Source organism: Leptodactylus fuscus, chromosome 3 (genome assembly GCF_031893055.1).
Source record: "Leptodactylus fuscus isolate aLepFus1 chromosome 3, aLepFus1.hap2, whole genome shotgun sequence".
NCBI lineage: Eukaryota > Metazoa > Chordata > Amphibia > Anura > Leptodactylidae > Leptodactylus > Leptodactylus fuscus.
The window spans coordinates 52,567,443-52,711,621 of NC_134267.1; positions in this window are offsets into that span (position 1 = coordinate 52,567,443).

A 144,179-nucleotide genomic window follows, 5' to 3' on the forward strand; every position below is an offset into this window, starting at 1 on the left:
AATGGGATGATTTTTAACCCACTGATTTCAATGTGTTACGCACGTTAAACGAAACTCATTGAAGTCAATGGGATTCTGTTTTGCAGCGCTGATTCTTACACAAGTTATTGTGGCAGAATCAACGCCGCATTACTACATGTGAATGTTACCTCAGGCTTCCTGCACACGAATGTGCTAACTATATTTGTGATGCCTGTATTTTACGTGCCTGTATATTATTATGAGTTTGTGTAAGAGGCCGTGAGACTGTCTGTTTTGTGGCTGGAAATGAATGGGTCAATGGAGGGCATGGAAGCAATGGTGAACCTACCTTTGTCGCCGCCCGAGGAGGGAGGAGGGGGCGGAGGGGAAGGAGCGGAGGGGGCGGAGTGAAGGGGGTGTGGTGGAGCGAAGGGGGCGTGGTGGAGCGTTAGCAGGCAGAGAGCAGGACCTGGACTGGCTTAGGTAAGCAAAAATGCCGCCCTCCCTGGGGCCCTGGCATAGCGCCACCTGAAACGGTCGCTTCAGGTCGCCTCATGGGAGGTGCAGCGCTGCATGGAAGGCATGCGTATTTCCCACGGTCCCTACGATATACAGAATGCCTTTTTCCCAGGAAGTTCTGTCTGCCATACCACACACCTTCTCACAATGTTATACTGGCTTGTTTTAGGACCTTTACATCCAGACAGTAGGAACCAAGAGAAAATTGTACATGAGAAAAGTCCTGCATGCACGACTTTATCTTCCGTTACAAAAGTAAACAAATATGACAGAAGATAGCTTCCATCATGCTGCTTACATTAGTGTCAATAGGAATGGACACAGAATCAGTCTGTGTCCATTCTTTGCAACAGTTTAATGTCTGTTGCTGTCATACTGTGACGGAAGACAGCAACGGACATTAACAATGGTAGCGTGAACCCAGTCTAACAATGCTGTACAATCCTCTATGATATATTGCATGACTATGAATAATAGAAGAGTGCCTGGTCACCCACATTCTATTCTGCCATATTTTTCATACCCAATCCTGAGCCATTTTCCTAGCACGTTCCCTTACTTCAATCAGAACATGTTTAGGACATGGGATGTGTGGACAGAGTGCAGGTCTTAATGAGAAGAGATGCAAATGATAAGGAAATATACTCGGTCTCAGCAAGTAAGAGTTTCCCCTTTATTCTTGGCACATCCTATGTATATACAATAAAAGGGTATTATAGCAGATTAGAAAGACCCCCATAAGAATCCTTCTTGAAAAGTATTGTTGCTGACAGCCGTGACCTCTGTGAGTCTGCATGTTTACCCATAATTCATAATTAACAAAGACATTAGAACAGGCACTGGGGGTTTGTGTGCTTTATTTCTTTCTAACTGGGCAGCACTAATGCTGAAAGTGCTCCCTGTTCAGTGATTTAACATTTCAGGAAATCTTGGAGAGGCAGCAGAAGCCTCCTTATATAGTTCATACTCAGGGACTTTGGTTATACAGATATGGCTGTGATAATTATTCAGCTCTTGTTATTGCTGTACTTCTGCACCTGATCCCTGAGCCATTAGAGCACTCTGCAGGTTATTACAACTGTCAAACATCAAGGTCTCTTTTATAGTCTCTCCACTATGTGGTTATCACTTACTTCCTTTAAATTCTCCATCTGCATACAAGTCTCCAATGTTCTAAAGTAACAAATATCTGGGAACATTTTTTTAATTACTCCCTCAAATGAGTTGTCTGTGTTATCAGCACATTAAATTTAAATAGCAATATATTCACTTAGTTTAGTCTTTCAATGCCCCCTTTTGGTTGATTTGCTTTTGTATTAGGCTGTAAGATTTATTGATACAATGTAAAACAAAACATTTTAACTCGCGATGCATTATTATTGCTGTATAAATTATTATTATTATTATTTATTATTATCTTAGTTGCATTCCTCTGCAAGCTATGTATAGTGATAGCAGTCTACGAGCTTCCTTTATTCCTTACAAAGATGTTTAAAGAGGACCTTTCACCACCTCTAACAACTCCAGTTCTTTGCATCTGGCCGCTCTAATGATTCCAGCCCAGTTGGAATTTTATCTCTAGATCAGGTAGCAAGCAGCCATTGTCAGAGCTCAGAATCACAGACCTTGCCTGCTCCTGCCTGACACCGCCTAACCTAGATAGTATATATACACCAGAATTAACAGCATTTATTGCTTAGGAATGGCAGGGGCTAGAGAAAAAATTTCAACTGTGCTGAAATCAGTGGAGCAGCCAGCGCCGCACCTCCCATGAGGCTACCTGAAGCGACCGCTTCAGGCGGAGCTATGCCAGTGCCCTGGGGAGGGCGGCATTTTTGCTTACCTAAGCCAGTTCAGGACAAGCTGTCCTGGACTGGCTTAGCGTCACCGTCACCGAGCGGTGGATTGGGGAGGCCGCTGGAACAGCGCTGCTCCAGTGGCCTCCCCTCACGCTCAGGCAGAGAGCAGGTCCTCTCCCTGCCTGCTCTCTGCCTGCTAACGCCGCTCCACCACGCCCCCTTCACTATTGTATATGTTATAGAACAGGAGGAGGTGAGTAGATTGATACAGTTTTGTGGGAAATTATATGTAACATGTCATTTTTTTTCTTTACATCCATATACTTTCTGTTTTAAAAAACAATAATTTAGTTATAGGGAATTTTCATAGTGACAGGTTCCCTCTAACTGAGTTTTAAAGGGGTTCTATATGATTTGAAAACATGGCAGTATGATATCTGTCCATGGGTTGTGTGTAGTATTGCAGTTTAGCTCCATCATTGTGAATACTGCACAGCTGCAGTATTGCAAACAACCTGTAAATAGGTGTGGTAATTAGAGATGAGCGAGCACTATTCGATACTCTAGTTTCACCCATAGGAATGAATGGACGCAGTCGGGGTTAAAGTCTGCGTGTCGGCCGCTTCCATTCATTCCTATGGTTGTGTGCTATTCGAAACGGGAGTTTCGAATAGTACTCGCTCATCTCTAGTGGTGATGTTTTTGGAAACAAACAGCCATGTTTTTCTAATTCCTTGAAGCTACAGTTAGTTAATACAATTTTATACAAAATGTGGAGGGGTAAATACAGATATTTAGCTTTACCCCATTGAAAGAATTCACAAGATGCTACTCTAGTACTAAGGCCTCGTTCACATCTGCTTCTGGATTCCGTCCGGGGGAGTCCGCATGAGGACCCCCCCAGAACGGAATACCGAACGCAACTGCAAGCAGTGAGCCAGTGAAAGCACATGGACCACATAGACTATAATGGGGTCTGTGTGCTTGCCGCAGATCTCCACAGGGATCATGTGGACAGGAAAGTAGTTCACAATCTACTTTCCTGTACGCATGATTCATGCGGAGATCTTGCGGCCATTACACAGACGCCATTATAGTCTATGGGCTCCGTGTGCTTTTACTGCACACTGCTTCCAGTTGCGTTCAGTATTCCATTCAGGGGGTCCCCATGTGGACTCCCCGAACGGAATACCAAACACAGATGTGAACGAGGGATAAGGATAGCAATTGCTTGCTAATCACCCACTTCATTGAACCTGATCCTCACATGTCTTGAAATCTACTATAAGACTAGCCCATCCATCATATTTTTTATCCACTGTTTGGGAGTTGGTGATAAAAGTGGTTACCTAAGGAAACCTGTGGATCCCACAGACTATAATGGGGTCCGTGTTGTTTCCACTAGGTTTCTGCATGAAACCGAACAGAAAACACACAGACCCAATTAAGTCTATGGGGTCCGTAGGTTTCTTTAGGTAACCACTTTTTTTTTATCCATATAGGTTTCTGTTCGGGGGTCCCCAAACGGACTCCCTGAACGGAAACCCGAACGCAGATGTGAACTGGGCCTAAGAGAAATTCAATGCATATGTATTTATACAAAAAAAACAAAAAACTTGATAGTCTTCAATGTTGTGTTGTGAAACCCTGCTAAAACATTAAAGGGGTTATACACCTTTAAAAAAAAAATATGGGTCTAAATAACAGGATGCATCAATACAAAACATTTCCTAATAGGTACCCTGTTAAAATTCTGCACTGTTTATCTGATTTATTTTCAGGTCATGCTGTGTTCTTTCATTTGCAAGCTCACTACCCCTCCCTGTGAGTCGTTCAGCCAGCAAACAAAACTTCACAGCAGCATGTGATCTCCTTGTCCTTTGAAGCCACTTGTTGGATTGATTAATTGCCTGCTCAAATATGTGGAGGAGAGCGATGCTGCATGGACTGAAGAAGTGAGACACAAAACAGATACTACGACACAACACAGACCTTGTAGCAGGGAAGGAATTTGCACACAAGGTAGAGTGGAGAAGAAAGGGGTACAAATAGTGAGTGAAGCCAGTTGAATCATGGGAGATGTAGTTTGTCTACAGATTCACTGCATGTAAATACCTGTGATACAAGGATCAGCAAGTAAAATAAAGCCAAGCAAAGAGTGTACAAGGGAACAGAGAGTATTTAGCACTGCTGAGGATGTATTTGCAGTTAATTTTTGGAAGCTGGATAACCCCTTTAAACCAGTGGTGAGGAACCCATGGTTCCCCAGTGGTTGCAGAACTACAACTCCCATCAGGTCCTGACAGCTTCACTTAGTTCTGATCTGTTCCTAAAGCTTCAGTCACCAATATGTACATTAATGGATATCTGAACCTTACTCTGCTAAGTGCTATGATAACTAAAAAGAAGTCATCTATAATGCATAATTCTGATGTTAATTTATTAAGTTAATGAGTTATTCCCTTCGCACTAAGTGATGGCATATCACTAGGATATGCTATTATTTTTTCTGAATGATCGGAGTCTGTGTGCTGGGACCCCCTCAGTACTGAAAGCTGTGGCCACGTCATTCTCAGAAATACAGCAATCCCTGACCAATCAGAACGAGCAAATCCTACAAATATGCCATAACTTTGTATAGTGTGAATAACTTTTTAAAGGCATAATCTAACATCTCTTGGTTATAGCAGGTCCTATAGGGACTTTCCATGGTAATGTAGCTAAAAACATACAGCTCAAGTCTAACCTTTCTTAGATAGACATTATTATTTATTTAGGGCCATCATATTTTCTAACACTTTATAAACATTTTCAGTACTGCCCCAAGTAGGGCTCACAATCTAAGTTCCCTATCAGTATGTCTGAGGAAACCCAAGTACACTGTTATGACCCGGTCTCTGCGGTCTCAGCCTGTTAGGTTCAGGCGTAGAGTGTCTGAACGGCATTTGGAGCATGAATCATCTGATGCACTGCAGGGGAATGTTCACACTAGGCATGCTGTTTCTGCGGTAGCACTCAAGCATGGATCACGTGATGAGTCGCCTTCTGGATCAGTGCTTGGTGTGTCTCGGCCTCAGAAGGGGTTAAGTCTTTTGCAGTGCTGAGGAATTACAGGCTGTGGGCGGTTCTAATCCTGCTCCTTCCTTTTTAAATCCACTGTGCATGCTGTCTGATGCCGGTTTTAATCTTCAGTTCCTGTGTCCCAGACATGGTCTCTTTGTCTGAAGCCTGCTATCTCATCTGCATCTCAGTCCTGGCCCATTCAGCTTCCTTGCTGCCTGTTCACACCATCCTGAATGCCAAGTATTGAGCTTCCTTATCCAAGCATAGTTGTTGCGGGTGCAGCGAACCCTAGTCTATTTTCTGCTTGTAGGTTTGGTCTTTTTGTATGTTTTTGTGTGTGATACTAAGTTCTGTTTATCCTTTCCCTTTGCATAGTGTCAGTAATTCTGTGTTTCACATTTTCTGTTCTATACTTTGATTTCCTTACATTCACCGTTATGCTGAGTTCACACCAGCGTTCGGTCTTCGTTCTGTGGTTTCCGTCTTCTGCATGCAGAAGACGGAAACCTGTCAGAGCGGGTCCGGCCGTGAGCGGTGGTGAAACCGTTTTTTTTTTAAATCGGACACAGCGTATTGCATGTCCGACTCTGTGTCCGGTTTAAAAAAACGGTTTTGCGGCGGAGCACATAAAACGCTCACCGCCGCTCACGGCCGGACAGCTTTCAAACCCATTCAAATGAATGGGTATGAAAGAGTCCTGCAGGTTTCCATCTCCTGCCTCTGTTTTGTGCAGGGAACGGAAACCTGCAGAACAGAGACCGGGCGCAAATGTGAACAAGCCCTTAGCCCAGTCGGAAAACATGTGGGGGGCTTATTCTGTATCTGCCTCTCCTTCATAAATGTGAAACTAGTCAGGTTTCTGTTTCACTTATAGGTGAGTTATTTCTCCGGCTGTGTCTGCGCCCACTCAGGTAAGTTAGTCGGGCCCACGGCTACTTTTAGTGTCCGAGGCAGGATATAGGAGTATCACACACTAGTTATTCCAAACTGCTCATACTTCTGATTTTTGTATATTTTCTTGAACTTGACTGAGAAGTTATCAGTCAGGGGCCAGTCCATGGTCAGAGATCCCCAGACCATAACACACACAAGAAGACATACCAAATCCTAGCATGTATTTTCCTTGGTTGGAGTTGAACCTAGGACTTCAACATTGCAGGGCAAAAAATAGGACCTGTCCTTTTTTCCCCAGATCCCTCAATAGATTCAAGTCCATGGGAGACCTGTGAAAGCAGCTACCCCACAGCCGTGAAATAAATAGAACCATCCATTTTTCATGGCCGCTTTTTTTCACTGTTTGTGTTAATGCTGCCTAACTCTGCTTTAGGCTGAGACCCCATGTTGCAGAGACACAGCTATTTATGTTTCAGACTTTGGTGCAGTTTTTTGAGCCAAAGCCATGGAAAATGTATAGTAAGCTCTTATACTTCTGCCTTCTGCTAAATACACTTCTGCCTTTGGCTCAAAAAACCACAGTAAAAACTGCAAAAAAAAAAAAAAAAAAGGCAGCGTTTCTGCAACGTGTGGCCTCAGCCTTAGCTTGGTTTTGGTTAAGGATTACAATTTCTCATTGAACAAATTCAAAACCCAGTATAACAACCATGGACAGGCTGCAGCTTCCAACACAACTACTGGATGTCCATCTATATATGGATAGGCACCTGGTGACAGTATATTGCAAAATCAAATAGTGTTGCTGTTTTATTTTATTTTTTTAGAAAAAAAAAGCAGATTATCCTAAAATATATTGGATCAGGAGAAAAAGTAAAAAAAAAATGAGACATTTGTACCTGTGAAAGACCATTGGAGTCCTGAAGAATGACAAAGGAGAAACAGTTAACATGGTGGAACAGCAGGTGGAGCTACTAAATTCATATTTTGTATCCGTCTTCTCCCAAGAAACTAATGGAAATATCGACATTAATAGTGATGGAGATGAGGGGAAGGAGGACTCCAAGCTGACTATAAGCGAAGGTCTGGTAAGAGAGCACTTAGCCAAGTTACAGGAAACCAAGTCCCCAGGACCAGATGATTTACACCCTAGAGTCCTGAAAGAGATAGCAGAGGAAATAACAGAACCCCTTGCTATAATCTTCGGTAAGTCATGGGAAACAGGAGTGGTCCCTTTAGATTGGAAAAGGGCAAATGTTGTCCCCATCTACAAAAAGGGGAAAAGGGACGATCCAGGAAATTACAGGCCGGTAAGTCTGACCTCGATAGCAGGAAAAATCTTTGAGCAAATTGTCAAGGAACATTTACTTCGGTACCTGGATGGGAAGGCATTAATTAACCAGAGCCAGCACGGCTTTATGACCAATAAATCTTGTCAGACTAACCTGATTTCCTTCTACAACAAAATCACTGAATGGTTGGACCAAGGGAATGCCGTGGACATAGTATATCTTGACTTCAGTAAGGCATTTGATAAAGTATCACATAACCTTCTTATTGAAAAAATGAAAAAAGTATGGCTTTGACAAAAAATCAGTTAGGTGGATTCACAACTGGCTTAATGATTGGGCACAACGAGTAATACTAAATGGCTACACATCGAACTGGAAGAAAGTCAAAAGCGGGGTGCCGCAGGGCTCTGTTCTGGGCCCAGTACTTTTTAATATCTTTATAAATGATCTGGATGATGGAATTATTGGGGAACTCATAAAATTTGCAGATGATACGAAGATAGGAGGAATAGCCAACACTAGAGAGGAGAGAGAGTGTATTCAAAAGGACTTAGACACACTGGAACAATGGGCTAAGGCGAACAAAATGGTATTTAACAGGGACAAATGCAAAGTTCTACATCTGGGTAACAGAAATGTAAAAAACATATATAGTATGGGAGGAATAGAACTAAGTGATAGCATAGGGGAAAAGGACTTGGGCATAATAGTAGATCACAAATTCAACATGAGCCAAAAGTGCGGTGCTGCTGCAAAAAAGGCTAATAAAATTCTGGGATGTATTAAGACAAGCATTGAATCTAGATCAAGAGAGGTCATTATTCCGCTGTACTCTTCCCTGGTCCGACCACACCTGGAATACTGTGTACAGTTCTGGGCGCCTCAATTCAAGAAAGACATCGATATATTGGAGCAAGTCCAGAGAAGAGCAACCAAAATGGTGGAAGGTCTGCAAACCATGTCCTATGAGGAGCGGCTAAAAGAACTGGGATTGTTTAGTTTGCAGAAGAGAAGGCTGAGGGGAGATTTAATAGCAGTATACAAATATCTGAAAGGTAGTCACAGTGCAGAGGGATCTACCCTATTCTCATTAGCACAAGGAAGTACAAGAAGCAATGGGATGAAACTAAAGGGAAAGAGATACAGATTAGACATTAGGAAAAACTTTCTGACAGTGAGAGTAGTGAGAGAGTGGAATAGGCTGCCACGGGAGGTGGTGGGCGCTCCATCAATGGAAATCTTCAAGCGGAATCTGGATAAACATATAGCTGGGATGATTTAGGAAAACCTGCACTCGCTGGGGGTTGGACCCGATGGCCCTTGAGGTCCCTTCCAACTCTACCATAAAAATAAAATAAAAATAAATAAAAGAAAGAATGGGGAGAGTTATCATAACACAAGGTTGCCTATTCTAAGGGTATTTTCACATGGCAGGATTTGCATTCTGCGTGTGAACATTCCGTGTGGCTAGCTGCACCGGAATGCTAATTCAGTGCACCATCATCCCATTGCGACATTTCGCTCCGGATTAGGCCTGAATGAATGGGAGAGAGTCTCGCGCTCCGTACACCATGGCTGAGTCAGCCGTGGAATCCGTGGGAAGAAGGATCATGTCGCTTCATTTTTCCGCTAATAGCTAGGTTAAAAAAGAAGCGATCAGCTCCCATTGAAGTCAATGGGAGCCCTCTTTGGCAGCAGATTTTGAGATGGATTCCGCATCAAAATCCACTGACAAAAAACTGTGTGAACGAGCCCTTAGTAGCCCTGCTATAAACCCAGTAATTTTATGCCCATGTTTTTGTGTAAGGTAGATAAAACTACAATGATAATCTGGTTTGGATGTTTTACTAGATTTTCTGCTGTTTTTGCATTTCTTGAGTAATTTTCACCTTGCATGGTACGATCGCTATGTTACTAATACTGATAGACTAGAGCTACTAGAATGATTTCACTGTAATCCTATACAGACTTTACCCGTAATAATTTCCTTTCAGTGCCGCATTCAGTGAACAAAGGATTCCAATAAGTGATCATAGATTATAAATACTTGTTAAACCATTGTGCACTCTCGCTGATAGTCCTCTCCCATTCACATTAAGCCTATCAATTTATCTTGTAAAGTGGTAAAATGGCAATGTGTTAATTTCGTTTTAGAATGTGCTTAATAAATGATTGCCCTACTTTTATGTGATCTCCGAGAACAGTGTTGGTTTTATAGAAAGACGAGTCTGCCGGTGAAAGGCACTTTGAGTTTTGTTTGCGTTCCGCTTCATTTCATTATAAAGTTAATCAAATTTTCATGGAATTGTTACTTTTGATTTTAAAAAAATTAAAATTTAAATATCATATATTTTAGGGCGATATATTAATAAATTTTTCTACTATTAAAAGGATAATTTGGAATCCCCCAGAGAGAATTTTACAAATATCTAAAATGAACTAGAATTGTCAGATTCCCCAGATTGTTTTTTAAAAAAAGACTCCTCAGGAATTATGAATAACATTATTTTGGATAATAAAGTGAAAAGATTTATATCTAGAATTTGTGGAGGAGAATTATATAATCTAATCTTAAAATAGAAGTATACATGGCGAATCCATTCACTTCAATGGCTACCCAGGATATAGCTGAGTGCTATACTTTAACTATATTCATGGCTCCTGTTGAACGGAGTGTAGCGGGGGTCGATCTGTGTCCTCCACAGCTACATTCATAACTGGGTTAAAACACCCCGGTTCACAGGATCTGTGGGGGTCTTCAGCAGTCTGATGCTCACTAGTCAGCAATGTATCCTCTAATCCCTTTATGCCGGACACTAGCCCAGGTCAGATTAATGAAAGTTAGAAAAATGGATAACAGACTTGGAATCCCTGGGTAAATTTGAAACACATAATTTTAGAAATAATATCATAACTTTACCTATTGCATGTGTTATTTATTTTTACACACTGTGACAGGCAGAGTGCTGGAGTCCAGATATATCAGCCCCAGGTTTCTGTCAGATATGGGTGGATCCAGGGTGGATCTGAGTAGTTCTCAGCCCAGGTGTGAGTTCTTGGCTCATTAATGGGCCAGAAAACTGCAGTGCAGTTCCATGAGGTGAAAGGAGGTGTATGGTTCTGTCCTGTAACCCTGAGTTTGGTGAGACTATATTGTGCCTGTTTTGTTCATGTAGCTGGAAGTAAGCCACATATATAGTTAGGTTATCCATTCTGTTTAGTTAGTTGCTCAGACGAGCAGGTTTTTATTTTGTTTTTGCCTGAAGTTAAGGCTGCATTTTGTTTTAAGCAAATAAAGAAAAAAGTTTTTGGAGCTCACCATGTGTATAATGAAACTCTTCAGGGTGCACGAGACTTCTCCCTCGGACTCTGAGGGCTTTAACATGAGCAGGAAAAAGTAGAAAAAAGCAGAGCTTTTTTCTACTTTTTCCTGCTCCTGTATTTTGTTTTGTTCATTTTGTGCCTGAAGTCAAGGTTTACTTATTGTCCTGTTTTTTTTTTTTCTAAGTAAACCGGTTTGCTGCATATTTTGTCTCCCTGTCTTGACTGTTTGGATCCACGCCACTACTTCTAGCAAACTAATTTCCCCACAACACCTTCTAATGGAATAAGATCTGAGGTCTTGTTTGTACTGCGAAAATATGAAACAAAGAAATGTTTTCAAATACAAATATAATGCATTGTAGAATCTAATAATGGAATCTTAGAAATTGCATAATAATAATAAATTGTATTGAATAACATTAGGCATTAAAAGGTATGACTTAAATTTGTTAATGTTTTCTACAGGTGTCTTCACCTTTTTTTCTTGTCTATTATTCAGGACTGTTATCAAGTGTATGTGAAATTATAAGATACTTCTTTGATAACACTGTTCTCTTTGTAATGGCTGAACTGAGTCTATTGAAATGAATGGGAGCTGATCTGTAGTATCTGGTTTGGCCACTCCACAGATAGGTCTTAGTTAGAGATGAGCGAACAGTAAAATGTCCGAGGTTCGATATTCGTTTCGAGTAGCCCCTCGATATTCCACTACTCGAATCGAATATTGAACCCTATTATAGTCTATGGGGGGAAAATGCTCGTTTCAGGGGTAGGCAACGTTCGATCAAATTATACTTACCAAGTCCACGAGTGAGGGTCGGGCTGGATCCTCCATGCAGTCTTTTCCATGCAGTGTCCCCGTGGCATCTTCAAGTGGACATGCGCAGTCGACTCTGCCCAGGCCCGATGCCTGGCAGAGTGAATGATGAGCCAGAAGACGGCGTGGGGAAGCTGCATGGAGAAGACTTCTAAAGGTAGGAGAAGAACCAGCATTGATTGGCCGACTGTATAGCATTCGGCCAATCAATGCTGGTTCTGCATCGAACTTTTACATTCGAACAGCGAGTGGTACTCGATTGAGTACGAGTATTTCGAATACCATAGTATTCAATCGAATACCTACTTGATCGAGGACTACTCGCTCATCTCTAGTCTTAGTCATGATAGGTCTTTAATATTCTTAGTCTTTAATATAGGCATCACATATTCTAACTTAAAGTTTCCTAGTTCTAAATACTGGTTTTTAATCTACCTGAGACCAAAACCTGAGTTTTAGGTTCTTTCCTCTGCACTTAAAGGTTTGGCCATAGTGTTTGGTTTAAGGTATACGACTGGGGACAGAGCCAGATGTGAAAGAGGATGAACTCTATAAAACAATGTGAAAGGCAATTCTATTATTCAATGGAAATTTCTTGAAAAAGCTGTTGAATAGTCTGGAACAAAGAATATGTCTAGGACTGACTATAGATATGAGATTTCCATATAGGTGACAGTATTTTGACCATTACGGTTTATTTATTTTGCTTACTGATATAGCACCAACACATTCCGTAGCACTTCACAAAGGGCTCACAATCTAAATTTGCTACCAGTATGTCTTTGGCGTGTAGGAGGATTCTGGAATACCCAAAGGAAACCCACACAAACACAGACAATATACAAACTCCATACAGATGTTGTCCTTGTAGTCAGAAGCAGCGTGGGGCAAGGAAAAATAAATCTCAACAAGGTGGAAATAAATTAATGCTTTTGCTGAAGCCACTGCAGGTAAAGGTAACATTGTGAATTTTATAAATCATTATTACAGAGTTCATTAAAAATCTTACAAACTTTTGCAGATTTGCTACTCAGCATGGCAATAGGCAACATGTAATGAGGTTTTCTTTCACATAATCCTTATCAATTCATTTTTGCATGTGAAAATCACACCTCAGATTCTAAAAGCTTCTTAGGATCAACAGATAGATGGACAGGTTCATCTGATATTGTATGTTACATATTAATATGGTATATGCAAGCAGCTAAAACATTCCACTGGGTCACAAAAAATACAATTCTCATATAATAGTATATTTTAGAATATATTGTATGATAAGAGAGAGAGGCATTGGAAATTTAGTGTATCCTATTGTAACATCTCTGCCTGTTTGGGTCTCTGCACCACCCTCTGCTCGCATGCTGCGGCGCAGGAGGCGTGTTCAGTTTGATAACTTGCTAGAGTTTTTGGTTGCATTGTCTGAACACTGTCCTATTCCTTCACCTTGTTAATTGATTTTCCACCACACCCGTCGCCTTCACCTTCATTTCCCTCTGCTCCTCTAAGAGTTAAGTTTTGTTTTGCCCTGTGATAGACAGCCTGCCTTCCTATCAGGTTCAGGCTGGCTTCTTCCTCCCTATTTATTCTTGGCTCACATTCACATTAATGCTTGCTATTGCCTTGTGCGTGCTGGCTTTTCTCTTGCTGTATATTCTTGTATTCTGATTCTTGACCTCTGGCTTTCCCTATTGACTACTCTTTTGGATATCGATTTTGACACTGCATTGCTCGACTATTACTGGACCCTTGGCTAGCTGACCTCGCTTTGTTGTTTGTCTTGTCTGCGTTTTGTGTTTCACGTATATAGGAAGGGATCGTCTCCAAGTTGCCGCCTATTACATAGGATAGGACTAGGCAAGCAGGAAGGGACAGTGGGGGGTGCTTCATCTTGGGGCTCACTGTCTCTTGTACCCCCTTCCTCCAGGGTTCATCTACCGCACTGGGGAACTGCTGCCTGCACTTCCCTAACACCTAAGTTAAGGATTAACATGTACTATATATATTATGTTAAGGGGTGAGATAGAAGATCTGCTATAACCTGGATGGAATTGGCTCCTGCTAAACCAGGGTGCAAGGTCTAAAGGGCACTTCTCTTTACTCTTAATTCACTCATGAAAGTATGGTCTTTGCTGCTGGGTGTTTCTCATTCCACAGTCCCAGGATAGTATACAATTTGTGGTAACTGTATACCAGCATCAGTGCGTGAAGACATGGCCATGGAAAAGAGTTCAGATTCGATAGCCCAAATGGTGGTGGGCTAGGAACAAACAAAAGATGGAGCCACAAAGTAGCCAAGAGATAGGATCAAAAGTTAACACTTAAAATATGAAGAAACAGGAATGTTAGGAAACAAGTCTAGAAAAAAAAAAGGACACAAGCACACAAAATGTTCAGCCAAAATACAGAGAGAGCACTCCATAGGTCTCATGTAATACTGTTCCGCTTTACTTAAGGAGCAGTAGACCACTACAAAGTTAAACGAATGAATGAATAATGGTAGTTAAAGCCATACATGTCAGTAACCTGGCCAAACTCTTGAGATGGGGGCCATACGGTGGCTCAGTGGTTAGCACTGCAGCCTTGCAGCGCTGGAGTCCTGGTGTTCAAATCCCGCCAAGGGCATAAAACCATCTGCAAGGAGTTTGTATGTTCTCCCCGTGTTTGCATGGATTTCCATCCCATATTCCAAAGATATACTGATAGCGAAAAAAATGTGCATTGTGAGCTCTATGTGGGGCTCACAATCTACATTTAAAAAAACCCAAAAAAACTCTTGAGATGAAAGTCATCCAAAAGCCCAATTTCACGTAAATCAATTGAAAGTCCCATTCATACAAGGCATCCTCAAAGTAAGAAGGACAAGGTATATTGAGTTCTATGCAAAATATAAAATATGCCGCTACAATGTCTGACAACAGAGCATTATCCAGCCCCACTGAACAAACATTGGCTTATATGATTTACCCTTGAAAGTCCTAACCATTCCTATAGCTGTAACTGGACATACATGCCACTTTGAAAGAAAATGTAATATTATCCCGCTCTTATTGAGCTTCTAGTCTTGTTGTGCAGACCACTATGACAAGTCACCAGGGACTTTGTTACTATTGATTGCTTCTACTTTACAAGGTAGTCTTCATCTTCCATTATAACAGGTATTGTAACAATTGTTATATTATATCTTTATCGTTAAAATTTTCTCTTCATGTAAACTTTTTTTTTTTTTTTTGACATTTCATTCAATTGTATCTTTGCTCTTACTAGGCTTTAAACCAGTCAGCTGCTCATGAAGGACATCCTATCCCCCTATGTATTATATTAACATCTGTCCATGTATGGCTGTGCATACCGAGATTATTTTAGAAACGGCATCATATCATGTGAGGTAATGTGGGAGCGGGAACAGAAGAGCGTTTGTTTTAGGGATTCTAATTACAGTACAGAAGGGTTTACATTAGGAATTGTGATAGGCCTGTCTGAAAAGATGTGTCTTTAGTATGCGCTTGAAGCTGTAGAATTTGGGAGTTCATATGATTGTCCAGGATAGAGCATTCCAGAGAAGTGGTACAACTCGGGAGAAGTCTTGTATACGAACGTGGGAAGTTCTGATAATAGAGGATCTTAGTCTTAGTTATTGAGTGAACAGAGATCACGGGTTGGGCGATAGACAGAGATGAGGGAGGAAATGTAGGGAGGTGCAGTATTATGGAGAGCCTTGTGGATGAGGGGGATAAGTTTAGTGCTGACACAGACTGGAGGCATCACTGTAGTGCCTAGATTAATAGGTGAGCCTGGCTGCTGCATTCAGACTAGGTTGTATTTTTTTAAGGGTTTCATTATAGTGACTGGTGTCCAGATTGGGACAGGAGATTGAGGAAATGGGAGACAAAGAGGACTGTAGAGTATCTGACAGGTGCTGGGTGTTAATAGCATGTAAATTCCTAGATGTATGATGGGTAGGTGTATCCTGTGAGGGAAGAGAGCACTGATGATGAGAGAAAGAAGGTTGTGATCAGAGAGCGGCAGAGAAGAGTTAGTACATTTAGAAACTATGAGGAGTCAATGGAAGACTGCAACACAATTGATCTAATCTAAATGTGTGGCTGAAGAGGAACATTGTGAAAGACCAAAAAAAGTGGTTTTTGAGAGAAACTGAGGCAGCTGGGTAGACAGGGGTGTCAATAGGGATGTCTCCCATGATGGGGGCAGGAATTTCACTGGATAAAAAGAGGGTACGCCAAGAAGCGAAGTGATCCAGAAATTGGTAGTGAGCCAGGTGTATGGTAGATCATGGCTACACATAAGGAAAGTGGGTGTAAAAGCCTCATAGAATGTACTTCAAATGAGGGGAATGTGAATGAGGGTACCGGTGGAATGACGTGAAACATGCACTGTGGTGACAGAAGTAAGCCTACCCCACCACCCTGCCTGTTGTCCGGCCTAGAAGTGTGTGATAATCATACGGCACTATGAAACAGGGAACACAGGAGAACAGAGAGGAGGCTGAGCAAGATGTGGCCAGATGTTGATTCAGATCATGTGACTCAGGGTTGGAACCAACCTGGAACCCTGAGTCACAGTAAGTAAGTATACACGGACTTGTGTGGGTGCCTCCACAGTTTTACTTTATGTTCACGTCTAGCTACAGTTGTAGGCAGGCTGGTAGGGGGCCAGTAGTAACATCATGGTGGTTACATGGTCCTGTTGATGTAAACATTTAACATAATTAAACTTAATGATAAAATAAAACAATATTAAGATTAAATTAACTTTTCTGAGTTACAAACTTTTCAGAAGAAAACTTACATTATTTATATACTGATTTTACATTTGGCCCATTACCAGTTCATTACCATTTTAGGACCGCGACACCGCTGCTTCTATTTTAAAAGAGAGAACAAAGATATACAATATCACATAGGATAAAACATTAAAAAAACAACCATATTTATAAAAGTAAATGTAGAAAATTACAAAATTACGTCTTGGGAGGTAATGACCATAATATAAAAGTTTTTCTAATTTTATTAAATTGTTTGAATTTAATCTATACAATATTTCCAAAAAGATATTGTCACAGTTTTTTTTAATCAAAAATGTTCTGTCCGAAAAGACTGTTGTGGCCGATTGTAGGAAGGATAAAGGTTATCGAACGCCTTTAAATTGGTTCTCTAAGAACTGGATAATATGCAAAAGCCGAACATTGCATTGGGAACCAGTCTACTGCTAAGGGTTCGTTCATACTTGCGCTCAGTGTCTAACTAAAAATAAAAATGGACAGGACGCAGGCAGACACCGGCGGTCACCTTTACAAAGCTGACCGTATGGTTTACGTCCACTGTCCAGTTTCGCCGGGGCTGAGGACGGAAACTCAGCGGAATGCACACACCGGACATCGAGTGAACGAACCCTAACTCAGAGCTGAAATATGGCTGATGTTTAGCTGGGCTTTTTTTATTTTTTTTATTTAGAGGATCATATAAAGAAAAACCACCACTTCCCTCCCTCCCAGCAGGAGAACAATACAAGTAAGATTTGTGCATGTGTATAATATGACCGAACAGTAATTTTATTTGTCTCATCAAGTCTCGAACCCCAACTATGTAACCTTTATGTCCCCATACACTATAATGCCCTCTTTGCGCCTGTCACACAGTATAATGCTCCCACAGTAGCCCCCATACCTTCTGACAGTATAATACCCCCACATTCTGTCAATCTTTTCTGTTGTCTGTATTGTGGCAAAAATCTCACTTGTCTTCCAACTTTGTAACCTATCTGACCGCATCAGGCAAAGTCATTGCATCACTTATGCCAATGATCTGCTACATCATAGGCCTAGAGTGAATGAGGGAGACAAGGATGCTGATACAATTGAATATGAGGACGAGGGACATTCAAGCCACTAGACAAAAAAATTCCATCGCTTATGCCTCAGATCTTTGCCCTAAAGACTCTCCCGGGCTTGTACTGTCACACACACTAATCAATAACATTCATCCAGTGATGGGCCCCTTTTTTGAATATATCTATAGATAGATAGATTGATCTATGTATCTATCTATATATGTGTGTGTGTGTATACAGTGACTATATGCACACACACTTTTATACATCTATGTGTTTATAACATATTCTTTATAACATACAGTATATGGTCCTTTGAGCACTGTACAGTATATAACACTGACGTTACACATGATTGTGTAACAAAAACATTTGCACTTTTAGCACACTCAGGCACTAAGATGTAAGCATGGCTGCTCTGGGGAGGGAATAACCTCGAGGGTACTATACAGCAGATGTTGTGTTGTAAATAGCTCATACAATGAATATAATTCATGGAAATTTTTCCAGTTTTCTTAATGGTCCTTAGTGATTTGATTACATTATCTGCCCCACTGCCCACTATGCTTTCCATTCCCATTCCTGCCTGAGGGATAGACTAGATCTAAAACAAGTATTTGGCCATTGAAGTTATATGCAGTTGTCTGCAATTATTCATAAACTCTACCTAAACTCAAGGGTTGCGTTTGCTTTTATTTGATTTTTAGTACCTCGGTGCCTTGTGTCTTGGTTGAGCATATGGCATAAGTTTTATGAGATTGCTAGAAGTACCTCCTTACACTTTTATGATTATAATCAGGGCAGTATTTTCAATTAGTCACATAGAACACTTGCCTGGAGTACCTACACGGTAGGCCATTTGGAATCTAGCCATATAGAAAAGTTTTTTCTCTATATTGTCAGTCTCTTCTGATCTCATTATAAAGCACAATGCTCAGGATGAAAATGTTCTAGAACCAATTGCCTAAGTGTAACATGTATACCATCACTCATACACTGAAATAATATTTACATTCAAGTACGGTATACACTAGCCATAGGATGGGATCACTATTGGTTCATGGGATTATATTCACGTCATGTTGACACCAAAGACGTAAAGTAGTGTCAAAGTGTTTTTTGTGCTCTACATAGGACTGAGACCACCTATATTAGAGGGTGTCTCACAAAATTCATATTCCTGTTTGAATCATTTTGCAAAAAATGTATCTACACTACCCAGTAGATATAAATGATAAATACTGTCACTGTTATGGCGCCCCCTGTTGTTTTTAATGTCCACCTAATATTCCAGTGCTGGTAAAAATAGTTGGCTTCTAGTACACTGATTCCAATGTTTGGCCTGTACAATAACGGCAATTTCGTAACGTCTTGTGTTCAGGAGGATCCATGTGGAGGGGCTGAGCTACTGAGCATATGTGACCACTGGCACTAAACACATTAGGTGGATTTTCTGAGGGAGAAACAAGCAGGTACCCATACCTACAAACACAGTCCATGAAGAATAGTTTTGTAGAAATCGGGAAGGGGATAACGGTGTATTCAAACAACACATTTCTATTATTAGTATTGAATTTTTCTGTGGCTCATAATAAGCTGACAATTCCTGTTCTATTGAGATCACTTTTCAGCAGTCATGCCACTGGTGGTAGTACAATGAAAGGTGTCACCTATAAATACATAACAGAGGGTCTACTACTCGCAACAGGTTATGGTCACATCTTATGACCTGCACATGTTAAAGGGGTTTTCCCATCTCAGTCTTTCAGCAATCTGCCTGCAGCGTCTTCTGCCCACTTTGTGTATTTCTCTCCCCATCCTCCCTCTGGCTGAATGGGACACACAACACTTATGCAGATCAAATAATATGCAGATGCTTGTACAGAAGGGACTCAGTGTTATCTGTGTGTTTACATAGATAGATAAAAGACCAGGCTTTATCAGCAAACTACAATTAGATGAACGAGCAGTGCGTGAGTGACTTCACTTGTCCTATAGGTCTGTGGTTATAGCAAAGCTGTGTAAACAATGGGAGGAAAAAGTTCACATAGCAGGCAAACAAAGCAGAATTTCTAAAGCAATATATTTAAGAATAGGCTTCAATTGACATAAGCTACTAGTATAGATAAGATCCTTGAGATGAGACAACCCCTTTAATGGAGCATTAAACATTCTCCAATAGAAGGTAATGAATTTGTGTCCAGTCTACATGGTTCATGTGTCTGATGTATAGCATATCTCTAACTTTTGTTAATAGCAGTTCAAATAAGATACATAGTTGTCACAATTGCATTTAGAAATTAGAATTAAAAAATCTACAATGAAAAATTCTGGTTTTAATTAGTTAAACAAAATATAGTTCATTTCCTTTAAAGGACAACTTTGGACCTAATAAATTCCTTGAGTGTGTTCTGAGTTGCAAAGTTGCAACATCCTACAGAATTTCTATCTTAGCACATGTGGATGATATTTAGTTAATCTTGTTCACAAGGCTGTTTTTGTACATTATACATTTTCTATGCATAGGTGATAATATATTGAAGTATGAAGTATTCCAGTGCATTATAAAAAAAAATAACATTTCCTTAGTGCTGTAAACAAATTGAATAATTAGTTAAAAAGCAAGTTGTAAAAATATGTTAAAAACATCATTTTGCGAGAACAACGAAAAAAAAGCAATGGCATTCCACTCAAAAGAAAATTAATATAAATGGAATGCTAATCTTTAAGTGCTTAAAACAATAAAAGCCTGAAATGTAAAAGTAAAACTTCAAAGAGCAACATCTGCAAAAAAAAGAAAAAGTTACAATACAGATAGAAAATCAGAAAGACATAGGATGTGTTCTGCCAAAATGTGTTGCTTCAGTAAGGGGTTAAGAGCATGGTACCTCTAAGCAGAAGGTAACACTTGTGGATGCAAGGCTCAGCATTTCACTCTGTATCAATGATTAAATTTGCTCATTAATTTCATTCTAAATGAAGTCATTATGTTCTTTAATTAAAAAAGTTAAAACCCTTGTTATTGTTTCATTGCTTTTAAATCAGGAAAAAAATCTATAGTTCTAAAGTTATGTTTTGTTGTAAAATGCATTAAAGTGAAGTATTAAACCATAACTTGGAAAATCACCAACTTCACTGCGGTTTTCTAGAATGTATCTGGTGTCCAATACACTTATTTTATTAGTGGGAGGGAGTGACAAAATTGAAGAGGTCACTTGGAGAGATGAGCGATCAGGGTTTTGGTTTTTTTTTTTACAAATTTTCTGAAAATTTTGGGTTCAACTTTTTGGGGATCTCCTCTTTAGACAGCAAAGTATAAAAAGCAGAGGCCTAGGCCCAGAGGAAATGCAGTAAAATAGAAAATGCTAATACTTATCTTCACATCATCCAGTGCATGTTTCCCTGCCGCCATGGTCCCCTTTATGCTTTTTTGGGCTCTTAAAGGGGCTCTATCAGCAAAATCATGCTGCTAGAGCCCCACATATGCGTGCATAGCCTTTAAAAAGGCTATTCAGGCATCGGTAATGTTATATTAAACTACCCCCCCGTTTTAAAATAATAACCTAAAAAAGAATGTGCTTTACTTACCGAACGTGCACGCTGGGCGGGCATTCAGGGTGTGTCTTCATCTTCATCCCCGCCTCTTCTTCCTCCGATGTCCTCCGGTCCTGTCTTCCTCCAGCGCTCGCGAACGGACAGTGATAGCCGGGGCGCATGCACAGTAGCCGTAGTAGAAGCCGCATGCTACTGCGCATGCGCCCAGGCCGTTTTTTTCATCTCAGTGTCCGCGAGCGAGCGCCGGAGGAAGACAGGACCGGAGGACGTCGGAGGAAGAAGAGGCGGGGAAGAAGATGAAGACACACCCTGAATGCCCGCCCAGCGTGCACAATCCGTAAGTAGAGCACATTCTTTTTCAGGTTATTATTTTAAAACGGGGGGGGGGGGGGTAGTTTAATATAACATTACCGATGCCTGAATAGCCTTTTTAAAGGCTATGCACGCATATGTGGGGCTCTAGCACAACACAAGAACAATCCACTCCTTATGGGATTCTTCTTTAGGGAGGCAGATGTTACACTTCAGTGGAGAATAGTTGACAGTTATAAAGCAACAGTAGAACATAAAGCCTAGCTGTTAGGTTACAGGCCATGGTGACATGCAGCGCACTTATGCTGTTGCAGGTGATGTGTCGCCCATCACTGGAGAAGCCATCCTTTTAATCACAAGTGTCTTTAGTAGAACTGAAAGACATTTTGTTGGCTGAGACTGCTTTGCTCCTCAATCTATTCAAAATGCTTCCAAGCTTGCCACATCCCACACTGCCCTCCACTCCTACAAGCAATCCTGCTCTCAAGCTGTCCTTCAAGCCAGCCCACTCTGCTCTGAGCTTGGGAAATGACCCTTGAATAGGGAGGCATTTTTTCCTTGGGTAACCTGGGATATGTCTGATGTTATAGGGGTGCAAGAAACAACTTCTGTATCAACTTCTGCAAGAAACAAAGTTGTATCTACGCTGCAACTCGTAGATACAACTTTGTTTAACCTCTGAGACAGCATGCAATACAGCTTCCAGCAAAAACTTATAGCCTGCACCAATAAAAGTGATACCATTATATAACATTGTATACAATTGAATGCAAATAAAACCCATGATACAACAATGTAACAATAAACCTCTCATGAGTGGTATGGGATGCACTGGAGAAGGTCCCACAGCACACTGATAGCGATCAGGGAAAGCCCGATGGAAAAGAGCCTGGCATTATGTGATCTATGTACATGCCACTTCCCAATTGTAACATGCCAAGGGGAGGTGATTAAATATAACAAATACTTATACTCACTTCTCATAGTACTCCAACAGCTCTCAGCATCTTCTCCAAGGCTCTTCCAGTTTGTCACTGAGGTCATGCGCCCCAGACATCACTGCTCATAGGTCCCATCTCTAAAGCAGAAGAGGACCGAAAAGAATGCCGAGGACCACTGGAGGGAGCGAGTATGCCCAGGAGAAGTATGGTGAGTATAAGTGTTTGTTACTTTCCACCTCCCCTTGGCCTCCAATTATTATACTCTAGAGTCTGACGCGACCTCAGTGTATAATAATAGCACTAAAACTAATTGGAGTGCTGAACTTCACGAATATTCGTTGAATTTTTTTTTTTGGGGGGGGGGTTCACCTGAATCAGTTTAAGGGAAACTTTTGGGAGCATTTATACTGTTTGGGACCACTGTGGAGCATATTGTACTATGTGGGGTCACTGTGGAGCATATTATATTGTGCAAGGGCCACTTTGGAGAATATTATACTGTGTGGGGTCACTGTGGAGCATATTATACTGTGTGGGGGGCCATTGTGGAGCATATTGTACTGTATACTAATATTACTTTGTAATATATATTATTAAATAAAATTGTCTGTTCTTCACTAATTTACCTCCTTCTGTGCAGTGTCAGACTAGGGTGTCTATGGCCCACTGTTAAATTTAATTTTGGGAGCCCACTATACAGCTACATGCAGATATTACCTGACACTTGCTCTTGAAATGTAGATATATGTTCTCACAGAGCAAGACTCTGCAAGATGATTGGTAATCGGGGCCCAAGCAGTGCCATTGAGAAGTTGGGGACTGAGGGAAGGGATACTGGTTGGCCTAATTGGTCAATCACCAAATGTGTCTACAGTATCTAAGAATAAATTAATTTCTTAAATAATCTGACCTGTATCTTATATTGACACATAACCTGGTTGAGGTTGCTGTACAATGATTAACTGTATGAAGTACAATGAGTGTACTGTTCAATTCCCGCGTGAGCTGGGGGCCCATCTGGCTCAGGGGCCCTCCAAGGGATTCACCTGTGGGCCTGTCGAGCCTGCTTCTGTGTATGGATTTGATCTGGGGCAGAAGTCTGTTTAGTTTTAAGCATCAGGCAATAAAAGTCTATGGAGAGAGGAGGGATGAAGAAGAGAACATCTCCTGAAAGCAGAGGTGTAGCTGAAGGAAACAAAGACCCCTGTGCACTATACTATGACAGAATTGCATTATTCAAGTGAATTATTATCCACTCATTATATGCTGCAGACGATCCCATGTCTCTCTCTGCTTTTGTCTACCCTTCCTGTCCCCATACTCATTATTATAAACTGATCTATCTGTGTATGGACTCTTTGTGGCAGGATCACTGAATATAACAAAGAGAAGAGGAAGAAATAATTAATGAAACAGGAATTTTTCTGTAATAAAATATATTACTAAGCTGGTTACCTTCACCTTCACCTTCACCTTCACTATTGATTTACAAAATGAAAGTTTTGTAAAGGTTTAGTACATTATAGGTCAGTAATTGCAAACCTGTTTGAGTCTGAGTGCCCAAACTGCAACCCAAAACCCAATAAATTATCGTGGAGTGCCAACACAGCAATTTAACCTTACAACTCTGCGCATCCACAGTTGCCGACCCACAAATTACAGTCCTGTGAATGGGGTTTTGCAGACTTATACTGAAAGGTAAAGGTCTCTGCATTTGGTACATTTGAACAATTAATGTTCACTACTTACATCGCCCAGGATCCGTTTTATAGTCACCGTGCAATGTGATTACAGCCTGTACTAATATCACGTCTGCTATAAAACAGATACTGTGTGATATAAATAGTGAAGGGATCCCACACAATACAATCTGCCCCACAGTGGCCCACACACACAGTACAATCTACCCTGCAGTGACCCCCACACACAGTACAATATGCCCCACAGTGGCCCCCACACACAGTACAATCTACCCTGCAGTGAACCCACACACAGTACAATCTGCCCCACAGTGGCCCCCACACAGTACAATCTGCCCCAGAGTGGACCCCACACAGTGTAATCTGCGCCGCAGTGGCCCCCACACACAGCACCATCTGCCCCGCAGTGGCCCCCACACAGTACAATCTGCCCTGCGGTGGCCACCACACACAGTACAATCTGTCCCGTAGTTCCCCCCACACAGGATTATACCAGTATACTCCACAGTAGTCCCCCTCTTTACACAGCATGAAATCGTCCACAGTAGCCCCTCCCCAGACAGTACACACACATACACAATATACTTACCTGAAAAGCTGCCGGGCGTCCTCTCTTCTATTCACTGTGCGTGCTAATAACTTACGTCATCATGCCCGTGCCAGTGCAAAGGTCATACTCTGTCGTCAGTGTAGGCCGCACGTAACGTGTGGCCTACACTGACAGTTTTCGGCTGGATGTGCATTTGCACAACCAGCTGAGGCAGCGATCGCTCACTAATGGGGAATCCTGTACTGGATTCCCTGTTAGTGAGCGATCAGGGCGACCGTACACATGCTGGCAGAGGGGGCTCTGCGTGCCCTCTCTGGCACGCATGCCATAGGTTCGCCATCACTGCTATAGGTTGTCTGGATTCAGCAAATAAGTGTTATTGATTGTGTAATGAAAAGTTAAACAATATTCCAATATACTTTGTTTATCAATTTCTTATGATATTAGATCTCTGCTTGTGGTCATTCTTTGTTTACTTCCATTGGATACAACTCAGTCCATGGTCATGTGATATATAGTCTATGGTCATGTGATGTACAGTGCATGGTCATGTGATGGATACACAGGTGCACAGCTCGTTACAGACACAACACAGTAATCAGAGTGCTGTCTTGTAGCTTACACCCGTGTGCCCATCACATGAACATGAACCGATTTTTAACCACTGCAAATAAACAATGAATGGCAGCAAGCAGATATCTATAAGACTATGAGGAATTGATACAGAAAGTATATTGCAAAATTGTATAATGCTTGAGTATATATTTATTTGCTGAAACTGGACAACTCAGGCACTGGTATTGTTTCTATTTAGGTATGAGGCATAAGATAAGCTCCATTTAATTATTTAGAAATATTTGTCCTATGTCTGTCTATCTGTTTTTCTATCTAAGACAAGGAAAAGGCAGCAGTCCCAAATACGTCCCAAAACAGCAGTTTATTCCATGTTGCAACGTTTTGGCTCTATCTATCTATCTATCTATCTATCTATCTATCTATCTATCTATCTATCTATCTATCTATCCATCCATCCATCCATCCATCCATCTCTATATCTATTTGTCTATCTATCTATCTATCTATCTATCTATCTATCTATCTATCTATTTATTTAATCTATCTATCTATCTATCTATCTATCTATCTATCTATCTATCTATTTGTCTAGCTATCTAATCTGAGTCTATCTATCTAGCTATCTAGCTATCATCCATCCATCCATCCATCATTTGTCTATCTATCTATCTATCTATCTATCTATCTATCTATCTATCTATCTATCTATCTATCTAGCCATCCATTCATCTATCTATCTATCTATCTATCTATCTATCTATCTATCTATCTATCTATCTATCTATCTATCTATCTATCTATCCATCCATCCATCCATCTCTATATCTATTTGTCTATCTATCTATCTATCTATCTATCTATCTATCTATCTATCTATCTATCTATCTATCTATCTATCTATTTAATCTATCTATCTATCTATCTATCTATCTATCTATCTATCTATCTATCTATTTGTCTAGCTATCTAATCTGAGTCTATCTATCTAGCTATCTAGCTATCATCCATCCATCCATCCATCATTTATCTATCTATCTATCTATCTATCTATCTATCTATCTATCTATCTATCTATCTATCTATCTATCTATCTATCTAGCCATCCATTCATCTATCTATCTATCTATCTATCTATCTATCTATCTATCTATCTATCTATCTATCTATCTATCTATCTATCTATCCATCCATCCATCCATCTCTATATCTATTTGTCTATCTATCTATCTATCTATCTATCTATCTATCTATCTATCTATCTATCTATCTATCTATCTATCTATCTATTTATTTAATCTATCTATCTATCTATCTATCTATCTATCTATCTATCTATTTGTCTAGCTATCTAATCTGAGTCTATCTATCTAGCTATCTAGCTATCATCCATCCATCCATCCATCCATCATTTGTCTATCTATCTATCTATCTATCTATCTATCTATCTATCTATCTATCTATCTATCTATCTATCTAGCCATCCATTCATCTATCTATCTATCTATCTATCTATCTATCTATCTATCTATCTATCTATTTGTCCATCCTTATCTATCTATCTATCTATCTATCTGTCTGTCTGTCTGTCTGTCTGTCTGTCTGTCTGTCTGTCTATCTATCTATTTGTCCATCCTTATCTATCTATCTATCTATCTATCTATCTATCTATCTATCTATCTATCTGTCTGTCTGTCTGTCTGTCTGTCTGTCTGTCTGTCTGTCTGTCTATCTATCTATCTATCTATCTATCTATCTATCTATCATCAATCTATCTATTTGTCCATCCTTATCTATCTATCTATCTGTCCATCCGTATCTATCTATCTATCCATCCATCCATCCATCCATCCATCCATCCATCCATCCATCTATCTATCTATCTATCTATCTATCTATCTATCTATCCATCTATCCATCTCTATATCTATCTATCTATCTATCTATCTATCTATCTATCTATCTATCTATCTATCTATCTGTCTGTCTGTCTGTCTGTCTGTCTGTCTGTCTGTCTGTCTGTCTGTCTGTCTGTCTATCTATCTGCTCATCATTTTCCCTTTTTGATGGTAATCTATACATAAATCCTGTAGCTTCCATGTTATTTACAGACTTCGTATACCGTGCTTCTATATTTTATTTCAAATAGACATGGCTCCTTGCTAAAAGAGTAACACTGCCATCTAGTGCGCCATTCTTCACTCTCCCACCAATATTTGCTTTGGACGTTTTTATCCTGTCAAGTAAAAACTAGCTCTTGGAAAACAACCAACTCTGTTGGAACTCGGAGATAATAATCAGTTTCTCTGGGCTTGTGAAATTGGCTCATTAAGCGTCCTTTTTAACAGAAAATATTGAAAGCGATTAAGTCTGCTTTACAGAGTGGGCATGAAATGGCTAACCTTCGGCCACCCACAGTTCCTAGGTGCCTGGCGTCATTTTTTGCATGCAGTGTAATGTCTTTACTTGAAGTGCTGTTTATTCATCACCTGCTTATTTATCTCTTTGCATTTGGCAGCCACATCCATCAATGTTAAACTGTCACACAAGGTTATTTTTCTTTTACATAACATTATAGGCCTTAGGAAGTGGTGTATTAAAAGTAATATGTTTCAGACCTGTAGCATGGGATGACAGAATCATTTTTACTTGAATATATTACAATTTCAAATCCTTCACATCATTTTTTAGTATTAATGTTGCTGAAGGTCAAAGATTGCCAGACTTCATTCTGCCGCTGTCAGGGCATGTATATCTGAAAGGATCCAAAGCATCAACACCTTTCAAAGCCCCGTCCTTTCCAACCTCATTTTATCTCTTCTGTTGATAAACTAGTGTGCCGCATATTTAATGTACACTGTCACACACCAAACCTGATTTGTATTTTGATCCTTCAGATTTGTCAGATGGCAATGCTGATTTTTAGTCCGTTATTATTTCCAGGACGGTTTTATATCCCATAGTTATTAGTGTAGTAATAAGAAATATTATTTGAGCTTTTACGGCACTTACTGTTACCAAGCTAACAACCCTCTTGACTTTGGACTGTTCAGTGCTTATAATTAGAGATGAGCGAACAGTAAAATGTTCGAGGTTCTATATTCATTTCGTGTAGCCCCTCAATATTCAACTACTCGAATTGAATATCGAACCCTATTATACTCTATGGGGGAAAAATGCTCATTTCAGGGGTAGGCAACGTTCCATCAAATTATACTTACCAAGTCCACGAGTGAGGGTCGGGCTGGATCCTCCGAGAAGTCTTCTCCGTGCAGCGTCCCCGCGGCATCTTCCGGATCTGAATTCACTCTGCCAGGTATCGGGCCTGGGCAGAGCCGACTGCGCATGCCCGCACTACAAGCGGACATGCGCAGTCGGCTCTGCCCAGGCCCGATGCCTGGCAGAGTGAATGAAGAGCCAGAAGACGCCGCGAGGAAGCTGCACGGAGAAGACTTCTAAAGGTTGGAGAAGAACCAGCGTTGATTGGCCGACTGTATAGCATTCGCCCAATCAATGCTGGTTCTGCATCGAACTTTTACATTCGAACAGCGAGTGGTACTCGATCGAGTACAAGTATTTCGAGTACCGTAGTATTCGATTGAATACCTACTCGATCGAATACTACTCGCTCATCTCTACTTATAATTTGTCTATATACAAGCAAAGGGTTTCTACAATGTAGTCGTCACCTTCCCATATCAGTGATAAGATGATCGAAGGGTCCATTGAGAGGACGCACCATGATGAACTATAGCTGCTAGCCCCTTGGTTAGTATGAGATACAGTACTGTGCAAAAGCTATAGGCAGGTGTGAGGAAATGCTGCAAAGTAAGGGCTAGTTCACATGGAGTTTTTTTATGCGGAATCCGCCTTAAAATTCGGTGCCAAAAATGGCTCCCATTGACTTCAATCGGAGCCGCTCGCTTCTTTTTTCTGCTAGCTAGTAGCGGAAAAAAGAAGCGACATGCCCTGTCTCGCCACGGATTCTGCGGCTAAATTAGCCGCAGTGTCCGTGGCTCAAGACACGCTCCAGTGTTGGCCCATTCATTCGGGACTACACAGGAGCGGGATACTGCGATGAAATGCTGATGCTGCTTTGGCATTCCGTCGTGGCAAGCGGCGTGGAATGTTCACGTCGGAAAAGGTTTCTGCAACCTTTTCCTCCATGTGAACATACCCTTAATGCTTTTACAAATAGAAGTAATAATAGTTTACTTTTATTAATTGGCATAATTAAGCGAATGAGCAAAAGAGAAATCTAAATTAATTAATATTTGGTGTGACCTTTGCCACCAAAACAGAATAAATTATTTTTCTTGCAGACAGTTTTTGAAGGAACTTGGCAGGGAAGTTGTTCCAAACATCTTGGAGAACTAAGCACAGATCTTCTGTGAATGTAGGTTTGCTCAAATCCTTCTGTTTCTTCATGTAACCCCAGACAGACTGGATGATACTGAGATCAGGGCTTTGTGCAAGGCATTTCATCACTTCCAAGACTCCTCCTGCAAAGGGCAAATATCATACCAAATATTGATTTCATTTAGATTTCTCTCTTGCTCGTTGACTTAATTTTGTTAATTAACAAAAATAAACTATTAAACGAATGAGCAAAAGAGAAATCTAAAAGAAATCTGTCAGGACACGGAGTCGCCGCAGTCTCCTTGCTGCGCGGCGCCTCCCCTGGAGACGTGTTAAAAGTTCTGTTGGTTGCGCTTAGGTGATTAAGGGTTAAATCTTTTCCCTACTCTCAGTACTCTGCCATTAGCCATCATAGGTTTTGGGTGTGTTATTTAAACCCCACCCAGGCTTGTATTCTTGCCAGCCATTCACTTTGTGTTCCCTGGTCTCCTGCTCTGTCAGATATCCTGTCTGTGTCTCTTTCAGTCTGTGTATTAGTTGCTGTGTACCCGGCTCGTATTTGACTATTCTTTTGTCTTCTGATTTGGCACTTCATTCTGATATCCTGGTTTAACCTTCTGCTTGTCCGACCTCGCCTTCTCTATTGTGTTCTCGCTGGGACTTGTTGTCCTCCCTTGTTCCATGCTATTTTGTCTTTGGTTTTGCATTGCATTTTACACTGTGCTTTCTGCTTAGGCGTGACCCTCGTTACTCCAGCCCCTAGCACTTTCAGGGCTTCCTCTTCCTCCACTCTAGCCGCCTGGACAGTAGCGTAGGAGTCACGGCAGGCGCACTCCAAGTAGGGAGTGCATTGGTCTGCCTCACTTCAGATATAACAGCATAGTTCTAGCCACAGGGCCTATGACCCCTTTTGTCATTAGTTGCACAGTTTTGCATCCCAGCTGTGTCATCTCGCACCGCCTGACCCTGACCCCAATCCTTACAAAATCAATATTTGTTGTGAGCGCCCTTTGGAGGAGGTGTCCTGGAAGTGATCATATGGCCCCACAGACAGCTGATCTCAAAAACATTCAGTCTGTCTGGGATTACATGAAGAGACAGAAGGATTTGAGCCAACCTCTATCAAAGTGTTCATATACCAGCTCTACCTCTACAATGCGAAGTCGTGCCTCCCTGAAAATAAGCACAATATAGTCTCACCGGACTCAGGGTTACAGGACAGAACCATACACCTCCTTTAATCTATGGAACTGCACTGCAATGCAGGATCTTCAGCCTTTTCTGGCCAGTAATGAGCCAAGGATCTACACCTGGGCTGAGGTCTACTCCAGATCAGCTCTGGATCACACATATGTCAGAAGCCTGGGGCTGATATATCTGGACTCCAGCACTCTGCCTGTCACCTTTTCACACCTGCTATGTACTGATGAAGGCATAAACCCCAACACAGCCTTCTGTAGATGGGTCTAGTGGAGGAGAGTTTTTCCTTTAAGCCCCATTAACATTGAAATCAATTGGTTATTTGTGCAAGAAACATGAAGAAACAAACTTTAATGCACAATTATAACAACTGGGATTTTTTCTCTTGGAAAGTCGGTAAGGAGGGTCTGATACATTATTGGTTTATAGGGGTGAGTTCCAGTTGGGGTGAATAGCAGGTTGGGGCTGTAATAGTCTGCACGGGGATTTATAGGGATAGTGCAGGTTCCCATTTAGTGCTCAAGCCACTTCTTATTTTATGGTGTTTTTTCCACTCATTTTGCAGTTTGGGTCTTTCATGATGGAGGACACCTGGATAAAACTAAGGACTGCAACAGACAAGTGAGAAGTGGCCCTGGTTCCATGACATGCATATGGTAGCGGTTTGTTTTTCTGGGTACCTGGCAGCAAATGTTCGGGTCTCCTACAGCTCCACCACTGGGAAAATAGAAGCATTACATAGTACACTGATGCCAATTGGTTTCCAATATAATTCTTACACACAATGAGTCTATCAGAATTAGAGAATCTTTGTGCAGTTGCTTTCCTCCTCTCCTTTTCTCTACTCTCCACCTTCCTGATAGATAAGGACATGTTTAATAACTTAGAATTCCGTAGTAAGATATTTGATAATATTCCAGAGCAGACAATTCCTTTAGCTGACAATTTCAGCTCTGCTATATCAGTAAAAGGTTTTTATCACGTAATAATATATTAAATTGCATGAATTAACTCAGGCTAATAAATGCCCGGTAAGTAAATGAAGTAAACGCTGACTGCCTTGTGTTCATTATCTTTCCTGCGTCTTTTTTTTTAACATCTTCCGCCGGCTGTTGGTTCTTAACGTTGTCCGGTTTCTTGTTTTGGCATAAGGCCAGTCAAGCTTTCTCTGTACAAACAGGTTTTCCAATGCTTTCAGATAGAAGAATGTCAGATCTTTTTAGTGTCAAATTTCAAAGCCGTCTTTGGAATTCATTGCAAACCTTGATCTTGCCTTTGGATTTCAGGTTCGGCTACTACACTTGGTGTCTTAATTTAATCTGGAAACTTTAGTTTTTTCAGATCAAAACTATAAAGTGCTGTAAACTTAAAAAAGGAAATGTTAAAGCGATCATTATCGGTCATGTCAGGAAACCATTATTTTGTAGGAATAAATATCCATGACACCACCGCACAGTGATATGATTGATTCAAACACATCCTTTACATCTTGGAAAATATTTCCTTATACACAACACCAGCGCAGGTTAGAGGGCAGTAATGGCTCTAAAGCAAATAATCTGGTAGGCATCCACTATAATAATGTAATTGTGGTTTTGGTGGCTGCTCCGCTGATTGTGACCACTGAAGCCAATCAGCAAAGGGTCTGCGATGTCACTACCTGTGACATCACAGGTCCTCTTCCTGATGCCTGCTGAGGCTGCTGATAGGTCTCAGTGGTCACATGACGCTGAGACCAATCAGCAGCTTCAGCGGAACTCAGGAAGAGACCTGGGAGTAGCTGCCGGAGCAGAAGTACTGGGAAAAGCCGGGAGGACTCCGGAGCATTGGGGGCAAGTGAGTATACATTTTTTTATTTATTCAAAGGCTGTGGCTTTATAAGTTCAAAGGGTTGTCCATTTTTGCCTGGACAACCCCTTTAATTATACTAGAAAGACAGGCTAAACAGTAGAAACTTCAGTTCAATGTTTTCAAATATAAACCAGTGTAGTTGGTCTATTGTTCTGATTACGTCAAAAGAGAAGGGTTTACAGATACTGATTTTTAACAGCTTAAAATTGAGTCTGCAGTGAGGCCAGACAGCAGACAAAGCAAATCGAATCACTGGTTGACATTTGGGAGAGCTGGACTGGAGCAAACAGTTGTGCTCTCATTAGATTGTTTCTGTAACCAGCATATAGCTGTATGGAACATTTGTGCTCATGCCCAACAGGTACTCCATCGCTTCATACAAATTTATCTTGATCTTGAATGTGCCGGTGAGAAGAAGTTATGTTTTGGGACCACCTACTAGTGGTCAGTTAAGCCCTAGAATGGGTGATTATAATATGGATAATTTGGGTAGACTTCTGGTGCCTGAGCCTCCTTGGGGCCCATGGCATCCGAACGACCTACCAACTTTTAGGTGGCCCTGCATACATATGCATTGGCTTCTGACATAGAAATATGCAGGGGCTGTTGAAGGACCATTACAGATATCTCAGTTCTTATTTATCTATGAGTATTGCACAGTTCCACCTTTTATACTGTGTATATGAGCAATGCAAAACACCACTTCTCTGTCATATATACACAGTACCACTGTCTGAACTTGAATATACAGGCAATAAACATTACCACTTCACATACCATAAATACTGTATATGGGTATTGCATAGTAACATTTTTAACCTGCATATATGGATACTGCACAATATACATATATATATTAAACATTGTATCTTGTACATTTCTTTATGGTAAGCTTGGTTCTGTTATAATACATTCGTTCTTGTACTGTAGCTATTTAGTAAACTTGTTTCTTGTATCGGGCCTACTTTATGGAGTAAACTTGTTTTTTGTGTTGTATCTAGGTATTTAGTTACCATTGACACTGGTTCTCATACTAGATCTATGCAATACCTATTACACCTATGTAGTAATATTGGTAGTATTGATGTATCTATGTAGAAAGCTCGATTTCTGTACATTATCTACAATAAGTTTGGTTCTATTATAGTATCTATATTATGAGCTTAATTTTAGTATTGTATCTATATACCGCATTTTTCGGACTATAAGACGCACTTTTTTTCCCCAAAATTTTTGGGGAAAAGAAGGGTGCGTCTTATAGGCCGAATGTGGCGCCTGGCATCCGCCGTAATAGAGAGGCGGAAGCCGGCAAGTGATAGACGCCGGGGCCTGAGACATCGCTGCGCTCCTCTGCCCTGCATGAAGCCAGCAGCGGGAGGAGTGATGCTATTCCGCTTCTCCGTCCCCCCGCCGCTGGCTTCATGCAGGGCAGAGGAGCGCAGCGATGTCTCAGGCCCCGGCACATGTGATGGAGTCTATCCCTCCCCGGCATCCGCCTCTCTAGTACAGCGGATGCCGGGTCAGTATCGGTGGCCTCTTCTCCCCCGGGGCCAGTCCCCACCGGCCCCGTACCTGTGACGTTGCAGGCCGGCTCCTGCGCGGCGATATCGCAGGAGCCGACCTGTTCGGGTGACAGCCGGGAGCCTAATGAGGCTCCCCGGCCTGTCACGGCTATATTAGTATTGCGGCTGGTCTCTATGACCAGCCGTAATACTAATAGACAGAATGTTGTATTGCCGTCTATGGGACTTGCAATCAAGTGACTGCAGGTTCAAGCCCCCGGGGGGGAATAAAGTAGTAAAAAAAAAAAAAAAAAAAAAAAAAGCTTTAAAAATATATAATAAAAATATAAAATAAATAAAAGTTCTAAATCACCTCCTGTTTTTTTTTCAATACAAGGTGATCTAAGAAATAGACATTCCCCAAAATGGTATAACTAAAAAGTACATCTGGCCCCGCAAAAAAAAACGCCCTATACATCCCCGTACAGCTGCAGGGTCACCTGTCAATGTGGCCTTGCAGCTGTTTCAAAACTACAACTCCCATATATTAAATATTTTACCAGTCTTTGCTTCAAAATATTTTTTCCCTATTTTCCTCCTCTAAAACCTTATAGTCTTGTAAGTCCTTATAAGTCTTAAAAGTCTTATAGTCCAGTGCGTCTTATAGTCCGAAAAATACGGTAGTAACTTTGTTTCTGGTATCGTATTTAAGCAGGAAGTACAATGCCAGTATCATAGCTATGAAGTGAGCTAGGTTTTTGTAACATGTCTATGTAGTAAGCTTGATTTTTATACCATATATAAACAGCAGTTATGACATCATATCTATGCAATAAACTTGGTTGGTGATGTCATTTCTATGCAGTAAGCTTGGTTCTCTTGCTGTATCTAGGCAGATTATGGGGATAACGTCTATCCTTATAAGTGGAGACTTATACAGCCATAGTTGCTCCACTGCAAGGGAACATGGGAAGAATATGCAAATCTGTCTCCCAAGATGTAAACAGGGAGATGTTCCCTTGCAGTGGAGCAACTATGGCTGTATAAGTCTTCACACACCTGAGAAGGTGGTCTCTCACTAAGGATAGACGTTATCCCCATAATCTGGTCTCTCAGCCTCTCACTTAAACCAAATCAATTCTCTCTACGCTGCGCTGATGACGTCCAAAGAGACAGAAATGGTGCCGTCCGTAGCTGAGAAATTGATTTAGTTATAACCTCGCATTATGCAGTGAAGACTTCTGGGAAGTCGGGCATGTTGTTCAGGGTGCTTGCTATAGAGGGCAGCATAACAGAGGCACGGTCTCCCTGTTTACATCTTGGGAGACAGATTTTCATATTCTTCCCATGTATCTAGGCAGTAAGTGTCAGATTATCTTAGAAACTTTAGACTGTTGAGTCCCAGAATCTTCATAGAGCCCAGGACCCATGGTAGACTATAATGTGCCCCTGGTGCTCCAGACAGTCTAACAGAGTTTGGGATTTTTTAGTCAAAAAACTCAACTTCGAAAACAGAGTGAATGAGCCATAAGGGAGCCCATTACAATACCTATGGCAATTCAAGCAAAAGCTTCTATAACTGAGGTCATGCAGAGTTATGAGGACACTGTTTGTTCAGATGCATCACAGATTTATTTTAATGAAACAATTTATGAAGTCACATAAAACAAATCTCTTCCTTTGCTTATTTGATAATGTAGGGGAATGTCAAATTAAAGAAAAAGTTGTCTACTTTCTTTAATGGCTAAAAATATCCACAACAAATCTTATTACCATTATGAAAATTTGCTACACAATATGTAAAAAAAAAAAATTGTGCAAAGTAGTAACACAAAAACAAAAAAATACCATAAAAACTTTGGATTGGTGTAATCATACCCACAAAATCACAGAATAGAAGCTAACATGGCATTTATTTCACATGGCGAACACCAATATGATATGAATGTGGATATGCCAAGATAGGAATATGCATTTACAAATGTATTAAAATGATAAAATAAATCATATGTATATTAAAATGGTAAAAATAAGAACTAAGATGAATCTTACAAATACAAACCCTCCTATAAAACATATTATAAAAATATATGAGCATTATAAAATATATTAATACTATAAAATACTGGGGGGGGGGGGGGATCCATTATTATTATTTTGTATCATGTTTGCATAAACAAGTTGCAAACCAGTGGTGTACGACTTTGTAATGTCACTTGTGAATTTAAATAGTAGCATGTGGTGTATTGTGTCGCTCTTGGCACTTTTCTAAAAGAAAAGAAATCTTCTCCAGCACTCTTAGAATTTAGTGACACTCGCTGTATGTTTTTAAGTAAGTGAATTAAGCTTTACATATATGGCATTGCTGAATGGATATGGACTTTAAGAATAAAATTAACATTTACTACAGAAAAAAAGAATTTAAAAAAAGTGCAAAGAACAATTGCGTAATTTCTGGGGGAGGGGGGCGGTTGTGTTTGAATACCCCCTTTCCCACCATGTTACAGGGCACATTATAGTGATAAACAAAATATCTTTGTTATGCATGTCAATTTGAACTAACCTGCAAATGAGACAGTTGGTGCACTGGGGGCGGACCTTCTGCTCTCCTGAGCACTGTTCTTGCCACTTAAATATCCACCATTTTCTGCCTGCCCCACCCTATGCAATGATAGTTGACCCTTGATCTGATTTGACATCACCCATCCTATTTCAGTAGTAAGTGTAGTGTTTCCAAAGATGAAGGCCCGCCCCCAGTGCACCAATTGCCTAATTTGCATAAAATTTGAAAACTTTTTTTCTGAAAATCTACAAAAGTGACATATATCACAAATGTATATTGTTTATCACTGTAATGTGTTGGTGTCAGTTAAATATGCTTTGGAGAGGTGATAGACTCCCATTTAACTTAGACTCCCGTTTCACTTAAGGTCAAAAATAGATTGGTTGTTAAATGAGGTGAAGGATTAACCATGGAATCTAAGGCCGCGGCCCCATGGGCCGGAAATGCCGAGATCCGCCCACAGCGGAAACACTGTGGGAAAAATGGCGGCACTATACAGTAACAGCAAAGTGGATGGGATGCATGCGAATCCCATGCCGATTTTGTGTTAAAATTTGCAGTGCGGACACACTGCGATTTCTAAAACCGGTGCGGTTTTGGAAATCACAGCATGTTAATTACCATATATATTTGAGTATAAGCCGACCCGAATATAAGCCGAGACCCCTAATTTTACCACACAAAACTGGGAAAACTTATTGACTCGAGTATAAGCCGAAAGGGGGAAATCCACCATTGCAGATAAAAAGTCTGGTCATGTGCATTGCAGCTTAGTAACTCCATGGGGATCATAGTAACAGCAGTTAACCCCATCATGTCCCTCACATTAACCCCGTGTGCCTCACATAAGAATTACTGATATGTGGGACATATGGAGGTAATAATTAGGTATCTTCATAATTAAGGTCCTTCATTAGTACCTGTGGGGCCTGAGACAGAAGAACCAAACTAAAAAACCTGAGCTCAGGAACTTAGATTAGCAACAGGTTCCTATAGGGGAAATGGAAACAAGTAGAGCAACAAAGCAAAAGAAGACAGAAGGAAGAACAATACACTGGAAGAAAATAACACTGTACTAGGAAGACTAAGGAATTGGAACAAGAGACTGAAATATATGGAGAACTAGCTGGTACCCGCGACTTCGTCTGCGGTGATTGTAGAAGTGGGTATATACAGGCGCGGGTAAGGTTTTCGTACTGTGTATAAGGGATGGGATATAAAATGTAACTGTGTATCTTGTTGTTGCTGTAATTCTGAGAGCACATGAGACTTTTGTGTTGAATGTAATTTGTATTTCAGCCGCTATACGGTGTTGGTATAAACTGTACATAGTGACTTAGGGACAGAGGTATTTCAGGTTAATATACTTCGATATACGACATTGTATGATTTGTTATTTTCCGCCAGTACATGTAAGTTTTGGGCACAGGATACTCTTGAGTAAGCAACATAAAGTCTGGCCCTGTGCATGACAGTTTAGTAACTCCATGCGCCTCTTATTAATAGCAATTAACCCCATCATGTCCCTCACATTAACCCCTGTGTAAGAGTTACTGATAGAGATGAGCGAGTACTGTTGGGATCAGCCGATCCGAACAGCACGCTCGCATAGAAATGAATGGACGTAGCCAGCATGCGGGGGGTTAAGCGCGCTGGCTACGTCCAAGCAGAAGTACCAGGTGCATCCATTCATTTCTATGGAGCGTGCTGTTCGGATTGGCTGATCCCAACAGTACTCGCTCATCTCTAGTTACTGATATGTGAGAGACTTGGAGGTAATAATTAAGTATCTTCATTACTGAGGTCTTTTATTAGTCCCTCCATGTGTCTCACATATTAGTAACCTTTATATGGGGCACACAGGGGTTAATATGAGGGACATGATGGGATTTATTCCTATTAATGTGAGGTACATGGAGTTACTAACACTAAACTAATAACCCCATGCCTGACATTAATGAGAATAGGAAGTAAAGGAAGGGAGCTGTGTGTTTCTTACTTTCAGTTTGCTAGCAGCTTCGGCAGGAGCGATCACTATAGCAGGCAGAGACTTGAGCGATTAAGCTCCACCCCCTGGGTTTCCTGCACATCTCGCAAAGGGGAGTGTCCTTATGCCTCAGCTCTAGCAGAGACTTTATTTAACTCTTGCAGGTCCTGTGCTGCTGGCATGCCAGTGAAATATGGCAGGAGTGCCACTCTTGGCATGTGTGCCAGGGGTTGCTGACCTCTGCTGTAGGGGGTAATATGAATTTTGTGGCTTGCTATGGTCCAAAGTGTGTGAGATTGCAGAGATAGTGATGTGAGTTTGGGTTTTGTGGGGGTCCTGGGAAAAACGTATGTGCGCTATTGTGACGAAAAGTAGCCTATTGCGCAATCGAGTGTAGGGACTATGTTTGTGGAAAATTTCAGCCAAATCGGTGGAGCGGTTTTTGCGTGATTGACCGCCAAAGATCCGAACATCCAAAGGGTCCTGGGAAAAACGTATGTGCGCTATTGTGACGAAAAGTAGCCTATTGCGCAATCGAGTGTAGGGACTATGTTTGTGGAAAATTTCAGCCAAATCGGTGCAGCGGTTTTTGCGTGATTGACCGCCAAACATCTGAACATCCAAAGGGTCCTGGGAAAAACCTATGTGCGCTATTGTGACGAAAAGTGGCCTATTGCGCAATCGAGTGTAGGGACTATGTTTGTGGAAAATTTCAGCCAGATCGGGGTCCAAAGTGTGTGAGATTGCAGAGATAGTGATGTGAGTTTGGGGTTTGTGGGGGTCCTGGGAAAAACGTATGTGCGCTATTGTGACGAAAAGTAGCCTATTGCTCAATGGGGTGTATTAACTATGTTTGTGGAAAATTTCAGCCAAATCGGTCAAGCGGGTTTTGCGTGATTGACTAACAAACATCCGAACACACAAACCCACAAACATCCAAACTCACAAACTTTCACATTAATAATATTAATAGGATTAGGGGGAATTCCCATCAGCATTGTTCAGTCCATTCTTCTGGTCACTCGTCGGACTAGGAGACTTGATTGACTCTCTATGAATTATTTTCTTCTCCTAGACTTGCAGGACTCCTTCACCTGTGACTTGAGAAGTCCTTTGCGCCAGACAGACGCAGACACAGATGTGAATGTTGGGGCGAAGGTGTGCAACTTTTTTTACCCTATTTTTAGGATAACATCTGATCTGTGGGTTCGGATTCTTGGCACTGCTGTGGTCACCTGTTACGCCTTTTCACTGTTTACATTGATATATAATCCACCATGCTGTATAACTACCATAGTAACTGGCTTAAATCCATGGGATCCCTGCTGATCTGATATCAATGATCTATGGCATCAGTTAGGATATGTCATTGATTTCTAAAGAACCGATAAGTCCCTTTTGTGTAGCCTTAGACCCCCTTTGCATGTTCTGCGGATAGTATGTGTACATTTTGTTTTATACTTTATCTCATAGGTGTTATTTTTTGCATACTGTTACCCAATTATTTTATTTATCACATATATTTAACCGAACAGAGAACTCAAGTTTCCACTCATCTCTTTTATAATCATTTCCATTTCCTCATATACCTAATTGTGAGTCTTAGTGCTGTATTTGTTCAAGCTTTTAAGATGCAACTTTCATGTCTTTAAGAAGCATCATCATAAGTGCTGACTGTATATGCTACAAAGCAAACACTAAGCGCTGTCTATCCTAATGGACTGACTTTGTAGATGAGTTTGTCACCGGCAGTTCTCGAGATTGAGAGGTTAAATCAGTAAGTTCTTGTTTTCATGCAGAGATTGTTTGTTGTATGAGTGGTCTGATTCAGAGTACCTGAGATTGCTGCATTAAAGCCGCTGCTTAGGTGTTTCCTTTGTTCACATGAGGCTGAGAGACATTCTGAAAGACAATAGAATTCCTTACAAAAGCATTCTACATGTAGGAGTAAAATACAATGTATACAGATATAGCCATCTTTAACTTGAATCTGATAACTTGCTGCAGTGTGGTTTAGCACAACATAAGCCATTGAAAGCAGTCATGTTAAAGTATGCTGCAACCGTTTATTTAACTTACTGGCCAGTATACAACTATTACTTCGATATTTCTTATACTGCATGTATAATATCATTATTTTATAGGTCTTCATGCTAGATCATTTCGTGGCGCCTCATTAATTATTATTATTATTATTTATTTATATAGCACCATTAATTCCATGGTGCTTTACATTTGGGGGTTACATACAGTACACAGAATATACAGGTAGATATAATACTAACAATGACCGGCTGGCACAGTGGGGTAGAGGGCCCTGCCCGCGAGGGCTTACAATCTATGAGGGAAGGGGCCATAGAGACAGAAGGAGAGGGGGGAAACTGTACAGATGGCAGTGAGGTGATAGTGTTATTGGAAGTTGTAGGCCTTCCTGAATAGGTGAGTCTTCAGGGCCTTCTTGAATCCTGTGATTGTGGGGGTCAGTCTTATGTGTCTTGGTAAGGAGTTCCAGAGTATGGGGGATACAGGAGAAATCTTGGAGGCGGTTGTGTGAGGAGCGGATGAGAGAAGAGCAGAGTAGGAGGTCATTGGAGGATCTGAGGTCACATGTGGGCAGGTAGCGGGAGATTAGTTCAGAGATATATGGAGGGGACAGGTTGTGGATGGCTTTGTATGTTAACGTTAATAGCTTGAACTCAATTTGCTGGGCTACAGGTAGCCAGTGGAGGGACTGGCAGAGGGGAGCAGCCGATGAGGATCGGGGGGTGAGGTGGATTAATTGATATTTACCTTCGATGAATGATTGGAAATAAAGTATATATCAGGCTCGGACAAATAACAGGGGAACAAATCGACCCCTGAACCATGGTGGTCCCCTTGCCCCTCACCCTCTGCACTAGCAGTGCACAACACATTATGGCCACTTTACTACATACAGAACAGCATTTCAACCAGCCTATGCATTCATATGTTAAACTGGGTAGATTTTTTAAAAATCTTGCCTTGAAACAGTCTGAAGCAAGAACTAGACAGCAAACAAGTTTTAGAAATTTGAAAGCGAAGGTCAGGTACAGTGGATCCCTAGAATGAATTTTACTGGTGGGCCCTAAGTCACCCCAGTCTGACACCAGTGTTTAAGCATGAACAGGGCGTAAACTGCATCTCCAGATACATGGTGTTTGACCCACCTACTCAAATATTAAAAGTGCTATAGAGATACAACCTTGAGCAGATGATTGACTTGATGACACTTTGAGGAAAGAATGAATTTTGTCACTTTAAAGGTTTTTTCAATAAATGACATTGATCACCTATCCACCTATGATAGTGACACCTATCCTGATCAGTAGAACAAAGGTCCAGAGTCCCTGCTGTACAAGTGGATGGAGCCGCAGACCATGAGAAAGCACAGCTAACTAGAGCAGTTTGACATACGGATCAGGGTAAGAAACTGTACAGAGTTATTGTCACATAGGGAGGCAACATGGTGGCTCTACAGCCTTGCAGTGCTGGAGTCCTGGGTTCAAATCCTGCCTAGAACAACATCTGCAAGGAGTTTGCATGTTCTCCCTGTGTTTCCATGGATTTCCTCCCATACTCCAAAGACATACTGATAGGGAAAAAGAAATATACATTGTGAGTCCTATATGGGGTTCACAACCTACATTTAAAAAAGAAAAAAAAAAAAAAAGAATTATTGTTAAATAGATAAGATTGAAGTGTGAATCTCCCCCAAAATTTTTGAGCACAACTCGATTGAATTGGTTATTCTTTCCAAATAAATTCGGTCCATGTCAAAAGTGCCCTGATCCTGAGGTGTCATATACAACATATAGAACTGTATCCAACACGTGTCAAGCTCTTAAACGCCAGGATAGCATTAATAATGTTAAAGTGACAGCAACTTATATTGGTGTGATTCATTCACGCCTCAGTGCCTCCGACATCATCAGTCATCAGAGACAGTCAGTGACTCTCCCATGCAGTATAATACTGCATCACTGGGTACAAGACATTATGGGGAAGCTTACCAGGCTGCCATTTGAGGTCACTTGATCCTTCTTCTGTATCTTCTTCTGATATGTAAAATGACTGCCACCATTTGCATGCGATTGCACGAAACGAATGGCAAACATTTTGGATTCTCTGAAACTGAACTTTGGGGTAATTTTTAATTAATTAGATTCTTGTGGCGTATAAGACTTGAAACTCAAATACAATGGAACCAGTTGCAGTGCCTGCATTACTAACTGCATAGAGCTTTACTCGGTAGCTTGTACCACCACTTGACACCTCTGCGATGCAGGCAACATAATGAAGTCACCACATTGCTTGCATTGTTCTTCAAGAGACTGGCCACAAATTGCAATGTTGAGTGGTGAGTATTCTATGCTGGGTGGCCAGGTGTTTAGACAATGTGAAGCAGCGTACATTTATTCATAGGGCACAATGAGGGCATAGTGGGGAACATTCTTAACCAGGACATACAATGTTTATGCAGGAGGCAAACTGGGGCCATTTTTTAAATTCAGGGATCACAGAGGGGTTTTATACAGCAGCTATACACTGTCTATTGGATTGTGAGTAAATGTATACGGAAATTAACTAAATGGCTAATGATTACTGGTGGATTGTTAGACATAAAGTGAATGCTCTATACTGAGATATTGGAAAACAAGGGGCCCATAAATGTTCTTGCATGGGAGCACCCTGCTTTCTATTTCCACCCCAGAACCTGAGAGAGCCTTTCACTGTTGAGCCTCAGACTCAACAATTCTCAAAGAGAATTTCTTTGACCATGGCCCAGATTTACTAATAGTAAGACACTGTATAATTAGACATATAGTCTAAAAATGTGCCAGATTTATCACAGTGACTGTATTTATCTCTATATACCTGCACATGTAAAGTTAGACATATAGTCTAAAAATGTGCCAGATTTATCACAGTGACTGTATTTATCTCTATATACCTGTACATTATACATGTAAAGAAAAATACGATTGAGGTATTTAGTCAGATGGGTTTTGATTCATATCATTAAGAATGGTTGACTTGTTAGGGTTCCTACCTCCCACACAGGAGGTCTTGGATTTGAGACCTGAAACATACCTTGTTAGAAATAAATAGAATAAAACTTTAATTAGATGAAGGATCTTGGTATCTTCATCAGTATTCACTGAGCTGAGCGGTCACAGTGCAGTATGCATTTTGTGACTATGTGTGTGCTTGTATAAGATAAGATAATCCTTTAATAGTCCCACAGTGGGGAGATTTCAGTATGTTACAGCAGCATAGTAATACAGATACAGGATAATACACAGTAATATATTACAGACGTAGACACACATAAGCTGAGAAGAGAAGATATACTAGGAGTCCATAGCAGCTAAGGAAAAACGGAAGAGAAAGAAGGAAGACTTCATAGTCATAATCATTAGTTCTTAGTATATAGTTGGCATTGGTACATACACTCATTTTCCATTCCTGTTATCATTGTGGGGTATCATAATTGGATTTGCAATATTACCTATAGCAAAAGTCACCCTCACTCTATAGTAATAAATCATAGGTGTGGATTTCTGAACATCACCTGTTAATTGCTGAGGCCCAATAGTGTACGGAGAACACGGTAGTTTTTCAGTTTTGGCTGTGCGGTTTTGTGCCATGCAGAATCCATATATATTAATTAGAATAATTTAATGTCTTGTTTACATTATTTTTATGGTCACAATAATAACAATGAAATTCAAAATTAATATTCTGGAAATTAAATACAGTAAAGTAAGTTTGCGAACATCTTGGAATCCTACCACAAGTATCATAATTAACTTTAATAATTATAAATGTAAATGCGGACAAGCCACAAGGTTTTAATGGTGTGCCACATGCTTCTGCTAATTATTTTAGAGTTTGAACACATTCAGTGCCAGCTAATTATAAACCCTGCTATGGAAATCATCTGTTTATATTAGACTTATTGATCTCTAGTGCTTAAGCAATATGAAAAGGGAAATCTACAATGCTGGACCATCTGCTTTGTATTCTTAATTGCTTTCAAAGAATGAAATATTTAAAAAGTCGGCTACCGTATTTAAATTGTTTAGTTGCGAACTTTTCAAGTGGCAGGGAAATGTTTATGAAAAAAAAAAGTATTATTATGTTCTATTCTTTTTCATAGTGTCTCATTGAGCTGCAACATATTAATCTAAAAGGACCATAGAACTTCAAATATGTGACTTTTCACAAGATTCCGGTTTCCTTCACGCCAGAGCAGCTTAATAGGCTTTGCATTTACATTTTACCATTTACAGTTTTTAATTGCACATTTTCTTTTACCTGCTTAGCGCTTTCTACGCCGTCAAATATAGAACGCCGTGCGACGATGAACTTATTATTTGACATAAAAATATAAACAGGAACTTGGAGAGACGAGTATGGGACCTTATGGTTGCCATTTCATTATCGTGTCTGTTAGGCTTTCTTGTTTCTGTCGTGATTAATAGGAAAGTCAACCCAAAATATTCTGTAAGGGTTTTTTTTTTAATTCCAACATTTCCAGACGTATATTATGCATAATAATTTATCTGGTCTCATAAATGATGGTTTAATACTGTTTTTTGGTAATAGGGGGCCAGTGTGGTCAAGGTGTTGCTCCACAAAATTGAATGTGATGTGTACATGTCAAAGTCCTCAGCTATCAAAGCTCTGAGCTATAGTATCACTTTCCTCAAAAAGGAGAATCGGCATTTAAAACTATTTATATATTATTATTATTATTATTATTATTATTATTATTATTATTATTATTTCTTAGTATTGTTATAATTGCAGGATGGATTATTGTAACACTTAAATGGTAACCCCTCTACTTTTTGAGATTTTCAAGAAAATTAAGATTTTTGATAGAGACATTCATCCTTTGAGAATACTAGTAAACCTAACTAATTGGTTTCTAAGACATTGTCATTTACTATTAATGCTAATCTTTGTGTATGAGTAGGGAGCTCTGAACATATAATACATTAGCTAGACAATATCTTGGGACTGTCTGCCATCATCTTAAAGTATATGGGCGCCTTTTAAACTATTTTTCAATTATTAATTTAGATTTACAGTATATATACAGTATTTGATATATTTGCTTTGTTTGGCTCCTATAGTTGCTGTCTTTTATACTACAGTCCTTTGCTGATGCCACTCGCACATCAGTCCACTCATTGTCTGGTAGCTTGTATTCCATTCCTTCTCTAACCCATCCTGCACAATCTTAAGAGATGATTTATAACCAAATGATCAACACAACAAAGGCTGAGCCACACCCTGAAAAATGAGTTTGTCCTTTGGGATTGCTACCAGTCCTTCAATCTCCACTAGTTCATCCATTAGGATTGCCTTCAGTTAGTCGACACTTGTGTTCTACTTAGTCCAACCATAAAGGGAGCAGAAGTCAGAAAGTGAACTCCACTGCTATTACATAGTTGATAAGGTTGAATAAAGACACACAGTATGTCCATGGAGTCTAACTTATAATCCTAACAAACCCCTTCCTTGAGGCAATTTGGAATTTCCCCATATTAAGGGAAAATTCCTTCCTGACTCCATATCTAGTTCCCACAACCTCATGAAAGACATGGTAAAATGGTCTTTACTTTAGACATAGTGGAAGTCCCCTTGTCATTGTTACAGGCCTAGGTGTAAAGTGATAGTTGGAAATCATCTCTGTACTGCCCATTTGTATATTTGTACAGTTTAGTTAGGTGGCCCCCTTTTTTTCCAAACTGAATAACGTGTTTGTGCTGCTTAGGTTGCCTACTGTAGACACAACTGTGATACTGCTTACTGTTGTGTCTCATAATGAGTCGTGTGTGTGTGTGTGTGTGTGTGTGTGTGTGTGTGTGTGTGTGTGTGTGTGTGGGTTATGTGACCCTGTTTATCCATCAGTGGCCCTATAGGCTAACACTCTGGATGTCTAGAGAATTTAGCACAAGCACAGAGCATCTACACTTATGGGGCCGCTGCTGGAGGAGCAGGTCACATGACCCTCTATAATGGGCTATGTCTTGATGCTGCTTCACTGCTATTACACTGACAGTCAATAGTAAACAGCACTACATCTGTATTCACTGTAGACAACCTGGGACTATTAGTAGTCGGGCTAGTATATGTTGTTTACAGCACAATCCTTAACCCCTTACTGACACAGGGTAGTATGTATGTTAATGCTCAGTGATTTTTTTTTTTTATATAGTTTCCTTCTCCACCATCCAAAATCCTAAACTTTTTCTGTTGATATAGTTATGTAAGGGCTTATTTTTTGCATGATGGACCGCATTTTCATTTTGCACCATTTTGAGATACATATATTCTAATTAGTTTTTATTAATGTTTTTGGGGGACCCATGTGAAAAAATACACAATTATATAATAATCTTTTTTATATTTTATTACTACAGTATTTACTCTGCAATAAAAATGACATGGTAGCTTTATCCGGTGGGTATGTTTATATTGGTTTTATTAGGTTTTTCTGCATTTAGTAATAAAACATAATATTTTTTGACAATGAAAGAGTTTCCTGGGGTAGTAGTTTTTATTGGTACCAGTTTTTGTTATGTATGACTTTTTGATAATTTTTTTTATTGCTTTCTTTAAGGGGGGAAGTTGTGCATTTAGGTATTATTTTTTTTATTTTTTTATGACATATATGCACATGGCTATGTCAAACATTTTTATTAATTTTATTTTATTTATATTATGTGGGTTTTTTTAAGTGAAAAGTTTTTTTTTTTTTTTAAAAAAAACAAAACTTTATATTATTTGTTTATTCTTTATACTTTATTTTTAACTTGAACCTGGGACCTGCTGATTCCCCAGTGCAATGAACTGCAGTACACTGTATTGCAGTACATCGCACATAGGCTCCCTAAGTGTTACAGGGATAGGCAGCCAGGAGGCCTCCCTCACAGAGGGTCTCGGCATGAGAGGGGTTAAACTTTTGGAGTTGGAGTATTTTCCGCTAGTCCCAAGTCTCAGCTGTGACCTGGAAATCATATTGCAGGTGTAATGGTACGTAAGTCAGCGCAACATAATAATACAGTGCAGAGTGGGAAGAGGTTAAAGTTTCATGAAAGTGGCCGACCCCTTAGCTGGTTCGCCTTCCTCTGCACTTGCTATATACTTTTTATATGTGCGGCCTGACCAGTGATATGAATAGATACAGAACTACAGTACTGTGTGTTAAAAATAATTCTGTTTAGCCCTAACATTTTATGAATTTTTTTGATATTTTATATATATATTTTGAAATATGTTTTATATTTGTATTGTAAATTCCTATACCTGCAACATAGTGAAAAAAAATAAATTGTATGAGGTAGAACATTATCTAATCAGATCCTGTAAAAATAATAAAATACACCACAAGAGTACTACGTAATATTTTAATAACGGTAACATTGCAGGTATAAGAGAAAAGTTTACCAGCAATGTCTTTGATGTAACCTTGATTAATAATGAATCTATTTTGTATGGTCCATTTGTAAATCACTTTACTGAACTCTTCTGGTAATGCATTTATGCAAATACTGCAAAAGGAATATTAGACAAATGTAATGTAGTGGGACAGTCTTAGTTACATCAATAACTCTATAAATCAATAATATTTCTCCTTCGTAACACAATTATGTCACTTGGTATAGCGCTTCATGACTAGTTAATGCTATCAGAATATTCGTTTCTTAAGGAGGTCTGTGAATCACAAAAGGTACATTGCAATTCATGTATCTCTCAGCTTCAAAAAAAACGTAACGTTCTACAATTTATGGAAAGAAGTGTAATGTTTTACAATAGTGAAAATCTCAATTTTCAAGGTGAAAAATATGACATTATATTAAAGTGGCTAAAGGATTAAATAATGATGACCTGTCCTCGGGATATCAGATTGCTAACGGTCTGTCAGTCGGCACCCCCTAAAAAAAGTGGAAGCAGCACTCTGTTGAGTGCCGCTGTTGCTTTACAGACCATATGATGTCCAATATTCACATAATTCTGTTTGAAGCTCAGTCACATTTTAGTGAATGGGTATGTGCTACAACACCAAGCACTCATCCAAATGCAGTGGTCTCTAAGTTGTGGATTGGTTGGAGCGCTTGATGTTGGACTCCCACCAATTGATGACCCATTCAAAGAAGGTCTCCAGAATTTCTATTTGCTTTATTTTCTTTGCTTGCTTGCTTTCTTGCTTCTTTCTTTTGTTCTTTCTTGCTTGCTTTCTATTTGCCTTATATGCTTTATATACGTATTCCCCTATAATTTCTTTCTATCCAAAAATTCATGGAATTCTTCTCTTCATTTAAGTCTCATAGTGTCCCCTTTAGAATAAAATTATTTTTCTTTTAGGGGGTCACTATCTTATTAATCAGACCTTCTTTTATATTTCAAACCATATGGCCTCAGTCTCTACACAGGGGGGACACAAAGTCCTATCACTTGCTGCTGCTGCTGATAAGACAGCTCTTGTCACACAATTATAATGAAGGAGATGACAATACAGGAAGAAGATAATCATATTTGCCAAAACTGAAAGTGGAACATAACAAAAAACTATTTGCCATGGATTTGGGGACAGATATCGCCCCCGAATCTAGAGCAGATTTCTCCCAAAATCGGCCTTCCATTGTTTTCAACACAGAAAAAAGAAGTGTCCTTGCTCGATCTTGTTGCGGATTCAGTGGCTGATTCAGCCGTGGGGTCAATGGCTCAAGACTCCCTCCTGATTAGCACATTTATCCAGGCCTATCAGGACCAGGATACCACATCACCATCCCGTCACGGCGAAAATGTCGGTGGTAGAAAATGAAGAATAATTCCTCTTCATTTTCTGTCGTGTGAACATACCCTTATGGAAAGAGGCATTCTTCCTTTGTATTTTGAACTCATTCCTATTTTTGGCTTACAAATATTGGTGCAAAATACTAACCAAATTATGCCTTTGTGAAAGAGGCCTTAGGCTTCCTAAGGGTCAGTGCACACAGAGTTTTTTGGTGCTGACTTTGACACTGAATCCGCCTCAAAGTCAGCCCCCCAAAAAGCCTCTCAATAGAACTGTATTGGGAGGCTTTTTTTGGAGGCTGATATTGAGGCGGATTCAGCATCAAAATCAGCACCAAAAAACTCCATGTGCATTGACCCTAATACTCATTCTTATACTTTTACATTCTTCTGAATATACTCTTGGTCTTGGCTGGAAAACTACTTTAAAAACTGAGGAACAGATTTACTCAAATTGGCACCTTGCATCAAATTTGTGCCACACAATCACCCCTAAAAACCAGAAACCAGAAAGTTTATAAATTCCCTCCTTAAGGCCGGCTAAGGCCAAATTCACATTACAGTATTATGGTCAGCACGCCCTACTCTTCTTTTAATAAAAGGAATCTGTTGGAATATATGAAGCTGCTGGGACCGGCTGGCTACTCTTGGCTATAAGCGAAATTCTGTCCCATTTTATTTATTTTTTTCGTTTTAACCTTTCTTTTATTGAGTTTTAAAGTAATCAAACAATGATAAATGCATTTCTGATTTTCGCATTGCATAAAAACTTATTTTTCACAGTAGTATAGCCAAATCCAGTATGTCATGTTCCCACACATTAGTCTTCCTTAAAATAAAGGTGGAATTTTACTTTTAACCCAATAAATATTAAACGTAACCACGTTGAGAAGTAAGAAGCCTATGCAGATGAAGGCAGAGAGCTCCGATGTTAAAATAACCTTGATTCATCATTCATTTAATTTGTCTGATCCATTTGCAAATCATTTTCAGCGAGACATTATTTTAATACATTTATGCAAATGTTGAAAAACGAAGTTGAGACAAATGTAATTCTAGTGACTAATATAAGTGCATCTCTATCTATAAATCAATCATATTTCTGCTAAATAACATAATTATATCACTACGACACCTCATGACAAGTTAATGTTATCAGATTGCCTTTATTGAGAACTAGCCTTTGAAAGCTAAATTGTTTGTGTGCTAATGTTACAGTTGTGGTTCTATGCAGTCATGTAGAAAGTCTGTGTCTAGGTCCAAGTGCACACAAAATAATATATCTACAGTAAAAATTTCAATACATGATCATACCTCATGAAACGTAGTATAACCCAGTTTGTCTTATTGTGGTCGCGCACCATGGATGCATCATAGTCTTCACTTGTGTTTTAGTAAAAGTAGTAGATAAATTGCAAACTATAATGTAGTCATACTATGTGCACCGGGTCATGTTAGACTAAGGTCCCACGGGCTGTATCCGGAGCACTAACGCGTTGCGGGAAGAACTGCTGCGTGAACGCATTGTGGTTCTTTCCGCAGCTGTTTTAAGAGAAAGTTCACAGAGTTTTCCTCTGCGGACTTTCTCTTAAGATTATATCTACGGGAAAGCAGTCGGCGTTTCCGTAGTTATAATTGACATGCTGCGTGTCCGCACTGCGATCTTTTCTGCAAAGTGGGGATGGGATTCACATGAATCCCATCCACTTTGCCTGTACTGTACAACGCCACAATTTTTCCTGCAACGTCTCCGCTGCGGCCAAATCGCGGTGATTCTCATCCGTGGGGCCCCAGCCTTAAAGAGTTTTTCTGGGCTTTTGATACTGATGACTAGAGATGAGCAAAAAGCGGGATTTTCGTTTTGTTTTAGATTCATCTGATTTTTTTTTTTACCAGGTTTTGGTCCAAATACGTTCGTTGTGAGTCAAAAGCAGTCCTAAAACTTTTTAACCACTTCAGCATTGGGCTATTTTTCCTGGTTCAAGACATGTTTTTGTACATGTGGTTTTAAGTGCTGTAACCCTTTTTTCATTTTGGTTATTCGATTCATTTTTGTGTTTTTTGGGTGATACATAGGGCTTTATTTTTGTATTATTTTTCATGTTTTTTTCATATCTGGAAAAATGTAAACAAAACGAAGGGGAATGTCTCTGTTTTAATGTGTTACTAAAGTGCTACTAAAAACTTTTTATAGGCTAACACCCCAGGTAGCAAAATGCAGCTAAAAAAGGCTGCTGAACAAAATTCAACAATATAGGGTTTTGTTTTGTTTTTTTTTGCATTTTTCCTTTTTAATATATAGGCAAAACTCTTCGGATCAAGCAGCTAAAATTAACATGTATTTTTTTTAAAAATGCAGGTTTTCTGCAGCTCTTTTTTTCCTACAATTTCTAAATAAGATTAACCTAAATCTTATGCACTGTTTGGTACTGCATTGCATTTCCACAATGTGATGCCTTAGAATTAAAGGGGTTGCTCAGGCAAAAATTTTAAATAGACCCAAGGAGGCAAAAAAGTGCTAATCTCTTTATCCCACCAGGGGGGCCTGTTAGAGATGAAGCAAACCTTATGTATTTAAGTCAAACAAAAGAAAATACGGTTTTTAGGACAATATTTCCCCAGAAAAAACATTCTATAGTTGAAATCCTCAGGTGCACAAGGCCAAGACGCATGTTTTCAGTCCAAACATCGTGCTGTTGAGAGCAGGGGAAATGTCCAGACACTGAACTCATTACCCAAAAGGGATTGGGGTGTCATCCTTGGTGCATACTGTACATGATGGGGACCTCACTGAGAACCCATCAAATCCCTGGCTTGACGCTATGATCATTTGATAAGGGATTATGACTGTGCATAGTTATTTGGCTTCAAGATGGAGGGTAAGGCTTCCCCACTTCCATGACATCACTCTTGGAGACTGGGAAAGCTATCTGGCCTCACCTGGGGGGAGGAAGGTCTTTTTTGTCATGGGCACTATGTGAGTAGCCCATGGTTGTTGCTGGAAGTTATGTGAGAAGTCTGAGGATTTCTTTTTGATTAAGTATGTGCCCTGAAGCCTAAGAGATAGGCTTCAGAGATTCATTTGTTTTTTCTATCTTCTATCCTTTTTTATTTTATGGTATTGTTGTAACATCTCTGCCTGTTCGGGTCCCTGCACCACCCTCTGCTCGCGTGCTGCGGCGCAGGAGGCGGGTGCAGTTTGGTTCTTGGCTTAAAGTTTTTGGTCGCACTGTGTGAACTCGGCTCTAGTTCTGTGATTGTATTTGCACCACACCCGTCTTCTGCCCTTGTTGCCTCTGTCATTAAGTGGTTAATTTTGTCTTGCCTGTGATTGACAGCCTGCCTTCCTGTCAACTCCAGGGGCGGGTTCTTCCTCCCCTATTTTATCTTGGCTCCCATACACACCAGTGCTGGCTATTGCCGTGTGCATACTTGCTCCTTACTGTTCTTATTTTTGCTTGCATTCTTATCCTTGACCTTTGGCTTTCCTCACTGACTATTCTTTGGACTCCGATTTGGCACTGCATTGGTCGACTGTTACTGACCCTTGGCTAGCTGACCTCTCTTTGTTGTTGTCCGTCTTGTCTGCATTTTGTGTCTCACATATCCAGGAAGGGACTTTCTTCGTGGTTGTCGCCTATTACGTAGGATAGGGCCTGACAATAGGAAGAGTCAGTTGGGGTCTTCAGCTTAGGGCTCACTGTCTCTTGTGTCCCGTCCCAGGGTCCAACAGCTACGGGGGAATTGCTGTCCTAGCAATTCCCTAACAATTGTATTATGCTTTGTAACTGTAGTTGCTTGTCATCCACTGATATATACAGGGTGTCCCAAAAAAAATGTTTACACATTTTAGCAGCTGATAACTCAATTATTTATTCTTTCTTTACAGACTTTTATGGGGCTTGTCGAGGTACATGGTCTTCCGGAACGCTTCTAATGGACGTCCTGAACAGTTCCATCAGCTTCAAACTTATGTCTAATTCGAGTGATGATAACTCGTGTAGGTGGTTCTTTGTTAAACTCCCTCCTAAATTGTCTTTGCACTTCTACTGCGTTTTCATACTTCCAGTAGCATTTTAGAATAAATTTCCTTTCTTCAAAGTCAAGTCTGTATGCCATCACTCGGTTTAATGGGTTCAGTCTGTAAATAAAGAATAAATAATTTAGTTATCAGCTGCTAAAATGTGTATACATTTTTTTGGGACACCCTGTATTTCTGTATATGTTAAGTGGCTAGTGCCGATCCATTAGGGGTTAATAAATATATAACATTTAGAAAGGTCATTTTGTATTATCCTATAAGATCCAGACACTCTTGGGGCAAGACTGGAAAATAAGGAAGAAGGGTGATCGCAGGTCTGGAAAAGTGGCTTTGGTAAGGCGGTATCCTTCACAGTTGGTATCCTAGAGATCATGTCAGAGTCAGAATCAGAAGACAAACAGTTAAGAGTCAGTTCCTAGAGCTCAGTATGAAGCAGTGTAACACAAAGTCAGGTATAAGAGCCAAACAAGGTAAAATAATTACAGACACCTGGCTGAGGAGGAAGGGAGGCATCTGGGGCATTATCATACAGGCCCAAAGCATTATGGTAGCAGTAGCAGTCTATTGTCATACAGGCCCAAAGCCTGTGCTAGCAGTAACAGGCTATTACTACTACCACAGGCTTTGGTCCTATATGGTAATATCCCAGACCACGTGACATCTGGGATATTACCATATAGGCCTGAAGCCGGCTAGGATTAACATGAGCACAAACAGAATGTCATGCATTTTCCCCCCTTGGCTTATACTCGAGTCAATAAGTTTTCCCCGTTTTTTGTGGTAAAATTAGGGGGGTCGGCTTATATTCGGGTTGACTTATACTCGAGTATATACAGTAATATGTTTCTAGTTCTTTTTTTTTCACAGTGCCCCATCTCTGAAGAGATGCGTTTTGAGTCTGAATTTAAAAATTCTTCAAGGATGAGGTCTCTCTGATCAGTCTAGTTAATGAATTGCAGAGAATGGAGGCTGCATAGCCAAAAGCTCTGGCTCCAGTTCCTGTAAGGTGCGTTCTAGGGATGGAGAGTAGAGATGAGCGAACAGTGTTCTATCGAACTCATGTTCGATCGGATATTAGGCTGTTCGGCATGTTCGAATCGAATCGAACACCGCGTGGTAAAGTGCGCCATTACTCGATTCCCCTCCCACCTTCCCTGGCGCCTTTTTTGCTCCAATAACAGCGCAGGGTAGGTGGGACAGGAACTACGACACCGGTGACGTTGAAAAAAGTAGGCAAAACCCATTGGCTGCCGAAAACATGTGACCTCTAATTTAAAAGAACAGCGCCGCCCAGGTTCGCGTCATTCTGAGCTTGCAATTCACCGAGGACGGAGGTTTCCGTCCAGCTAGCTAGGGCTTAGATTCTGGGTAGGCAGGGACAGGCTAGGATAGGAAGGAGAAGACAACCAACAGCTCTTGTAAGAGCTAAATTCCAGGGAGAAGCTTGTCAGTGTAACGTGGCACTGACGGGCTCAATCGCCGCAACCCAGCTTTCCCAGGATCCTGAATGGAATACACTGTCAGTGTATTCCCGTATACCCGATATATACCCCGATACCCGTTCCAACGGTGTGCCCCCCCACCTTCACCCCAGAAATACCCTGCAAGTCCCCTAGCAATAGAATTGGGGCTATATACACCCACAATTTTTACTACTGGTATACAGTGCCATTGTCTGACTGGGAATTCAAAGAATATATTGGGAATACAAATACCCTCATTTCTTGCTACTGCCATATAGTGCCAGTTTCTGACTGGTAATTCAAAGAATATATTGGGGTTACGTGCACCCACAATTTTTACTACTGGTATACAGTGCCATTGTCTGACTGGGAATTCAAAGAATATATTGGGAATACAAATACCCTCATTTCTTGCTACTGCCATATAGTGCCAGTGTCTGACTGGGAATTCAAAGAATATATTGGGGTTACGTGCACCCACAATTTTTACTACTGGTATACAGTGCCATTGTCTGACTGGGAATTCAAAGAATATATTGGGAATACAAATACCCTCATTTCTTGCTACTGCCATATAGTGCCAGTGTCTGACTGGGAATTCAAAGAATATATTGGGGTTACGTGCACCCACAATTTTTACTACTGGTATACAGTGCCATTGTCTGACTGGGAATTCAAAGAATATATTGGGAATACAAATACCCTCATTTCTTGCTACTGCCATATAGTGCCAGTGTCTGACTGGTAATTCAAAGAATATATTGGGGTTACGTGCACCCACAATTTTTACTACTGGTATACAGTGCCATTGTCTGACTGGGAATTCAAAGAATATATTGGGAATACAAATACCCTCATTTCTTGCTACTGCCATATAGTGCCAGTGTCTGACTGGGAATTCAAAGAATATATTGGGGTTACGTGCACCCACAATTTTTACTACTGGTATACAGTGCCATTGTCTGACTGGGAATTCAAAGAATATATTGGGGTTATAAATACCCTCATTTCTTGCTACTGCCATATAGTGCCAGTTTCTGACTGGTAATTCAAAGAATATATTGGGGTTACGTGCACCCACAATTTTTACTACTGGTATACAGTGCCATTGTCTGACTGGGAATTCAAAGAGTATATTGGGAATACAAATACCCTCATTTCTTGCTACTGCCATATAGTGCCAGTTTCTGACTGGTAATTCAAAGAATATATTGGGGTTACGTGCACCCACAATTTTTACTACTGGTATACAGTGCCATTGTCTGACTGGGAATTCAAAGAATATATTGGGAATACAAATACCCTCATTTCTTGCTACTGCCATATAGTGCCAGTGTCTGACTGGGAATTCAAAGAATATATTGGGGTTACGTGCACCCACAATTTTTACTACTGGTATACAGTGCCATTGTCTGACTGGGAATTCAAAGAGTATATTGGGAATACAAATACCCTCATTTCTTGCTACTGCCATATAGTGCCAGTTTCTGACTGGTAATTCAAAGAATATATTGGGGTTACGTGCACCCACAATTTTTACTACTGGTATACAGTGCCATTGTCTGACTGGGAATTCAAAGAGTATATTGGGAATACAAATACCCTCATTTCTTGCTACTGCCATATAGTGCCAGTTTCTGACTGGGAATTCAAAGAATATATTGGGGTTACGTGCACCCACAATTTTTACTACTGGTATACAGTGCCATTGTCTGACTGGGAATTCAAAGAATATATTGGGGTTATAAATACCCTCATTTCTTGCTACTGCCATATAGTGCCAGTTTCTGACTGGTAATTCAAAGAATATATTGGGGTTACGTGCACCCACAATTTTTACTACTGGTATACAGTGCCATTGTCTGACTGGGAATTCAAAGAGTATATTGGGAATACAAATACCCTCATTTCTTGCTACTGCCATATAGTGCCAGTTTCTGACTGGTAATTCAAAGAATATATTGGGGTTACGTGCACCCATAATTTTTACTACTGGTATACAGTGCCATTGTCTGACTGGGAATTCAAAGAGTATATTGGGAATACAAATACCCTCATTTCTTGCTACTGCCATATAGTGCCAGTTTCTGACTGGTAATTCAAAGAATATATTGGGGTTACGTGCACCCACAATTTTTACTACTGGTATACAGTGCCATTGTCTGACTGGGAATTCAAAGAGTATATTGGGAATACAAATACCCTCATTTCTTGCTACTGCCATATAGTGCCAGTTTCTGACTGGTAATTCAAAGAATATATTGGGGTTACGTGCACCCACAATTTTTACTACTGGTATACAGTGCCATTGTCTGACTGGGAATTCAAAGAGTATATTGGGAATACAAATACCCTCATTTCTTGCTACTGCCATATAGTGCCAGTTTCTGACTGGTAATTCAAAGAATATATTGGGGTTACGTGCACCCACAATTTTTACTACTGGTATACAGTGCCATTGTCTGACTGGGAATTCAAAGAATATATTGGGGTTATAAATACCCTCATTTCTTGCTACTGCCATATAGTGCCAGTTTCTGACTGGTAATTCAAAGAATATATTGGGGTTACGTGCACCCACAATTTTTACTACTGGTATACAGTGCCATTGTCTGACTGGGAATTCAAAGAGTATATTGGGAATACAAATACCCTCATTTCTTGCTACTGCCATATAGTGCCAGTTTCTGACTGGTAATTCAAAGAATATATTGGGGTTACGTGCACCCACAATTTTTACTACTGGTATACAGTGCCATTGTCTGACTGGGAATTCAAAGAATATATTGGGGTTATAAATACCCTCATTTCTTGCTACTGCCATATAGTGCCAGTTTCTGACTGGTAATTCAAAGAATATATTGGGGTTACGTGCACCCACAATTTTTACTACTGGTATACAGTGCCATTGTCTGACTGGGAATTCAAAGAGTATATTGGGAATACAAATACCCTCATTTCTTGCTACTGCCATATAGTGCCAGTGTCTGACTGGGAATTCAAAGAATATATTGGGGTTACGTGCACCCACAATTTTTACTACTGGTATACAGTGCCAATTTCTAACTAGGAATTCAAAATGCGCAAGGCTCCCGGAAAGGGACGTGGACGAGGCCGTGGGCGAGGTCGGGGGAATGGTTCTGGGGAGCAAGGTAGCAGTGAAGCCACAGGGCGTCCCGTGCCTACTCCTGTGGGGCAGCAAGCATTGCGCCACTCCACAGTGCCAGGGTTGCTTGCCACATTAACTAAACTGCAGGGTACAAACCTTAGTAGGCCCGAGAACCAGGAACAGGTCTTGCAATGGCTGTCAGAGAACGCTTACAGCACATTGTCCAGCAGCCAGTCAGACTCTGCCTCCTCTCCTCCTATTACCCAACAGTCTTGTCTTCCTTCCTCCCAAAATTCCGAAGCTTTACAGAACAATAACCCAAACTGTCCCTGCTCCCCAGAGCTGTTCTCCGCTCCTTTCATTGTCCCTCAACCTGCCTCTCCACGTCACGATTCCACGAACCTAACAGAGGAGCATCTGTGTCCAGATGCTCAAACACTAGAGTCTCCTCCATCTCCGTTCGATTTGGTGGTGGATGACCAGCAACCCACCCTCATCGACGATGATGTGACGCAGTTGCCGTCAGGGCATCCAGTTGACCGGCGCATTGTGCGGGAGGAGGAGATGAGACAGGAGTTGGAAGAGGAAGTGGTGGATGATGAGGACACTGACCCGACCTGGACAGGGGGGATGTCAAGCGGGGAAAGTAGTGTGGATGTTGAGGCAGGTGCAGCACCAAAAAGGGTAGCTAGAGGCAGAGGCAGAGGTCAGCAGCTTAGGCGAAGCCAGGCCACACCCGGAATCTCCCAAGATGTTCCAGTTCGTACCCAGCCCCGAAAAACTCCCACCTCGAGGGCACGTTTCTCGAAGGTGTGGAGTTTTTTCAAGGAATGCGCCGAGGACAGATATAGTGTTGTCTGCACAATTTGCCTCTCGAAATTGATTAGGGGCTCTGAGAAGAGCAACCTGTCCACCACTTCAATGCGCCGTCATTTGGAATCCAAGCACTGGAATCAGTGGCAGGCAGCAACGGCAGGACAAAGGCCGCCTGCCGTTCACGCCACTGCCACTGCCTCTGCCACTGCCTCTGCCTCTGCCACTGCCACTGCTGACTGTGCTGGCGATGCACTCCAGAGGACGAGCCAGGACACCACTTCATCTGCCTCCGCCACTTTGTTGACTTCTACCTCATCCTCCCCTGGTCCTGTCTTATCTCCTTCTCCTGCACCATCAAAGGCACCATCAGGCGTTTCTTTACAACAACCCACCATCTCTCAGACATTGGAGCGGCGGCAGAAATACACTGCTAACCACCCACACGCGCAAGCCTTGAACGCCAACATCGCTAAACTGCTGGCCCAGGAGATGTTGGCGTTCCGGCTTGTTGAAACTCCCGCCTTCCTGGACCTGATGGCAACTGCGGCACCTCGCTATGCCGTCCCTAGCCGTCACTACTTCTCCCGGTGTGCCGTCCCCGCCTTGCACCAGCACGTGTCACTCAACATCAGGCGGGCCCTTAGTTCCGCGCTTTGCACAAAGGTCCACTTGACCACCGACGCGTGGACAAGTGCATGCGGACAGGGACGCTACATTTCACTGACGGCACACTGGGTGAATGTAGTTGAGGCTGGGACTGCTTCCCAAACTGGCCCGGTGTACCTCATCTCCCCGCCTAACATTCCTGGCAGGGACACGAGAAGAACACCCCCCTCCTCCTCCTCCTCTACCGCCTCCTCCTCCGCCACCGCCTCCTCCTCCGCCACCGCCTCCTCCTCCGCTGTTAGATTGACCCCAGCTACGAGTTGGAAACGTTGCAGCACTGGCGTTGGTAGACGTCAGCAGGCTGTGCTGAAGCTGATCAGCTTGGGGGACAGACAGCACACTGCCTCCGAGGTGAGGGATGCCCTCCTCGATGAGACGGCAATATGGTTTGAGCCGCTGCACCTGGGCCCAGGCATGGTCGTTTGTGATAACGGCCGGAACCTGGTAGCAGCTCTGGAGCTTGCCGGACTCCAACATGTTCCATGCCTGGCCCACGTCTTCAACCTAGTGGTGCAACGTTTCCTAAAGAGCTACCCCAATGTTCCAGAGCTACTGGTGAAAGTGCGGCGCATGTGCGCCCACTTTCGCAAGTCGACAGTAGCCGCTGCTAGCTTAAAATCTCTCCAGCAACGCCTGCATGTGCCACAACACCGGCTTTTGTGCGACGTCCCCACACGCTGGAACTCAACGTTTCAGATGTTGAATAGAGTGGTTGAGCAGCAGAGACCTTTGATGGAATACCAGCTACAAAACCCTAGGGTGCCACAAAGTCAGCTGCCTCAGTTTCACATCCATGAGTGGCCATGGATGAGAGACCTTTGTGACATCCTACGGGTCTTTGAGGAGTCCACAAGGAGGGTGAGCTCTGAGGATGCGATGGTGAGCCTTACAATCCCGCTCTTGTGTGTTCTGAGAGAATCCCTGATTGACATCAGGGATAACTCAGATCACACAGAGGAGTTAGGGATAGCATCCGATCCGTCACAGCTGGAGAGTAGGTCCACACATCTGTCCGCTTCACTGCGTTTAATGGAGGAGGAGGAGGAGGAGGAAGAAGAGTTGTCCGATGATGTGATGGTGATACAGGAGGCTTCCGGGCAACTTCGAATCGTCCCATTGTTGCAGCGCGGATGGGTAGACATGGAGGATGAGGAGGAAATGGAGATTGAACTTTCCGGTGGGGCCAGAGGAGTCATGCCAACTAACACTGTGGCAGACATGGCTGAGTTCATGTTGGGGTGCTTTACAACCGACAAGCGTATTGTCAAAATCATGGAGGACAACCAGTACTGGATCTTTGCTATCCTTGACCCCCGGTATAAAAACAACATCTCGTCTTTTATTCCGGTAGAGGGGAGGGCCAATCGCATCAATGCTTGCCACAGGCAATTGGTGCAGAATATGATGGAGATGTTTCCAGCATGTGACGTTGGCGGCAGGGAGGGCAGTTCCTCCAGTAGGCAACCAAGTTCTCACCGGTCCACACAAACGAGGGGCACACTGTCTAAGGTCTGGGACACCTTGATGGCACCCCCTCGCCAAAGTGCCGCCACGGAGGGTCCTAGTGTCACCAGGCGTGAGAAGTATAGGCGCATGTTGCGGGAATACCTTTCCGACCACAGCCCTGTCCTCTCCGACCCCTCTGCGCCCTACACGTATTGGGTGTCGAAGTTGGACCTGTGGCTTGAACTTGCCCTATATGCCTTGGAGGTGCTGTCCTGTCCTGCCGCCAGCGTCCTATCTGAGAGGGTGTTCAGTGCAGCCGGTGGCATCATCACTGACAAGCGCACCCGTCTGTCAGCTGAGAGTGCCGACCGGCTCACTTTGATAAAAATGAACCACCACTGGGTAGAGCCGTCATTTTTGTGCCCACCTGTGTAAAGCACCCCAACATGAAACTCCATGTCTGTACTCAACCTCTCCAATTCCTCCGCATCCTCATACTCATCCACCATAAGCGTTGCACAATTCTGCTAATACTAGGCTCCCTCCAACATGATTTCCCCCAACTCTGCTGGTTAGAGGCTCCCTCCACCCTGATTTCCACCAACTCTGCTGGTAAGAGGCTCCCTCCACCCTGCTTTCCCACAACTCTGCTGGTTAGAGGCTCCTTCCACCATGAATTTGCCCAAACTGGGCTGTTTAGAGGCTCCCTCCACCATGAATTGGTCCAAACTGGGCTGTTTAGAGGCTCCCTCCACCATGAATTTGCCCAAACTGGGCTGTTTAGAGGCTCCCTCCACCATGAATTGGTCCAAACTGGGTTTTTTAGAGGCTCCCTCCACCATTAATTGGTCCAAACTGGGCTGGTTAGAGGCTCCCTCCACCATGAATTTGCCCAAACTGGGCTGTTTAGAGGCTCCCTCCACCATGAATTTGCCCAAACTGGGCTGGTTAGAGGCTCCCTCCACCATGAATTGGTCCAAACTGGGTTTTTTAGAGGCTCCCTCCACCATTAATTGGTCCAAACTGGGCTGGTTAGAGGCTCCCTCCAACATGAATTTGCCCAAACTGGGCTGTTTAGAGGCTCCCTCCACCATGAATTTGCCCAAACTGGGCTGGTTAGAGGCTCCCTCCACCATGAATTGGTCCAAACGGGTTTTTAGAGGCTCCCTTCACCATGAATTGGTCCAAACTTGGCTGTTTAGAGGCTCCCTCCACCATGAATTGGTCCAAACTTGGCTGTTTAGAGGCTCCCTCCACCATGAATTGGTCCAAACTGGGTTTTTTAGAGGCTCCCTCCACCATGAATTTGCCCAAACTGGGCTGTTTAGAGGCTCCCTCCACCATGAATTTGCCCAAACTGGGCTGGTTAGAGGCTCCCTCCACCATGAATTGGTCCAAACGGGTTTTTAGAGGCTCCCTTCACCATGAATTGGTCCAAACTTGGCTGTTTAGAGGCTCCCTCCACCATGAATTGGTCCAAACTTGGCTGTTTAGAGGCTCCCTCCACCATGAATTGGTCCAAACTGGGTTTTTTAGAGGCTCCCTCCACCATGAATTTGCCCAAACTGGGCTGTTTAGAGGCTCCCTCCACCATGAATTTGCCCAAACTGGGCTGGTTAGAGGCTCCCTCCACCATGAATTGGTCCAAACTGGGGTTTTTAGAGGCTCCCTCCACCATGAATTGGTCCAAACTTGGCTGTTTAGAGGCTCCCTCCACCATGAATTGGTCCAAACTGGGGTGGTTAGAGGCTCCCTCCACCATTAATTGGTCCAAACTGGGCTGGTTAGAGGCTCCCTCCACCATTAATTGGTCCAAACTGGGCTGGTTAGAGGCTCCCTCCACCATGAATTTGCCCAAACTGGGCTGGTTAGAGGCTCCCTCCACCATGAATTGGTCCAAACTGGGGTGGTTAGAGGCTCCCTCCACCATTAATTGGTCCAAACTGGGCTGGTTAGAGGCTCCCTCCACCATTAATTGGTCCAAACTGGGCTGGTTAGAGGCTCCCTCCACCATTAATTGGTCCAAACTGGGCTGGTTAGAGGCTCCCTCCACCATGAATTTGCCCAAACTGGGCTGTTTAGAGGCTCCCTCCACCATGAATTTGCCCAAACTGGGCTGGTTAGAGGCTCCCTCCACCATGAATTGGTCCAAACGGGTTTTTAGAGGCTCCCTTCACCATGAATTGGTCCAAACTTGGCTGTTTAGAGGCTCCCTCCACCATGAATTGGTCCAAACTTGGCTGTTTAGAGGCTCCCTCCACCATGAATTGGTCCAAACTGGGTTTTTTAGAGGCTCCCTCCACCATGAATTTGCCCAAACTGGGCTGTTTAGAGGCTCCCTCCACCATGAATTTGCCCAAACTGGGCTGGTTAGAGGCTCCCTCCACCATGAATTGGTCCAAACTGGGGTTTTTAGAGGCTCCCTCCACCATGAATTGGTCCAAACTTGGCTGTTTAGAGGCTCCCTCCACCATGAATTGGTCCAAACTGGGGTGGTTAGAGGCTCCCTCCACCATTAATTGGTCCAAACTGGGCTGGTTAGAGGCTCCCTCCACCATTAATTGGTCCAAACTGGGCTGGTTAGAGGCTCCCTCCACCATGAATTTGCCCAAACTGGGCTGGTTAGAGGCTCCCTCCACCATGAATTGGTCCAAACTGGGGTGGTTAGAGGCTCCCTCCACCATTAATTAGTCCAAACTGGGCTGGTTAGAGGCTCCCTCCACCATTAATTGGTCCAAACTGGGCTGGTTAGAGGCTCCCTCCACCATTAATTGGTCCAAACTGGGCTGGTTAGAGGCTCCCTCCACCATGAATTTGCCCAAACTGGGCTGTTTAGAGGCTCCCTCCACCATGAATTTGCCCAAACTGGGCTGGTTAGAGGCTCCCTCCACCATGAATTGGTCCAAACGGGTTTTTAGAGGCTCCCTTCACCATGAATTGGTCCAAACTTGGCTGTTTAGAGGCTCCCTCCACCATGAATTGGTCCAAACTTGGCTGTTTAGAGGCTCCCTCCACCATGAATTGGTCCAAACTGGGTTTTTTAGAGGCTCCCTCCACCATGAATTTGCCCAAACTGGGCTGTTTAGAGGCTCCCTCCACCATGAATTTGCCCAAACTGGGCTGGTTAGAGGCTCCCTCCACCATGAATTGGTCCAAACTGGGGTTTTTAGAGGCTCCCTCCACCATGAATTGGTCCAAACTTGGCTGTTTAGAGGCTCCCTCCACCATGAATTGGTCCAAACTGGGGTGGTTAGAGGCTCCCTCCACCATTAATTGGTCCAAACTGGGCTGGTTAGAGGCTCCCTCCACCATTAATTGGTCCAAACTGGGCTGGTTAGAGGCTCCCTCCACCATGAATTTGCCCAAACTGGGCTGTTTAGAGGCTCCCTCCACCATGAATTTGCCCAAACTGGGCTGTTTAGAGGCTCCCTCCACCATGAATTGGTCCAAACTGGGTTTTTTAGAGGCTCCCTCCACCATGAATTGGTCCAAACTGGGCTGGTTAGAGGCTCCCTCCACCATGAATCGGTCCAAACTGGGGTGGTTAGAGGCTCCCTCCACCATTAATTGGTCCAAACTGGGCTGGTTAGAGGCTCCCTCCACCATTAATTGGTCCAAACTGGGCTGGTTAGAGGCTCCCTCCACCATGAATTTGCCCAAACTGGGCTGTTTAGAGGCTCCCTCCACCATGAATTTGCCCAAACTGGGCTGGTTAGAGGCTCCCTCCACCATGAATTGGTCCAAACGGGTTTTTAGAGGCTCCCTTCACCATGAATTGGTCCAAACTTGGCTGTTTAGAGGCTCCCTCCACCATGAATTGGTCCAAACTTGGCTGTTTAGAGGCTCCCTCCACCATGAATTGGTCCAAACTGGGTTTTTTAGAGGCTCCCTCCACCATGAATTTGCCCAAACTGGGCTGTTTAGAGGCTCCCTCCACCATGAATTTGCCCAAACTGGGCTGGTTAGAGGCTCCCTCCACCATGAATTGGTCCAAACTGGGGTTTTTAGAGGCTCCCTCCACCATGAATTGGTCCAAACTTGGCTGTTTAGAGGCTCTCTCCACCATGAATTGGTCCAAACTGGGGTGGTTAGAGGCTCCCTCCACCATTAATTGGTCCAAACTGGGCTGGTTAGAGGCTCCCTCCACCATGAATTTGCCCAAACTGGGCTGTTTAGAGGCTCCCTCCACCATGAATTTGCCCAAACTGGGCTGGTTAGAGGCTCCCTCCACCATGAATTGGTCCAAACGGGTTTTTAGAGGCTCCCTTCACCATGAATTGGTCCAAACTTGGCTGTTTAGAGGCTCCCTCCACCATGAATTGGTCCAAACTTGGCTGTTTAGAGGCTCCCTCCACCATGAATTGGTCCAAACTGGGTTTTTTAGAGGCTCCCTCCACCATGAATTTGCCCAAACTGGGCTGTTTAGAGGCTCCCTCCACCATGAATTTGCCCAAACTGGGCTGTTTAGAGGCTCCCTCCACCATGAATTTGCCCAAACTGGGCTGGTTAGAGGCTCCCTCCACCATGAATTTGCCCAAACTGGGCTGTTTAGAGGCTCCCTCCACCATGAATTTGCCCAAACTGGGCTGGTTAGAGGCTCCCTCCACCATGAATTGGTCCAAACGGGTTTTTAGAGGCTCCCTTCACCATGAATTGGTCCAAACTTGGCTGTTTAGAGGCTCCCTCCACCATGAATTGGTCCAAACTTGGCTGTTTAGAGGCTCCCTCCACCATGAATTGGTCCAAACTGGGTTTTTTAGAGGCTCCCTCCACCATGAATTTGCCCAAACTGGGCTGTTTAGAGGCTCCCTCCACCATGAATTTGCCCAAACTGGGCTGGTTAGAGGCTCCCTCCACCATGAATTGGTCCAAACTGGGGTTTTTAGAGGCTCCCTCCACCATGAATTGGTCCAAACTTGGCTGTTTAGAGGCTCCCTCCACCATTAATTGGTCCAAACTGGGCTGGTTAGAGGCTCCCTCCACCATTAATTGGTCCAAACTGGGCTGGTTAGAGGCTCCCTCCACCATGAATTTGCCCAAACTGGGCTGTTTAGAGGCTCCCTCCACCATGAATTTGCCCAAACTGGGCTGGTTAGAGGCTCCCTCCACCATGAATTGGTCCAAACGGGTTTTTAGAGGCTCCCTTCACCATGAATTGGTCCAAACTTGGCTGTTTAGAGGCTCCCTCCACCATGAATTGGTCCAAACTTGGCTGTTTAGAGGCTCCCTCCACCATGAATTGGTCCAAACTGGGTTTTTTAGAGGCTCCCTCCACCATGAATTTGCCCAAACTGGGCTGTTTAGAGGCTCCCTCCACCATGAATTTGCCCAAACTGGGCTGGTTAGAGGCTCCCTCCACCATGAATTGGTCTAAACTGGGGTTTTTAGAGGCTCCCTCCACCATGAATTGGTCCAAACTTGGCTGTTTAGAGGCTCCCTCCACCATGAATTGGTCCAAACTGGGGTGGTTAGAGGCTCCCTCCACCATTAATTGGTCCAAACTGGGCTGGTTAGAGGCTCCCTCCACCATTAATTGGTCCAAACTGGGCTGGTTAGAGGCTCCCTCCACCATGAATTTGCCCAAACTGGGCTGTTTAGAGGCTCCCTCCACCATGAATTTGCCCAAACTGGGCTGTTTAGAGGCTCCCTCCACCATGAATTGGTCCAAACTGGGTTTTTTAGAGGCTCCCTCCACCATGAATTGGTCCAAACTGGGCTGGTTAGAGGCTCCCTCCACCATGAATTGGTCCAAACTGGGGTGGTTAGAGGCTCCCTCCACCATTAATTGGTCCAAACTGGGCTGGTTAGAGGCTCCCTCCACCATTAATTGGTCCAAACTGGGCTGGTTAGAGGCTCCCTCCACCATTAATTGGTCCAAACTGGGCTGGTTAGAGGCTCCCTCCACCATGAATTTGCCCAAACTGGGCTGTTTAGAGGCTCCCTCCACCATGAATTTGCCCAAACTGGGCTGGTTAGAGGCTCCCTCCACCATGAATTGGTCCAAACTGGGGTTTTTAGAGGCTCCCTCCACCATGAATTGGTCCAAACTTGGCTGTTTAGAGGCTCCCTCCACCATTAATTGGTCCAAACTGGGCTGGTTAGAGGCTCCCTCCACCATGAATTGGTCCAAACTGGGTTTTTTAGAGGCTCCCTCCACCATGAATTTGCCCAAACTGGGCTGTTTAGAGGCTCCCTCCACCATGAATTGGTCCAAACTGGGGTGGTTAGAGGCTCCCTCCACCATTAATTGGTCCAAACTGGGCTGGTTAGAGGCTCCCTCCACCATTAATTGGTCCAAACTGGGCTGGTTAGAGGCTCCCTCCACCATGAATTTGCCCAAACTGGGCTGGTTAGAGGCTCCCTCCACCATGAATTGGTCCAAACTGGGTTTTTTAGAGGCTCCCTCCACCATGAATTTGCCCAAACTGGGCTGGTTAGAGGCTCCCTCCACCATGAATTGGTCCAAACTGGGGTTTTTAGAGGCTCCCTCCACCATGAATTTGCCCAAACTCTGCTGGTTAGAGGCTCAATCCACCCTGATTTTCAAAACAAATGTTGGTGCCAACCTCAACTTACTACAAGGGCCAAATTCACTGCTGGTGACAAGCTCTCCTCACTGCAAGTGCCAAATACACATGTTTCAAGGTGTTTTCCTACTGTCAGAGAGGTGGTATTGAGTGTGTAAAGTGTGTAGTTGTTAGGCTGTGATGTTGGGGTAATAGAGGGTCTTTGGTGTGTTAGATGCCCCCAGACATGCTTCCCCTGCTGTCCCAGTGTCATTCCAGAGGTGTTGGCATCATTTCCTGGGGTGTCATAGTGGACTTGGTGACCCTCCAGACACGGATTTGGGTTTCCCCCTTAACGAGTATCTGTTCCCCATAGACTATAATGGGGTTCGAAACCCGTTCGAACACACGAACATTGAGCGGCTGTTCGAATCGAATTTCGAACCTCGAACATTTTAGTGTTCGCTCATCTCTAATGGAGAGTTTATTTGTCCCTGCATATCTGAGAGGTAGGCAAGGATTATGGGAGTTCAGAAGCTCTTTCAAGTAGTCATAGGCTAAGTTATTTATGGATTTGAAGGACATCAAGAAGACTTTAAAATATATTCTCCATTTTACAGTCAGCTAGCACAATGAGATGAGGATAGGGATGAAGGAACCATATCCGTGTTGTTTGATTATTAACCACGCTGCAGCATTTTTGGACTAGCTGAAGGCCACGTATTTCTTATTCTTGAAGACCTATGTATAGGGCATTACAGTAGTCTAGACATGAGTTTATGAAGCCATGGACCATGGATGGAGAGATATTCTGTTGGTTAAAGGTGTTTGATTTTTGCAATGTTCATAGGTGGAAGTAAAAAGATTTTATAATTGAAGATACCTGGTTCCTGAGAGACAGTTCTCCATTAATAATTATGGTCAAGTTTTGCACATAGTCCAGTTTTTGAAGAGTTTTGTTTCCTAGAGGTGGTTAACGTACAAGCTGCCATTTTGTCATTAGATGCTGATCTCCAACAATGAGAACTTCAGTTTTGTTCAACTTTCGCCAGTTGGCATTCATCCATTCTTGTAGTTCAGCTAGGTATAAATTTATGGCTGGAGATGGGTCATTGACTCTGGGCTTGAAGGAAATGTATAGCTGGGTACAGCGCCGCACCTCCCATGAGGCAACCTGAAGCGACCGCTTCAGGCGCGCTATTCCAGGGCCCTGGGGAGGGCGGCATTTTTGCTTACCTAAGCCAGTCCAGGACAAGCTGTCCTGGACTGGCTTAGCGTCACCGTCACCGAGCGGTGGATTGGGGAGGCCGCTGGAGCAGCAACCCTCCCCTCACGCTCAGGCAGAGACCAGGTCCTCTCCCTGCCTGCTCTCTGCCTGCTAACGTCGCTCCGCCATGCCCCCTTCTCTCCAACTAGCCCCCCTTCGCTCCGGCTTTCTGTTGTCCGCCTCGGGCGGCGAAAAAGGAAGGTTCACCCCTGGTTGGGTATCATCTGCATAGCAATAATAGGCCAAGCTATGACTCTGGATTAATTTGCCTAATAAAAGCATGTAAACTGCAAATAGTATTGGGGATTGCATTGAGACCTGTGAAACTTCATATTTTGAGGGGACTGGTGATAACGATGATGAACCAAGAAATACTCTTTGTGATCTATCTGGTAGGAAGATATTAAACCACTGAAGACCTGTGATATCAATTCCACAGAATTCCTTGACTCTATGCATTAGAATGTTACAGTGTTGGCTAAAAGTATTGACACCCCTGCAATTCTGTCAGATAATACTCATTTTCTTCCAGAAAATGATTGCAATTCTTTGGTAATATTATCTTCATTTAATTTGTCTTCAATGGAAAAAAAAAAGAATTGTCAAAAAGCCAAATTGGATACAATTCCATAGCAAACATAAAAAAGGGGGTGGACAAAAGTATTGGCACTGTTTGAAAAATCATGTGATGCTTCTCTAATTTGTGTAATTAACAGCACCTGTTATTTACCTGAGGCACCTAACAGGTGGTGGCAATAACTAAATCACACTTGCAGCCAGTTGAAATGGATTAAAGTTGACTCAACCTTTGTCCTGTGTCCTTGTGTGTACCACATTGAGCATGGAGAAAAGAAAGAAGACCAGAGAACTGTCTGAGGACTTGAGAAGCAAAATTGTGAGGAAGCATGATCAATCTCAAGGCTACAAGTCCATCTCCAAAGACCTGAATGTTCCTGTGTCTACCGTGCGCAGTGTCATCAAAAAGTTTAAAGCCCATGGCACTGTGGCTAACCTCCCTAGATGTGGACGGAAAAGAAAAATTGACGAGAGATTTCAACGCAAGATTGTGCGGATGGTGGATAAAGAACCCAGACCAACATCCAAACAAGTTCAAGCTGCCTTGCAGGTACAACAGCATCAACCCGTACTGTCTGTCGTCATCTGAATGCAAAGGGACTGTATGGTAGGATACCCAGGAAGACCCCACTTCTTACCCAGAGACATAAAAAAGCCAGGCTGCAGTTTGCCAAAACTTACCTGAGAAAACCAAAAAAAATTTTGGAAGAATGTTCTCTGGTCAGATGAGACAAAAGTAGAGCTTTTTGGGAAAAGGCATCAACACAGAGTTTACAGGAAAAAAAAAAGAGGCCTTCAAAGAAAAGAACATGGTCCCTACAGTCAAACATGGCGGAGGTTCCCTGATGTTTTGGGGTTGCTTTGCTGCCACTGGTGCTGGACTGCTTGACCGTACATGGCATTATGAAGTCTGAAGACTACTAACAAATTTTGCAGCATAAAGTAGGGCCCAGTGTGAGAAAGCTGGGTCTCCCTCAGAGGTCATGAGTCTTCCAGCAGGACAATGACCCAAAACACACTTCAAAAAGCACTAGAAAATGGTTTGAGAAAAAGCACTGGAGACTTATTGCAGCGTTTCCAGCTCGTAGCTGGGGTCAATTTAACGGCGGGAGATGATGATGAGGAGGAGGGTGGTGTTTCAGCACTCCTGCCAGGAATATTGGGCGGGGAGACAAGGCAGGCCGCCACAGTTTCCGACCCGGTCCCAGCCTCAACTACATTCAGCCAGTGTGCCGTGATTGAGATGTAGCGTCCATGGCTGCATGCACTTGTCCACGCACCGGTGGTCAAGTGGAACTTTGTGCAACTTAGCGCAGAACTTAGGGCCCGCCTGATATTACGGGACACGTGCTGGTGCAAGGCTCAACTCACCCCAAGGGCCAAAAACACTGCTGGTGAATTTTGTTCAGTTCCAAAGGACTCTGTGTTTAGATTTGGCTCAGTCACAGCTCCAGAACATGTCTTGGAAGGTTTCCTTTAGTGGCTCCATCTCAGCAGGATGATGATGATGATGATGATGATGATGATGAAGCTTGGTTAAATCTGGTGTCGAAAGGGAAAGTGGTTTCTGATCTACATGTAAAGTACTGGACCATGTTGTTTGGACTATTAACACCTGATCAGAACCCTGTAGAGGTAATGTAGAGTCCGATATTAGAGGACCATTACCGGTAGTAGTGGTTTCAGCCAATCTTCCACCTTTGCGGTCCTCTAGATAAAAGTTACCCCCGGGACTTGATGCCAAAATGTTATCAATTTCCCAATCAAAATCAAGGTCAATGTCTGGTTCCTCACTCCAATCCACTGCATCAATCCCACACAATGAGAGTGATGGTTTTGGAACCACCGTTTTAGGGCTAACAATTTTAAAGGGGCTAACACTCTGCTGGTGCAAGGCTCAACTCACCCAAAGGGCAAATAACTCTGCTGGTACAAGGCTGAACTAAGTTAAAGGGCCTAAAACTCTGCTGGTAAAAGGCTGAAGTCACTTCAAGGGCCTCAATCTCTGATGGTAGCTCATCTTAAGGGCCTCTAACTTAATTTGGAAGGGCTCACGTTAAGGGCCAGAAAAGTGAATTTTTGAAGGTCTTACCACATCACTCACACACACATACACAATGACAGTTTAGGGTGGGTACTGTTGGATTTTCCATTGCCTATTCCATCTGTGGTTGTCATGGGCAACGTGATTTAAAGGGTTGCTTGGTAATGTTTCTTTAGCATAAAATTTGGGTTTCTGTCCATACAATTGGGGAAGAAAGAAGGTTTCCAGGTATTTTCCCACTTAGAGGTTTTTTTGAGTGTGGAAAGTGTGTAGTTGATAGGCTGTGATGGTGGGGTAAAACAGTGACTTGGGCTTGTTAGATGCCCCCAGGCATGCTTCCCCTGCTGTCCCAGTTGCATTCCAGAGTTGTTGTCATCATTTTCTGAGGTGTCATAGTGGACTTGACTGAGTCGAATAGTGGTTTCCCCATAGACTATAATGGGATTTGATATTCGTTCAAATAGTCGAATATTGAGGAGCTATTCGAAACGAATAATGAATATCGAATATTTCACTATTCGCTCATCTTTAGTCGTTATGTCTCCTATGATTCCTCACTTATGTGGTAAGTGGGGTTACAACACAGGTAACTGTAACAAAACCTCAGCGGTGAGAAGGCTTTCTCTGTTAACCACTTCTTGTTCTACTAGGGTGGGACCTGCACAGGTGGGAGCTTGGCCTCATTAAAGGTTGTCAAGTCCTCAATCTTGGGCAATTCCTGGTGAGAGTGGAGGAACCAAACTTGTCAAGACTGTCGAGACTCCAGTGTGAACTGCTGCCATTGATTTTACCCTGTATGTTGATTGTGTGGCTGAAGCTATCCACCCATACGGTTAGGACATTACCTGTGTTAGTTAGTAGCTCAGACAAGGAAGTTTTCTGTTATTGTTTTGTTTTACCTGAAAGTTAAGGCTTGTTTATTTTCTGCCAGTTTTTGAGAAATAAATGTACAAGGTAAAACCTGTACCTGATTTTTCATGTCCGTCTCTGACTGTCTGGGTCCACTGCTGCTACCACTAAGCCAATCCTCCCACATTTGGTGCTTCAGATATGGGCAGACCCAGTTTAAAACAGGTCTTAAAGAGACAGGCACCTATTTTTTTTCCATTTTTCCTTCACCACTTTATGTTATGGGTGAAGGCAGAAGGAGAGCCAAAAAAGTACACCGACACCATGGAGGACTTGGTTAAACTGCTTGGGTAGGGCCATCTGGATGCTGAGCTATGTCAACAGCGTGCTGTAGGGTGGCGGGAAAATGGCGAGAGATGAACATGTTAAATGGGTATTCCCATAATGCTTGTTCACCAACCTGCAGGCTGCGTGCTTTCTTCACTTTCTGGTTTTCTCGGCATATTGGAGGACGGGGTTTCACTTGCTCTGATATCTGCTATGTTTGCAGTTAGTAATGAGGGATTGGTTGTAAATGAATTACCACAGTAGGAAGCTGATGTAGAAGCTGATGTAGCAGAGCTGGATTTGAGTCAGTTTGCATTACATACAGAGTTACTGGACTCCCTATCTCAGCCCTTATCAGCCAAATTAAATTAAACTGACTAATAAGTGGAAGAGCTGAGTTCAGAAATCCTGGAGCACTCACCTCCCCCTCCCCTATCTGAGGAGCTCCGTTACTTGTCAGACATACACAGCTCAGAGCTGCTCCCAGCACTCAGCCCCTCCCTCCCCCTGAGAGCAGGCAGCTATTTTTAACCAAGACGGAACCGCTAGACTGCAGAACCCTGCAGTGAGGTCCACAGGCCCAGGTGGGCAGCCATCTGCCTGAATGCGCACTACCAGTTAACTGCACTGGCAGTGGTGTTTGTGCGGTTCTGGTGTGAACTGACAGAAAGAAACTCTCACCAGTTAACTTCACTGGGAAAGTAGACCTGCGTATACCTGCAGGATGAAGCCAATTGAGGCCCAGCAATAGAGATCTGCGAACCTTCAGCAGAGGGCTAGACTCAAGCACCTGCTTCACCCTGCTTTACAGGAAAGGCTGCCAGGGGTTAAACGTCACCCCTGTCAGCAACACAAAGGACTCCACAACGGCTTGGAGCCACAATACAAATGGACAGTACAGTAGGCCCTACAGATTCCCCCAGGCAGAGCCAAGGAATACTAACTAGATCCCTAGAACTGACAACCTGCCATTAACAGGAACCTAACCCTGACCTTCTGTCTCAAGTATTTGCAGTCAAAGTGTGAGCACCGGGCGGGCGTCGGCTCACACTATATAAAGGCTAATCCCACCCAACAGGGCGGTGGCCATGACCTCACCGATTATGCTCAGTATGGGCAACATGGGACTTAGCCTCTGAGCGGCTCAAAAAGGTCTGAGCATGCTCAGTGGGCCAAAAGCTGGACTTAGATTCCAGACACCTCACTGCACGACGCCGAGAGCGAGGGTTGGATTGGCCCGCAGGTGGTGCTACGTGCTGGACAGGAAGCCTGCGGGACCCGATCCTAACATTACCCCCCCAGCTAGCGCCCCCCCTTCAAAAGCCGCAACAAGGTCTGGTGCGTCAATCTCCTCAGCGTGGTCCCAAGACCAATTCTTGGGCTGGAAAGAGGGACCAGGACGTCGGTGAGTGCCCATTCCCTTACCGCGGACTTATTACGGGCGCAGGGCACGCATGCCCGCACAAATTTCCTGACATCATGGACCATGCCAGGCCAGAAATATGTTTTACCCAGGAGTCTCCGCATCTCCCTACTACCACAGTGTTCCCCAATGCGCGAGGAGTGCGCCCATGCGAGCATCTCCTGATGCCCATCAGATGGTATGAAAGTTTTATCAGGCGACCCCCGTTTCTGGACGAGAGAAGAGAGCACCTGAACCTTCGGGGAAGGGATAATAAGTTGTTCCGTCTCAGCTGCCCCCTTAGAGAACATGTCCGTGAAAGCAGAACATTGGGGCGGCAGACGGGTCAAATCAGGAGTCACGGGTTGGAGAGTGACCCCCTCCGATTGTAACAGGCAGTGCTGGCGACAGTGCTCACTCCAGGACAATATCTCTCCCGTGACCCAGTTGATATGTGGAGAGTGTTGACGAAGCCACGGGAAGCCCAGGAGGATATCAGCCACACCCTCATGCAGAGACAGGAATGAGATGGTCTCCCTATGTTTGGAGGGGAGTGTCATAACTAGCGGTACCATCTGCTGTGTGATCTCAACAGGCAAGATGGAGCCATTCACGACTTGCACCTTAGTTGGCTGTGGTAGAAACACCAACGGAATGCCTTTTTTGCGTGCGAACTCAGATGACATAAAGACTCCATCTGCTCCAGAGTCTATGCACGCCTTGGCGGATATAGTACAGGTACCTACTGCTAGTTGTACAGTATAGTAAAGAATAGTTTGGTGGGTGGTATAGGTGTAACTAGCAATCCCCCACCAATGGATACTAGCGGTTGATGTTTCCCTGCCTCCTCCTGCTTCTCAGGGCAGTGAGAGGAGAGATGCTCTGGCAGCTGGCAGGAAAAACATACGCAATCTCGCTTCGGACGCCGAGAAGTGACTTCGGCGCGAGATATGTCCATTGGCTCTGGAGCGCCCTCTATTGGCAGCGCGGAGGAGCTGGAGGAGGGGAATTCGGGAGCCAATCTGATACGGGATCGGCTGGCCGCAATCTCCATTCCACGTGCACTATGCTGCAAGTCAATGTGAGTAGCCAGAGCGATTAGGGCCTCTAGGGTTAAAGGAACCTCATGGGTTGCCAAAGCATCCTTGACATGGGAAGCCAACCCTTTCCAAAACACTGGTACTAAAGCCTTATCTGGCCAGTCAATTTCGGATGCCAGTGTCCTAAACTGTACTGCATATGTACTGACTGTACCCGAACCCTGGCTTAGGTCGAGTAGCTGCAGGGACGAGTCGAAGGTAACCCGTGGACCCAAGAAGGCTTTTTTCAGGGACCCTAGAAAAGATGTGGCGCAAGTGGTGACGGGATCGCCACGCTCCCATAGCGGCGTAGCCCACTCTAACGCCCGGTCGGCCAGGAGGGAAGTTACAAACCCCACCTTACACTTCTCGGTGGGGAATGCGGCCGCTTGTAACTCAAAATGGATGGTACATTGGCTGATAAACCCTCTACATTCCTTCGACTCTCCAGAAAATTTATTGGGGAGAGATAGATGGAAGGTTGCCCCAGCAGCTGATGGTGTTTGAGCCAGGGCTTGCGCTACCACCTGTGCAGTGAGGGCAGCGTTCCCTGTAGTTGGCGCTTGCTGCTCCAGAGATAGAAGACGAGCTTCCAACTGCTGCACGTAGCGCTGCAACTGCACCTGTTCAGACATGTTCGGCAAGAACCTCACACTTATGTTACGGTTCTGTCTATATATATGAAAAATAATTTTTAACCAAGACGGAACCGCTAGACTGCAGAACCCTGCAGTGAGGTCCACAGGCCCAGGTGGGCAGCCATCTGCCTGAATGCGCACTACCAGTTAACTGCACTGGCAGTGGTGTTTGTGCGGTTCTGGTGTGAACTGACAGAAAGAAACTCTCACCAGTTAACTTCACTGGGAAAGTAGACCTGCGTATACCTGCAGGATGAAGCCAATTGAGGCCCAGCAATAGAGATCTGCGAACCTTCAGCAGAGGGCTAGACTCAAGCACCTGCTTCACCCTGCTTTACAGGAAAGGCTGCCAGGGGTTAAACGTCACCCCTGTCAGCAACACAAAGGACTCCACAATGGCTTGGAGCCACAATACAAATGGACAGTACAGTAGGCCCTACAGATTCCCCCAGGCAGGGCCAAGGAATACTAACTAGATCCCTAGAACTGACAACTTGCCATTAACAGGAACCTATCCCTGACCTTCTGTCTCAAGTATTTGCAGTCAAAGTGTGAGCACCGGGCGGGCATCGGCTCACACTATATAAAGGCTAGTCCCCGCCCAACAGGGCGGTGGCCATGGCCTCACCGATCATGCTCAGTATGGGCAACATGGGACTTAGCCTCTGAGCGGCTTCAAAATGTCCGAGCATGCTCAGTGGGCCGAAAGCTGGACTTAGATTCCAGACACCTCACTGCACGATGCCGAGGGTGAGGGTTGGATTGGCCCGCAGGTGGCGCTATGTGCTGGACAGGAAGCCTGCGGGACCCGATCCTAACACTGAGCAGATAAGCCCCGTGGCCATAGAAACACAGTGTAAACAATGAAGTTAATAAATTAAGATAGTGGCCAAACAAAGCAGTTTTGATAAAGCAATGTATTTAGGAAAAGACTTATATCCACATAAACTAGCAGTATAGATAGGATGCTTTTCATGGGACAACCCCTTCAGTGAAGCAGCTGACTATATTGAGTGAGACCTTGGTTGCTCAGAAGGCGGTACGAGAATCCTATGCCTAGACCAACTCGAGCATCTGTTCAGAGTTCTGTACAGATGATGTCCACTGATGATGTAGAAACATACCTTCATGTCTTTGAGTGGTTTGCTGAATGAGAAAAGCTGCCAAAAGAACAGTGGGCCAATGTTGTAGCACCCTTTCTAACCGGAGAACCACAAAAGGCATATTATGACCTATGCGAGACAGAATACAGAGATTATTCTAAGTTGAGGAGTGAGATTATGACTCGTCTTGGGGTAAATATGCATGTGTGTGCTGGAAGGGTATATCAATAGACTTTTTCTGAAGGTTTCCCGCCCAAGTCTCAAATGCATTACCTCATGTACCTGGTAAGGAAGTGGCTACAACCTGAAGAGGACTCCCCTGCACAGTTGGTGGAAAGAGTGGTGTTAGACAAGTACACCTGGTCGTTCCCACCTAAAATTCAATGTAGGGTTGGCCAAGCAGGTCCTACAATGGCAGACCAATAGTATGTTTGGTGGAATGATATTGAGCCACTGAAGACATCCTTCAGACCAGCAACCCCAAGAACTGGTTAGATGAAACCAACCGTTAAGGGAGTGAGGAAGGCTTGGATGTAAGGATGTTCACAAGGGGAACAGGCAGCTGGAACTATGACCTATTGTTATGAATAGCAGGATACTTAAAAATAAACTAAATAATATTATCCTGCAGAGCCCAAGTGGGCTCTGAACCACAGAGCTACCCTGGTGTGAACAGGACCTGATCGTTAATGTCACTGCCAGGCTACAACACCATCTGGGTGAACACAGAAACTTATAGATAAGATCTCTGCAGGACAGAGCGGCCACAAATGAATTCTAAAGTCTTGAAGTTACTCCACTGCAAGACAAACATAAACTATGACTGTGTGCTCCCAGTAGCTTTCTGGGCCGCACCCACCACAGCTACCTGCTGCTTCAGCACCACAGGTTGCAGACAGGCTGCGTGAACTAAGTCCTATACAAAGAGCCTACATTTCAGAAGGGAGATCCACTACCACAAACATAAAAGGACACAGACAAGAACATTGATCAGTGCCGGGCCACACACCGAGCCGCAACACCACACACAACAAAACACAGAAGTGATTCAGAATTGAGTCTAGGGCCCCGGCTGACAAACCTGCCTCCATTTATGATCAGAAAGCCCAGGTGCCCAAACCAGGTGCTCATAGGCTCACACCACTGTCAATCAGCAGACTGACCACGCCCATAGGCTGCAAGGGAATTAACCCATGTTATGTTGGACTGCCAGCCACAAGGAGGGAATGACAGTGTGTTACGGCACCCCAACAGAGGAATGAGCTGCGACCCGACCCCTTGGCTGCATCTGCTGCACTGTCCTAACACCTATAGCCTCAAAACATATTGTTTCTACTCTCTTGGAATCTGGGAGTGTGGTGACCTTGGTGCGTGCAACTCTGGTAGACAATGCAATGGACGTACTGTTGGTGTTTTATGCATCCATGGAGAAATCAAAGAGTACGCCTTTTGCAGAGATCACCATAGACACTAACTGCGGACAGTGGAGTGCAAGCAATAACGGTGGCGCCAGAAGAAAATAGTGTTCCTCTGACTGTGTTAGTTGGCGGCATTGAAGGTCAGCGAGAAGTACTCGAGAGTCCTGAACTTGAGGAGTCCCATGACAATTTTGTAACCACTCAACTCCAAGATTCAAGCTTGTCTCATGCAAAGGAAAATGTTAATGTGATGAAGGGTTAAGCCCCAGTATCTGGGGCTGACTAAGCGTTTCCTTATTTTGCCATGAATCAAGAATTGTCGTATAGAGTAAATAAAGTAAGAGGTGAAATTATTGAACATTTAATGGTACCCCAGCCCTTTCAAAAAGTGGTTATGGAATTAGCCCATATGCATGTGCTGGGAGGATACTTGGGTTATGAGAAAACTAAAGAACACATATTACAGCATTTTTATTGGCTGGAAGTTGATAGACACGTACAAAAGTATTGTATCTCATGCCTGGTGTGCTAACTAACCACTCCACTGAAAAACTTCAGGAGTCCTTTAGTACCCCTGCCTATTATAGAGGTGCCATTTAAATGGATAGCCATGGATTTGCTGGGTTCACTTGTAAAGTCTGCCCGGGGACATCAATACATACTAGTGGTATTAGACTATGCTACTCCAACAGCAAGGGGAAGAATGGAGGAAACAGAGCCTGCAAATGATACACTGAAAGTACGATCTGAGAGATAAGAGGAGAACCAGGAGAGTGCGGTGTCCTTGATGCCGACTTAGCGGAGCATAGTGAGGAGAAGTTAATGGTCAACAGTGTCAAATGCCACTGAGAGATCCAGAAGAATAAGACGAGAGAAATCACCATTGGATTTAGCCATTAGGAGATCATTAGAGACTTTTGTGAGGGCCGTTTCAGTAGAGTGCAGAGTGCGGAAGCCAGATTGTAAGGGGTCAAGAAGAGAGTTAGCAGAGAGATAGTGAAATAAACGAAGCCAAGTGTTCCAAGATTTTAGTGATGAAGGGAAGGTTAGAGACAGTTCGATAGCAGCACAGGACGGGTCAAGGTAGGATTTTTTCAATAGCAGGGTTATGACTAGGGTTGAGCCAATCTTGAGATTTCAGGATTGTTTTTCGAATCTGATTTTCGATCATTTTCCAGCCGATCCCGATTGTGAAATTTGCTCGATCGCCGATCGGGATCCGATATTTCCTGATCCCAATCGCTAAACCCTAGTTAGCTTTTCCCACAATGCTTGGCCAGTAGCCAAGCATTGTGGAAACTAAAGTCAGACCTTGATCCCGCCGAAAAAGATTGGGATCGGAATTCCGATCGTGATCGTGAAATTTGCTCGATTGCCAATCGGAATCTGATATTTTACGATCCTGATCGCTCAACCCTAGTTATGACAGCATGTTTGAAAGAGGATGGAAAAATTCCAAAAGAGAGAGAGAGAGGTTAAATATTTTAGTAAGGTAATTTGTGACAGCAGGCGACAGAGATTGGAGAAGGTGTGAGGGGAGAGGGTTATTACTGCAGGTCATAGGGAGAAACGAAGAAAGTAGTTGAGAGACTTCTTCTTCTGTAACAATTTCAAAAGATGAGAATGGACAGTCTGAAATGCAGTTGGTGAAGGGTCAGTACTGTGATAGATTAGGTGATCAATGCCACCTGGGGATTGGGCAGCTATTTCCTTCAAGTAATTGAAGGTGAGGAACATCCAATCACTTACTTGAGTCAAAAACTTACACCCCCCAAAAAGGAACTATAGTATTGTGGAAGGAGAGTGTTTGGCTATCAAATAGGACCTGGAGTCTCTTACCTGCTGGGTTAACATTTTAGGTTGGTTACCGACCAGGATGTCTCAGGCTAAAGAAAGAAATGCCTGAGTGACAGATGATTCTTCACCCTACAAAATTTCAAATTTAATGTAGACGACTGATCTGATAGATTGCAATGGAATGTGGATGCTTTGTCTAGGACACACTGTTTAGCGTGTGCCACTCCCAAGGGCATTGACTAAGTAGGCTCCCTTATTTTCATCTTTTAACACCCATACAGATATTTGGTCTTTGCTGTGGGGAGACTACCAGGTCTCTACCTCTCAGAGTGGTTCCAGTATAGGAAGCAGGTGTGCAACTATAGTTCCATGCATGATAAAGTATTAGAAAAGGGGTTGAAAACTAAAAACATAAAAATACATAAAAGTGTTATATAGAGTATATAGAGTATACAATATTCCTTGAGGGGAACCTGTCAATTGCTTTTGGAACACCAAACCAGCAGCAGATCCTTATTGACTAGTGAAGTGGTGTTTCAGATATTCCTATACTATGTCTGACCGTGCCCTAGTGTATAAAGAAAATACTATACTTGCTAAATAAAAACTGCTTCCTTGACTTTAATGTGTATGTGTCACACTTTGGATGCATGCCCAGAGAAACTGAGATGCGCTGTTGCAACTTCATTTTAGACTTGTGCATTTGTTGGAAGCATCAAACTCCCCTGTATTGAGTAATTGGGATTTTTTAACAAATAGAAAAGTCACACTATAAGGTTATTTGGGACACTAAACCACCAGTCCATAAGGTTTAGTGTCCAAATTCATGTAACAGGTCAAATAAGCAAGTTGTATATGTAGGGCCAAGAAGGAGTGTGTTTCCATCTTCCTCTTCTCCCATAAGCCCATTTTTTGCTTAAAGTAGGTTTACATTACTATTATTAAAGTATGTTGCTCTCATCCACCATAGGATCAGAGCAAAAGACTTAAACAGCGCTAGAAGTACTGGGAGTCCCCTTTTTGAGTTTGTTCCCATTCATTCTAATGTAAAAAAAAAACATATTGGAATCTTTCCTCTATCATGTTTGTTCACTTTTCTAGTGGAAGTAAAATTTGGAGAACTTTTTCTTCCATTAGAAGAGTAGCAAACAAGACAGAAGAAAGAATGGATTGTCTGCATCAGTCACTCGATTGCCATTTAAGTCTGTTGCTTTCATCTTATCATGGATGAGAGCAATGGACTATAATAACGGTAGTGCGAACCCAGCCTTACAATCTTTTTTGTAAGTTAGGAACATTGACCTTAGCTGAGGGTACACAGGCCAGAAAAATTATATGAAATATACTTGTGCAGTAACTGTTATACAGGTTATCAGACAGGGACTTTACATGCTTAAGAAGATAACAATAAGGATATCATGCTTGGGTTTCTGACCATAGAAAGGTTCTGCAATCATGCTAATATCCATTGGCAACTGATCAAGGCAACAGACTGTCACTAGAGATGAGCGAGTAATGAAATATTCGAGATTCGATTTTTGTTTCAAGTAGAGCCTCAATATTCGACTACTCGATCGAATATCGAATCCCATTATAGTCTATGGGAATAAAATGCTCGTTTCAGGGGAAACCACTATTCGACTAACGGAGAGTTACCAAGTCCACGAGTAGCACGAGGAGAGTGTTTAGGAGGAGCGAAGTGCAGTTAAAGCGCAAGGACCCCATAGACTATAACGGGTCAAATAATAAATGATTTGTGCGGGCAGTGTGCGGCAAGCACACAGACCCCATTATAGTCTATGGGGTCCGTGCGCTTTAGCTGCACAACGTTTGCAGTTGCACTTGTATTCCGTCCGGGGGGGTCCTCATGCGGACTCCTATTGGACGGAACACATAAGCTAGTGTAAACCAACCCTAAGCTAGTGTGAACCGACCCTAAGCTAGTGTGAACTGACCCAAAGAACCGTACAGAGCAGGACACGGCGCGGGGATCCCCGCATCCATCCTGCAGAACCAGCGTTGATTGGCCGAATGCTATACAGTGTACAGCATTCGACCAATCAACGCTGGTTCTGCAGGAGGCTCGTCTTTGACGAGGAGGAGTCTATGATCGGACCACAATGTAGACTGCATCTTTAACATTAGAGCAGTCTATATTGTAGTTCGATCTTAGATTCCGCCTCCTCAAAGACGAGCCTCCTGCAGTGTTGATTGGCTGAATCCTATACACTGTATAGGATTCAGCCAATCAACGCTGGTTCTGCAGGACAGATGCTGCAATGCTATCTTGCGGGTCTACCATTCTCCCCGCGCCGTGTCCTACTCCTTCTACTTTGCTTTTACTTGTCCTGCAGAACCAGCATTGATTAAATGTTACACACTGTATAGCACTCGGTCAATCAATGTTGGTTCTGAATCGGCTCTTTACTGCAAATAGCGAGTAGTATTCGATTGAGTATGAGTATTTTGAATACCGCAGTATTCGATACCTACCTACCAATACCTACTTGATCGAATACTACTCGGTCATCTCTGTCACCACTAAGATGAATAGAGAAAATCTTTGTAACTCTGCAAAATGTTTTAATACGTATTAGAGATGAGCGAACACTGTTTGGATCAGCCGATCCGAACAGCACGCACCCATAGAAATGAATGGAAGCACCTGTGACGCTGACTTTGCCGGTGGCCGGCCGGCGTCACAGGTGCTTCCATTCATTTCTATGGGTGCGTGCTGTTCGGATCGGCTGATCCGAACAGTGTTCGCTCATCTCTAATACTTATATTTGCAATAATGTTTAACTTTTCATTGTCTACAGCAGTCTTTCTCAAAGTGGGCGATAACGCCCCCTTGTGGGCGCTGGAAGCCTATAGGGGGGCAGTAAAGGGCACAGAGAAGATTGGGGGGCGTTGAAGCGGTTTAGGGGGGCGATGGCTAATTTAAAGGGGTGGTATCATAACAAGGATCCTATCTATACTGCTTGTTAATGTGGATTTAAGACTTTTCCTAAATACACTGCTTCAGCAAAACTGCTTTGTTTGTCCACTATCTTACTTTATTCACTTCATTATGGACACTAGCACCTGGCCCCCTGCTCATTGCTGAGGGAGCCACATGACATAGCTCCCTGCTGTGTGGGGGGAGAGGGGGGGGGCTGAGTGTACGGAGCCAGCCTGTGTCTGCACCACACATACACATCACATACACATCACCTAGCTCCCTGCTGTGAGATAGAGGGGGGTGGGGGGTGGAATAAGTGCTGCTTTCTTATATAAAGCAGTCTAAATCCTACTGGGCTAAAGGACCTGGTCTCTCTGTTCACTAGGATAAAGCTTTATTATATAGAGCAGGCTGCTAGTGGGCAGAGGAGCCAGGTCCTTTAGGAAACTCCGTACAAGGTAAATCCAAGTCTTATTTTCACATGACACACATAATTTAATTATTAACATAATGAATGTGATTGTGATTCTTAAGATGTAGTAAAGTAAAAAAAATTGGGGGGGCGCTAGAAAATAATTAATTCTCGAAGTGGGCGGTAGACAAAATAAGTTTGAGAACCTCTGGTCTACAGGTTTAAATATGTTTATGTTCATGGGAACACCCCTTTAAATATTGAGAGATTACGTTACAATTTTTCCAAGTCTGACTATCACTAAATTATAAAGGGATTGTTCCAGAATCACACATGAACACCTATCAATAGCAGTGCGTATGCATGACTGCTGCTCTGTTCAGACATTGGACATGGGACCCCTAGTTTCATGAATAATGAGATCGCAGTGATCAGACAGATGATGTGGATAGGTGATAAGTTGTGATTCTTGTACAACTCATTCACTGACAGCCCTAAACAGGTAGATATTACTTGTAGCCCTTTCTAGACTAGATTTTAGAGATCCTTTTACAGCGCCTCTTCTTCCCTTTCTAGTATTTAAGGTTTCATTGTAGAAAGATTAGTGAACATCTTTCTCTGAGAAGATTAGAGAACATTTACAGTAAATCTACAGCTGAGAGAGATTTTATGCTGCTGGCTCATGAAGGTATTACCTTCTCTCAATAAGAAACAGCATGTTCAGTAAAGTTATCTACCTGAATATAAAAAAATTTTTAAAAAAATTTAATTTCTGTTTTTCAATGTAATCCCCCTTGACTTCAACACACTTATTTCCTTTCACCTCCAGTGATTGGATGCCCTCAGAATAGAAGGAGAAGAAGCCACATTCCCTGATGGCACCTTGTGATTTGCGAGACTTGTCAGCTTGCTATTTGTTGTGAAGCAGCAATATACCTACTGACAACTTCTTATGGTGTTTGTGTTTGCCTTACATAATGCCTTTGTTGTTGAAGCCTAGGTGTCTCCCGTAATTGTTGCCTGGTGTGGCATGTATTCTAGTACTAAAACACCTATTGTATTCCAAAAACTTTTGCCAGGACCTTTTCAGCTGACTGCTGCACACAAAAATTCTTTAGAGTTGATGACCCCTTGTGCTTTCATTGCATGGATTATTGTTTGGTATCAGTATCATGGTAGTGGAGCCATGTTTCATCACCAACTCGAGAATAGAAGCGTACTAAATTCATGTGGCTAAATTGCTGGTGACTTGTTTAGGCGTCAACATTTGTGGCACACACATCATCAAAACATCATGAATGACCCTGGAAACCGTGCCAACTGAAATGCCTAATTCATAAGCTATAACACTGACTTTCACCAGCTGATCTTACAAGCTCACGGCCTCCACTTTATGGCACTTCTCCTCTGTAGGAGCTTTGAGAAGTCGTCTTCAACATGGGTTATCTTCAGTTGATTCCCTACCCCATTTAAAAAGCTTTACTTGGTAGTAGCAGTGGCGTAACTAGGAATGGCGGGGCCCCGTGGCGAACTTTTGACATGGGGCCCCCCCTCCCCAAACCGATGCCGAAGACCTCGACTGACCCCCTCCTCCGCACTCTATTATGTCCCTTAGTAAGCCCTGCACACAGTATTATCCCCCATAGTGGCCCCTGCACACACAGTATTAACCCCTATAGTGTCCCCTGCACACACAGCATTAACCCCTATAGTGTCCAATGGACACACAGTATTAACCCCTATAGTGTCCAATGCACACACAGTATTAACCCCTATAGTGTCCAATGCACACACAGTATTAACCCCTATAGTGTCCAATGCACACAGTATTATTAACCCCTATAGTGTCCAATGCACACAGTATTATTAACCCCTATAGTGTCCAATGCACACACAGTATTAACCCCTATAGTGTCCCCTGCACACACAGTATTAACCCCCATAGTGTCCCCTGCACACACAGTATTATCCCCCATAGTGTCCCCATATGTCCCACTGTGGACACCTATAAACATTTATTATACTCTGGGGTCTGAAAAGACCCCAGAGTATAATAATCGGAGACCCGGGGGATTAAAACCATTAAAAGAACAGAGACAGTTGCTTACCTGTTCCTGCCGGCTGCCGCTCTTGTCCAGCTTTAATGACGTCAGACGTCACATGACCCGGGAAGCTGGCCTGGGTCATGTGACGTCAGAGACGTCAGACACGAATGACGGAGGCCTGGCAGGATCGTGGAGAGGTAAGTAACACTGTTTTTTATGTTCCCTTACCTCTCCGGTCCGCCGGTCATTATACTCGGGGGTCTGCAAAAACCCCCGAGTATAATGATAGCCTCTGTGGGCCCCGCGGTGTCACTTGCCGATCCCGGCCCAGCCAGGATCGGCAAGTGAATAGGGCCCGTAACGGACTTAAAAAAAACCCAAAAAAACGCAGCGGTAGCGGCTGTCACCGGGCCCCCTAATGGCCCGGGCCCTGTGGCAGCTGCTACTGCTGCTACCACGGTAGTTACGCCCCTGGGTTGTAGGATGGTGTATCATCATCAGGACAACACTCCATATCTCTTAATTTAGACCTGCACACTATTGCACTTTGTCATCCTGTCACTTCCAGTGCTTTCATCAGACTGAACTGCTGATGTGTTTAATGTCTAGCTATGTCTCAACCTGCACAGACAAGTTCAGCTTTCCAAGGGCCCCTTCACACGGCGTAAGCGCACCACTCATTTAGACACGTATACATGTGTCTGAGCGCGGCGCTTCAAAACAGAACCCATTGATTTCAATGGGAAGCGCGCATATATCGGCATATACGCGCGCTTCCCATTGAAATCAATGGGCTCTGTTTTGAAGCGCCGTGCTCGGACACGTATATACGTGTCTAAATGAGCGGCGTGCTTACGCCGTGTGAAGGGGCCCTATCACTGACACTAACAAATAAAGAAGAGTGAACAGATTTGTAATAAGCTAGGTTAGTTACAAATTCTCCAAAATCTTGGGTTTGGCAGATCCCGAGATTTTTATGATCCGCCAAGCACAAGCACTATTATACTCAGGGGGTCTCTTCAGATCACAGCGTATAATAAACAGATTCCCCCCTGTAATGCAATAAACAGTGATGCTCATCTTCCCTTAACTTATTGGTCTCCCTTATGGCATCTGATCTATAGTTCCCAGTTGGGGTTGAGCCGATCTTGACTTTTCAGGATCGATTTTGAAATCCGATTTCCGATCATTTTTCATTCGAACCCGATCTCGATCCCAATTCCGATCCCAATGCAAGTCAATGGGATTTTTTTTACTAATCGTAGATTGGATTTTAAAAGCAATCCTAATCACTATACAGCATGGAATCTAACAATTGAATGCTTTAATTGTCAGAATCCACGCTGTGTAGTGAATTTTTTAAATCACTAAGTAGCCAGAGGATTTTTTTTTTAATCCTCTGGCTACTTAGTCCCCCCTGGTGTCCACTTACCTGAAGAGATGGCTTGTCCGGTGCTCGGTGTTCTCGTTCTTCTTTGCCTCGCTGCCCCCGCCTCCCAGGTTAATGTTTAAAGAGCTAGGAAGGTGGGGCTTGTAGCTTAGAAGAGTGTGGGCGGGAACAGGGTGGGGAGCCGTGACATCTCCCCTCCCAGTACCCGCCCACACTCTCCTGACCTGGGAGGGGGGGGGACAGCGAGGCGAAGAAGAACCAGAAGACCGGGCACCGGACCAGCCATCTCTTCAGGTAAGTAGCTACTAGAGATGTTAGCTAGTCTCCCATTAGAATGAATGGGAGACTAGCTACAAAGCATTGTGGGAAATGATCACCGATCTCGATCCCACCTAAAAAGATTGTGTTCGGGATTCCGATTGCAATTGTGAATTTTTCTCGATCGCCGATCAGAATCCGATTTTTTTCCGAACACGATCGCTCAACTCTATTCCCAGTATCTTCCATCCTTTTCAGACCTCTTCTGTGACACCACAAGCATGAGAGATCACAAACCTCAGCAGTCACATGAAGCTTTGACGCAAACACCCCCCTTTGCCTCCACTTATTCTCCAGATTGTAATAAAAGGACTTTCAATTCAGACCAAACTAGAATAGTCAGAAAAAACAACAACTTGTAGGCGAACATTGTGAATACTTGAGAAACAAATCTCATGAGGTTCTCCCATTGCTAATTAAAAAATTTCATACATTGTCCTGAAATACAGATACGTTCCAAAAAGAAAGCAAAAATATAAATAAATCTAACATAATAGGAACCTTTAACACAGCACTCTTAAGATGTATAACCATTACATAGTCTGCCAAATCCTTTCGAATCCTGTATAAATTTGTCAGCACATGGCCATGTTCACGTATAGAATCTCCAACACTCCAAAATCTCTACAAAAGATTGAAGAAAATTGTGGCTTGAAGATCATTTCTACTTTGTCTCCTCTCATCACGTTCTCTCTTCTAAGGTGTTATCATTGAACGTGAAGGGTATAGCATCCATAGTTGGAGAAGTGCCAATGTATTGAAGGCTACTTGACAAATCAATTTTGAAGGATCAAAAGGTTGTTTTCGTATAATTTCCACTTGAACTGCGGTTCAAGGATAAATATTATTTCCCCCTGGAAATGCTAACTATTTTTTAATGATGTTATGTGATATTTTAACAATGTACCCAGTGCGGCAGAGCCGAGGATTCTCTGTTTAAATAGCTTTGATGGTATGTCATAACAAATTAGTTTTTAAATGTTGCCAATTTGGCAGACATAGCTGATTATTTCCCGCAATCACATTGCATATGTGCACAAGATTGTAATTAATGACCAGGGACACTGAACACACTTTAATAATGATCTTTTCACATTCAGGGGACTGTAAGCATTATTGGCATCTGTGCCTTGTGATGTTGAGGAAAGAGCAATGAATAGTGATGGATTAATCGGTGCCATATAATCTGATCGTCCACTGGTTGGCTTTTGCAAATTGGCAGAATCACTGGGAGTTATTGATGAAGCAGCTGCGGAGAATATTAACAGAATGTTTATGTTTCTTTCAATGAAGCAGTATGAAATCCTAATTAGTCTGAAATTGCTCTTTTGGCAAGAATACAAATATATGTATAATATCACTCTGTTTTAACTTAATGGCAGAAAAATCAGCACTAGAACTTTTTGCGAATGATAGCTTATGAGCTTTGGAAAAAAAAAAATTTCGGCAGCAGATGTCTTATGTTAGTTTTCTCTAATTTGGAATACCTATAGTGAAAACAGATAATTGATCAGTTGATTAGTAATAATATAATTAATGCTACTAATATATATAATATATAGAGTGAACTATAAAATTTTCCTCTTGTTGCCAGAGAAGGGAATCCTAACATCCGAATGATGCTAGACTTCTAGGCAACAAACAAATAGATCTTCCTTAACTTTTTACTTGGTTGCACATATCCCAAGGTGCGTGATGCATGATGGCTCGCTTAAAAAAACCAACACATAATATCATAACTCTCTGTCCTGAAAGCCATAGGCTACACATTTGACCAGTGATACCAATGAGAGTTTTAACTTATCAAAGGGGTTCGGTAGCATGTTGCAACTTTGTATTGAATCTGTATCATGAGAAATTGAAGACCTTAACAAAATTGCTAAAAAATTATGGGTAGACACTAGAGATGAGCAGTAAACAGTAAATGAGCAGAACAGTAAAATGTTCGATATTCGTTTCGAGTAGCCCCTCAATATTTGACTACTCGAATCGAATATCGAACCCTATTATAGTCTATGGGGGGAAAATGCTTGTTTCAGGGGAAGGCAACTTTCGATCAAATTATACTTACCAAGTCCACGAGTGAGGGTCGGGCTGAATCCTCCGAGAAGTCTTCTCTGTGCAGCGTCCCCGCGGCATCTTCCGGCTCTGAATTCACTCTTCCAGGCATCAGGCCTGGGCAGAGCCGACTGCGCATGTCCGCACTACAAGCAGGCATGTGCAGTCGGCTCTGCCCAGGCCCGATGCTTGGCAGAGTGAATGAAGAGCCGGAAGACGCCGCGGGGAAGCTGCATGGAAAAGACTTCTAAAGGTAGGAGAAGAACCAGCGTTGATTGGCCGACTGTATAGCATTCGGCCAATCAATGCTGGTTCTGCATCGAACTTTTCCATTTGAATAGCGAGTGGTACTCGATCGAGTACGAGTATTTCGAATACCATAGTATTCAATCGAATACCTACTCGATCGAGTACTACTCGCTTATCTCTAGTAGACACATCTTTACGTTCTTACTAAAGGTAATTTAATTGTTGACTTGTTGCCTAAAAACTATTAAAGATTATGCTAGATTCACACTAGCGTTCGGGTTCTTTATTGTTTGGGTACGCATGTGGACCTGAAAGATGAAGACCCTGTCTGCTTACCTTCGATAGATTAAGTTAGATTATAATGGAGTGGCTAGGTTTTACGCCAGTTTTATACTGATACCAGCAGAGAGAATAGTCCTCCTTGGAGTCATTTTCCTCTCCTCTGATATTAAGCAGATTCTGCTGCACAGTCTCCAATGCAGGTGTGAATACAGCCTTAGTCTTGATTTATGATGAGCCCAGTTTGATATCCATCAAATACATCAACTACTGTATAACAAAAATCAAGGTGCCATTTCCTGAAGGCTTATATACAAACAAGCCAGCTCTTATCAAAATTGACTCCCTCTACACTGTGGCACTATTGTTGGGTGATGTGCAATTGTACAGTCTGCATCTAAGCAAACGTATGGTCCTATGTTTGTATCACCTCTTGCGGGAGATGGACCTGGATATAACCATATTGTTAGTACTAGAAGACTGCATTTTCTTTTTTCTCTTTTTGCCTCATCTATTTTTATGAAAGAAGAATAATATAAGCCATATTGCACATGCATCAATGTATACAATCTTGTTGGAGTTTCCACTTTATAGCTTTTGGGTTTATGCCCATTACTGTATTAAAGGAGATGCCTCATCAAGAATCACAACCTTGTACATATAACAAGCCTATGGACCTCATGTTGAGGAGCGCTCCCTTGTTCTAGCATATCCACTACATTCAAGTACTACATGCACACTCATTCAGATGGAACAGGAATATGTGACGTTCCCTGTGAGCTCTAATAGTTAATGGCACATTTTATGTCCCTGAGCTCTGATGATCTCTGATAGACTCAGGGACAGGGGAGATAACAAGTGTCCTTAACTAGAAGAGTTAGAGACAGTGAGTAGTAAGTTAGATTTCTTGTAAAAATCAATTAATAAAGCTGAATAGTAGAAGAGACATAAAGAAACGTCTGTAAATACTGCAACATTTTCCATACTCGCTGAGTGTATGTGCTTTCCTTTACAATGCTCAGGATTGATCTTTATAGGCAGGTTTCTAGTTAAATTGATAAACTGTCTTAATAAAGTATATTTAAAAATAAATTACTTTTTCCCTACACATTTGAGAAAAAAATTAAGCCACAGTACACACTTTAAAGAAGACCTGTCATCTCCTCGGCACACCTCATTTAGTAAATGCTTGCACTCTATACACCAGAACAATTATGGGTTATTGTGCTTTTCCTTTATTATATCTCCTAGAACCTTAGAAAAAAAATTAAACTAGGTGTTGGTCTTTGGAAACATTGAAATGGTAATGCTCCACTGTAATATACTTAAATTTCCAGGATGAGTAACAGAGGAATGTGGGTCCATTTAAAGATATAAATGAAAGCACAACTCTGCAATACATGGTCAACACCTGGATCATTTGACAGTTAATGCACAAATAGTGTATAACCACATGTTGTGATCTACAGGCTTTTGCTTCCTATTAAGATACATTTTCTTTATTGAATACTTCTCAGGTAGCCTATGCTGTTTAGTAATATAACTAACCAGGAAGGGAAAAAGGGGGAAACACAGCCATCCACAGAAAAAAATCCAATGTAATAGAAAAAACCCAGATGACGGGAAAAGATGAATAAATAAAGTTCAATCACTGACCCGATTTTGTAACTCCCAGGAAGAGGGACCATGCGCACGGTTAAGCCATTCCTCTGGCTAGGAACTTGTTGTAGATATCATGTGCGGTAAAAACTGGCATCCAGTGCGTCCTCTAGAAATAAAATAACTTCTTTTATTGATCCACAATACTTTAAAAAACATGACAGTCACAGACACATGGTGGTATAGTTGGGTGGGATAGATGTAGCGTTATTAGCTGACGCGTTTTGAGATGTCTCTCTTAGTCAATGCTGTTTAGTACCGGGAAAAGCAGCCTCCAGATAGAAACCCTAAAACCCTAAAGGGACATAGGCAATAGCTTCTGTCCGGATTAGACTCTAAAGGGTCATAGGCAATAGCTTATGTCTGGATTAGACTCTAAAGGGTCATAGGCAATAGCTTCTGTCCGGTTTAGACTCTAAAGGGTCATATGCAATAGCTTCTGTCTGGATTAGACTCTAATGGGTCATAGGCAATAGCTTATGTCTGGATTAGACTCTAAAGGGTCATAGGCAATAGCTTCTGTCCGGTTTAGACTCTAAAGGGTCATATGCAATAGCTTCTGTCTGGATTAGACTCTAATGGGTCATAGGCAATAGCTTCTGTCTGGATTAGACTCTAATGGGTCATAGGCAATAGCTTCTGTCCGGATTAGACACTAAAGGGTCATAGGCAATAGCTTCTGTCCGGATTAGTCTCTAAAGGGTCAAGGGCAATAGCTTCTGTCCGGATTAGAAAGCGGGAGAGGACAGCTGTGTAGTGTGTGAAAGTGGCTGAGGGACTAAGTTAATTTCTTGCACTTGAGGAAAGTGCAAGAATGGCTCGAAATGCGTTGTACTGATAAAGTTATTCATCACATTTACATTCATTTGGGTGAGCCTTCCGAGGGGGCTGGTCCATTCTTGTGGATATCTAAAGTGAAGGCTGATATGAACTTTGCTTCCTCTAGTTACTGCCTGTGGCGGACCTATGCTTTGTATTCAGCCTATTTACATGCAACGTTTTATATTGTAACAAGGCAAAGTAGATGTTTTTGATAAATGATGCAAAGTAAATTGCATTGATTAGATTTACATTTATGATGTCCTATTTTTGTCTTGTCATTTGAATATGCAAATAACCACAAATGATATACTTAAGGGGGCTAATTGTAAGATAACACATTTATAAAGTTGATACTGTACCTGAATCGTTGCCAGTAGAAACATTTTTTTATTCCAATTTAAGTGTGAGCCTGTGTTTTATTTAATGTTAAGTGGTTTCCATTATGTTATAATCAATATTAAAGAATGACTGCAATTATAAATATGATAATGCAATGGATTACGAGAATGTAATGTAAATAAATCAAGATGAAGTGATGAAGCTAGTGACTATGGAAGTAATAACTGATTGGTCAATAACCATTACAAGAAAACTTTCATAGATTTATAAGGTAATTATAAAAATGTAATTACAGCTCATCACGACTTCCTCTTTTGAGCACCTTGAAAATAATGCATGTGTACTTAGATTTCTACTCGTTCTATATCTATATACCTACAGTATCTATTCAGTGTTCTAAAATGTTGCCAAATTCTATTGCCAAATTTTTATATAAGTAGAGATAGTAAAAAAAAGTTTCTTACTTGCCGCAGTTTTCTAGTAGAGACTACAGAAAATAAGACTAGGTCTAGACTATATTCTCTACAGTGATGGACAACACTGCATTAGATGTAGCAAAGTTTACCATAACTTGACATGGATAACTTGCTGTAGGATCATATATTATCACAGAGCACAGTAAATACTATTGAACAGCCATTGAAAAAGTTGAAATAATATTCTGTATTAAGCTAATGCCTCACATGTCCCGTAGCAAAAAAGCGTTGCGGGAAAAATGGCGGCGGCAAGGCATTGTGGTTCTTCCTGCAGAGGTTTAGACAGATAGGTGAAACCGCTGGCTTTACCATAGGTATTGACATGCTGCAATTTCCAAAATCTCACTGGTTTTGGAAATCGTGACATGTCCGCCCAGCGGTTTTTACCGCAATGTGGACATGGGATTCACTAGAATCCCATTCACTTTGCCCTGACTGTAAAATGCTGCGATTTTTCCCACGGCCTTTCTGCCGCAGGGAATTCACAGTGTTTACACCATGTAGGGCCCCGACCTCAGTGTAGGTAATGTGTTTGGGTAGCTTCATATTACCATTATTAGTGTCCATTGCCCTCATCCATCATAGGATGAGAGCAATTGACCAATTGACTTTAATGGTAGTGGCTTATGTAGACGGAGCCCCATCTGTCTAGTGACTGTCTACCTTCACTCTAATGTAAAAATAAAACCATAAAGGAAGTTTTCTTCCATCATATGTTTTACTTTTCTAACAGAAGAATGTATGCAAGACTTTTTTTTCCATTACAAACGTGAACAAACATGATGGAAGTAAGCTGGAGTCAATGAGATGCCAGATGATGGGGACTCCATCTACATAATTCCTTCATCCTATAATGGATGAGAACGGAAAATAATATTTTTTGAGTGTGAACATCTGATTTATTGAATACAATTTTGCTACATCTGTATACTTTGGGTGGTATTTTGGGCAGATCTAGATCATCACAATATGGCCAAATTAAAAAAAAAATTATGATAAAATTAAAAAAAAAAATTCTCCATCAGTCTCTGTGTAGGTACCAGCAGCGAGGATGTGCCCTACATGAACATGACCCCTGCAGCCAATAACTAAACTCAGCAATGATTCTACCATGTACACGACATGACCACTATAGTGATCATGTGAATGTGTTATTTATTTATTAAGTCAGGACATATAAAACAAAGTCTGGCAGGGACTATCTGGACAGCACTGCTATAGCAGGAGGGAATGGAACAGGTTGGTGCGGTTTTTTTTATATCAACTTTCCAGCTCTTTGTTAAGGCTATGGAACTCTCTGCCCCAGAAAGTGGTGATGGTGGATTCATTAAACAAGTTCAAAGAGGGCCTGGATGCGTTTCTTAAAGAGAACAATATTACAGGTTATCGAATCAAGATTATAAGGACACGTTGATCCAGGGTTTTTATACTGAATGCCAGATTGGAGTCAGGAAGGAATTTTTTCCCCCTGAAATGGGGCAATTGACATAAGCGTCATGCTTTTTTTTTTGCCTTCCTCAGGATCAACACTGTAGGGTTATAGGTTGGACTTGATGGACTGATGTCTTCATCCAACCTCATCTACTATGTAACTATATGTAACTATGTGATTTATCGATTTAATTTACATAAAAACTCTTATATTGTATGGACAATCATTGTCTATTAGGGGCCATTCACATCTGATCTTGATCACCTACTTAATGCATGCAAAAAATAATTGCTACAAACAGATGAAAACTTTATAACCATTAATTCTTTTAGATATTTTTTGTCCTACAGAAAACCAGAACTAGATACAAATTTATTCAGCACTGAGTCTGTGACCATCTGTATGAATCCGTTTTCATCCATTTCCAGTATCCTTTTTTTTTGCATTCATAAAACCGATCCATTAAATTGACAATAGCAATGACGATACGAACAGCACCTCACGAGAGATGACATTCAGAGATACCGGCCATGGAAGTTCTAGTCGGAAATGTTTGGAACTATAGCAACAGGAAAGAAAGGGTTAAAAGAACATGTGGGGAAAAGCAGTGGAATCGCTGTACTCATCACATACATATTCTTCGAGTTTCCTTTACTTTCTTTTAATGGTCAAGATAACTTATGTTTCTTTTGTACTTACATGAAAATATTCTCATCTTTTACCCACCTGTTAAACATGTCCAATTTTATAACCTGCTCTTGATTTGTCTCACCAGATTGTCTCCTCTGGGAGCCATGTGCAGTTCTCAGGGCGACAGAGGTTGGTCTAACTATTTCTTGAGTTCACTTTCTAATTTGGTGGTCACAGTAATAGTTATCATATATCCTGGTACAAGCCTCTTGGGCTTTCTCACACAATGATCTATGGTACCCCTAAATCTTTTTCACCAATTATAAGTTTTACAGTTTTTCCAGAGATGATATCAATATGCAGCTACAGATGATCCTTCTGTAAAATAAAACTTACTTTGGAAATGTCATGTACACTTATGACTGATGATTAAACACACATTCCTGCTTAATATCTATTTTATGAAATCATTTAATAAAAGATGTTTCTTATCTTGCATTATGGGATGTATTATACAGTGATTAATATGGGGGGGGGGGGGCAGTTCTATATTTGGTATTTTGTAAAAATGTGATCTATTAATTCTGTAAATAATACTGCCATAGCCTATACCTGCAATAATGATATCACTTTTATATCCCTCTTGAGCTAAGGCGAGTTCTTTGTTATAGTCTTTGTAATTGTATTACTTGTATCTTAAAATATAAATAAAGAATATACAATAATACTATTCTTATTATTTTGTTTTTTTTTTCATAACTAATAATCCCTAATTAAAAGTCCATTATGTCTTCTTATAGAATATATAGAAAATATCCTCAACAATAGCTTATAGGGTGAAACAGGATTTTGTAGTTTAAAGTCAAAGACTGGAACTATTTTATGTTTAACACCATTGCCAGCTTTTTCTTAAAAGCTTTGGCATTTCCTTTAAAAAATTGCAAAACTTAACTAAAGTAGATGTCATTGCATTTGCCCATCTTGTTGGGGCAGCACCTGAGGAGCCATGTGTAAGGTTGAGCCGATCTTGACTTTTCAGGATCGATTTTAAAATCCGATTTCTGATCATTTTTCATTCGAACCCGATCTCGATCCCAATTCCAATCCCAATGCAAGTCAATGGGATTTTTTTTACTAATCGTAGATCGGATTTAAAAAGCAATCCTATTCACTATACAGCATGGAATCTAACAATTGAACGTTTTAGTTGTTAGAATCCACGCTGTGTAGTGAATCACTAAGTAGCCAGAGGATTTTTTTTTAATCCTCTGGCTACTTAGTCCCCCATGGTGTCCACTTACCTGCAAAGATGGCTGCTCCGGTGCCCGGTGTTCTTCTTCGCCTCGCTGCCGCTTCACACTGCTCTTCTTGCCTTGATGCCCCCTGCCTCCCAGATTAGGAGAGTGTGGGCGAGTTAGGAGAGTGTGGGCGGGTACTGGGAGGAGAGATGTCATGTCTCCCCGCCCTATACCCGCCCACACTCTCCTAAGCCACAAGCCCCACCTTCCTAGCTCTTTAAACAGTAACCTGGGAGGCGGCGGCAGCGAGGCGAGAAGAGCAGCGTGGAGCAGCAGCGAGGTGAAGAAGGAGAACACCGGGCACCGGAGCAGCCATCTCTGGAGGTAAGTAGCTGCTAGAGATGTTAGTTTAGCCTCCCATTAGAATGAATGGAGGCAGCCGGCGCGCAGGGGGTTAAGGCTGTGTGCCAGCTGCTTCCATTCATTCCTATGGAACCGCAGCAGAGCCTTCACACTGAGTATACACTCCACTCAGAAAGAGCGGAGCGTATACTCAGTGTGAAGGCTAAGCAAAGCATTGTGGGAAATAGTACCAATCTCGATCCCACCTAAAAAGACCGTGTTCAGAATTCGGATTGCGATCGTGAAATTTTCTTGATCGCCGATCGGAATCCGATCGCTCAACCCTAGCCATGTGCCTTCTTATAAGTTGGGTGCATCCTCTAGCAGCACATGAGATATGAAGACTGACATTAAAAATACCAGTCTTCATAAATCTCTCCCATGTTTTTAGAAATTGTTTTTCACTTTTATTTTTTTTGTAAAAATGAGAATAAAATATTTTCATGTCATAGTATCATAAACATCAAAAATGACAGCAGAAGCGAACAGCGGAAACACCATACAAAATGTCACATGTGAACAACGGGTATTCTGGTTATAGCAAATTACCCACTATCCCAGCCCCTATCTGTTCTACCGAGCATTAAAGAAAACAGGAGTATGGTACACAATTATTTCCATCAGTCCCATAGAAGCGATTGTAGAGGCAGTGCATTGTAATCAGCCTGTTAGGAACCTAGTGCAATATATATTACAGACAGTTAGTCCTGGGCAACCAGACTCCCCTGCACGCCAAGGCAATATAGCACTGAGCGCCCAAACCAGAGCAGAACCAGGCCACAAAGGTCTTTTGCCAGAGTTCCTGATGGTGCAGATGGACTGGTAAATTCTGGGATCCAGAACCACAGCCGCCTTGATAGCGTCACACGCACAGCGCACCCCAAGATACAGTGGAACCAGAAAACCACTCACCTAGGTGGATGATGAAACAGATGAGGCTGTTCAGCAGGGTTGAGTGCAGTTACCGGTGATCACCAGGAGATGGCAGAAGCACCGCAGGTAGTCGTGCAGGCCAGGTTGGTTTTCAGGAGGTCACGCAGGATCCAGGGGTAGTCAGGACGTAGTCAAACAAGCTGGGTCATACACTGGAGGTCACGAGATAACAGAGGGTGCACCAGAAGAGTAAACAGACAGGCCAATTCATACACTGGAGGACACAAGGTACCAAATCGCAGGTCAAGGAGAGTTAGTCTTCAGGAAAGCAGGGTCATATGCAGAGGCCACAACAGGACCACAACAGGAAGGCAGGGAAAGGCAGTATAGGCCCAGGTAGGAGTGCACGGTGAGATGATCTCCAGAGGACTGAATAACCAGCGGTGGGCCAGAATGAGGCCTAAATAGCATCTGGCCTGCTGCGAAGACATTGCAAAACTAGTGCAAACACACTGAGAACGGTAAACAAAAAGCCTGGTGGCACACACCTCAAAGCTTCTAATTGCTCCACGTCTGTGTTTGTACTTTGAGGTGTGCACCACCAGGTTTTTTTGTTCATTGTTCTCAGTGTGTACGCACTAGACTTGGTTCAAGGTATAAAAACAATTGTTACCTTTTGAGTAGACTTGCTCATGCCCAGATACAATGTCACACCTCATGCTTCGCTCTTAGTATCTCCTCTCCTGGACCAATACAGCTGAGAGCCCTGTGCGAGGTAGACATGCCTGAAGCGCCGATTTTGGCTCAGGTCCCAGAGGTTGCTGAGTCCTGCTCTGCCTGCTTTTATGCTATTTCTACTGTATTTGCAGTAACGTGGGGCCACAATCTAAATAAGACACATATTCTATCAATGTGGAGAAAGGATGTGCACAAAAATAGAATCTCAGATTAGGTTACGATCTCACTAGAGCTATGTAACTGTTTGGGGGTTCTGTCCCTCATTCCACTGGAAAAATGCGGAGACAAAAGTCCCACAATCACTTTTTAAGCGATTGGGTTTTTGTTTTTTGGGTCCCCAAGTGGACCCGAAGAACAGAAACCCCAACTCTAGTGTGAACCTAGCGTTAGTCTTCTTGATTAACAGGAAGGAGCAAAATGCTTCCTCCTTATCCCATATACATAAAGAAGACCAATGGGTTTTTCCCAAATGTTGGCCAAAACACAGTCATACACAACCGGCCAAAACTGGAGAACAGAGTATAAGGAATGATCACATCTTACTCAGATAGTGATACAAAAACCTGAGCAAAAGGCTGTGTATGAGTCAGCCAAGGCATGCCAAAAATAACAAATCTGTGCATTATACCTTATCACACCAAGCAGCATGCATCAGTGTCTGCATACTAAACATACCGCAGCACAATGTACACTATATCACTGCCTTAAATGTTTCTGCCACCAAGTGGAAATTGTAAATATCCCAAATGTTTTTTTAACTACAAATCTTGTTATAAGACAAAATATTCCAAGAAATTCTTGGCAAAGGCTTTTATTATGAGACATCATATGAATCAACTGAATGTGAACATGCAATAAAAATTAATAAATTATAAATAAAAAGATTTTCTAGGATTTGGAGCAAACTGTGGGTCTGCCAGGAGAGGTTTAAAATAAAAAACAAAACAAAAAACCACTCGCCTGTCACTGGGGCTTCATTTTCCACTGGTAACCTATCTGTCTTGTGTCAGGGCTGTATTGCTGTAAGCCATGAGGTTCACGTGACCACTGAGACCAATTACTGGCCACAATGGCCACTGAAAAGGAGCCAGTGACATTATTCACATTCCTGTTCAATGACTGCTGAGGCCACTGATCTCCGTGGGCCAATGAACCTCAGGGCTTCCTGCATCGTGGCCCCAGCATGAGATGGCAAGGGCACCAGTGGTTCATAAAGGAACCAGGGATAGGTGAATATGATCTGTTTTTTTATTTTACACCTACCTAGATACCCCACAGGTTACTCCAAATCTGGGACTACCACACTAGGATGTCAGCTCTTCCATCAGACCTAAAGGGACTAGAGATGAGCGAACAGTAAAATATTCGATATTTGTTTTGAATAACCGCTCAATATTCGACTATTCGATCGCATATCGAACCCTATTATAGTCTATGGGGAAAAATGCTCAGGAGGGTCACCAAGTCCACTATCACACCTCAGCAAATGATGACAACACCTCTGGAATGCAACTTTGACAGCAGGGGAAGCATGTCTGGGGGCATCTAACAAGCCCAAGTCACAGTTTTACCCCACCATCACAGCCTAGCAACTACACACTTTCCACACTCAAAAAAACCTCTATCAAAGTGGAAAAATACCTGGAAACCTTCTTTCTTCCCCAAATGGATGGACAGAAACCCAAATTTAAGCTAAAGAAACATTAACAAGCACCCCTTTAAATCACGTTGCCCATGACAACCACAGATGGAATAGGCAATGGGAAATCCAAAAAACCCCACCCTTAACTGTCGTGGATGTGTGTGTATGTGTGTGTATGTGTGTGTGATGTGGTAAGAACTTCCAAAATTCACTTTTATGGCCCTTAACGTGAGCCCTTCCAAATTAAGTTAGAGGCCCTTAAGCTGAGCTACCAGCAGAGTTCAACCTGCTGAGATGGAGCCATTAAAGGAAACCTTGCCTTCAAAGACATGTTCTGGAGCTGCGACTGAGTCAAATCTAAACACAGAGTCCTTTGGAACTGAACAAAATTCACCAGCAGTGTTTTGGGCCCTTAAAGTGAGTTGAGCCTTGTACCAGCACGTTTCCCATAACATCAGGCGGGCCCTAAGTTCTGCGCTAAGTTGCACAAAATTCCACTTGACCACCGACACATGGACAAGTGCATGTGGCCAGGGACGCTGCATCTCAATCACGGCACACTGGCTGAATGTAGTTGAGGCTGGGACCGGGTCACAAACTGTGGCGGCCTGCCTTGTCTCCCCGCCCAATATTCCTGGCAGGAGTGCTGAAACACCACCCTCCTCCTCCTCCGCCATTAAATCGACCCCAGCTATGAGCTGGAAATGCTACAACACTGTTTACAGTCTTTTATATATTTACCATTACCTTAGTGGTATTCTTTTCATTCGTTCTAGCGTGATGCGGTCTCTTTACTGTGATTTCGGCGCATGCGCACTGTCCACTTTTTGTGGTGGTTTCTGGCTGTGGCAGACGGGTCACGTGATGACCAGTCATATGATGCCGCAGCCCGCATTGCCGCGACCATGATGTATTCAATACCACCCTTCACTTGGAGCAGTTTTTGTAATGCGCCGTAAACACATTAGACTTAGCTCCTTTTCTGTACGTCCCATTCCACTCCTCTTTATTGACATCCAGCTTTGTGATTCGCGACACTTGCCCCTTCCTAGTACTTGCCGATTGGTTGTACAAGATTTATATACTCCCTATGCTACACTACCCTCCATCCCCTGGAAGAAGGCATTTTAGCAACGAAACGCACGTAGGGGACTTACCAGACCCGTCTTGTCAGGGGTATCTCAGACATCTGATCATTATGGGTATGTGGTCTTGACTAGAGATGAGCGAGTACTGTTCGGATCAGCCGATCCGAACAGCACGCACGCATTGAAATGAATGGAAGCACCTGGTACTTCTGCTTTGATGCCGGCCGGCCGCTTAACCCCCCACGTGCTGGCTACGTCCATTCATTTCAATGATCCGAACAGTACTTGCTCATCTCTAGTCTTGACCTATGAATTATATCACTATATATCCCTATCCTGTCTTTACTGAGCCTGATGCTTATGCAGCATTATTAGACATGAGAGAGTAGTTAAATACTCGATATTCATTTCGAGTAGCCCCTCAATATTCGACTACTCGAATCGAATATCGAATCCTATTAAACTCTATGGGGGAAAAATGCTCGTTTCAGGGGTAGGCAACATTCGATCAAATTGAACTTACCAAGTCTACGAGTGAGGGTCAGGCTGGATTCTCCGAGAAGTCTTCTCCGCGCAGCGTCCCCACGGCGTCTTCCAGCTTTGAATTCACTCTGCCAGGCATCGGGCCTACAAACGGGCATGCACAGTCGGCTCTGCTCAGGCCCGATGCCGGAAGACACCGCGGGGAAGCTGCACGGAGAAGACTTCTAAAGGTAGGATAAGAACCAGCGTTGATTGGCCGACTGTATAGCATTCAGCCAATCAATGCTGGTTCTGCATCGAACTTTTCCATTCAAATAGCGAGTGGTACTCGATCGGGTACTACTCGCTCATCTCTAGTAATAATAATGGGACCGAGGGCCGTGTTCACAATAGCTTAGAACTTATTAAGTAGAGGGGGTAACATAAGAGGAAGCAGGGGCAGGATAGGAGGTAGCATTGCTTATACAGTGCTCCAGACATTTTTGTGATAAAGGTTATTTTCATCACGGATATAAATTATGCTGTATGAGCCATCACCAGCCGTGTCCTTGAATGTGCAGAAGGTGCCTGGACATATAAAGTTACAGTCCGATACAGCATCATATCCTGTGGGATAATGCAGATAGTGGGAACAGTGGAGGGTTCATTTTAAGGATTCTAACTACAGAAGGGTTTACATTAGAAATTGTGATAGATTTGTCTGAAATTATGTGCCTTTAAGATTTGTTTGAAGCTGTAGTAATTGGGTGTTAATCTGATTGTCCAGGGTAGAGCATTCTAGAGAAGTGGTGCAACTCGAAAGAAGTTTTGCATATGGGAGTGGGAGGTTCTGATAATACAGGATGTTAGTCTAAGGGTCCATTCACTCATAGTAAACGCACGCTCATTTTAGCAAAATACACGTGTAAAAAATACACATGTAAAAATAAGACTCCCATTGACTTCAATTACATTTTTTACACGTGTAAAAAAACACATCAAAATACATGTCAAAAAACACGTCAAAATACACGTGTAAAATGTCATTGAAGTCAATGGGAGTCTTATTTTTACAAGTGTATTCTTTACACGGGTATTTTGCCAAAATGAGCGCGCGTCTACTCCGTTGGAATGGACTCTTAGGTCATTGACTGAATGGAGAGCATGAGTTGGGTGAGATAATGATGATGGAGGAAATGCAGGGAGGTGCAGTATTATGGAGAGCCTTGGTGATGAGGGTGATAAGTCTATATTGTATTGTATTGTATTGTATTTATAATGTATTCTGTATTGCATAGGCAGAACTGTAATTTTTTTAGACATTATTTTTGGATACATATAAGGTATAACAGTTTATATTAATGAAACAACACATGGAAACAAAAAGCTATTTTATCAGTACTTTTTATTTGATTTATTTATGTTTTTTGTTTCCTGTTAACCTATATTGGAAGAAATTACATATTCATAACTATTACCTATCCAGCCATGTTCACCCATCCAGCTTTGCTGTGTTTTGAGAGTTCTCTATGGTGAAAAATACTTTTAAGAAAAAAGTCCATTAGTGTATGAATCAAAAAGACACTTTTAGAATTTAGATTGTTGTCTTTATATTCTTTATATTGTCTTCACCATTAGAGCAGTCTCTGAAGATTTCAGATGTTTTCATGATTGGTTAGGAAAATCATTGTAAGGTTAAACAAGAGTGGTGTTAAGATGTCTTCAGTATTCAAAATCTTTGCCTCACTTGACAATTTTCTCAGTTTCCAGAAATTGATTTTTTTAATGCTCTCTTTCGCACCATTCACGATTAAAAGTCTAACATTATTTGGTCATACTAAACTCTACATTTTTTTCCAACTCCATTTATGTTTTTCCTTTGTCCTTTTTTAGGTTTAGATGAATAGAATTCCAAAAATTTAACACAATGTGAGGTTAAGGCCCCACTTAGTGAGATGCAGCAAAAAAGTGTCGCTTTTCATAGAAAGTCCAAAGAATTTTCCTCTGTGGACTCTCTGCTTCAAGTATACCTATAGGGAAACCACCGGCATTTTCATAGGTTTCAATGACAAGCTGCAATTTCCAAAAACGGCAACGGTTTTTGAGATCACAACGTTTCCGCTGCGCGCATTATTCTGCAATGTGTGGATGGGATTTGCTAGTATCCTATTCACTTTGCAGAAACTGTAAAATGCCTCGGTTTTTGCATGCCCAAAAAACCTCATCACTTACAAGTGTAATGAACCAATATGTGAGATTGGATGAACTGTTTAAAAATTATATCATACCCCAGGGGGCGCTGTTACCCATGCTACAACCCTGAAGACTTCTAGAGACCTCTCTTGCAGACCCAATGGCTCTTTAAGGGGCCAACCAGTGTGTGTCAAAAATAGAGGGTATGCTTGCAGTTATAGTGTAAAAATGTCACAAGCCAGTGGTTTGCAACTTTTTACGGCATTTTTACACTAGCTCCTCCACTTTTTGAAAAGTAAGAGGGGACTGATCAGAATCAGCCCCATATACCAAATTTACTACTACTTATCTGGCGTATATGTTGATATGAAGATTTCCGCAGAGATGCCCGGTCTGGTGGAGGATGTGCCTGCCTCTTATCATTTACTTGGTGAGTCCTCGGCCATTTTAGGATCCATCAAGATTGGTATACAATGAATCTTGATAAATCTGACCCACTGAAATTTTTCCACAGATTTTGTCATGTCTTCTATGCTAAAATATATGTCTAAAATCACCATGTAACAGTCCTATTGATTTCAATGGGATACTGTGGAGTGCAAATCTCATGGGTTGTTTTTTTTTCCAAACATGGAAACATTGCAATGAAGAAAAAAATATGTTGTTGTGGCCTCAGTACTGAAAATGAGTTTTGAGAAGGTGGAAAAACCATCAGTCAGTTGGAGAGATTATGTACAGGCACAATGAAGAACTAAGGGCCAATTCACATGGAGTTAACACGCTCGCATTCTGGCACGTATACACGTGTCAGAATGTGAGCGCTCAAAACAGATCACATTCAAGCGCTAGTGTGAACCTAACCTTAGTATATTCCATGGAGCACGGTTTTCACTAGATTTTCATCTCCAGCTTTTCTAATATTTTTGTTCATATTTTATATAGTTTTTCCTAAACTTGATATACAGTAAGATAATGCATCTGTTCATGGGTCTTCACGGGTCCAAAGCTAACAGCTGCAAAAGACAGTACAGTTAAGTCACCTTTGGGTGAAGGACACAACAAGCTCAGACTTTTTTTTTTTTTTTAAATGTAGATAGTGAGCCCCACATGGAGCTCACAATGTATATTTTTTCCCTATCAGTATGTCTTTTTTGGAACATGGGATGGAAATCCATGGAAACACAGGGAAAACATACAAACTCCTTGCAGATGTTTTTTTTGCCCTTGGTGGGATTTGAACACCAGGACCCAGCGCTGCAAGACTGCAGTGCTAACCACTGAGCCACAATAAGCTCAGATTTTGTGAGTTAAGTATGGACATCTGAGGCCTGAGGCCACACATTTCGGAAAAAAATGCTTTTTTTCATTGCAGTTTTTGCTGCTGTTTTATGAGCCAAATCCAAGAGAGGATTTAGTAGAAGGGACAAGTGTAAGGACTTACGTTATATTTCTCATTCCTTTAGAAGAAAGTTTTGGCTTTGGCTTAAAAAAATGCAGGAAAATCTCCAACAAACAAAAAGTCAGCTTTTGCGTAATGTGTCCTTAGCCTCACAGTCTTTTCACCACTTAAAAAGAGAGGACTGATTATTGTCTGAGCATTAACCCCTTCCCGCTCTGGACCCCACTATTATGTCTCGCTGAGCGTGTATTACTTCCGGGTCTTGGCTACTATTTGTGCATTTATCTTTGCTGATATTCAGATTTCTGCTGCAGATGTGGACTGTATCCACACAGCGATTATCCTCATGTCATTCATGGCTTTTCCATGTATAATATAAAGCATACTGCATATTCTGTGCAGATTTTATTCTGCTACATGTAAGTGTAGTATGAAATCAATGTCTAAAACCTCATCAAAACCTGACCTTTTGGGCATAACCATATGGATTATGTAATGCTGTATTTGGAATATTCAGGAACAATGAATTTTGTAAAGGTATGTATTCATTGTAAAATAGTGAAGAAAAAACATTAGTCTGATTTACAGTAAAATATACGCGGCTCTTTCAGTCATACAGTGAAGCGACATCGCCATCTGCTGGAAATTTTAAAATAAGGCACAGTCATTAGAAATTCTCAATCTGAGATAGATCAAACAAAAGACAACTTAAAAGTTTTAAAAAATTCTTGCATTTTATATTTGATTAGTATTTGATGTGATGCTGAGGTTTGGTTTCTTAATCTTTGTAACTCGAGGGGAGACTCAGTGAGTTTTCCCTCCTCTTCTTCCAGTGATCAACTTGGTGATCAAAATATTTTAGGAAAAGCAAAATCACAAGAAGGCAGTATTGTTTGTTCCCCAATTTAGACATATATGTAATATCTGGATAGGATAGAACAGGATAGGATAGGATAGAATAGGTGGTGGTCTCATTTTTTTGGAGCTTTCCTGGTCCTGGAGTTACAAAAATAGTTTGGACACAATACAGCTGCATGGAACTGGCCAAAGCCATACTAAGGCGCGTAATTCCTTAAAGAGGACCTTTCATGGTTTGGAATACATGCAGTTTTATATACTGGTGGAAAGCCGACAGTGCGCTGAATTCAGCGCACTGTCGGCATTCCCGATCTGTGTCATGGGTGAAGAGCTAGAGGTGCCGATACCGTAGCTCTTCACAGTTAGAAGGGTGTTCCTGACAGTCTCCACGTATGGAGATGGAAGTTTAACTGTAAGACTTCGTCTCACATAGCCACAACCTGCTCCTAGTTGATTTTTTTTAGCTTACAATGGGGAAAACAGGAAAGGACAGAGCCGCTCAGGCCCCAGATACTCCGCGTCAAGGGAAACAACAAGGAGATCTACAAAAATTTCTCAAAAAGAAAAATTTATACTCTACAGCTCGTTCACTTAAAATGGCGCCTTCTACTAGGCAAGAAATAGAGACAGGAGAGGACTCTGACCAGGAGAGTGTGGGAGGATATGACCATTCTGATGATGTCCTAGCTACAGTTTCAAAATCTTTTTTCCAAAAGGCTCTAGCCGCTGCGTTGACTCCGGTCATGACTAAGCTTTCAAACATTGAATCCCAGCTTAATGACATGGGACATAGACAGGGGTGAACCTGCCCCTTTCACCGCCCTAGGCGAACGACAGAAAGCTGCCCCCCCCCCGGGGAGGAGGGGGTGTGGTGGAGCGGAGGGGGTGGGGCTTAGCGAAAGGGGTGGGGCTTAGCGCCGTTCGCAGGCAGAGAGCAGGCACGGAGACGAGCTGCTCTCTGCCTGAGTATGAGAGGAGGCTGCTGGAGCAGCGCTGCTCCAGTGGCCTCCCCAATCAACCGCTCGGTGCTAAGCCAGTCCAGGACAGCTTGTCCTGGACTGGCTTAGGTCAGGAAAAATGCTGCCCTCCCTGGGGCCCTGGCATAGCGCCGCCTGAAGCAGTTGCTTCAGGTCGCCTCATGGGAGGTGTGGCGCTGGACATAGAGTGAATACTCTTGAAACCAGCTGTGCAGCCTTAAAGGGGTATTCCCACGTTGCATACTCACCAGTCTTCGTTGTTGTAAAATCTTCTGTCTTCCGGCTTTGTTGCGTCATTGGTGGGCGGGGTCACATATGCAAAGCCAAGCGGCGAGATGCCGCTGGCCCTGTGTGCGTGCTCATAGACCAGTCTAGCATTCACAATGCGAATACAGACCCAACATCCACCTCTCTATTACAGTGGATGCCGGGTCTGTATTCGCATTGTGAAGGCTAGACTGGTCTATGAGCGCGCATGCAGCGCCAGCGGCATCTCGCCGCTTGGCTTTGCATATGTGAATACAGACTCGGCATCCACTGTAATAGAGAGGCGGATGTCGGGGAGTGTAGACGCCAGCACAGATGCCTGCAACATCGCTATGCTTCTGCCCTGCATGATCCAGCAACGGCAGAAGCGATGCTGTTATTCCGCTCCCCCGCCCCCCGGAATAGCAGCATCGCTCCTGCCGCTGCTGGCTTCATGCAGGGCAGAAGCATAGCGATGTTGCAGGTATCTGTCCTGGCGTCTAACCCTCCCCGGCGTCCGCCCCTCTATTACAGCGGATGCCGGGTCTGTATTGGCGGCCCCTTCCCCCCAAAGGGTAAACTACCCCCCCTCCAGGCTCGCTCCCGTGCACTTAGCCTCTCCTCCCTCCCCCCTCAGAGCAGCAGATACATCACTTGACTTATGACCAGATAAGTCAAGGGATGTGTCCCAAAAAAATGAATAAAGTAATATAGTGGACAAACAAAGCAGTTTTGCTGAAGCAGTGTATTTAGGAAAAGTCTTACATTCACATAAGCAAACAGTATAGATAGGATCCTTGTGATGGGACACAGGGGCGGATCCTGGCCGGGCGAGCCGGGCAACTGCCCGGGGCCCCGCGTTTAGCGGGGCCCCGCAGCCCGGCCCTAACAAAATGGTCCTGGTCAGCCTCGGCATAGTCGGGCAAGTGTCGGGGCTACAGAGCCTCTGGGGGCCTCCCGGGACTTGCCTGTCACGATTCCAGCTCATCGGCGTCCGTCTGCCGATGAGCTGGAATACATACGGGATTAAAGCAGGAGCTGTGAGCTCAGCTCCTGCTTTAGGGCTAGTTCACACGTGAGTATGACACTGGGGCAGATGGAGGGGGGAGAACGGCATGACACTGGGGCAGATAGAGGGGGGAGAACGGCATGACACTGGGGCAGATGGAGGGGGGGAGAACGGTATGACACTGGGGCAGATGGAGGGGGGAGAACGGCATGACACTGGGGCAGATGGAGGGGGGAGAACGGCATGACACTGGGGCAGATGGAGGGGGGGAGAACGGCATGACACTGGGGCAGATGGAGGGGGAGAACAGCATGACACTGGGGCAGATGAAGGGGGGGAGAACGGCATGACACTGAGGCAGATGAAGGGGGGAGAATAGCATGACACTGGGGTGGATGGAGGGGGGAGAACAGCATGACACTGGGGCAAATGAAGGGGGAGAGAACGGCATGACACTGAGGCAGATGAAGGGGGGGATTGCATGACACTGGAGCAGATGAAGGGGGGGAGAATGGCATGACACTGGGGCAGATGAAGGGGAGAGAACGGCATGACACTGGGGCAGAGACGGGGGGGACATGCAACTGTGGGCAGATAAAGGGGGAGAATGGCATGAAACTGAGGACAGAGATAGAGGGGGGGACATGAAACTAGGGGTAGATGAAGGGTGTATATGAAAATGGGGAGAGATGGAGGGGGGACATATAATTTATGGGTGACTGTAGGAGGATTATACTGTGTGGAATCACATGAAAAATTAATGAGAATGGGCGGAGTCAACATAAAAGTGGGTGGGGCCTAATTTGCTGCGCTGTGCGTAGGGCCCCGCCAAAGTCAATTGCCCAGGGCCCCGCAAACCCTGGATCCGCCACTGATGGGACAACCCCTTTAACTAACCACGCTTCATCGGTCTCCTCCAGACTTGCATTCTACAAAGATTACATAGATCGTGCACTTGTTTTGATCAAAGATCAAGAGAATTGTAGCAGGAGGAAGAATATAAGAATTAAAGGTCTCCCTGAAAGTAACACACAGGAAGACTTAAACAAAATGGCCACCATGCTTTTCTCTGATCTTCTAGGCCAGGAGAGGGCTGAGAAAATTGTTATTGAAAGAATTCATAGAGCTGTTCGACCGCTACAAGGAGATCAACCACGGGCTATCATTTGTGGTTTACTCTCTTACCCTGATGTCACAGCCATTCTTTCTACAGCTCGTGAAAAGTCAGAAATTTGAATTGATAATGCAGAGATATCGATATACCAAGATGTCGCCCCGTCCATTCTAGCAAAAAGGCACATAGTCAAGCCCCTCCTAGAAGTACTTTGTGCAAAAGATATCAAGTACGCATGGTTATATCCCTTTGGCCTAGCGATTATGCATAAAGGAAGACGTATCACCATTAACTCTCAGAATGATCTTACCACCCTGTGGGCCCAATTGAACATACCACCAATGGACTTCCCCTCCTGGTCACCTACTCCACCACTACCTGACCTGCCTGAGGTAGGCTCGTGGCAACAGAGTCGCTTCAGAAATCTCTACCTAAACCCAGATCCTCTGAACCACCTTGAAAACCCGCTGAGTTAGGACTCAACGGACTGTGAGTGACTCACTGTTATTTGTTGGGACTTTTATGAATACTTTCCACCTAGTTTGCAGGTTAAATATCTTATTCAGGGGCCACACGGTGGCTCAGTGGTTAGCACTGCAGCCTTGCAGCGCTGGAGTCCTGGTGTTCAAATCCCACCAAGGGCATAAAACCATCTGCAAGGAGTTTGTATGTTCTCCCTGTGTTTGCATGAATTTCCATCCCATAGTCCAAAAAAGACATAATGATAGGGAAAAATGTACATTGTGAGCTATATGTGGGGCTCACAATCTACATTAAAAAAAAAAAAAAAAGAAATATCTTATTCGCCCTAGCTTTAAGTTTAGCTTCCACCTGCTATCAGGTGAACAGATTGAGGTAACTCCCAACTGATTTAATATGTTACTTTTTTGGTTGTTAAGCAGCCACTCACACTGCAGTTCAACAGATTTTTATGGACACAATCAACTATCCTTGACTATTCTGTAATGTCATGTGCGATTGTTGGTTAGGTTCTCCAGTCTGCATTACAATACTGATTATTGTTTACTTTCTAGCAATTATCCTTTCACTCCTAGGTTCATCTTTCTGAAAGGGATACTGGCCTCGCGACCAGTGAAAATTGCTAACATCTACGCACCTAATCAAGGTCAAGTCCCATGGATAAAATTGGCACTCCAGGAGCTACGCCAATTTGCGGTAGGAGACATCTTTCTGGGTGGCGACTTGAATGCCACAATGAATGCACTACTAGACTTGTCATCAGGCAAATCAGCGATCTCCCAGTTGGCCATCAGCTCCCTTCTCAAAGCCCTCCAGGATTTACACCTGACAGATGTTTGGAGAGCTCTCCACCCCTCCGAGAGGGACTTCTCCCATTTCTCACCAAAATACAATTCACACCAGAGACTTGATTACCTATTCTGTTCCCAAACTTTGCTGCCTTTCTCTCAGTCCGCAGATATTGATTGTGCTACGATATCGGACCATGCACCTATCACGGCTTCCTTCCTCATCCGAGAGATATCCCCCCACCAGTGGTCCTGGAGGTTAAATGATGGTCTCCTAAATGATAATTCTTTGCTTTCAGATATCTCTAAAAGTCTCGAAGAATATTTCTTGATTAATTCTACCCGACGTCTCTGAAACTACGACATGGGAAGCACACAAGGCCTATGTGAGAGGCCTTCTTATCGCAAAAGCAACTCTCATTAAAAAAAAACAAAGACAAAAAGAAGTTGACTCTTTACTTGCCCAGATTAGAGCACTTGAAAGGACACATAAAATCACAAGACTTGCCTCCACTTTGTCTGATCTTTCAGCACTTAGGGAGAAGCTTAAAAGGCTGTTCCATATGTAAACTGCCAAAAACCACCTTCTCTTTAAATTTCGCCTCTACGCACATGGAGACAAAGGTGAGAAAATGATGTCACAGATGATCAAGAAAGCTCAGGCAAAGACTCACATAGGCAAAATCAAAGATGACAAAGGCAACATTGTTACAGACACCGACAAAATAGCTAACGCTTTCCAGAAATTTTATTCCAAACTTTACAACATCTCCCCTCCCTGTGATGCACCCATAGCGAATGATGCCAAAGAAGCCACTTCCAACTTTCTGGCCTCTTTAAACCTATCAAAGCTGTCGGATGAAGCAGCGAATAAGCTATTGGACCCAATCTCCCATGCGGAACTCAAAATGATTATACGAAGTTTCTCACTTGGCAATAGCCCAGGCCCAGATTGACTTACCGTCTTATATTATAGAAAATTTTAAAATGTCCTACTACCCAGACTTGCAGAATTTTGTAACTCCCTACTTGAAGGTTCCCTTCTCCCCAGACAGACGCAAGAGGCCCATATAACGCTCATTACTAAAAGTGGCAAAGATCCTACCGACTGCGGGAGCTACCGTCCGATTTCCCTACTTAATTTGGATCTAAAAATTTGGGCCAATCTGTTGGCCGCCAGGCTTTAACCTTTCCTACCTTCCCTCATCAACGAAGAGCAATCTGGCTTAATCAAGAATAGAGAGGGGAAAGATAACTCCCACAAATTATTACATTCAATATCCCTGTCCCGCAAGTTGAGAAACAAGCTGGTCCTTCTCAGCATAGATGCCAAGAAGGCATTTGATCGGGTGAGCTGAGATTTTATGCACAACACACTGGAGATTTTAGGTTTCCCGTCTTCTTTCATCTCTGCGATCTTCTCCCTCTATGCCCAACCCTATGCAAGACTTAAAATCAATGGAACATTGTCGCCATTCTTCAACATCTCTAATGGGATGAGGCAGGGGTGTCCCCTCTCACCTTCATTGATTATCTTAGCAATAGAGACTTTCCTGCAGGCAGTTCGCATACACCCTGAAATAGAGGGAGTCCCCATAGGTGCATCATCCTTGCACTCTGTCGCCTTCGCTGACGACATTTTGTTTTTGCTTTCGAATCCTGAAAGACATTGCTTGTTTGAATATCTTCCTCCTCTCTTCTCTTCTAACCAGGGGCATAACTATCGGGGTAGCGGCTGCCACAGAGCCCGGGACATTAGGGGCCCGGCGATAGCCGCTACTGCTGCGTTTTTTTCTTAATAGGCTGTTACCAACTGGAGTTACTCCAGCTGGTAACGGGCCCTATTTACTTACAGATCCTGGCAGGGTAAGTGACACTGCAGGCCCCACAAACACTATTATTATACTCGGGGGTCTTTTCAGACAATCGAGTATAATGATTAGAGGCCCAAGAGAGGTAAGGGAACATAAAAAATAGTGTTACATACCTCTCCGCGCTCCATATAGGCTTCGGACCTGTGTCCCAGGTCATGTGGCATCCCGGACGTCATTGAAGATGGCCGACACCACCAAGGACTGCAGCGGAACTGGAGATAGGTAAGTGACAGTGTTTTTAAGACACCAGATTATAATAATTGTTCCTGGCTGTTCACAATGGGGCAAAATGCTGTGTATAGAGGCCACTATGGGGCGTAATATTAAGTGCAGGGGCCACTATAGGGTGTAATAGTATGTGAAGGGGCCACTATGGGGCATAATAGTATGTTCAGGGGCCACTATGGGGCGTAATAGTGTGTGCAGGGGCTACTAAGGGGTGTAATAGTGTGTGCAGGCGCCACTATGGGGCATAATAGTGCACGCAAGAATGTGCACCAGGGGAGGGGGGGGGGCGGGAGGGGCCTTCGGCGTTGGTCGGGGGGAAGGTCCATGTCAAAAGCTCGCCACGGGGCCCCATCATTCCTAGTTACACCACTGTTTCTAACCTTGTCACCATTTAGCACACAAGTGGTCCAGCATTCTCGTTCACTCAAATTCCAACTCAACTGTGTATCATTAGTGTATACCCCCATTGTGTCTAACAGTACTGTCGATGCATTACTCAGAATATACCAGGCTGCTGACTAGCCCCCGGCACTTCCAGTAGCATTGGGGAAACATTGCCACTCGTACATGACAGCATCCTCACTCACCAAGGGGCTCTGAGGGAACAATGCATAAGGTTAGCTAAATCCCCCAGATTATGAGGGAAGTTGCCAAAATGACAGTTCTTCTCTGACATAACTCAAAGCAGAGCTGTAGCTAAATGCTGATGAACCCTGATGTAAAAGCACACCTCACTACTTTATAAAGATAGAAAGAGGGACAGAATGTACGGTGCTATGCAAATTTAGCTCCACCTACTTCTATTTTGACTCCGCCCATTCTTGGCCTTTTTTTTTTTTTTTTTCTATGTTCCTCCACACAGTATAATTCTCCTACAGTCAACCTAACATTATATGTCCCCAGATTATAATGTTAATTTTGTGAGAAGGTGACAGGCAGAGTGCTGAAATCTCGCTATATCTCCCCCAGGTTTTTAACTTATGCCTGGTCCAGTGCGAGTCTTGAGCCATGAGAGAATTAAAAGTATGATAAGCAAGAAATCATCCAAATAGTGCAAAACCGATGGGGTGCCGGTTTCAAAACAGACTAAGAACTCCAAAAAGGAGCTAAAGAGCTCAAAGTAATAGCAAGAAATGGAGCATCCCATGGGTTAGCACATGTCAACAAAGAACTTATCCCTTACAGCACAACCCAACAAGTGAAAACATTCCAGATGAACTGGCAACAACCAAAAAGCTGACTCGATATCTGATTTGGCCAACAGCACCTTAGGGCCTGCCTTTCTAACCAGCAGCACCACCCGATCAAAAGAGGCGTACAATACTGCCGCATCCTCTTTTGAGATACCATCAATAACAGGTGACCTGGGAGGATATGAAAGATGATTTATGAGGCTTACCTGCATCTTTCTTGAGCACTAAACCCAAGGGTGACAACTTCTGGTTAGGAAGCGGGGGCTTGTTAAACGGACCAGCCATGTGCCACAAGGACCCCTTCTTCATAACTTTCTCCCAAGCCAACGACGGTACATGTGGAATGAAAAAACCCACTGAAAAACCCTCATGGAGCAGGCTTGCCTCCTGCCTCCTGGGATATAGCTCAAGCCACTGCCCCAGCACCTGAGCGCTCACCAGTGTTCTCTAATGCATCCGATGTACCCAATTTAGAGGACAGTTGGTTGCGATGGAAACAGTGCAATGCGGAGTGTGTTCCTCCACGAATCGAGCATTTGTGGCGGAAGTGACATGAGGAATGGGAGCAGCAATGCCCTTCATTAAAACGCCAGCAAGCCTCATTGGACTTCTGTGCGGCCGTGCTGGGTTAAGCCCCCAAGCAGCGGCACTGGCAGGAAAGGATCGCTGAGGACACTGGGACAGGATCAACTGGATCCACACATCCATCAACTTGGATGCACAAACAGCAGAAGGTTTAAGCACCTTGCGCCAATGAAATTCTTCGCTGAACCCCCACATGCAATTTGTGTGTGCTAAAAATAGTGTCCACGTAAACAAATAGACAATTTATTATTCGACCAAACTGCAGCACAGCAGTAATATTAGTGCCATTGTTACTGAGAAAATTGCTCAGTTGTAGTTGGCACGGAGCTATCCAGCCAAATAATTGCTGTAGTATACAGAGAATCATCTCCTCTGATCCAGGCTCATTAACCGTAAGTGCTTCACCTTACACCTATGAAGCAAGGGCAGAGGAGGAGTGGATGCAACACCTTGCCTTGTTGATGATAGAAGTGGGAAATGGTCCAGAGCAGAGGATCCAGACGAGGCAGATGGGTCCTGAATGGTGTTGGAACTGGGCCTGTACAAATGGGGAAGAACTAGCAACTGGTCTTGTTGCATTACTAGACTGTGGCTGCTGCCAATGAAAACATTGACGCAGGGGCTATGAAGCCAAATATTGCCCTTGTCCATAATTGCTGCTCCATGTGTCAATGGGGTATGCACATTTTCCCAGACTTACATACCGTATTTTTCGGACTATAAGACGCACTGGACTATAAAACGCACCTAGGTTTTAGAGGAGGAAAATAGGGGAAAAAAATGTTGAAGCAATAAATGGTAAAATATTTAATATATGGGAGTTGTAGTTTTGCAACAGCTGCAAGGCCACATTGACAGGTGACCGTGCAGCTGTACGGGGACGCATAGAGTGTTTTTTTTTTGCGGGGCCAGATGTACTTTTTAGTTATACCATTTTGGGGAATGTCTATTGCTTAGATCACCTTGTATTGAAAAAAACCCGGCGGTTTAGCACTTGTGATTTTGACGTTCACCGTACAGGAAAACTATTAGTAGACCGGACATTTTCAGACACAGGGAGACCTAATGTGTATGTGTTTGACATATTATTTTCTACTTTTATATATATTCTAGGGAAAGTAGGTGATTTAGAACTTTTATTTATTTCATTTTTTTATTATATATTTTTAAAGCTTTTTTTTACTATTTTATTCCCCCCGGGGGCTTGAACCTGCGGTCACTTGATTGCAAGTCCCATAGACGGCAATACAACTGTATTGCCGTCTATGGGACATTCTGTATATTACTATTACGGCTGGTCATAGACCCAGCTGCAATACTAATATAGCAGTGACAGGCCTGGGAGCCTTCAGTAGGCTTCCGGCTGTCACCCGAACAGGTCGGCTCCTGCGATATCGCCGCGCAGGAGCCGGCCTGCAACTTTACAGGCATGGGGCCGGTGGGGACCGGTCCTGGGGGAGAAGAGACCGCTAATACAGACCCGGCATCCGCTGTACTAGAGAGGCGGATGCCGGCGAGGGATAGACGCCGGCACAAGTGCTGGGGCCTGAGACATCGCTACGCTCCTCTGCCCTGCATGAAGCCAGCGGCGGGGGGACGGAGGAGCGGAATAGCATCGCCCCTGCCGCTGCTGGCTTCATGCAGGGCAGAGGAGCGTAGCGATGTCTCAGGCCCCGGAACCTGTGCCGGCGTCTATCTCTCGCTGGCATCTGCCTCTCTATTACAGCGGATGCCAGGCGGCCACATTCAGACTATAAGACACACCCTTCATTTCCCCCCAAATTTTGGGGAAAAAAGTGCGTCTTATAGTCCGAAAAATACGGTATTCAGGGAATGCCCCACATTCTTTGACACATGACAATATAAAGTATAGACAGATTTCCTAGAAAAATAATGGCTGCCAGCTATCCTCCATTGAGGTTGACAAAGTGGAATCTACTAAGGGGTACGGTTACAGCTACACCACCAGCAGCTTGTCCAGGTGCTAGTTAACTTGCAGAGACAGATGACTTAGCTCATATTGCTGTATCCAAGATGCACATTGCCTTATGGATGACTGATTTTGGCATGGAAGAGAAGGAGGAGGAGGAGCAGAAACAATGACCATATGCTAGGTGTAGATGTGGCTTGCCTACATGGAATATATCGAGGACAATGTGTAGGACAGTCTTTTTCACTTCCCCCGCCAGTGTCACTGCCAAGTCTATTTTGCATAATAAGATGGTGATGCTTTTTTCATGTGAGTACGTAGAGATTTAGTTCTTACAGTTGTTCCTTTACAGTCACAGCTAAGTTTCTGCTTGCAGATCTCACCATGGATTTAACATTTGGCAAAGTAGAAAAAAAATTCTAACATGTCATTGCTGCTGACATTACCAGCAGCAGTGGAAACGTGTCACCACCACCAGTATCCCAACCCCCACCGTGCAAGCACTCTCTAGGTCTGCCTTGGGCAGACTTTTTGGATATTAGGGCGGCATATTGGCTGGAATTGCCACTATCACCACTGCCATCAACATCTTCATCTCATGTCACCCTATCATCCTGACCCAGTTGACAGATCCTATCGGCAAAAGAATCATCATTGGCAATATCACCTTCTCCACTTGTGTCTGACTCATCATGTCCACAGGATTTCTGCATTCCCTAATATTTTCCACCTCCAGATTTCCCCCTAGTTCCCCAACCAGAATGACTACCAATAGTTGTACCATACCCCCTGCCACTACTACTTCTACCACTGACAGTCATGTCTTCCTCCTCTATTTGAAAACAATGCTGACTGTTCCCATACAGCTCATCAAAAAGAAGAAGACTGCTCTGACTAGGAGAAATAGCTTTCTCAGCAGGTGCCACATCACTACCAGGGAACAATGGAGCACCTTCTCTGGCCTCATATTAAAAAAAGTGATTATCCTGGACAACCCTTTTAAGGTTGCAATTGGACTTTATTAAAGTGGTTTTCCAGCTCATTCATGTCCTTAATACAGATTATCAATAAGTGATTATTAGACCCCCCCATCAGCAGTTTGAAGGAGTTATGGCGCCTATTTATATCACACACTGTCTGTTTATAGTGACTGTGTAATGTAATTACAGTCTTTTCACATAGACTTGTATAGGACGAGGCTGTAGTTACATTACATGGCCACTAGGAGATGAATGACACTGTGTAAATAGAGAAGCGGTCACAGAGCTTATAAAGGTACCACGGTTTATTCACACAGCTGATCAGTGGGGGTCCAGGGTTTTTTGGGTCCCACTGATTTTTTTCTATTAATAACATGGAAAACCTTTTAATTAGGAAACACCTGTGGCATTAATAAGGGACACTATTTATACTGGGGATACATTGGGGCATTATTAATAACGGGCACTATTTATACAGGGGATACATGGGGGCATTATTAATAACGGGCACTATTTATACAGGGGATACACAAGGGTATTATTAATAAGGGCACTATTTATACAGGGGATACACGGGCCATTATTAATAAGGGACACTATTTATACAGGGGACACGCGGGGGCATTATTAATAATGGGCACTATTTATACAGAGAATACATGGGGGAATTATTAATAATGGGCACTATTTATACAAGGGATACATGGGGGAATTATTAATAATGGGCACTATTTATACAGGGGATGCATGGGGGCATTGTTAATAATGTGCACTATTTATACAAGGGATACATGGAGGCATTATTAATAAGGGGCACTATTTATACAGGGAATACATGGAGGCATTATTAATAAGGGGCACTATTTATACAGGGTATACTGTACAAGGGGGCGTTATTAATAAGGGGCACTATTTATACAAGGGATACACAAGGGTATTATTAATAAGGGGCACTATTTATACAGGGGGTACACACGGCCATTATTAATATAAATATGCACTTGGAAGTATTATTCATTATAGGGGGGTTATATCATATATTTTATAATTGGGGTAGCAGCAGGATAGGGGCTTTGTGTAGGTGAGGACAATGTGGGTCGGGTGCCTGGAGAAGTGAGGAGCCAAAGGTGTCTGTGTTGCAAACTGCACAGACACAAGTTACAGCTGGAAGAAGTGGTCATGGCGTTCCAAAGGGAAAAGACAGGAAATGTGAAGGATTAGTTAGAGACGTCACCAATAAGTCACAAAATGTTACTGCACTCTAAATGATAGAGTATAAATACCTGAGTGATGGGGGGATGTATGCTGAGACACCCACTTGGCCTTAAAATTGTTTTTTTTCTCCCCCTCTGGCAATTCAGCCAGGTTGAATATAGGCGTGTCACTTGGTGGATGGACAAACCCACTCTCTCATTGACTTTGATGGGAATGCCAAAGATAGCCAATATATAGGACTCAGCTTTCTGCAATGCTCCTATTAAAGTGAATGGGGGTCACTTGGGCTCGGCCATCCACCAAGTAGAAGATATTGGAAGTTATTTTCATTGTTAATGCCGTGTTGTTGATCTGATACTGAAGTAATACAGTAAGAAAAATTCTTAAAAACTGTTTAATAATTGTGTACTGTTTAAGTATTGTGTATATTTATTTTGCAACAATATCAGCGTGTGAAGCTAGTAGCATGTAAACTCAATTTTTTATTATTTTTTTGGTAGGGGGGGGGGGGGGGGCGTCTTTCTAATTCCGCCTCAGGCAGCAAAGAGGCTAGGTTCACCCCTGGTCTATTACCAAGATGTTTTCTTACTGGTGTGTTTTGGGTCATTCTCATGTTGAAGGGCATTTCTTTTTCGGGATAACGCAACATGATCTCCTCAAGTATTTTGAAATATTCAAACTGATCCTTGATCCCTCATATGCAATAAAAAGGCCCAATATATGGTATGAGAAATTTCCCCATATGATGACTTTTGTCATGTTTTCCTGTCTTCACAGTGTAATGTGCCTTGAGTTCAGTGCTCATGGGTTACTGACATAATGCCTATATGGCCAATGGACTCAAAAAGTACAATTTTAATTTTTTTTTGCTCTACAAAATATTCTTCCATTTCTCTTTGGACCACTAAATATGTTGCTTTACAGATCTAAACCTATTTGGGACATTTCTTTTTTTTTTTTTTTCAACAACATTACTATACAGGGGGTTCTTGCTGGTAATTTCACTGAATCGTCTTCTGAGTATGACAGTCCTCACTGGTATCTTCAGATCTGCTTTCTGGAAGTGATCAGTGGTTGAGCCTTTGACATTTTGTCCTTTGGGCTATTCTTCAATCTATTTAAACAGTAGTTCCAAGCTTATATTCTAAGGTTGCCACTTTCAGGTTTTGGTTGCCACTTCAAAGCATCTGAGATCATTTTAGCTGAGCAGCCTATAACGTGCCGCACTTCTCTATATGTGTTTGCCGTTCTGATAAACTTTATTAGCAAAGTATATTTTCCACCAAGCCTATATCTAGAACAACCCATGTTACCTAGTATTTGAGAACTAAATGCACTAGAGTCAACACGTGCAACGTGTGCTACTCTCCTAAGGCCCATTTCCCATCTGCGTTCGGTATTCCGCTTGAGGACCCCCCGAATGGAAACCTATAAGCACTAAAAAACGGTGATCAATGAAACCACAAGGACCCCATAGACTATAGTGGGATCCGTCTGTTTTCCATGCGACGTCTGCACGAGTCATGCGGAGATAAAACTACTAGAGATGAGCGAACAGTGTTCTATCGAACTCATGTTCGATCGGATATTAGGCTGTTCGGCATGTTCGAATCGAATCGAACACCGCGTGGTAAAGTGCGCCATTACTCGATTCCCCTCCCACCTTCCCTGGCGCCTTTTTTGCTCCAATAACAGCACAGGGTAGGTGGGACAGGAACTACGACACCGGTGACGTTGAAAAAAGTAGGCAAAACCCATTGGCTGCCGAAAACATGTGACCTCTAATTTAAAAGAACAGCGCCGCCCAGCTTCGCGTCATTCTGAGCTTGCAATTCACCGAGGACGGAGGTTTCCGTCCAGTTAGCTAGGGCTTAGATTCTGGGTAGGCAGGGACAGGCTAGGATAGGAAGGAGAAGACAACCAACAGCTCTTGTAAGAGCTAAATTCCAGGGAGAAGCTTGTCAGTGTAACGTGGCACTGACGGGCTCAATCGCCGCAACCCAGCTTTCCCAGGATCCTGAATGGAATACACTGTCAGTGTATTCCCGTATACCCGATATATACCCCCGATACCCGTTCCAACGGTGTGCCCCCCCACCTTCACCCCAGAAATACCCTGCAAGTCCCCTAGCAATAGGATTGGGGCTATATACACCCACTATTTTTGCTACTGCCATATAGTGCCATTGTCTCACTGGGAATTCAAAGAATATATTGGGCTTACATATAACTTCAATTCCAGGGAGAAGCTTGTCAGTGTAACGTGGCACTGACGGGCTCAATCGCCGCAACCCAGCTTTCCCAGGATCCTGAATGGAACACACTGACAGTGTATTCCCGTATACCCCATATATACACCCCAAATCCCCGTTCCAACGGTGTGCCCCCCCACCTTCACCTCAGAAATACCCTGCAAGTCCCCTAGCAATAGAATTGGGGCTATATACACCCACAATTTTTGCTACTGGTATATAGTGCCATTGTCTGACTGGGAATTCAAAGAATATATTGGGGTGACGTGCACCCACAATTTTTGCTACTGCTATACAGTGCCATTGTCTCACTGGGAATTCAAAGAATATATGGGGGTTATGTGCACCCACAATTTTTAATACTGGTATACAGTGCCATTGTCTGACTGGGAATTCAAAGAATATATGGGGGTTACGTGCACCCACAATTTTTAATACTGCTATACAGTGCCATTGTCTGACTGGGAATTCAAAGAATATATGGGGGTTACGTGCACCCACAATTTTTAATACTGCTATACAGTTCCTTTGTCTGACTGGGAATTCAAAGAATATATGGGGGTTATGTGCACCCACAATCTTTAATACTGGTATACAGTGCCATTGTCTGACTGGGAATTCAAAGAATATATGGGGGTTATGTGCACCCACAATTTTTAATACTGGTATATAGTGCCATTGTCTGACTGGGAATTCAAAGAATATATGGGGGTTACGTGCACCCACAATTTTTACTACTGGTATACAGTGCCATTGTCTGACTGGGAATTCAAAGAATATATGGGGGTTATGTGCACCCACAATTTTTAATACTGGTATACAGTGCCATTGTCTGACTGGGAATTCAAAGAATATATGGGGGTTATGTGCACCCACAATTTTTAATACTGGTATATAGTGCCATTGTCTGACTGGGAATTCAAAGAATATATGGGGGTTACGTGCACCCACAATTTTTACTACTGGTATACAGTGCCATTGTCTGACTGGGAATTCAAAGAATATATGGGGGTTACGTGCACCCACAATTTTTAATACTGCTATACAGTTCCATTGTCTCACTGGGAATTCAAAGAATATATGGGGGTTATGTGCACCCACAATTTTTAATACTGGTATACAGTGCCATTGTCTGACTGGGAATTCAAAGAATATATGGGGGTTACGTGCACCCACAATTTTTAATACTGCTATACAGTTCCATTGTCTCACTGGGAATTCAAAGAATATATGGGGGTTATGTGCACCCACAATTTTTAATACTGGTATACAGTGCCATTGTCTGACTGGGAATTCAAAGAATATATGGGGGTTACGTGCACCCACAATTTTTAATACTGCTATACAGTTCCTTTGTCTCACTGGGAATTCAAAGAATATATGGGGGTTATGTGCACCCACAATTTTTACTACTGGTATACAGTGCCATTGTCTGACTGGGAATTCAAAGAATATATGGGGGTTATGTGCACCCACAATTTTTAATACTGGTATACAGTGCCATTGTCTGACTGGGAATTCAAAGAATATATGGGGGTTATGTGCACCCACAATTTTTAATACTGGTATACAGTGCCATTGTCTGACTGGGAATTCAAAGAATATATGGGGGTTATGTGCACCCACAATTTTTACTACTGGTATACAGTGCCATTGTCTGACTGGGAATTCAAAGAATATATTGGGGTGACGTGCACCCACAATTTTTAATACTGGTATACAGTGCCATTGTCTGACTGGGAATTCAAAGAATATATGGGGGTTACGTGCACCCACAATTTTTAATACTGCTATACAGTTCCTTTGTCTCACTGGGAATTCAAAGAATATATGGGGGTTATGTGCACCCACAATTTTTAATACTGGTATACAGTGCCATTGTCTGACTGGGAATTCAAAGAATATATGGGGGTTACGTGCACCCACAATTTTTAATACTGCTATACAGTTCCTTTGTCTGACTGGGAATTCAAAGAATATATGGGGGTTATGTGCACCCACAATTTTTAATACTGGTATACAGTGCCATTGTCTGACTGGGAATTCAAAGAATATATGGGGGTTATGTGCACCCACAATTTTTACTACTGGTATACAGTGCCATTGTCTGACTGGGAATTCAAAGAATATATGGGGGTTATGTGCACCCACAATTTTTAATACTGGTATATAGTGCCATTGTCTGACTGGGAATTCAAAGAATATATGGGGGTTACGTGCACCCACAATTTTTACTACTGGTATACAGTGCCATTGTCTGACTGGGAATTCAAAGAATATATGGGGGTTATGTGCACCCACAATTTTTAATACTGGTATACAGTGCCATTGTCTGACTGGGAATTCAAAGAATATATGGGGGTTATGTGCACCCACAATTTTTAATACTGGTATATAGTGCCATTGTCTGACTGGGAATTCAAAGAATATATGGGGGTTACGTGCACCCACAATTTTTACTACTGGTATACAGTGCCATTGTCTGACTGGGAATTCAAAGAATATATGGGGGTTACGTGCACCCACAATTTTTAATACTGCTATACAGTTCCATTGTCTCACTGGGAATTCAAAGAATATATGGGGGTTATGTGCACCCACAATTTTTAATACTGGTATACAGTGCCATTGTCTGACTGGGAATTCAAAGAATATATGGGGGTTACGTGCACCCACAATTTTTAATACTGCTATACAGTTCCATTGTCTCACTGGGAATTCAAAGAATATATGGGGGTTATGTGCACCCACAATTTTTAATACTGGTATACAGTGCCATTGTCTGACTGGGAATTCAAAGAATATATGGGGGTTACGTGCACCCACAATTTTTAATACTGCTATACAGTTCCTTTGTCTCACTGGGAATTCAAAGAATATATGGGGGTTATGTGCACCCACAATTTTTACTACTGGTATACAGTGCCATTGTCTGACTGGGAATTCAAAGAATATATGGGGGTTATGTGCACCCACAATTTTTAATACTGGTATACAGTGCCATTGTCTGACTGGGAATTCAAAGAATATATGGGGGTTATGTGCACCCACAATTTTTAATACTGGTATACAGTGCCATTGTCTGACTGGGAATTCAAAGAATATATGGGGGTTATGTGCACCCACAATTTTTACTACTGGTATACAGTGCCATTGTCTGACTGGGAATTCAAAGAATATATTGGGGTGACGTGCACCCACAATTTTTAATACTGGTATACAGTGCCATTGTCTGACTGGGAATTCAAAGAATATATGGGGGTTACGTGCACCCACAATTTTTAATACTGCTATACAGTTCCTTTGTCTCACTGGGAATTCAAAGAATATATGGGGGTTATGTGCACCCACAATTTTTAATACTGGTATACAGTGCCATTGTCTGACTGGGAATTCAAAGAATATATGGGGGTTACGTGCACCCACAATTTTTAATACTGCTATACAGTTCCTTTGTCTGACTGGGAATTCAAAGAATATATGGGGGTTATGTGCACCCACAATTTTTAATACTGGTATACAGTGCCATTGTCTGACTGGGAATTCAAAGAATATATGGGGGTTATGTGCACCCACAATTTTTAATACTGGTATACAGTGCCATTGTCTGACTGGGAATTCAAAGAATATATGGGGGTTACGTGCACCCACAATTTTTAATACTGCTATACAGTTCCTTTGTCTCACTGGGAATTCAAAGAATATATGGGGGTTATGTGCACCCACAATTTTTAATACTGGTATACAGTGCCATTGTCTGACTGGGAATTCAAAGAATATATGGGGGTTACGTGCACCCACAATTTTTAATACTGCTATACAGTTCCTTTGTCTCACTGGGAATTCAAAGAATATATGGGGGTTATGTGCACCCACAATTTTTAATACTGGTATACAGTGCCATTGTCTGACTGGGAATTCAAAGAATATATGGGGGTTATGTGCACCCACAATTTTTAATACTGGTATACAGTGCCATTGTCTGACTGGGAATTCAAAGAATATATGGGGGTTACGTGCACCCACAATTTTTAATACTGCTATACAGTTCCTTTGTCTCACTGGGAATTCAAAGAATATATGGGGGTTATGTGCACCCACAATTTTTAATACTGGTATACAGTGCCATTGTCTGACTGGGAATTCAAAGAATATATGGGGGTTATGTGCACCCACAATTTTTAATACTGGTATACAGTGCCATTGTCTGACTGGGAATTCAAAGAATATATGGGGGTTATGTGCACCCACAATTTTTAATACTGGTATACAGTGCCATTGTCTGACTGGGAATTCAAAGAATATATTGGGGTTATGTGCACCCACAATTTTTACTACTGGTATATAGTGCCATTGTCTGACTGGGAATTCAAAGAATATATGGGGGTTATGTGCACCCACAATTTTTAATACTGGTATACAGTGCCATTGTCTGACTGGGAATTCAAAGAATATATTGGGGTTATGTGCACCCACAATTTTTACTACTGGTATACAGTGCCATTGTCTGACTGGGAATTCAAAGAATATATGGGGGTTACGTGCACCCACAATTTTTAATACTGGTATACAGTTCCTTTGTCTCACTGGGAATTCAAAGAATATATGGGGGTTATGTGCACCCACAATTTTTACTACTGGTATACAGTGCCATTGTCTGACTGGGAATTCAAAGAATATATTGGGGTTATGTGCACCCACAATTTTTACTACTGGTATACAGTGCCATTGTCTGACTGGGAATTCAAAGAATATATGGGGGTTACCTGCACCCACAATTTTTAATACTGCTATACAGTTCCTTTGTCTCACTGGGAATTCAAAGAATATATGGGGGTTATGTGCACCCACAATTTTTACTACTGGTATACAGTGCCATTGTCTGACTGGGAATTCAAAGAATATATTGGGGTTATGTGCACCCACAATTTTTACTACTGGTATACAGTGCCATTGTCTGACTGGGAATTCAAAGAATATATGGGGGTTACGTGCACCCACAATTTTTAATACTGCTATACAGTTCCTTTGTCTGACTGGGAATTCAAAGAATATATGGGGGTTATGTGCACCCACAATTTTTAATACTGGTATACAGTGCCATTGTCTGACTGGGAATTCAAAGAATATATTGGGGTTATGTGCACCCACAATTTTTAATACTGCTATACAGTTCCTTTGTCTCACTGGGAATTCAAAGAATATATGGGGGTTATGTGCACCCACAATTTTTAATACTGGTATACAGTGCCATTGTCTGACTGGGAATTCAAAGAATATATGGGGGTTATGTGCACCCACAATTTTTAATACTGGTATACAGTGCCATTGTCTCACTGGGAATTCCACAAATAATTTGGGGATTCATTCACCCTACATCTCAGGCTCTTGCCATATTCACCCAGGTTGTCAGTGCTGCACCAGCTCGTTCCCAGACAGCTCGGCCCGAAAAACACGTTACCTATATAGAGGATTTGGACAATGAAGACAACATGTTCTAAATCTAATGTCTGCACCTTCTCCAGAATTAAAATAAAGGCAGCGTTTAACTTTCAAATAGCACTGCACAAAGGAAGAGCTTATCAGCTTGTCTCATGACATGCTACTGAAAAGTTTCATTTGTGTATCTTAATGTAAATATAGTTGTATAAGCTTTTTGGGTTTTAGGCACTGCCAAGTTATTTATTACCACCCGCTCCCTTATAATGATGATGACGCCAAAGTCACTGTGGGTGTTCAGAGCTCACAGCTTTGGGTGACATTTGTCTTGCTCTCTGTCGGTACCAGCTGTCTTTTTGGATACCGTAAAGTTATGTTGACTTTATTAACAGCTATAGAAGCTTTAGCCAGGTTGTGACGGTGTGTAACCCTAACAACACTAAGTGGGATACACATTAATAGTCAGTCTATGTACGCTAAACGTATCACTGAAGTAATTTTTTTTCCCTCTCCCCTAATATAAGAAAGGAACAGACATTAGACCTAGACCGGGGTTCGAGGCTTGAAAAAATCCAGTATTATTTGTTCTTCATGATGTGAAATATGTGTTGAAAAGCAACCCAAGATGAAGTCAGCCATGTGTGCCAGTGTGTTACTTGGCATGCCTTTGCTGGCCCCAACTGTAAGGGTCACTCTCCATTTCCTCCATTTTCCACTCCCCTTCACACCATTTGTGGTGAAGCAATGGGATGCACTGAAGTGCACCCTCTAGCCTCGTGTGGGATAGGGACATCAGATGCCACTTCAACCCCCTCGTCTTCCTCCGCCAGCCAACGGTGCGAAGATGAGAGGAGTGTGCTCTGAATGTTTTCTGCCTAGCAGAGGCTAGTTCTCACTTACGAAAATGGCCCCACTTTGACCTGTATATCAGGCACAATGGTGTAGGTTTCAAAGAAACATGGCACCAACAAGTTGGAAAACGTGGGCCATGCGTGGACCGTGTTTGAGTCTGGCAAGCTCCAGATCTGCTACCAGGTTCCAGCCATTATCACAGGCGCAAAAATGCCAGGCCCCAGGTGTAGCAGGGAAAAAAAAATGCCATCTCAGCCAGGATGGCATCCCTGACCTCGGAGGCACTGTGCTGTCTGTCCCCCAAGCTGATCAGTTTCAGCACGGCCTACTGACATCTCCCCATGCCAGTGTTACAGTGTTTTCCGCTAGTAGCTGGGGTGGAGGTTGCAGCTTCGTAGGGTTTCAGTCTACTCCTGCCATGAATTTTGGCCTGGGAGAGGAGATAGGCCACCCCAGTTTGCACCCGGGGAACAGACTCCACCACATTCACCCTGCCTGTCATTAAAGATAAGCACTGCAGCATCCCTGACCACAGGCGCTTGTCCATGTGTCGGTGGTCAAGTGGACCTTGCAGCAAAGCACAGAGCTCTGGGCCCGACTGATGTTATGGGACACATGCAGGCGCAAGGCAGAGACAGCACACCAAGAGAAGTAGTAACGGCTAGGCCCAGCATAGGGAGGTGCCCCAGCTGCCATCTGCTGACGGAAGGCCTGGGTCTCCAGAAGCATAAACAAACACCAACATCTCCAGGGCCAGCAGTTTATCGATGAGGCTGTTACAGGCTTGGGCATGGGGGTGGGTTGTATTGTACTTCTGCCTGCAATGAAAAGCTTGGGAAATGTGGAGTGGCTGGGAAGAGGCGCATGATGGTGCAGGCCAAAAGGGCGCATGAGGGTGAACTCCCCAATGTGTCAGAGATAGGTGTGTAGGTGTCCTTGCATCATATACTTGCACCATATTTGGCTTTGGAAGTTAATTTTGTGCCAAAAAGTGGTTAAGACAGCGATCCCTCAGCTACTCCCGTTACACTGTCTATTGAAGTTACCATCTGTGGAAGTGGACCACCATTTCTAAGATCCCAAAGGAAGCAGGCAAGAGATGTGCAGTTCAGAAAAAAAGATGAGAAAATAAGTTTAGGCTGTAGAGCACAGAGGGATCGGAGAGGACAGAGCTGGTGTCGGCCAGGTATTCCCACAACATGCGCCTATACTTGTCCCTCCTGGTGACACTAGGCCCCTGAGTGGCAGTAATTTGTCCAGGGGGGCCATTAACGTGTTCCAGACCTAGGAATAAGTCTTCCAACAGGGTAGAGTTTTGCATGCCTTTGCTTCTACCCACTGTTTTTGCTGCTTAGCTTCCCTCCACATCTACTCTGCTTTCACCCCTAAACATCACCCCAGTTTATGCCTTTGCTTCTACCCAGGTTTTTTGTTGATTTAGCTTCCCTCTACATCTACACTGCTTTAGCCCCTAGACATCACCCCTGTCCATGTGGGGTCGGTGGCCTCGTCATCCACCAACTCCTCTTCCAATTGCGCACTGCCCCCTTACTGCAAACCGCACATGACCACAGCTTGCCTTGATGGCAACTGTGTCTCATGATCCCCACTTAGGTCCAGACAAGTCGGTGGCGGGTCCAAAACCCCAAAATTGGAAGGAAATGGCAGATGCTGCAGTATTTCTAACACCTGTTCCTGGTGCTCGGGCCTGGTCTGTGTTGTACCCTGCACCCTGCTTAACGCATCTGCCATATCCGAAGTTGTGCTGAGCGCATGCTAATGTTTCGTGTCCAGTGCAATGGATGGGATGGGATTTCACATAAGTCTGCCACCCATGGCCACTCATGGTTGAGCAACTGAGGGAGTTGACTTTGACGAACCCGAGGGTTTTGGAGTTGGAACTACATCAAAGGTCTGTGCTGCTCACACACTCTGCTCAACACATGATATGTTTAGTGCCAGCAGTGTGGAGACGTCGCACAACAGCCGTTGTTCCAGCAGGTACAGGCGTTGTAGGAGTGCATAGATGCTAGCAGCGGCAACTATACACTTTAAAAACTATCCGCACAAGCGCCACACTTTCACCAGTAGCTCAGGAACATTGGGGTACCTTTTTCAAAAGATTAGCAGCAATGAGTTAAAAACGTGGCCCAGGCATGGAATATGTTGCAGGCTGCCAAGCTACAGAGCCAATCCCAGGTTACGGCCATTATCACACATGACAACATGCCTGGGCCCAGGTGCAGTGGCAAAAACCACATTGCCGTCTCATCGAGGATGGCATGACTCACTTTGTAGGCAGTGTGCTGTCTGGCCCCCAAGCTGATGAGCTTCAGCACGGCCCGCTGACGTCTCCCCACACCAGTGTTGCAGCGTTTCCAGCTCGTAGCTGGGGTCAATTTAACAGCGGAGGAGGGTGGTGTTTCAGCCCTCCTCCCAGGAATGTTGTGTGGGGAGACAAGTCAGGCCACCACATTTTGCGACCCGGTCCACGCCTCAACTACATTCAACCACTGTGCCCAAATTGAAAGGTAGCGTCCCTGTCCGCATGCACTTGTCCATTCGTAACTGGTCACATGGAACTTTAGGGCTAAGCGCTGAATTTAGGGACCGCCTCATGTTTGGGGGAAAGTGCTGGTGTGGACGGCACAGTGCGGTGGCGCAGTAGACACTCTGCCCAAAAAGGGCAGAGTGTCCCCCAGCCGGGATTCCAACATCTCCTGGGCCAGATTTCTTGAGATGAGGCCGTTGAAGCCTTGGGCATGTGGGTGGGTTGCGCTGTACTTTAGCATGAAATGAAAGGCTTGGGAGATGGGGAGTTGCTGGGAAGAGGCGCATGATGGCGCGGGCAAAAGGAGAAATGGCAGGAAAAGGTGAGGATAAGGGTGAACTCCCCAAAGTGTCAGAGGCAGATGTGGAGGTGTCCTGGCTCCTGGTCTGGACTGCAGCGCCAGCCCTGTCAACAGTGGAAGAGGCAGTGGCCGCCAGGCCAAACGACGATTATCCTGCGCTTGCTCTCACCCACTGAGCCCAGGGCTTGCCTTCCAAATGATGGCACCCGCAAGAGGTGGTGAGATTCCTCTCCGCAGATCTCCAAACCATCTTGGACTTGCAAATTGCACTAAATTTGTCATGTAACTGACATGTATATGATGAGTCTATCCATTGTCTGTTCATTTTGGTGAAAGTCAGCCTGTCAGCTGACAGACAGCTGTGCTTGTCAGTGATGATGTCACCGGCTGCTTGTACCCCCAGTTTTTGCTGCTTAGCTTGCCTCCACATCCACACTGCTTTTGCCCCTACACATCACCCCTATCCATGCCTGTGCCTCTAGCCATAAGTCTGCCACCCATGGAAACTCATGGTGCAGAAAGTGAGGGAGCTGACTCTGAGGAACCCTTGGGTTTTGTAGCTGGTACTCCATCAAAGGTCTCTGCTGCTCACACACCCTGCTGAACATACGGTATCTAGGGTTAGAGCGTGTGGTGACCTCGCACAACAGTAGGTGCTTCAGGCAGATGTAGGCCTTGCTGGAGTGTATTGCGGCTAGCTCCAGGTACTGTAGACTTGGGAAAGTGGGTGTCCAAGCGCCGCACTTTCACCCTTAGCTCAGCTAATTTGGGGTATGTTTTTAAAAATCATTGCACCACTACATTGAACATGTGGGCCAGGCATGGAACGTGTTGGAGGCTGGCAAGCTCCAGAGCCCTCCAACAAGCTAAAAAACCTGGCCCCAGGGGCAGCGGGGATAAACAAATTGCCATCTCATCCAGGATGGCATCCCTGACCTCAGAGGCAGTGTGCTGTCCGTCTCCCAAGCTGATGAGCTTCAGCCCAGCCTGCTGACGTCTCCCCACACCAGTGTTGCAGCGTTTTCAGCTCGTAGCTGGGGTAAATCTAACAGCGGAGGAGGAGGAGGGTGGTGTTTCAGCCCTCCTCCCAGGAATGTTTTGTGGGGAAACAAGTCAGGAAAATTCTTGAAACGGGAGAGTTTTGCATCTTTGCCCTTGCTGCCTATGGACATCCCTTTGCCTCTAGCCACCATTTTCCCTGCTTTGCTTGCCTCCACATCCACACTGCTTTTGCCCCTAGACATCACCCCAGTCCATGCCTTAGCTTGTACCCCCAGTTTTTCCTGCTTAGCTTGCCTCCACATCCACACTGCTTTTGCCCCTAGACATCACCCCAGTCCATGCCTTAGCTTGTACCCCCAGTTTTTCCTGCTTAGCTTGCCTCCACATCCACACTGCTTTTGCCCCTAGACATCACCCCAGTCCATGCCTTAGCTTGTACCCCCAGTTTTTCCTGCTTAGCTTGCCTCCACATCCACACTGCTTTTGCCCCTAGACATCACCCCAGTCCATGCCTTAGCTTGTATCCCCAGTTTTTCCTGCTTAGCTTGCCTCCACATCCACACTGCTTTTGCCCCTAGACATCACCCCAGTCCATGCCTTAGCTTGTACCCCCAGTTTTTCCTGCTTAGCTTGCCTCCACATCCACACTGCTTTTGCCCCTAGACATCATCCCTATCCATGCCTCTTCCCCTAGCCATAACTCTGCCACCCCTGGAAACTCATGGTGCAGAAACTTTGGTTGCTGACTTTGAGGAACCCTTGGGTTTTGTAGATGGAACTCCATCAAAGGTCTGTGCAGCTCACACACCCTGCTCAAGATATGGTATTGTAGGGTTTCAGCGTGTGTGAATGACGGACAACAGCCTGTGTTTGGACAGATGTAGGCCTTGCTAGAGTGTTTTTAGGCTAGCAGCGACTCCTGTGCACTTGCAAAAGTGGGCGCACAAGCGCCGCATTTTCAACAGTAGCTTCGGTACATTTGGGTATGTTTTTAAAAAACTTTGCACCACTAGGTTAGACGTGGGCCAAACATGGAACGTGTTGGAGGCTGGCAAGCTCCAGAGCCGCTACCAGGTTCCAGCCATTATCACAGGCGTAAAAATGCCAGGCCCCAGGTGTAGCAGGGAAAAAAAAATGCCATCTCAGCCAGGATGGCATCCCTGACCTCGGAGGCACTGTGCTGTCTGTCCCCCAAGCTGATGAGCTTCAGCACCGCCTGCTGACGTCTCCCCACACCAGTGTTTTAGCGTTTGCCGCTAGTAGCTGTGGTGGAGATTGCAGCGTCGTAGGGTTTCAGTCTACTCCTGCCATGAATTTTGGCCTGGGAGAGGAGATAGGCCACCCCAGTTTGCACCCGGGGAACAGACTCCACCACATTCACCCTGCCTGTCATTAAAGATAAGCACTGCAGCATCCCTGACCACAGGCGCTTGTCCAAGTGTCGGTGGTCAAGTGGACCTTGCAGCAAAGCGCGGAACTAAGGGCCCACCTGATGTTGAGTGACACGTGCTGGTGCAAGGCGGGGACGCCACACCGGGAGAAGTTGAGACGGCTAGGGACGGCATAGTGAGGTGCCACAGTTGCCATCAGGTCCGGGAAGGCGGGAGTTTCAACAAGCCGGAACGCCAACCTCTCCTGGGCCAGCAGTTTAGCGATGTTGGCGTTCTAGGCTTGCGTGGGTGGGTGGTTAGCGGTGTATTTCTGCCGGCGCTCCAATGTCTGAGAGATGGTGGGTTGTTGTAAAGAAGCGCCTGATGGTGCCTTTGATGGTGCAGGAGAAGGAGATAAGACAGAAACAGGGGAGGATGAGGGAGAAGTCAACAAAGTGGCGGAGGCAGATGAAGTGATGTCCTGGCTCGTCCTCTGGAGTGCATCGCCAGCACTGTGAGCAGAGGCAGTGGCATGAACGGCGGGCGACGTTTGTCCTGCCGTTGCTGCCTGCCACTGATTCCATTGCTTGGATTCCAAATGACGGTGCATTGAAGTGGTGGACAGGTTGCTCTTCTCAGGGCCCCTACTCGATTTCGAGAGGCAAATTGTGTAGACGACACTATATCTGTCCTCGGCGCATTCCTTGAAAAAACTCTACACCTTCAAGAAACGTGCCCTCGATGGGGGAGTTTTTCTGGGCTGGGTACAAAAGGGAACATCTTCGGACATTCCGGGTCTGGCCTGGCTTCGGCAAAGCAGCTGACCTCTGCCTCTGGACATGTCTCTGCCTCTAGCTACCCTTTTTGGTGCTGCACCTGCCTCAACATCCACACTACTTTCCCAGCTTGACATCTGCCTTGTCCAGGTGGGGTCGGTGTCCTCGTCGTCCACCACCTCCTCTTCCAACTCCTGTCTCGCCTCCTCCTCCTGCACAATGCACATGTCAACTGGCTGCCCTGACAGCAACTGCGTCTCATCGTCGTCGATGAGGGTGGGTTGCTGGTCATCCGCCACCAAATCGACCGGAGATGGAATGGAGGAGACTCTAGTGTTTGAGCATCTGGACACAGATACTCGTCTGTTAGGTCCGTGGAATCGCGAAATGGAGGGGCAGGTTGCGGTACAGTCAAAGGAAGGGAGAACAGCTCTGGGGAGCAGGGACAGTTGGGGTTATTGTTCTGAGAAGATTGGGAATTTTGGGTGGAAGGAGGACAAGACTGTTGGGTAAGAGGAGGTAGAGGCTGACTGGCTGGTGGACAATGTGCTTTAAGCGTTATCCGACAGCCATTGCAAGACCTGTTCCTGGTTCTCGGGCCTACTAATCTTTGTACCATTCAGCCTAGTTAATGTGGAACTTTTGTGCAAAGCGCAGAACTTAGGGCCCGCCTGATGTTAAGGGACACACGCTGGTACAAGGCTCAACTCACCCTAAGTGCCAAAAACACTGCTGGTGCAAGGCTCTACTCATGCCAAGGGCCTCAATCTCTGCTGGTAGCTCAGCTTAAGGTCATGTAACTTTGTTTGGAAGGGCTCATGTTAAGGGCTAGAAAAGTGAATTTTGGAAGGTCTTACCACATCACACACACACACACACACACACACACACACACACACACACACTCAAAATGACAGTTAAGGGTGAGGGCTTTTGGAATTCCCATTGCCTATTCCATTTGTGGTTGTCATGGGGAACGTGATTTAAAGGGGTGGTTGTTACTGTTTGTTGAGCTTAAATTGGGGTTTGTGTCCATCCATTTGGGGAGTAAAGAAGGTTTCCAGGTATTTTCCCACTTTGATAGAGGTTTTTTTGAATGTGGAAAGTGTGTAGTTGTTAGGCAGTGATGTTGGGGTAATAGAGGGTCTTTGGTGTGTTAGATGCCCCCAGGCATGCTTCCCCTGCTGTCCCAGTGTCATTCCAGAGGTGTTGGCATCATTTCCTGGGGTGTCATAGTGGACTTGGTGACCCTCCAGACACGGATTTGGGTTTCCCCCTTAACGAGTATCTGTTCCCCATAGACTATAATGGGGTTCGAAACCCGTTCGAACACACGAACATTGAGCGGCTGTTCGAATCGAATTTCGAACCTCGAACATTTTAGTGTTCGCTCATCTCTAAAAACTACTTCTTGCAGCAGTTGACAAATGGAGGAGCTGGGAGTCAGACCGCCACTAATCTGATATCGATAGTTTGTCCGAAGGATAGGCCATCAATATAATGATCTCAGAAAACCTTGTCTTAGTGAAACGTTAAATAGGATCAAGTAACTAATTGTAGCCTGAAGTGAAATAATGTAGGTGTTCACTAGAGGTCGCTGTTATCTCAAGTATTATAAATATTATAGCAAGGAATTTGTATCTGGAGAAAGGAAAGGCTACATTCAGTTCTGATTGATGGCCGGTATCCTTACCGCTAACCACAAGGCCAGGCTAGTGCATGGCTGTGCATCGTTTCAACTGACAGAGTCAATATAGATGGCCTGCTAAATCACATAGGACAGTTGGAGTAACTGCAGAATAGTGAAGGGAAAAAAAAACCCAGTACAACTAAACCGAATACCCTTCAAATAGATATAAAGCCTCTCTTTTATATAAGAATGAATTATGAGGCTCTCTTATACTGTTGCTTGACTTTTTTGCATAAATGTTATGTACAGGTGTCTTATTCTATAGGTTATGAACTCCAATTTCTCATGACTCCAAATCAAGAAATATCGTAACAAGCTAGCAAAACTATTTATGCGCTGCAATTCTTAGTAAGAACACTAGTTGTCCACTGAAGACATACATAAATAGGCATCTTACAAAACAATATCACAAAATTGTGTTATCTTATCTTGTGTTAACAGCTGGTTATATTGTGACACACATCACTGAGATGGTCAGCAAAATAAGAAGGTCTCATCTGTATGTTAAGCTTTATTTGCACTGCTGTATTACCAATCCGTAAAATGGCATCTATAGTTTTTTGCTGTATATCTGTATGCCCCTATAGAAGACATGGCCAAATGACAGAGTTTTCTTTTTTTATCAAATTATATGGAACCCTTTAATAGGTATTCTCATCTCAGGTTTTGAGGACACATCCACAGATTATTTAATAAAAGTGAGATACTTGCAGGTCACATCTCTATGACTTATCCATGTCCAGATATGTACACCACATTGTTTTGTGAGAAGTTATAGATATGATATGATATGTTAAAGACAGTGGCGTAACTAGGAATGGCGGGGCCCCGTGGCGAACTTTTGACATGGCGCCCCCCCTTCCCCGACCAACACCGATGCTGAAGACCTTGACCGACCCCTCCTACGCATTCCTGCGCATTCTATTATGCCCCATAGTGGCCCTTGCACACAGTATTATCCCCCATAGTGGCCCCTGCACACAGTATTATCCCCCATAGTGGCCCTTGCACACAGTATTATCCCCCATAGTGGCCCCTGCACACAGTATTATCCCCACTGTGGACACCCATAAACAATTATTATACTCTGGGGTCTTTTCAGACCCCAGAGTATAATAATCGGAGACCCGGGGGAATAAAAACATAAAAAACTACTGTTTCTTACCTGTCCCCTGGCTCCTGTGCTGTCTTCTCTGCTGCCGTCCTTCTATGACGTCGGACGTCACATGACCCGGGACACAGGACGGGTTCATGTGACATCAGAGACGTCAGAAAGGAGGCCTGGCAGGATCATGGAGAGGTAAGTAACAGTGTTTTTTATGTTTCTTACCTCTCCCGGTCTGCCAATCATTATACTCGGGGGTCCGAAAAGACCCCCAAGTATAATGATAGCAGCATTAGTGGCTGTCACCAGGCCCCTAATGTCCCGGGCCCTGTGACAGCTGCCTCTGCTGCTATGGCGGTAGTTACGCCCCCTGGTTAAAGAGATTATCCAAGATAACCCTTTTTTCCACCTTTCCTCTGCTTTATATTAAGGATGTGGCTATTTATTTCGGCAGCCAATGGGTTTTTTAAATTTTTTTAACTGCTTCCGTTGTCGTAGTTCCTGTCTCACCTCCCCTGCGCAGTTATTGGTGCAAAAAATGCGCCAGGGAAGGTGGGAGGGGATACGAATTTTTACTTTGTTTGCCTCGTGGTATTCGATTGTAATTGAATACCTCGAACGGCCTGATATTCGATCGAACGGTGTTCGCTCATCTCTAGTAACTATAAATAGCCAGTTGTTTATAGGTACGATACCTATGGGTACCTATAAATAGTTTAAAGGTACGGACGGTACCTAAAAATAGCTAGTAGTTCATAGGTACGGTACCTATAAATAGCCACATCCATAAAAAATACCCCCATCCAGGGCTTGATATGTGACAATGAAAAAAAACAAAACAATGACTTGGTCATCAAGGCCTAGAACAGGCTGGTCACTAAAGGGTTAAAAAAGAAGCCAGCGCATAATTAGATACAGTTTTCTGCTGGGTGATGTTAAAACTTTATCCCATTTACATCCCCTGTGATTTGGAACTCACAATACAGCAGAATTTCTATGCAGTGATATAATTCATATAATTGGTATATTACACACTAGTGTCAGCATCTTACCACCTACAATGTGCTGTATTATGTGTAGAAAACAGTAACAATGAAGCTTCTGAAGGTTGAAGCTAGAAAATTAATATTTGTGAGAAAAACACTTTTACAAGCTAGTATCATTTCATCTGTGATAGACAGATACAAATGTGTCTCTGCAGGTTGTTACTAAAGGGGCTCTATCACTGGTCATTTTTAACTAATCACATCCTTGTATAGCCTTTAGGGAGGCTATTCCACACCTACCTTTTGTATGTTAATCTCCTTAGTAGTGTTTGAATAAGTCAGTTTTTATTCATATGCTAATTAGCCTTGTCTGTGCACAGGAAGTTGTCAGACTCTCCTCTCTATGCTGTGTGCTATGTATGAGAGCAGGGAGGAGGAGTCAGCAGCAGCAGCAGCAGCCTGTGCTGTATATACAGAAGACAGTGCAAGAAGAGACTTCCGGGTGCATTGAGAAGCCAATTAGAATATGAATAAAAACAGACTTATACAAAATCTACTGAGGCAAGTTACATACAAAAGGTATGTGTGAAATAGCCTTTCTAAAGCCTATGCAAGGATGTGATTAGTTAATAATGACTTTTTCCAATGATAGAGGCCCTCTAAGCAATGATATGGTAACTTACCCACTTGTTACCCACTGTAAAATTTGGTGGAGGTTCCATCATGCTTTGGGGATGTGTGGCCAATACCGGCACCTTGTTAAAGTTGAGGGTCGCATGGATTCCACTCAGTATCAGCAGATTCTTGAGAATAATGTTCAAGAATCAGTGACGAAGTTGAAGTTGCAGGGATGGATATTTCAGCAAGACAATGATCCAAAACACCGCTCCAAATCAACTCAGGCATTCATGCAGAGGAACAATTACAATGTTCTGGAATGGCCATCCCAGTCCCCAGACCTGGATATCATTGAACATCTGTGGGATGATTTGAAGCGGGCTGTCCATGCTCGGCCACCATCAAACTTACCTGAACGTGAATTGTTTTGTAAAGAGGAATGGTCCAAAATACCTTCATCCAGGATCCAGGAACTGATTAAAAGCTACAGGAAGCGACTAGAGGCTGTTATCTGTGCAAAAGGAGAATCTACTAAATATTAATGTCACTTTTCTGTTGAGGTGCCCATACTTTTGCACCGGTCAAATTTTGGTTTAATGCATATTGCACATTTTCTGTTAGTACAATAAACCTCATTTCAACCCTGAAATATTACTGTGTCCATCAGTTATTAGATATATCAAACTGAAATGGCTGTTGCAAACACCAAAATATTTAGAACTAAAAATGATTAAGATTAATAGGGGTGCCCAAACTTTTTCATAGGACTGTATATTCATGCTATTTCATATCATTATATTTAACAAGTTACAATGCATCAAAGTGAAGAATGAGGCTAATGGAATGTTATTCCTCTACTACTCTATATCCGTGTCCTTTTACTGTGCTTATCTCACTGTATATGCTGAAAGGAGAGTCCAACATGGCTATTCATAGAAAGCCCGCTATGGTTTCCACTGGTCATAAAATTTATACTTCTCCCCTTTTTGTGTCACATGTGCTTCATTTCTTAAAACTGGGCAGGGAAGGAGCAGGGCTTCACACTCCAGCAAATTTTCTGGTGTAAATAATGTGTTAATGGCTGAAATCTACGCAAGCCCCCATAGATTTCGATTTTTAGTGTATGGTCCACGGCTCTTATGCCTCATGATAATATTGCCGCACTTCAATCCTGCATGGTGGTTCAAAGACTGGAGTATTAAAAAACTTCTTTGAGTTTCTAAAAACATTAGGAGGGGGGCTTATCCCATTTTGCTATCTGTGTACGTCTCTGCTCTCAAACCACTGACATTACACTTGATCATAGTTGTGGTGGAGGGAAGTGAATAGGCCATCGCTCACTATAATGAGATAGAGATCGTTCCATCATCGGCAAGTTTTTGTTTCATTTTCGGTATTTTGATAGATTTTCCTATATGAGTGCTACAATTTCATACATTCCATTCCTATAATCACATTCTCTGACAGGATGGCTGTCACATCCAAATGACAAGCCATCATTGTTATATTACCAATCATTCATTTCCTTAAAGTTTAAGAACGTCACAATTTTTACATTTCTGCATTTCACGCTTGTGTAGAAAGTTTGTAGGTTCTTCCGAGCAGCCTCTTCTTGTTCATTTTATAGGCACCATGTCATCCACTTATATTAAACATTTCATTATCATATTTGATGCAATTGGCTTTGACCTACTAAATCAAGTGAAAACCGCAGGTTACTCTTGACCAAGGGAAGTGGAATGTGATTGGATTAGTGCACTTGGTCAGCTTCCATGCTATCACATACTGAACTAGTTGGACTGGATCACTCAGTTGTTTCCAATTTGTGGTATGCCTGTGTTTTTTTTTTAACCCTTTCCACCACTATATTGTAACTTAGGGCCCTGGAAATTGTCTGTTAGCTCAGTATAGTTACAATAGTGATCTTCCATGAAATCTCTAATTGCAGTTTAACCCCTCTGAAGCCTAAATTTTGAGGGATTTAATACCACCATCAGTTTTCTGGACTGGCTATGGTCTAATAGTAACAACCAGGGCATGAGGGAAGTTTCACAATGTAGTTTTTGTTAAACGTTTTTTATTTTCCTAATTCTCTTTTTGTATAATCTCCTATCAATCCCAAGATGCACAGCTAGTGTTGAGCGAGTACTATTCGTTGAATACCTCGCCGGCATAGGAATGCGTGTAATCGGCCAAACACCAAGGGTTAAACGCTTCGAAGATTCAATGCGTTTAACCCCTTGGTGTTCGGCCGATTACTCGCATTCCTATGCCGGCGAGGTATTCGACGAATACTACTCGCTCAACACTATGCACAGCATGTGGGCAAATCGAGGCATTTCCATCCTGTAGGGCCCCAGCCTTTGAGAGCTAAATTCAGGAGGTCTTCTCAGGGTAATGTGTGGGACCCCCGTGGTGTAAATGCCAGGGGAAAAACCCACAATCCCTGCAAAATTGATGAGATTTTAGCAAATCGCATCCACACATGTGAAAAAATATGTGCAGCCATTTCCAAAATTGTTATGTTTGGTCATACCAAATATTGATGTGATTTAGTTTTCTCTGTAATGCATTCATTTTATATTTCTAATTGTGAAAAATAAATTATTAACACTTCTGTTTTTGAAAGCATTCTTATGTCGCCGAATTTTTCTACAATGGCCTAAAACTTTTGCATAGTATATAAATAGTAGGGGCAAAAAAAAACCGTGTCTAACATATGGAATTCCTTAGTGAAGCACATAGGAAACTTATTTTTTTGTAGTCATGCTCCCATTTTGATTATTTTTGAATAGTTAGCACTGTGATTAAACAGGGTTTTTTGGGCCGGATTTTAACGTAGAATCCGCGTTAGAATCTGGCTGAAAAAACGCCTCTCATTGAAATCAAAATGGGTTTGTTCCTGCTCGAGGAAAAAAGAAGCGACCTGCCCTTTCTTTAGGCGGATTCAGGACGTCCGCCTTGCGTCACCTCCCTCCCGACTAGGCCCATTCATTTGGGCCTAATCCAGGGCGGAATGCCGCAACTGGATGTCGGTGCACTGCACCGACATCCAGTCGTGGCTAGCCGTTTTTTGGATCAAAATCTGAGGCGGCCTCCACGTCAAATTCCAGACCAAAAAACTCACGTGTGAACTTAGTCAAAGGGAGTCTGCACACGGAGTTTACGCTCACTCATTCTGAATGTAAAAATTGTTCAGCGTGAGCGGCGGAAAAAACAGATCCTATTGACTTGAATGGGTGCTGGCATACGCACGCTCCCCATTGAAATCAATGGGATGCTTTTTTACTTATTGCTTTCAATGTGATACGTGCGTATGCCGGCACCCATTCAAGTCAATGGGTCTGTTTTTTACGCCGCTCACTCTGAACGAGTTATACTTCAGAATGAGCGAGCGTAAACTCCATGTGCAGGCTCCCTAACATTGACATTGCTTTCCTTTGATTAAAAAGTTTTGCATTTGTTTTATTTTTCACTTCTCTCCCGTTTTTGTGCTGTTTGAAAAACTTTGCTTTTACCTGTACACCACCAACAAGCAGGGAAGCCAGCAAATCATATTTTGGTGTGATTGTTGTTTTTATTATTTTAATACTATTAGTTTCACCCTGAATAGAATTTGCATGTTTGCCTTTATTTCTATGTCTATTTAGTTATATATTTATAAAGCTAATAAGTAACAAGCAACAGATTTTCCGGACAGATGGATGCTGCATTATTCACAGACAGAGCCTTGAAGTGTCATTGGTATTTTATTTAAGAGATGGATCTGTCAATAGATGTATAGTTATTTACATAGAAGACACCTGTTCTAACTTACAAAGGAAACTAAAAGTGTTTGGTTTTTTTTCCAAGAAATTGCGTCCTGTAAAAAATATGGATTATTTAGATATAACTAACTGTACAGTCTTAACTTCAATAGTATTACTGCTGTGGTGTCAGATTGTCAAGGATTTTCAGTATTGAAATATGCTTCCATAAAAAAATGAGTAGAAAAATTACAACTACAGACATTTAGGCTGAGGCCCCATGTTGTGTAAATCCAGCTTTTTTGTTGTGGATTTTGCTGCGTTTTTTTGAGCCAAAACCAGGACTGGATTGAGCTGAAGGTAGAAGTATAACAACATCTATATATTTCTGATTCCTTTTGTAGCCATTCTTGGCTTTGGCTAAAAAAAACGCCGCAAAATCTGCAACAAAAAAGCTGCGTGAAGCCTCAGCCTTAAAGGGGACTTTTCTCCCTTTCTCCTGCTCCTTTTCCAATGTGGACTAGTTTTTGCTTCCTGGTCATTCCCACCCCAGGATATTCCTGTTTAGCGGTGTCCTAGCTGCCTTGGTGATTGTCTCAGCGGGCATTCACTGTGTGTTGCGATGAACCTGGGTGTAGACACCAGTAGAATCCCAACAAAACTCAGAGCAGGAGTCATTGTGGATTGAAGGGTGAGTGCTTCTTTATTTTTCATTATTATTTTTAACCCTTTCAGAGCTATATAGAACACATTCCCGCTCCGCATACTCTCCACAACCCATGCAGTTAATCTCTTTAACTGTAAATTGGTTGAAGCATGTCCAAATAAGCAATACATCTAGATAGACAGGTGTACCAGATGGAATGCCTTTTTTTCTTCATGAAAATTCATTCCTGCATTGTGGAGATATTAATTTCATAATATGCAAATAAGTAGTCTGAAGCTCTGGGGGCGGTCTATTGCTCCAAACTGCTATGCCCCACACTGCTCTAATACGCCAGCTTCTAGGCCCTGTCCCTCAAAGAAGGGAGGGAGAAGGTGTAATAGCTCAGTGTGGAGTGTAGCAGATTGGGCAAACAGAGCTGTCCTTGGTGCTGCAGACTGCTCATTTGTATATTTGTCACGTTACTGGTGGTACAGGAGTCCAGTAGTCAGGTAAGGCAGAGGAGGCTGGAGACAGCACATGGGTAGCCCGCGGGGGACTGCAGTGTAATCCAGAAGCAGGTATATAAAGACCAGGGAAGTAGTCCGTCGTATCTCAGGAGCTGAAGTGAAGCTATAGAGAGCTTGCGGCCAACAAAGGTAAAGTTCCAAAGAATTTGAAGAAGATCTCCAGCAAGGAGGTCTCCTGGGTGTACAGCCTGTATTCGGTTAACTGAACACAATACTAACACAAAGGAGGAAGTGTCAGAGTCACATATCTATAGGCAGTCCAATGAGGGTTAACTCGGGGCAGGTTCTAATCAGTGGAAGCAGAAGATGAGCCTCAGTTGAATAGCTCAGCAGACAAGGAGACACAGAGCAAGGCATCAAGACATGGGTTCAAATCCTGACAATATTGGGACAATAATCTTTGGATTTTCATGGGGACAAAGGTGTTACCTATCTAACTGTGTTCCTGCCTTAATATGCTTCACCCTGATGACAGACTCCCTTAGCACCCACTTTACTATGGTCTTCAATCTATTTTTTCAGATCCGCAATGTACCCCATGGTCAGTCTATTTTTGAGCGTCACTAGGTAAAGAGAATTTTTTTTTCTTTTTCAAAATGGCCTTCCAATGTTTTTGACAGAAAGTTTGCTGTGGTTTTATGCTGTGATTATATTAAAACAATGGACTCTTCTGCCATGGTAATGGACCAAGTTGTGAGATCCGTAATGGTGTATTGAAGTCCATTGTGCAACAGCTTCAACACAATATTTTGACTTACATTATAGATGCAAACCTTAATGTGGATGTACTTTATTTGGTACATACCCAGACCCCCTGGGTTAGTCAAAAATAGATGTGTCCACTCTTACCATAGCTTGCATTTGGATAAGGACCAATTCAACACAATACCACAGCATGCTAGCAAAATCCTTGACAAGTTGCCATACACAAGCATTGGATAACCATACATGGACACATTTATCCCTTTGATTCCACTCTCCTGGTTTGTCCTGCATTGTGTGTAATGCTGTGGGTCCTGGTTTGATTTCAGAGTATAGAGCATCTATTTCTTACACTAAGCTTCTAGGGAAATAACCAGGATCCCACCAGCTTTGCATCGACCTCTTGTGAAGATGTTTGGGATGCCTTAGATCTATCTCTCAATGCTATATGAGATTTCGATAGCTTGTTATACTGCTCTCTGATATCTGTCAGTTTTTGCACTTTTTGGAAATGGCTCCTTAGGCAATATCATAACAATGGGGGGTTCTTATTACAATGTACAAATAGATGAAGGGACAGCACAAAGAACTTTCTACTTTTTTACTTTTTACTCCTTTGCCTGCAACAGTGACAAGGGGAAATCATCTACCAGAAAAACATGCAAAAAGTTCCAGCATCAATTTAAAATTTTCATAAAACATCATTAAAAAACTTTCACATGAAAGGGATCCAAGAAATAAGAAAGCATAGAGTCAGCTTACGTGCTTCAGGGCGACTATCTTGAGCCCCTTCTCATAGCCATAAAACTTTGTCCACAAAAATAAATAGGAGTATGAGTCTAATACAGATGAATAGGAAAAAATCCCAGATTGCCAATAGATAGATAATCCTTGTATCTTGATGGCATAAATCATTCCTTTGAATATTGTGATTACACAGGGTCATCCTTAGCCAAGTTCTCAATCAATAATCCTAATGATATTTTACAATTTTCTATAGTCTCAAAACGGAGTCCTAGAATTCAGTGTTAAATGACCACATAGTCAATATATACCGAATGCCAAAA